The 121,896-nt window shown below is 41.4% G+C and overlaps 2 protein-coding genes across 4 annotated transcripts; both read right to left on the bottom strand.

Annotated features, from left to right (window-relative positions):
• Positions 1 to 289: 289 nt before the first annotated feature.
• Positions 290 to 3,984, bottom strand: FBXL22 (F-box and leucine rich repeat protein 22). Its single transcript, XM_068966754.1, has 2 exons — positions 3,638 to 3,984; positions 290 to 635 (listed from the first exon to the last, which is right to left on the bottom strand). Exons 1-2 carry the CDS (start codon positions 3,970 to 3,972, stop codon positions 290 to 292), a joined length of 681 nt encoding a protein of 226 aa, XP_068822855.1. The 5' UTR covers positions 3,973 to 3,984.
• Positions 3,985 to 9,067: 5,083 nt separating this feature from the next.
• Positions 9,068 to 106,250, bottom strand: USP3 (ubiquitin specific peptidase 3). 3 transcript variants are annotated; one of them, XM_068963881.1, is made up of 15 exons: positions 106,057 to 106,250; positions 78,737 to 78,797; positions 74,686 to 74,817; positions 58,666 to 58,749; positions 55,349 to 55,430; positions 54,311 to 54,393; positions 52,983 to 53,096; positions 50,369 to 50,482; positions 42,770 to 42,916; positions 39,399 to 39,505; positions 39,141 to 39,221; positions 15,681 to 15,799; positions 14,371 to 14,484; positions 14,168 to 14,235; positions 9,068 to 10,229 (listed from the first exon to the last, which is right to left on the bottom strand). In XM_068963881.1, the coding sequence occupies exons 1-15, from the start codon at positions 106,145 to 106,147 to the stop codon at positions 10,064 to 10,066; spliced, it is 1,563 nt and encodes a 520-aa protein (XP_068819982.1). In that variant the 5' UTR covers positions 106,148 to 106,250; the 3' UTR covers positions 9,068 to 10,063. The 3 variants fall into 3 exon arrangements, with proteins under 3 accessions (XP_068819982.1, XP_068819983.1, XP_068819984.1); XM_068963882.1 differs by lacking the exon at positions 74,686 to 74,817; XM_068963883.1 differs by lacking the exons at positions 78,737 to 78,797; positions 106,057 to 106,250 and adding an exon at positions 77,652 to 77,751.
• Positions 106,251 to 121,896: the final 15,646 nt, after the last annotated feature.

The following is a 121,896-nucleotide window of genomic DNA, read 5'->3' as shown; positions in this document are numbered from 1 at the left end:
CCGCAGCTGCAGCCTCAGCCGCGAAGGATGGGATAGAGCCCAAGTGGAGAACCCGGGGCGCAAGGTAAACATAAAAGTGTGCTGGTGTTTAGCGAGAAAACAATCGAGTGTTTCCCAAGCATCCGGCCATCAAATCTCGCACTCAGCCATTGTATAAAATCGTAATATGGGGTAGGCGCTCGTATCCCTGTCTTGGCTGAGGATGTGGCGGCTGTCTAGGAGCTGGCGTTCAACATAAGCAGCTCCTGCGGAGACCCGGGGCCGGTGTCCTGCCCGCAGCCCGGCGGGCCTAGCGCAAAAGCAACTTGCGGAGGGCGGCGCCGGGCGCGTGCGGGCCGCGCGGGAGCTGGTCCGGGATCATGGCCGCGCTGTGCTCGGCGCGCAGCGTCAAGCGCGGACACGCGGCGCGCAGACGCCTCAGGCCGGCCGCGCTCACGTTGCGGCAGAAGTCCACGTGCAGCGTTTGCAGCGCGCGCCCGTGCGCTGCCACGGCCGTCAGCGTGCGGTTGGTGACGCGCGCGCAGTTCTCCAGGTGCAGCGCGCGCAGGCGCGGGCAGCAGCGCAGCAGACGCGCCAGGCAGTCGTCGGTGACGTGGCCGCAGCCAGACAGCGTGACGGATGCCAGGTTGGGGCACCTGCGGAGAGAACGCGGGCCCGGGCCGAGGAGGATGCGGTTAGCCTGCCGCCCCCGGTCACACCCCCTAGCTCCCTGGCTGGTTGGTCCCAGTGCCAGCTCTGGGAGACTGCGTCTTATAGAGGAGTACCGGGCCTAGCTCTTGTGGCTTAGCTGGGAAAAAATCCGCCTGCAATGCGGGAGGTCTGGGTTCGATCCCTGGGTTGGGAAGATCCCCTGGAGAAGGGAAGGACTACCTCCAGTATTCTGGCCTGGAGAATTCCATGGACTGTATAGTCCATGGGGTTTCAAAGAGTTGGATCCGGTTGAGCGACCTTCACTTTCATCGGACCTAGCGAGTTTCCCTTTGGGAACTTGCCCGCGGTGACACGACCGGGATCTGAACTGGGACCCACCTCCCTTGCTCTTCTGCTACTCCACCTCGCCATACTTGGCTATGAGTGAGGCCCTGGTGATCATGGCAGGACAGTACAGAGAGAGTTTCCCGTGAAGTGTCTTAGAGTCAGGCCCATTCCAACTCTTGGCCATCGGGGCCCGCTCTGAGTATTGGTTCCGAGCTCTAGAGCCCTGGTTTCAGCTCAGTTGACTGAGGCAATTACTGCAACTCCACTGGGATGCCAGTCTGCCAGAAGTCAAGATCCACAGGAGCCAGGCCTGTTGTGGCTACAGTCAGGGACACGGGTAGCTTGTCCAGAAAGCATGGGGAGAGGGGGTGTCTCTGCACCAACCTTACCAGCAACTGCTTGGGGAAAAGATCTTGAGCAAAGTTGGACGTGGCTTCTTTGTGCTGCGACCTTGATTGTCACTCTTTACCTGGTATGTATGTTTGAGGTTGGCTGGGAGAGAATAATGCCCACCAGTGGGATTGTCCTGAGGACTAAATGAGATTAGAAGTGTCTGGAGCCTGTGCAGGGCCTTCTGTGGGTGCTTCTAAGCCATGTTTCCTGGGAGCAGGCAGGACCAGACTGCTTCCAGTCAAGAACCTGTCTCATGGGTGCAGGTCTTGGCTTCCTATTGCCAGAGGAAGCTGGAGCCAGGCCACAGAGGGTTTCCGTTTCCCCATCAGCCTCCCTCAATGCCCCTGGGCTGCACCTGACCGAGCCAGCTCAGCTCCCTTTGCTTTAGGAAGGAAGGAAGGAACTAAAGTAGGCTGGACATGGCTGCATCCACACACCAAGAACACCCCATCTTTCCCAGTTTGCACATCTTCCTTAGTCTTCATATCTGCCTTCCACCCCCAGTTTCTCGAAGGAGGAAACTGGCTCAGGGAGCTCAAGTGATTTGCCTGTGACTTAGTTGCTGTCTGACTCAGGACAAATACCTGAACCTTGCTGCACCACCTCCTCATCTGTCAAGTGGGAGAGAAACTGTTACCTTCAGCGTGGTGGTGAGGTTTAGGTAGGCGTTCAAGCCCCAAGGCTGTTAACATGATTCCTTCCTCTTGAGAACCTTTAGAATAATCCCGAGGCAAGAAGAAGCCAGCAAAAGAAACCACGGACTCCTTGCCCAGCCATCCTCAGCTGTCCCCAGGTGATTGCCAGATCTAGGTTTGCTGCACAGGTATCAGTACCTACTATGTGCCAGTGCTACTGTGTCATTTAATCCAAAATTAGCCTGTGAGATAAGGCAGTTTATCCCATTTCACAGGGGAAGAAATGAAGTTGAATTTAAATATTTGGGCTGGGGGTCACATGGTCAGACAGTAGCAGTACTGGGGGACTCAGCCCCAAGCCCTTTGCTTTTTTATGACACTCGTGACCCTTGCTGTACCCAGACAGGTATAGTCCACACCTTGCTAGTTTGGGGGGTTATACCTGCTTCTCTTGCAAGAATGGAAGAAATTTAGGGCAGACTTTTTGCCCTGTACATATCACTTCCCTGTCTGTCTACTGGGTCTTGTTAAACCCATCAAAATGGCATGGTCTCATTAGGGACCAACCCCAAATCCATCTAATTTTCTTCTATGGCCTTAAAAAAAAAGAAAGAAAGAAAGAAAGGAGGGGCCACTACACTATTTGCCTCTGTTCCTTGTTAGGCTGCCGGAATACAGCAGCTGTTAAACCTGGGTGGCAACAAGCAGACTGAACCTAGTTTGTTAGTGAATGAGGGGATCATTTCCTCAAAGGCAGGTCAGGACTGGTAAAGGCTCAGAGAGAGCCTGGCTGAGGAAGACTATTCTTTCATGGACTGCTCTGGGCAGGAGGCTGTGGCACTGAAGGGAGTCTTGCCACTGTCGGGTCGACAGGTCAAATATAGGATGTATTTAGGACATACTTATGCCAAAAATTATTCCGTCTATCTGAAGTTCAAATTTATCTGGGCCTCTTGAATCTTTATTTGCTAAAATCTGGTAATCCTAGACTGTGGCACAAATCACACAACCTGTCAGACTTTTTGGTTTGCTCATTTGAGAACCTGAGCTAAAGCACTCTTCCCTTCAGTTTACGGATCCTCGCAGTAACTTTTGAAGATAAGTAAGTTTCTCATAAGGAAACCATTGTCTGCACCCTTGCTGGAGCCTGGATTGGTTCATCTAACCCAGAGCCGAGCAGCCTAACCCTCCTTCAGCTGCACTTCACAGGTCTTGGGGTTTGCTTGCCAGGAGCAAAGTCAAGGGGGTGAGCTGATTGCTGAATCTTGAAACCTTTTCCTGGGGCCTGACACTGAAAATGAAGGCCCAGCTGGACCCACCCAGCCCTTAATGGCTGCCAGGGAGGACAGCTGCCAGAAGCACAGGAGAGGCTGAAGCCTAGTTCTTCCTCTCTGCGGAAGCAGCTCCAGAACCTGTGAGGCTAAGAGGAAGATTGGCACCCTTCCCCCCGCCCCCCAATAATTCTGTCCATCCTGTGGAGACTGCGTAGTGGGTGGGCCTGGAGAGTCTGCCTTGGGCCTAGTCTGAGGCTCCCCGAAGCAGAGACGTCTTGGTCTCCTAATTTACTCTTCCCAGACCCCCAGGAGCCTCCCAGAGCTCTGGATGCCAGCGCTGCTCAGGAGGCGGCCTACCTGTCGCACACCTGGAGGAGGAAATCATTGACTAGGCTCTCGTGCCGGCTGCAGATGTTCCTCTGGAGGGCGCTCTTGAGCCAGTCCTCGATGCTGCACACCTGCACGCGGCTGGAGTGCCAGCAGATGGAGAGGCTCCTGAGTGCCGGGCTCAGGAGGAAGTTGTCCTTCTTGAGTTCTGTGAGGGAACGAAAGTGCAGCAGGGGCCAGAGTGCAGGGTCCTCAAACACGTCCTGGAGCTGGGGGCAGGTCCTGGCAAGGTTCTTCCTACTGTCCTTGTCCAGGAAGGAGAAGAGGTGCAGCAGGCACTCCCGATTGAGCTGGGTGATGTGCATGGTACGCAGTGGCCACACCGAGTGTGGCTGGAGCCCAGGGACCTGACCTACCTCCAGCTGCTCCTCCCCAGCTCTGGGCTGGTGGACATATATGGTTGAAGAATGGTGTTTATTTTTGGCCAACAACTGGTGCTGGCGCTCTAAGGAGGAGGGAAGCCCAGACCCAGACATACGTGCAGCAGTCTGTGGCTCGGCTTATGTTTTCAGCAGAAAAGCAACATATTGAAGTTCAATAGCCTCCTTAAAGGGGATTTCTTTCCTTTTAGCTGACAATGGTGTTAGGCAGAGAGCTCTTTAGGCATTTTCATTCGAGGTGCTGGCTGGACCACCTTTGTCCGGGCTTGCAGTCTCTACTCACTGGGAGGGACTCATTGTAAATAGTATCTGGTTTTATTTCCTGGGACATCATTATGAGTCTTCGGCTCTACTTTCAATGTGAAGAAGCCTGCTGTCTATGAAGAACTAAAGGTGATGGTTTTATGCTCGGAGGTGTAAGCAGAAGCCGTGGTCGATGCTCCTTTTCTGTGTTATTTTGTTCCATAGTGGTTTCCAGCCTAGGCTGAGCTACCTTCAAATCCTGCTGCCCCCCTCCAAGCAGAGGGATTTCCCATTTGGCTCTGTTTTTACCCTGAGCTTTTTCATAAGAGATTTGTGTTAAGTAGCTTCTCGCTCTCCAAGGTTCTTCTGTGTGTGTGTCACATTTTAAACTTGTTTACTTGGCTTTACATTTTTCCAGTTACGTGTCCTGCTGTATCTAATCTATATTTCCCCAAGTGCCAGGATGGATGAAGTAACTCTTAATACAAAACTGCTTGAAGCAATTATCAGTTGAAGTATTCTACTCTTGGCCTGTAAGCCAGCCACACATCCTCCTTGTGAATGTGTGTAGTTTAGTTCCCAGCAGTTAAGCCGCTAGGTAAATTGCCTGGAGGTTTTATTCATGAGTTCTCCCTTCCTAACACAAAACTGAGATTTCTTAATCTGTGGATCCATTTTCTAGTACCGCTTCACTCCCAGTCCTTCACCAGACCCTACTGTATTTCCCCTCCTGTGAACTCCTATCTGTGTCTCCTATGTCTTGCTTGGTTTGGGGGCTGCAGTCATGAGATGAGAACGATTGTTTCTCTGTTAGATGAGGCCACCTCTGTGGTTACTGTTGGTTCCTTTTCCCACATAATTAGAATTGGAAGGAATGGGAATACTGTTTCCACTTGTGTGGATGAAGCACACGTGCCAGGACCCTCTTCTGGAACTGAGGCTTGGTCGGACCTGGTGCAGCTTTGCCTGTAAAAGCAGAATGCAGCCGAGGGGTGAGAGTAGCCACTGTGGCTCGCTCCCGTGCTTTGAGGAGCCAGGTGCAGCGGTCCCCTGTGCCCAGGTTACCCCACCACTGCCAAGGTCACGTGGAAAGCGTGGCTTTTCTTAAAAACAACATACATCAAGAAACAGCCAAAAGCAAGATGTATTTCTCAAGGAAAGGGTTACTAGGAACCGCTCATATTTCACACAAATCATTTTAATTGTTCAAATGACAGCTGACTAGCCAGAGTCCCTCTTTGGGCTCTAGTTAAACTTATTTAAAAGGTACTGCTACACCACAGGTGTGTTTACTGGAAAGCCTTTAGGATTTCCCTCCTGAATCCTTTCCAAACCAGTACTTTTTAGAGGGCTGATCCCTGGAAGTAGTTGGTTCTTTCACCTTCTTGAAGGCAGAGTAGTGTAAGCATGCCAGCCACAGGGGACAGTCATTTTGGTTCCTTGTGTCTCCCAAGCTGCACTTCAACAGCTCTGCTTGAGCAGCAAATATGGGCAGAGCCGGGCCACTTCGCTGCTCCTCACGTGGGGTGGTAGGAGGCACCCCAGAATATAGGGTGGGTCCACAGGCATGCCTGCCTGCAGGGAGGGCTGTGGCTCACAGCCGGGTGTTCTGACAGCTGTTCCTCCAAGCTCCTCCCTTTCTGTCCCGTGGGGCTCGGCTCCTCCACAGCCTCTGACCGGCACGGCTGCCAAAAGGAAACGTGCGATTTGGGAACTGGAGACAAAACCATCTGGGCTTCAGGCGTCTCTGTCTTCAGTTTTAGAAGACTGATAGAAACAGGCAAATGAGTAACAGAAAAACGATGGGTGTGGACACAGGGTGGTTCTCACAGGAGCTTACTGTAAAGCAGGTATTGACTCTTTAACAGTGGCACTTGTTTGCCTGTTTGATCCTTTGCTCAGAGCCCCAAACCTGGTTCCTCAGGGTAGTCTGGCGCTGATGGAGGCAAGCAGACCTCATTCTTATAAAATCAGCGTCACAAGGAAGGACACGACCAAGTCACGCAGTGCGGGTGAGCTCCCTTGGGACCTGACCGTGCCACTGCATGACCTGCTGCCGCCAGCCCTGCCCCTCCAGGTCATTCTGTCTGGGCCCAAGTGTACCAGCAGCCCTCGGTGAGGAGGGGTTCATAAAAACCTGCTACCTGTTGACTCATTCCAAAGGCCCATAGCTTGAGCAAGTACATCATCACTTAACTTAGCTCCACTGAAAGAGGTTCGGAAATAATAGTCAAAAGGGAAGAGACCAGATCTTTAATGATACTTTCCATGAAACAGTTCAGGTAGGTGAAGCAGAAAAGGGCTGTGATTACAACTTAAATCAGTCACTTGCACAAGTAATCCTCTCAGCATCATACAAACTAGGTTTCAGTGGAAATGATTACCTCTCACACAACCAACACTTGCAGAGGGAAGTCTGAAGTCCATCGCAGTCAGACCTAAGGGGGAAGGTCCTCACCCAGCGAGGTGATGCACAGACCTTGGGCTACAGCATGACGCCACCCACTCCCACTCCTTCCTGCGCTGTGGGCACCCTCCTGCAGCCACGCTCTGGTCCCCTCTTATCTGTTCCTGGCTGCAGAAACAGACTTTGCTCAGGAGCTTCTCCAGGGCCCACGAGAAGAGGCCACTTCAGCTACAAAGGGAACATGACAGTTTAGGGGACGGTAGAGGTGGAAGTGGGATAAGTAGATCTAAACAGACGTATGTACACACACTAAACCAATGAAGGAGAGGTGTGGCTTTAAGAAATAAACATGTCCCCAACCCTAGAAACCAAGCTGCTGAGTAGGTTCCACAGGTGAGATGCACATTTAACACTTAACCAGGGCCCATACACTTTACTGGTTTAATTCCATTACATTTGTCATCACTAGACACTGAGTAGAATACAGTGGATAAGCAAAGGTTTTCTCCACCATGGAGAGAGATTTGTGTTGCCACAAACTGTTTCTTTCACCCACCTGTGTGGGAGGACTTCTGAGGAAGCTTTGTTCCGAGGAGCCCTGTGCCTCAGCATGAGGCCCTGCCTCAACACTGCTCTCTGAGTGGGAAGCCACACGTGCTAGAGGCAACACGGCGCCAGGGAACAGCCCTGAAGAGCACGAAGGTCAGCTTTCGAAGTAGGCGTGATAAGGCTGCACAGTTAAATTTTCAAAATAGAAACAGGCACATTTACATCACTGGTGTTCAAGTGCACAGTTCACATGGATCCAGTCGCTTTTCCAAAGAACCTTCATGGTATCCTTCAGGCATGTCTGCTTTAGTAAAATGAAGAGAAACACTGCAAAATTCAAGAGAGGAGGTGTGTTCATCTCCTAGGTCAACAGTGTTGCCTGTGTGAGGACCACTTTCCCCAACAAAGTAGTCTAGCCTGTTGTAAGTTCCATTTTGGTAGAAAGGCCATTTTCCTCCATCAACACTGCTCGAGGCTTTCTTGTTGGAATTATAACTGCGGCCCACGCAGTGATCTAAGTGCAAATGTTAGAAGTTACAGCTGTGTATCTTCTAAGCAAGAGAGACTGGATTCATAGGAGCGAGGTCAGAGAAGATGCACGTTTCTAGTTCAGTGACATGTGATACTAATGTACTGATACAGTAGATCAAATTATGTGAGACTGTCATTTCTGCAGTTCAAAAAGTTGTGGCTCGAAGTATGTAATTTACCATTGTAAACTGTTTTAAATACATGTTTTCCTCTTGGTTTTATCTTCTGGGCTCTCTTTAAGTTGTAAGATTACATGGTGGCAAAGCTTCTTTCTCTGCAGTGAAACTAGCCCAGCAGTGTTAGAGAGCTCCGCACACAGGTGGACCGTCCAGCCCTGGGTGGTCCTGTGCCGAGTGGCTGCTGAGAGCTTCAACCATGACCAGTGTGACTGAAGAACTGAGTTTGCAATATATTTTTAATTAAAATCAACACTTAACTATACGTGGCCAGTGACCACTGTATTGGACAGTAGATGTTCGGACATAATTTGCTCCTAGTTATTTTAAACAGTTTAGCAGGTGTGTTCTGCTCTGAGAAAATGTGGGATTTTTCCAGCTAATATTAAAATGGGAATGGAGCAGCTCTGCTCCCGCAGCTTCAAATATCCAAGCTAGGGGGAGTGCCACTCAACTTTCTTTTACATCCATACACTTAAAATCTGGACCATTTTTTTTAACAGAAAAAAATAATATGAGAAAGTCTGATTGGCTGGCTTAACATAAACTGCATTCTGCACCCCCGTAAGAACTTGTAGAGAACTGGGATGGGAGGAAAATACTGACTGGAACAAGCAGCGAGCATGAAAATGGGCGTGTTCCTCTTGCACAGGCCCAGCCGGAGCTCCCTCCTCCCCTCACTAATTTGTACGTTGTGCACCAGCACCCCAAGACCAGCAGGCTGGCTGAAACACTTCGGGAAAGCACAGTACCCCAAGACCAGCAGGCTGGCTTGAAAACACTTCTGGAAAGCACAGAAGCTTCATTAGATGGGATTCTGGTTCCAGATTTCAGTTTGAATTAAAGCTAAGTAGTGCTGGTGCCTACCCACTCCAGTGTTCTTGCCTGGAGAATCCCAGGGATCGGGGAGCCTGGTGGGCTGCCGTCTGTGGGGTCGCACAGAGTCGGACACGACTGACGCGACTCAGCAGCAGCAGTGCTGGTGCCTACTTTTCTTGAAAACAATTTTAAAAGACTGCTAACCTAAACAAGAAAAACTCTACTCATTCAAAGTGAAGCTATTTTCATTTGCTCTGCTATGAGGATAGGCCAGTGAGAGCTTTAAAGAGTTGTCAAAACTTAAAGACTTTAGTTTCCTCCTGTGGACTCCACAGTGTTCCCGAAGTTTAGGTGATGGTCAGAATCAACTTTGGAAGGTAGCATCTCAAACTCTGGTGGCTAAGTAAGAAGCAGGACTAGAGTGGACATGCAGTTAACCCCAGTGCTACAACCAATGGGGGAATTAGGTGCTGACTCAAAAAGGCAAACAACACTACAGTTTCTTCACACTGGATAAATAATGCTTGGATAACATGTAGCTGAGTCACAGAATTTTTGGAACACTTTTAAGTGTATCTGGTCTTATTTGGACTGTTCAGTACACCTATCTCCTCTATGAAAGTGCCCCCAAACCAAAAAAAAAAAAAGTAATTCTTGAATTTGCAATGTAGTTATAACGGAATCAACCGATTTATTTAGTTAGTGCTGATAAACAGCACCTTTGAGAGAGATCAAGAGCAGCAGTCACCTGGTCTATTTAATGATGCCCTTTTTACCAGCAGAAAGAATGATTACTGAGCAGTCACTGAACTCTCGTGAGCCACAGATTTATGTGCACACATGATACTTGGTTTAGAGCCAGCCTGATCTCCCTTGGATCTGTGAGAAGGCAGTAGGTGGTTACACTGCTCTTCACAGTCGGGAACATCTCTCGCTTTCAGCATATGAGAGTAACAAAGCATTGACGTAAATGTGCCGCAAAGTGAGAACTGAACATTAATATAAAAAAGTCAAATAGAACTAATAAATTCTTGAAACTACATATAAAAACTGAATTATTACAACTAAAGCAGCAAATCAAAATATCTGCTGAGGTTTTCTGGTAGAACTAAAAACAAAAAAAATTAGTTGGTGCCCATGTTCAATAAGTCACTACCATTGACAAAATAAAACTAAACCCAAAACAGGAAACTGAAAAGTGCATAATGAAATTAAATCTTGGATCAAGTATTTATGGAAAATTGGAAATGTCTGTCCGGTATAGTTGACAAATAATGATTTGGAGGAGGTATTAAAGTTTGTCCGATCCAGCTTTGGCCTGGCGTTCCACATAAAAAAGGATGTAGGCCTTGGCCTTCACCACGGTGTCTTCATCAGTCAGTGTTACAGTACTGTCATTGAAATGGAACCAGCGACCTTCGTGAGTTGCGTATGCTGTGTAATGTCCAGAACCGACCCTGTAAAGAAAGGTCAAATGATCAAAGAAAAAGTCTACAGAAGTCACACAAGAATCTGTGCAACCATATAAAATACTAGAAGGACAATAAATTTTAATAAGTACTGTATGGAATAAATTCTGGAGATTTGTAGTTTAAGACAGTTGACTAAGCTCACATGTTTATCTTCTTGAAACCCATCGAAATGACAAGGACTGTAGTGACACCGGAAGACAGGGAAGAGTGCCACGGACTGACCAGAAGCTGAAGATTTTCTGGAGCACACAAAGCTGTGTTTACATGGCACTGGATTAACAGAAACTAAACATCAAAGGAGCTTAACAAGCAGAGGTCAAGGCCTATGGAAACATGGAAAACTTAGGACCAGATTTCCCATCAGTCTTAGAAGAAACCTGAGCATAGGACAGAAATCTGCCTCCAGGGAAGCACTTTCTTTCTGACTTTGACCATCAAAGGCTTTTCCTTCTCAGCATGACCCACCAACTCACACACGGAGCCCCAGAGTCAGTCCTCCTGGTTAGGAGAAAGCCTTTAGACAGAACAAAGACCTTCACAAACTGCTAGAAAAACCCTTAAAACATTTCATGAGCTGAAGACACCAGACTAAGAGTATCCCTGTCAACTACCAAAAAAAATACATCTCAAGTAATTTCTTAAGTCCAAAGAAAAAAACAAGCAAATGAGAATCAGACGTGTAATGGACTTATCATTTATAACTATGAATGGTGAGGTCAATAGAGCAATGTGTACAAAGTTCAGAGGGAAGAGGATTTTCAACATGGATAGTGGCTTGCCAACTCTGAAGCTAAAACATCCTCAAGCAGACCAGAAAAAGGAAGGAATATACCCCTAATACAGGCTTTCAAGGGAAAAAAGTAATCAAGAATGTTACATAACAAAGTAAGAAATGTACCTTTCAAGTAGAGAACATGAAGTTTATTCTAAATAATACCTGTTTCCCTCCATTTAAATATCAATTGGCCAAGGAAATCAGCAGTCTTTTGGAGTAATGACTACTCAGGATTTTGTGGACAATAGACTAGTTGTGAATGCTGGGCTCAAATGAACCTTTCTCCATTTTGCGTTCGTGTGCCTTCTCTTCATGCTTTGCAACGTATCTCAGGAATACGCTTTCCCACCAAGACTGAAGGAAAGTTCTACCAGTCACTTAGTTGTGTCCAACTCTTTGCAACCCCATGAACTGCAGCATGCCAGGCTTCCCTATCCTTCACTATCTCCTGGAGTTTGCTCAAACTCATGTCCATTAAGTCAGTGATGCCATCCAACCATCTCATATCTGTTGCCCCCTTCTCTTGCCCTCAATCTTCCCCAGCATCAGGGTCTTTTCCAGTGAGTCAGTTCTTTGTATCAGGTGGCCAAAGTATTGGGAGTTTCAGCTTTAGCATCAGTCATTCCAGTGAATATTCAGGGTTTATTTCCTTTAGGATTGACTGCTTTGATTTCCCTGCTGTCCAAGGGACTCCCAAGAGTCTTCTCCAGCACCACAGTTCAAAAGCATCAATTCTTTGGTGCTCAGCCTTGTTTATGGTCCAGCTTTCACATCTGTACATGACTACTGGAAAAACCATAGCTTTGACTATACAGACCTTTGTTGGCAAAGCGACATCTCTGCTTTTTAATACACTCTCTAGGTTGATCACGGCTTTTCTTCCAAGGAGCAAGCATCTTTAAATTTCATTGCTGCAGTCACCGTCTACAGTGATTCTGGAGCCCAAGAAAATAAAGTCTGTCACTGTTTCCATTTTTTTCCCCATCTATCTGCCATGAAGTGATGGGACCGGATGCTATGATCTTCGTTTTCTGAATGTTGAGTTTTAAGCCGGGTTTTTCACTCTCCTCTTTCACCTTCAAGAGGCTCTTTAGTTCCTTTTCACTTTCTGCCATAAGGGTGGTATCATTTGCATATCTGAGGTTGTTGTTATTTCTCCAGGCAATCTTGATTCCAGGCTGGGCTTTATCCAGCCCAGCATTTTGCATGATGTACTCTGCATACAAGTTAAATAAACAGGGTGACAACATACCAGCCTTGACGTACTCCTCTCCCAATTTTGAACCAGTCAGTTGTTCCATGTCCAGTTCTAACTATTGCTTCTTGACCTGCATACAGGTTTCTCAGGAGGCAGGTAAGGTGGTCTGGTATTCCCATCTCTTTCAGAATTTTCCGCAGTTTGTTGTGATCCACACAGTTAAAGGCTTTAATGTAGTCAATGAAGCAGTAGTAGATGTTTTTCTGGAACTCTCCTGCTTTCTCTATGATCCAATGGATGCTGTCAATTTGATCTTTGGTTCCTCTGCCTTTTCCAAATCCAGCTTGTACAGCTGGATAGTCTTGGTTCACGTATAGTTGAAGCTTAGCTTGAAGGGTTTTGAGCATTATCCTACCATGTGAAATGGGCACAACTGTGCGGTAGTTTGAGCATTCTTTGGCATTGCCCTTCTTTGGGACTGTAACGAAAACTGACCTTTTCCAGTCCTGTGGCCACTGCTGAGTTTTCCAAATTTGCTGCCATACTGAGTGTAGCACTTTCAGAGCATCATCTTTTAGGATTTGAAGTAGCTCAGCTGGAATTCCATCATCTCCACTAACTCTGTTCTTAGTAATGCTTCCTAAGGCCCACTTCACTCTAGGATGCCTGGCTCTGGGTGAGTGATCACACCATTGTGATTGTCCAGGTTATTAACACCATTTTTGTACAGTTCTTCTGTGTATTCTTGCCACCTCTTAATATCTTCTGCTTCTGTTAGGTCCATACCATTTCTGTCCTTTATCACGCCCATCTTTGCATGAAATGTTCCCTTGGTAGCTCTAATTTTCTTGAAGAGATCTCTAGTCTTTCCCATTCTATTGTTCTCCTCTATTTCTTTGCATTGCTCGCATAAGAAGGCCTTCTTCTCCCTCCTTGCTATTCTTTGGAACTCTGCATTCAGACAGGTGTATCTTTCTCTTTCTCCTTTGCCTCTCTTCTTTTCTCAGCTGTCTGCAAGGCCTCCTCAGACAGCCATTCTGCCCTGTTGCATTTCTTTTTCTTGGGGATGGTTTTGATCACTGCCTCCTGTACAATGATAGTTCTTCAGGCACTCTGTCCGGATCTAATCCCTTGAATCTATTTGTCACTTCCACTGCAAGGGATGTGATTTAGGCCATACCTGAATGGCCTAGTAGTTGTCCCTACTTATTTCAGTTTAAGTCTGAATTATGCAATAAGCAGCTTATGATCTGAGCCACAGTCAGCTCTCAGTCTTGTTTTGGCTGTTTAGAGCTTCTCTATCTTCAGCTGCAAAGAATATAATCAATCTGATTTCAGGACTGACCATCTGGTGATGTCCATGTGTAGAGTTGTCTCTTATGCTGTTGGAAGAGGATGTGTGCTATGACCAGAGCGTTCTCTTGACAAAACTGTTAGCCTTTGCTCTGGTTCATTTTGTACTCCAAAGCCAAATCTGACTGTTACTCCTGGTATCTCTTGACTTTCTACTTTTGCATTCCAGTTCCCTATGATGAAAAGGACATCTTCTTTTGGTATTAGTTCTAGAAGGTCTTATATGTCTTTGTAGAACCGTTCAACTTCATCTTTTCCAGCGTTAGTGGTTGGGACATAGACTTGGATTACTGTGATTTGAATGGTTTGCCTTGGAAACAAACTGAGATCATTCTGTCATTTTTGAGATTGCACCCAAGTACTGCATCTTGGACTCTTGTTGACTGTGAGGGCTATTCCATTTCTTCTAAGGGGTTCTTGCTCACAGTAATAGATATAATGATCATCTGAATTAAATTTGTCTATTTTTGTCCATTTTAGTGAATGAATGTGAATCTGTTGTAGAGGGAGCTGGGAAAGAGTTACTGAGAGTGGTACAAAACTGCAGGTCTTTACTGCCCTATTCCCAACCCCAAGAGAGCCCGGTGGCATACTCACCCAGAGCCATGGTGCACCACCACAGCAGCAAGGTCGTACAGGCAGTTCTCTGGGCCACTGTTCTCGGGCTACAGATCAGGGGAGAAGGTATCCCAGGACTGAGTTAGGAGCAGTGGTCAATGACATCAGCATCTCCCTACCTCAGTGACCTCCACCCTCTCTCCGTGAAAACTTAATTTTACTAACAAACGTAATTACGTTACCTCTAGTAAGTAGCATTTCATGTCTAGGCCTCGCAGGGGAAATTCTACATATGTATCAACTTTGTTTCTTAAATATGCTGTCCAATGAAATCTTTTCAAATGTAAGCATAGCACCTGGATGAGAAATAAAGACAAAAACTATAAACAAGCACTTAATTTACCTTTCAATCAAAATTAACTACTTGATGGTACTAATATCTCTTAGCTAATATTTTAGGCAGTCTATCAGTTTTCCTTTTGATCTTGATATTGGTTTCTTCCATGAATACCTTTTTATGATACTGTGATTTATAATGTGTTTAGTTTTGTCTCCTTTCCTGACACAAGATCCTAAAAGCCTTGAAATTTCCCAAGTGAAGAGAGCCACACAGAGTGATCTTTTGTTATGTTAGTGAGGTATGGGGGCTTGTTGCCAAGAGAACCAATCAAGAAATTGAGTTAAAACTTTCAGTCCTACCTCCCTGACCCCCAAGAGGGGAGAGGCATTGGAGGTCGAACCATCAGCAGTGGCCAGTGATTTAATCAGTCATGTCTGTGTAATGAAGCCCAAAGGACAAGGTTTGGAGTGCTTCCAGGTTGGGGAACCAGAGCTCTTCCACGTGCCACCATGCAAGGCCCCAAATTCCATGAGGACAAAAACTCCTTTGTTCAGGACTTTGCCCTTTCTATCTCTTCATCTGGTTGTTGATTTGTATCCTTTAACATCCTTTGTCGTGAATTGATAATCTGGTGAGCAGACAGGTTTCCTGGGGTCTGTGAGTTGCTGTAGCAAATTAATGGAACTCAAGAAGGGACGAGGGTCATGGGGACCTCTGATTTCTACCTAGTCGGTCACGAGGAGGAGGGACAATGGGGACACGTGACTGATGTCTGTAGTCCAAGCAAGGAGTCGTAGGAGCCCTCAGTTTGCAGTTGTCCCTTCAGAAGCCTAAGCCCAAAGTAACAGCCTGGGCTTGTGATGACGTCTGATGTAGAGGGCGATCTTGTGGGACTGAGTGCCTTTACCCCTGGAATCTGATGCTCTCTCTGAGTAAAGAGTGTCAGAATGGAGCTGAATTGTATGTAGGACACCCATGGTGTCACAGAACTGCATGTTGATGGTGTGGTGGGGAAACCCCACCCGTCACGCTCTGTAAATAGTGATCAGGACATATTTACTTATGAATTCATAAAGGGCTTAGTTTTATTGAAAACCCTAGAGACCAATGCAGATTATATAAATATAAAGTTAGAAAAATAATTTGTCTTCCAACCAATCATAAGCATTTTCCCCCTCAAAACTGCATTATGACTTGAAATGCAATACTTGCCTTGGGTAGTTTTTGAATCCAAAACTTCTTAGTGGACTTTTGCTTCTTCTTGCACTTGTGGCACATATATAACTCTGTCTCATCAAGTTCTTCTAAGTCAGTAAAACTGCGAAGACAATCTAAAACAAAGGTGATTTTGGCAGCATTAAATGAGGATGCCTTTTATAGAGGAAGTGTACTGTAGGGAAAAAAAGACTATGAACTTTGAAAGTGAACAATTCGGGTTCAGATCTCAGCTTTATTAGCTATGTGACCTTAGAAGAGTCAGCTTTTCTCTTGCAAAATGGAGACCCTCAAAAAAGTCTACATTGAAGAACTGTTGTGAAGAAGAGAAGTAACATGTATAATGTGCCTGGCATCATGTCTAACATCTGGTGATGATCAGTTCATGACAAATGATATTATTGTAGTTGGGTTTACTATTATTAGTAAAAGAATTAATCTGAATAATTCTGACAGAAGTGGTTCCCTAATGAAATCAAGGTTCAAACAGCAGTTTTCTCTCAATGTCTTATATAACAAAGGACAAAAAGTCAAATTTAGATCAAATGTTTCACAGTCAGAATTTATTCAAAAATAAACATAGATTACAAAAGGCTTCATCACTGACCTTCCTACAATATCACCAATGAATCCTTTGTTTCACACTCTACTCAAAATCCTGTGAGATGGACCACAGGTATATTTTTTTCCTTTCAAAGATTTAACTGCGTCATCTGGGGTTTAGTAAACTTTGGCCCCAAGCCAAACCCAGCCACCTGATTCTGTAAATAAAGCCTGGGATATAATCACACCTACTCATTTATACACTCTCTGGCTGCTTTTACACTACAGCAGCAGACCTGAGCAGCTGTGACACAGGCTTTATTTGTTGAAAAGCCTAAAATACTTACCATCTGGCCCTTTACAGAAAAAGTTTGCCGAATCCTGGCACAATTGGTAATATATTCAGAAATCCATATAAAATGAATGCATTGTTCTGTGAGAATTAATATACTATTTTTTTAGAGAAAAATATGCATGCCTTTGTATCCACCACTCTGGTAAGGATAGGCACTATCTCGTACTCGGGGAGCTAGAGTTTATGTGAGTGGCATCCCCTAGAGTTGTGGAGGGGGTGGCCAGCCCTGTTCAGAGCTTCCTAGGTGCCTCTTCCCAATCAGCGCCCCCACCCCACCCCCGAAGTACTCACTATCCCGACTTTTGTTCAGTCATTTCTTGGCTTGTCTTTATAGATCATATATAATGCCTTTATGCATCTTTAAAACAGTATGATGCTTGGTTTGAGAAGTTGGTTGGGTTGCAAGCACAAACAGCATATAAGGAAAGGCAACATTGTACTCAAGAGTCTTCAGGTCATAGTCAACCTTGGCATTACAGAGAGTATAAGGAAGAGCCCCTTCAGGGAAGTTAGTGGGGCAAAGTCTAGCAGGATTTATGAGTGGGCCAGATTCTACACAGACCAACATGTGTCCAGAGGACCCATGTGCTTTTTTTTTTAAGCATACTTTTTAAAACTATAACATAACATCAGTTTCAAGTATTTATATATATTGTGAAATGATTACAATAAATCTAGTTACAATTAGTCACCATAAGTTACAAATTTGTTTCTTCTGATGACAGCTTATAAGATTTATTCTTAGTGACTTCCAAATATGCAATAAAGTATTAACTGTAGTTAGCATACTATTCATTACATCCCCATGACTTACAAGTGCAAAATCGTACTTTTTGACTCCCTTTACCCATTTTACCGACCCCACGCCCTGGATCCTGGCATCTACCAATCTGTTATCCTTATATATGAACTTATTTTGGTTTTTTAAATTCCGTTAAGTGAGGTTGTGACTCATTGGAAAAGCCTCTGATGCTGGGAGGGGTTGGGGGCAGGAGGAGAAGGGGACAACAGAGGATGAGATGGCTGGATGGCATCACTGACTCGATGGACGTGAGTCTGAGTGAACTCCGGGAGTTGGTGATGGACAGGGAGGCCTGGCGTGCTGCAGTTCATGGGATCTCAAAGAGTCGGACATGACGGAGCGACTGAACTGAAGTGAGGTCATATGGCATTTGTTTTTCTCTGACTTACTTCACGTAGCAGAGTACCCTCAAGATCCATCCATGTTGTCCCAAATGACAGGATTTCTTTTTCATGACTGAATTATATTCCACTGTGCATGTGAGTGAGTATAAGAGAGTGTGTGCGTGTTATCACATTTTCTTTACCCATTCATGCATCACTGGACACTGTATCTTGGCTATTCTAAGTGCTGCTGCAATGAACATGAAGGTGTGTATATCTTTTGAAATTAGTGCTTTTGTTTTCTTTGGACCAATACCCAGCGCTGGAGCTGCTAGGTCATATGGTGGTTCTGTCTGTACTTTTCTGAGGAGCCTCCATACTGCTTTCTGTAGTGGCTACACCAATTTACAATCCCATTAACAGCGAGGGAGGGCTCCCTTTCTCCACACCCTCCTCAACACGTTAGTTGCTGTCTTCTTGATGACTGCCACTCCTATAGGTGTGAGGTGGTATTCGATTTGTGGTCTTGATTTTTATTTCCCTGATCATTAATGATGTTGAGCATCTATTCATATACCTGTTGGCCCTCTGTTTGTCTTCGGGAAAATGTCCATTCAGATCTGCTCATTTCTTACAGCTGACTCCACTTATACACAGATACTTTTTAGTAGCCAGTGCCCCCCACTCCAGTACTCTTGCCTGAAAATCCCATGGACGGAGGAGCCTAGAAAGCCGCGGTCCATGGGGTCGCTGAGGGTCGGACACGACAGAGCAACTTCACTTTCACTTTTCACTTTCATGCACTGAAGAAGGAAATGGCAACCCACTCCAGTGTTCTTGCCTGGACAATCCCAGGGACGGTGGACCCTGGTGGGCTGCCGTTTGTGGGGTCGCATAGAGTCAGACACAACTGAAGTGACTTAGCAGCTACAATACTATACAGTCTGTGTCTGGTTGAACCCATAAAGCAGAACTGTGTATATGAAAGGCTGACTATAAATTACACATGAACTAACCCCCTCATTGTTCAAGGGTTGACTGTAATCAGGTGTTTTTTTTCCTGCTATAGATATGTACAAAATTTTTAAAATATATTTTAGATATTAACTCCTTATCAGATACATGATCCAAATTCAGTAGGTTGCCTTTTCATTTTGTTGATGATTTCCTTTGCTTTACAGAAGCTTTTTATTTTAATGTGGTCCCGCTTGCTTATTTTTCATTTTGTTACCTCTTGATTTTGCAGCCAGATCCAAAAAATCATCACCAAGACTGATGTCAAGGAACTGACTGCATATCAGGGATTTTAGGGTTCAGGTCTTAATGTTCAATTCTCTAATCCATTTTGAATTAATTGGTGTTTAAGTTAATGGTCCAATTTCCTTCTTTTACATATGGCTGTCCAGTTCTCCAGACACCATTTATGGAAGAGACCATCCTTTCTCCATTGTGCATTCTTGTCTCTGTTGTCATAAATTAACTGACCCATGTATACATGATTTACTTCTGGGTTCTCTATTTTGTTCCATTGATCTGTACATCTGTTTTTGTGTGAATGCTATACTATTTTGATGACCATAGCTTTGAATTATAATTTGAAGGCAGGGAGCATATAATACTTCCAGCATTTTCTTTTCTCTCAAGTTCTCTCAAGAGTGCTTTGGCTATTTGGGGTTGTCTGTGGTTCCACACAAATCTTAAAATTATTTGTTCTAGTTCTGTGAATGATGCTACTGGTATTGGTTGTAATGTTTCCTCTTTCATTTGATTTTTATCTATTTGAGTCCTCTTTTTTAAAATTGTTTTTAATACGCCTTTCATTTAGTCATTTATTTATTTGTCCGCGCCCCATGGCGTGCAGGATCTTCCCTAGCCAGATAGTGAGCCCATGCCCCGTGCAGTAGAAGCACAGAGCCCTAACCACTGGACTGCCAGGGAATTCCCAGTCCTCTGTCTTTTTCGCTTGGTAAATCACAGCTAAAGGTTTGGCAGTTCAGTTATCTTTCCCAAGAATCAGCATTTAATTTTACTGATCTTCTCTACTGTCTTTTTTGTCTCTATTTCATATATTTTTGCTCTGATCTTTGTTATTTCCTTCCTTCTAATAACTCTGGATTTCATTTTTGGTTCTTTTCCTAGTCCCTTGAGGTATAAAGCTATGTTTTTCAAATTTTTTCTTGTTTCTTGAGGGTAGGTATTTATTGCTCTGAGCTTCCCCTTTAATGAGCTTCTCAGATGGAGCAGTGGTAGAGAATCTGCCTGCCAATGCAGGAGACACAGGAGACACGGGTTCGATCCCTGGCTTGGGAAAATCCCCCAGCGAAGGGAACAGCAACCCACTCCAGTACTCTTGCCTGGAAAATCCTACGGACAGAGAAGCCCGACAGGCTGCAGTCCACAGGGTCGCCAGGAGTCGGACACGGCTAAGCGTACGTGCACAGCCCCTCTGAGAACTGCCTTTGCGGCACCCTGTGAGTTTGGTGTGCTGTATTTCCTTTCTCATTTCTCTGAAAGTCCTGTTTGACTTCTCTTCTGATTTCTTCTCTGAACTACCAGTTGTTCAGTAGCAGGTGGTTTTCAGCTCCACATCTGTCACTTTCCCAATTTTCTTCTTGTAGTTGACTTCTATTTTCATACCATCATGGGTGTGAAAGATGTTTGATAGCATTCAGCCTCATTAAATTTATTAAGACTTGTTTGGCGAACTTCCTAGTGGTCCAGTGGTTAGGAAGCCACACTTTCACTTCTGAGGACCCAGGTTTGTTCCCTGGTCCAGAACTAAGATCCCACAAGCCGTGTGATGTGGTGCAAAAAAAAAAAAAAAAAAAAAAACACCACAACTTGTCTTGTGGCCAAAAATGTGACCTGGGGAATACTCCTTGTGCCCTTAAGAATGTGTATTCTATTGCTTTTGTACGGAATGTTGTATGTCTGTCTGTTACATTTATGTGATCTAATGTATCATCTGAAGCCAGTGTTTCCTTATGGATTCTTTGTCTGGATGGTCTATGCACTGATGTAATTGGGGCATTAAAGTCCCCACTATTTATTGTATTGCTGTTTCTCACTTTAAGTCTGTTAATGGTTGCGTTATATAGTTATGTGCTCCTGCGTTGGGTGCCTAAATATTTACAAATGTCACACCCTCTTGTTGGGTTGACCCCTTTATCATTATATATCACCCATCTTTCTCTTATTGCAGTCTTTGTTTTAAAATCCATTTCGTCTGATATGCCTACCCTAGCTTTCCTTTGTTTTCCATTTGCATGGAATGTATTTTTCTATCCTTCTACTTTCACTCTGAGTCCTTATTATCTGTAGTGAGTCTCTTCTAGATAGCATATACAAGGGTCTTGTTTTTTTAACCCATTCAGCTGCTCTGTCTCTTGACTGGAGAACTTAGTACATTTACATTTAATTTTTGACATAATTAACCATAATTATTGATGGGTATGTGCCGATTACTATTTTCTTAATTGTTTTCTGGCTGTTTTATATAGTTCCCCTCTGTTTTCTTGCTCTCTTCCTTTGTGGTTTGATGACTTTCTTTAGTGATATGCTTAAATTTCTTTCTCATCTTTTGTGTATTTACTATAGGTTTTTACTTTGTGGTTACCAGGAGGCTTACATATGGAAGAGTTAGAACTTTATAACAATCTATTTTAAGTTGATAATAAGTTAAAACACATTCTAAATTTCTTCCTGCCCACATTTAAGTCACATCCTTTTATACTGTACCTCCCTTAACAGTTAATTATTGCAGTTACAGTTATTTTTACTACTTCTGTCTGACCTTCATTCTAGTTTTATAAGTGATTAATCCACTCCTTTTACTATATATTTACCTTTGACAGATTTACACTTTCGTATGTTTTGTAATTAGTGCCCCTTATTTTCATCTTAAAGAAGTTTCTTTAACACTTCTTATAAAGTTAGCTTAGTGGTGGTGAACTCCTTTAGCTTTTGCTGGTCTGGAAAACTCTATCTTGCCTTCAATTCTGAGTGATAAATAGGCCAGGTAGAATATTCTTGATAGAATTTCTTTTCTTTCAGCGCTTTAAGTATGTCGTGTTACTCCCTTCTGGCCTGCAGTGTCTGCTGAAAAATTAAGATTCTCTCCTTGTTTTTAACTTTTGACATTTTAAGTATAATCTGTCTTGGTAAATTCCTTTGGGTTCAGTATTTTTGGAAATCCCTGGGCTCCCTGGATCTGGATGTCAGTTTTCTTCCACAGATTAGGGGCATTTTCAGCAATTACGTCTTCAAATTTAAGTTTTCTGCTCCCTCTCTCTACTCCTTCTGGCACTTCTATAATACAAATGTTCTGTGACTTCAATACTTGGTACTTTTATTTTCTATCTCTTTGTTGAAGTTCTGTTTGTTGACCCATTCTTCCCCTGAGACGGGTGAGCATCTTTATGACAATTATTTTGAACTCTATCAGGTCAATTACTTATCCGTTTATTTAAGGTTGTTGTTGTTGTTTTTTTTTTTTTTTATGAGGCTTTGTCTTGTTCTTTCATTTGGACCATAGTCCTTTTGCTTGACTCTACGTATTAAATACAAGAGCCAACTCCCCAGTCTTGAAGGAGTAGATTTTGTGTAGGTGATGAACCTTACTGCTTAACCATGCTCTAGCTGTTGGCTGTCTTTGAAAGCTTTCTGATTGTCTAAACAGCTGCCTATTTTATTGTTAATAGTTATCAGGAGTTGAAGGTATGCCAAGGCCTGTCATTTTCCCAAAGGGAAAAATCTCAGGCAGCAGATTTTAAAGTTTGCAAATATATACAGTCCTATGGGATCTGGAGGTGTCCCTCCCACCAGAGTCCAAAAAATTGGGGTCCAGATGAGAGTATAAACTTCTTTTCTGGAAGATACCAATGATCTATGAGATGGCCTCCCTGGCCAGTTTCCTGAGAGGACTTCTGTAAGCCCCTAGATGTACGTCAAACCAGAAGCCTGCGCCTCAGGCCAAAGCTCTAGGATAGGGAGACTGGCCGTCTGCGCAGCGCCCTGGGGGTGGTGGCCTACACTGTTACAGTCCTGTGTGACCAAGGGACCCAAGCCCCCTCCCCCGGTCCTCTGGAGACAGGCAATCAAGGGGCAGCCCATAGGCTGCAGCCACAAAAACAGGAGCAGCAGATGTGTGTAAAAGCTCCCCTCCAGGAGATACTGGAGCTGTTGAGCATGGCAAAAGATGACCTCACTCACCGTCCACACTCTCTGGAATTGATTATGGTGAGCCTTAGATGTGTGTTTAATTAAAAGCCTACCCTTCAGGCTGCAGCTGTGATGATGTGCTAACAGGCCTCTTTCAAAGAATGGCTGAGCTCCTAGCCTGTTGCTTCTTGTGCCTAGAGGGGGTGGTTGTTTACAGTCCTGTGGGACCTGTGAGCATGACCCCTGCTGGCCACCAGTCAGGTGATACAAAGGTGTCCCCTGAAAGCAGCTACAAAAATCTGAGGGCCAGACAAGGGTGTAAGCCTCTTGCTGGAAGATACTGGTGACCTAGGGCAAGGCCGAAGGTGAGCACAAAGGTTGTGTCCAGTGGCCTCCATTCTATGAGAGCAACTCTGTTGGCCCCTAGGACTGTGCCAGATTGGAGGCCTGCCCCTCAGGCCAAGGCTCCTGCACAAGCAATCTCAAGACTGGGTGGACTTCAGTCTGTGTTTCTGTGCAATGCTGTGGGGATGGCAGATGGCCAAGAACTGTCTTTCCACTGTTAATAGTCTCACAGGGCCCAGGAATGCATGCCAGGTGATCAAGGGGCATCCCTAGGTGGGAGCTGACACGTGTAAAAGTTCCCTCCAGGAGATGCTGGTGCTCTGGAGTGTGGCAGAGGACAGCCCCAAGATGGTGCCTGCTGGCTGGAGCCCAACAGAAACAGAGTATAAAGATGGCGCCCCCCCACCCCCCGCCCCAAGCAAAAACCACATACAAAACATGGCATCTGCAGGGTCTACCAAGGCAGAAGAGCATGAAGGTGGTGCCCTCCATCCTCCATCCCTAGAGGGAATCCCAGCAGGCCCCTGCCTCTCAGGCTGATGCTTTAAGATCAGCAGATAAGCCTCAGAGGCAAGTCCTGGTGCTTTTCAAATGACTGCTTCAGTGTGGAGCCCTGAGAGCCTGTGCGTGAGCCCTTTAAGAGCCACTTCCACGTCTCCTGGGTCTGGTGGATGCAAGCCCTGCTAGTGTTCAAAGCTAGATATTTTGAGGCCTCACCTCGCAGGTGCAGGCCTTAAAAGTTGGGGTGCCTGGGTGGGTTTCAAACCCTTCCCTCCTTACAAAGCAGCTCTGGGTGAGGGGTTATGGTGAGATTGTGTCTCAGCCTTTCCTACCCACTACAATCTGGTTTCTTTCTTACTTGCCCAACATGCAGGAGTCTGTTAGTTTTTAGGGTTTTTTCAAAGCAAATTGTTCCATACGTAGCTGGAATTTGTGCATCCATGGAAGGAGGGAAGCTCAGGATCTTCCTGTGTCACCATCTTGAGTTGGAACCCTCCCTCATGCATTTGTTTTTCCTTTAAACTGAAGTATAGTTGATTTGCAATGTTGTATTAATTTCTGCTGTATAACAAAGTGATTCAGTTATATATATATATATTCTTTTTAAAAATACTTTTGCATTTTGGTTTATCATAGGATGTTGAATATACAGTTCTCTGTCCTATACATTAGGACCTTACTGTTTACCCATTCTGTATGTAACAGCTTTGCATCTGGGAAGCCCAACCTCCCCCTCCATCCTTGCCCCTGCTTTCTCCCCCTTGGCAGCCACAGGTGGGTCTGTGCTCTGTGAGGCTGTTTCTATTTCACAGACAGGTTCCTGTGTGTCATATTTTAGATTCCACATGAGTGAGACCATATAGCATTTGTCTCTCTCTTTCTGGCTTACTTCACTTAAAATGATCCATCTGTGTCCCTGCAAATGGCATTATTTCATTCATTTTTATGTCTGGGTGGTGTTCCATTGTGTCTACGTACCACATCTTCCTTATCCATTCATCTCTCAATGACCATTTAGGTTATTTCCACATCTTGGCTATTGTGAACAGTGCTGCTGTGAATAGGGGTGCATGTATCTTTTTGGATTAGAGTTTTGTCTGGATATAGGTCCATGAGTGGGATTGCTGGACCATACAGCAATTCTATTTTTAGTTTTCTGAGAATACTCCATACTGTTTTCCATAGTGGCTACACCAACTTACATTCCCAACAGTATAGGAGGATTATTCCCTTTTCTCCATACCTTCCCCAGCATTTGTTATTCGTAGGGTTTCTAATGATGGCCATTCTGACCAGTGTGAGGTGGTACCTCACTGTAGTTTTGATTTGCACTTCTCTAATAATTAGTGATGTTGAATATCTTTCCATGGGCCTGTTGGCCATTTGTGTTTCTTCTTTGGAGAAATGTCTATTTACACTGTCTGCCCATTTTTCTGTTGAATTGCTTTTGTTGTTGAGTTGTATAAACTGTATATTTTGGAGATTAATCCCTTGTCGGTCACATTGTTTGGAAATATTTTCTCCCATTCTGTAGACTGTCTTTTCATTTTGTTTCTGGTTTATTTTGCTGGGCAAAAGTTTGTAAGTTTGACTGGTTCCCATTTGTTTATTTTTGTTTTCATTTCTATTGTCTTGGAAGATGTAGAGAGTCCTCATGCATTGCTGGCGGGTCTGACTACCTCAAAAAATTAAAGAATTACCATATGATCTAGCAGTTCTACTCCTAGGTATATTCTCAGAAGAACTGAAAGCAGGGACTCAAACAGATATTTGCACACTTATGTTTTCAGCAACATTTTTCATAATAGCTAAAAGGTAAAAGCAACCCAAGTTTACACCAACAGATTAACGGATAAACAAAATGTCGTATATATGTACAATGGAGTATTAGCCTTAAAAAGGAGGGCAGTTCTGATACGTGTCACAGTAACAATAAACCTTGAAAACACCATGCCAAGTGAAATACACCAGTCACAGAAGGACCACAGTACGAGTCATGGAAAGTAGAACGGAGGTACCAGGGCTTGGGAGAGAGGAATGGGGAGTTATTGTTTAATTAGTACATTCTCTGTTTGGGGTGATTTTAAAAGTTCTGGAAATAGTGGTGATGGTTGCAAAATATTGTGAGTTTACCGGCTGCTGCTGAACTGTACACCTAAAAATTATTAACGTGGTAAGTTTCATGTATATTTTACCAGCATTTTTTTAAAAAAAGCTTTTTAAAAAAAATAAATTAAAATCAGTATCTGCCTAAAACTTTCATGAACAAATAAGAGAGGAGGCAAGAATGATGACTCTGAGATGCCAGGTTACTCAGCTTCTCTATCCCATATTAACCAGGTGCTTTTATGACTTGCTAGCAAGACACCCTTCTCAAGGTCTCCCCAGCCACGCAACACTGAGAAAGAAAACCTGATGGTGGGGCAGCATTTTCCCCCTATATGTAACCTGCACTGAAGCACTTTCCTGTATGGAAGCATGCAGTTGTTCAGAAGGAGATACTAGTGAGTTCGTAGGTAGGCACTGTAAGAGTCTTATAATTATTTAGAACCTCTAATTTCAGGAATTTGATACCCTTCTAAATGTTGAGATTAGTGAAAGAATGTATCAGTATTTCCCAGCAACTCATCTGCATTTTTGAGACCAAAATGTAAAATGCATAGGTCTTCTGGACTGCCCTCTTGTTTTTCCCTCCTTGCCACACTGGTGGGCGCCTCTGCAGCCACAGGGCAGCCCTCCCTCCACTGGGAGGCCGAGCTGCTTCCCAGGGCACACCCTGAGCCTCCTCTGCACCTTGCCTCACCCCGCATCAGCTGCTCCTTTTCTGAAACAGAGCCCCTCCCTCCAGCAACCTTCCGGTCCTTCTCTTCTCCCTGACATAATTTCAACCTCTGCCAGCATCTTTTTACTTTAAACAACATTTTCTTCCTTTGTGTTTTCATTCCTCTTGAATTTTTGAGAGGCTTAAACTAAACTTATGGGGTAACCAACAAGGAAGTGGTCCCACGGCCAACTTATGCACAAAACAGTACAGAGTTCTCTCCATTTCAAGTGAGGCCATACATAATATACCGAAATGAAACAGACATAAAATGCCCATTAGACAACTCAATACAAGCTGAGCCTAGCGTGTACAACACTCAGTTTTAAAAAGGGTGACCTAATTGCTTCTAGGAGCCCTCTCTGTGTTCTCTCAACTCTCCCTGGAACCGCCACAGGAAGCCCACAGTTCAGTTCAGTTCAGTTCAGTTCAGTTGCTCAGTCATGTCCGACTCTTTGCCACCCCATGAATCGCAGCATGCCAGGCCTCCCTGTCCATCACCAACTCCCGGAGTTCACTCAGACTCACATCCATCGAGTCAGTGATGCCATCCAGTCAGCTCATCCTCTGTTGTCCCCTTCTCCTCCTGCCCCCAATCCCTCCCAGCCCACACCTGCAGCTAAACCCAGACGATGGTCAGTAGACTGCTGTGCCAGGGGCAGCCTCTAGGGAGTTTCAATAAATGATGTTATAAATCCTCGCCAGGTTTGTAGAGAACTACTCCCACTACCAGTCATCTTCCTATGAATTTTAGAAAGCTGCTTTAGCTCGTCTGGAAAATTAAGGTCTGTTTGTCAAGGTGTCTATGGGTTAAAAAGTGACAACTCACAATCATTCTAAAGCTTCAACTGCTTCCTTTTTATAAAGTTTTTAAAATGAGATTCTAAATTAAAATATTCATAACCATGGTATTTCTGGAAATAGGCTTATAAGGGAAGTTTGCTTTCCTTTTTTGTGCTCTTTTGAATTTCCCCCCAATTTTACAATACACATACAAAGACTTTGTTTGAAACATCTCCTTGACATTCACAGATCTGACAATCGCTTTGATGTCTTAACTATATGAAAAGTCTGAATGACCCTGAAATGTACTCCCTTTTAATATTTTGCAGCAGCGCTGAGTGTGAATTTCACCACAGAGCTCATATACAGATGTGAGTCACATGGTCAGTGACCAGTCTATGAGGCATCCAGCACTCACACCTCAGCCAAGTTTTGTTGCTCTCTACTTACCTTCACTAAGGATCTGAGGAAACTGGCCAACTTTTTCATTTGTACTTCACTGCATTTCATGAGGAAAAGTGTGTGTGTGTGTGTGTGTGTGTCTGTGTGTGTTTCATTTGTATTTCATTGCATTTCATGAGGAAAAGTGTGTGTGTGTGTGTATGCCATGGTGGCTTCTGAAACTCTTAAGATTCTTAAAGGTTTCAGGGCATAATATTTCCAAGTGTCAGTCTAACGAATTATAGAAACTGTTTTTAAAGGGACTTTCCTGGTGGTCCAATGGCTAAGACTCTGCCTTCCAGTGCAGGGGATACAGGTTTGATCCCTGGCTGAGGAACCGAGATCCGACATGCCGCAGGGTACAGCCAAAAATTTAAATATAAGACTTGTAAAAAAAGAAGTGTTTAAAAAAAGACCTGTTAAATACTATCCTGTAGAGAGCAGAAAATAAAAGTAGTTTGTTAAAATTACTGAATCACTTTATGTACTACATAAATCTAACAGGGCAGTAATTTGGAAGTGTGCATAAATAATCCACATTTTGTTTTACTCCCCCAAAATAAATATATGAAAGTGATACAATAAGCTAAAAAGACATAAGAGATGAAAAATAGTTCCATTTCTTTCTGAATCCCACGACCCACTAAGATAATCACTGTGAACAGGTGCACGCTGCTCTAGAATTTCAGTGCACAGATTTTTAAAAATCTTATACAAATGGAAGAATTCATGGGATAAATCTATATACATACTTCCATAGATAGTGTTTGACTCTACAGCATTTTGTGGCTTTCTTTCTGTGGCCTAGCTATTGGTTAGTTGTAGGATCAACAACTGTAGGATCAAGCTATATGATCAGCTGTTGATCCTAACACCAATATATGAGTTCCCTCGTTAGGAAACGTTCACTAATATTGCATGTAATCTGTCTTTATCATCTTGACCAATTTTGCTTTCCTTATACTTTCTTGAATATAATTGAGACTTAGTATTTTTCCAGATGTTAAGCTGACCATGTCCATTTCTCTCTTTTTTTTGAGATGTATTTTTGACTGCACTGGGGCTGTGTCTAGTTGGGGCACACAGGCCTCTCATTGTGGTGGCTTCTCTTGTTGCCGAGTACGAGCTCCAGAGTGCAGGCTTAGCAGCTGTGGTGCGCAGGCTTAGCTGCCCCATGGAATGTGGTGTCTTCCCAGACCAGGGATCGAACCTGTGTCCCAAGTATTGGAGGGAAGATTTTTAACTACTGGACCATCAGGAAAGTCTTGCATTTCTTTCTTATTCATGTATTTGCCAAGTACTTTATGTTACAAATATTAGTTTCAAGTTTATTAACTCCTTTTCCACTTTGCTTATGGCATCTTTTACCATTATACAGTTAAATTTACTAATTTCTAGCCTTGGTGATATACCTAGCACTCTCCTACAATTATAAAGATGTTTTCTTATGATGTCCTTTTTTATTTTTCACACTAAATCTCGAAGCCTCAAGTTAATGGGAAAACATGTACATTAGGAATGCAATTAATGTTTCCCAATAAATTTTTACTTCCACAATTTATTGACTAATTCTTTATTTTCTCCACTAATTTGAAGTGTCTTCTTTGCCATATAGTAAATTCCCATATACATATTTTCTAAACCTGTACCTGTTAAATTAGTGCCTCTAGGACACTACTTATATTATCTCTGTCCTGCTCCATTATTTTTGTTTTAAAACATTTTAGTTCCTCTTAAGAGTATCTGCTTGTAGAGAAATTCTGAACTAATCAGAATTTTGCGAGTAATTTGGGGGGAAACTGACATCTCTACCATATTGGGTCTTCCCAACCAAGAATATGACACAGCTGTTTATTCTGGCCTTTTCTGTCCTTCTATAAAGTTTTACAATTTTTTCATCTTGCATATTTCTCAATAAATTTATCTTTAAGTACCTTAGAGGTTTTCAATACCACTGTGAATAGGATCTTTTGCTATGCATAAGAAGGTTAATTTTTTTTTTTTTTGCCTGTTTTCTATTTGGCCATCTTACTAAACTTTTTGGCTCCAGATTAAGAACTTATTTATCAAATTAATACCTGTGCTTATTTTTGTAAGTTGAGTGCTAGAAAAAGTGGGTCTCCTGCCCAGTCCTGTATTTCAGAGCGAGCTAGTGTTAAACATTCTTTCATAATTTCCAACTGATTCTTTTGAAATGTTCTAGGTATGTAAGAATTTAGTCTTTCCTCTTCATTACTTATTCTTATTTCTCTTCCTCATCTACTGCCTTGTCCCCCAGCAGTAGTTCTCCTGGCTGACTCCTAACTGTAATGGAAAGTCATTAGTGCTTCACTGTTAACTGGATGATCACTGACAGCTTCCAATGGATAATCTTCAACAGGTTAAGAACATGTTTATTCCTATGATAAAAGGGCTTTTGATGCTTTTAATCAGTAATAAATTTGGAATTTTACCAAAACCTATTTGGGCATTTTGATTTTTCTTCTCCCAATAAATTATACTTTCTAATATTAAATCAGTCTTGCATTATTGGACTAAATCCTACTTGATCTCTATATATATTGTTTTAGGACGTTCCTGGATTCTACTTGCTAACATTTTATTTAGGATTCTTTGATTTACAGTATTAGTAATATTAAACTACATTTTCTTTCCTTTTGGATGATATTTTTGTTACAATTTAGACCTGAGGTTATGTTCAGTTCAGTTCAGTCGCTCAGTCGTGTCCAACTCTTTGCGACCCAAAGAGCCACCAATTCCCCGAGTTCACCCAAACTCACGTCCATTGAGTCAGTGATACCATCCAGCCATCTCATCCTCTGCTGTCCCCTTCTCCTCCTGCCCCCAATCCCTCCCAGCATCAGAGTCTTTTTCCAATGAGTCAACTCTTTGCATGAGGTGGCCACAGTATTGGAGTTTCAGCTTTAGCATCAGTCCTTCCAAAGAACACCCAGGACTGATCTCCTTTAGAATGGACTGGTTAGCCTCCTCCAATATACACCCTTTCAATTACATGATTTCAAATGTCAGTCATGTTTCTCACCATCACCGTTCCTTTTTAAATGGAAACTAACCTAGCAACCCACTCCAGTATTCTGCCTGGAGAATTCCATGGACAGAGGAGCCTGGCAGGCTACAGTCCATGGGGTTGCAAAGAGTTGGACACCACTGAGCATGACTAACAACGTTAACAATTACAAATCCAAAAAGCACAAAAGCAAACTACTAGCCAAGTAGACTTTTAAGCATGTAAAAGCAACAGTTTTACACATTTCCATTCCCATTTAATAAACAAATGTGTATCACTCGACTAAAACTAATCACACTATGAACCATCCAAGAAAAAGTAGTGCCCTTAATTGTTATTAACGGCAAACAAAAAGAGAACCACACCCTATCATATATTTTTTAAAGCTAACAGTAAAGTTGTTATGTATTTATTATTGAAGTATAGCTGATTAACAATACTGTCTTAGTTTCAGGTGTACAGCAAAGTGATTCAGTTATGCATACATATATATTTTTTTCAGATTCTTTTCCCTTATAGGTTATTACAAAATACTGAGTATAGTGTGCTACACAGTAGGTCCTTGGTGGTGATCTATTCTATATATAATAGTGTGTATCTGTTAATCCAAAACTCGTTTATCCCTCTCTCTACTTTCTCCTTTAGTAAGCATAAGTTTGTCTTCTATGTATTTGACTCTACTTCTGTTTTGTATTTAGTATTTTTTTTATTCCACATGTAAGTGACACATGGCAGATACCTATCTGCCTTACATCACCTAGTATAATGATCTCTAGGTCCGTCCATGTTCCTGCAAATGGCATTATTCTGTTCTTTTTTATGGCTTAATGATATTCCACTGTGTATATATACTCTACACCTTCTTTACCCACTCTTCTATCAGTGGGCATCTAGGCTGCTTCCAGGTCTCGGCTATTGTAAACAGTGCTGCAGTCAACACTGGGGTGCGTGTGTATTTTCAGATTATGGTTTCCTCTGGATATATGTCCCGGCGTGGGACTGCTAGGTCCTACCTATGGTAGTTCTATTTTTAGTTTAAGGAACCTCCATACTGTTCTCCACAGTGGCTGCACCAACTTACATTCTCACCAAAAGTGTAAGAGGGATCCCTTTTCTCCACACCCTCTCTCTAGCATTTATTGTTTGTAGACTTTTTGATGATGGCCGTTCTGACTGGTATGAAGTAATACCTCTTCACTGTTTTGGTTTGCATTTCTCTAATAGTGATGTTGAGCATATTTTCATGTGCATTTTGGCCATCTGTATGTCTGTTTTGGAGAAATGTCTGTTTAGATTTACTGCCAAGTTTTTGACTGGGTTATTTGGTGTTTTGTTATTGAGCTACATGAGCTATTTACATACTTTAGAGATTAGTCCCTTGTCGGTGGCTTCATTTGCAAATATTTTCTCCCATTCTGTGGGTTGTTTTTTTTGTTTTGTTTATGGTTTCCTTTGCTATGCAAAAGCTTTTAAGTTTAATTAGGTCCCATTTGTTTTTATTTTCATTATTGTAGGAGGTGGATCCAAAAATATATTGTTTCAGGTTATGCCAGAGAGTGTTCTGTGTTTTCCTCTTCAGAGTTTTATAATATCTAATCCTACTTTTAGGTCATTAATCCATTTAATTTTTGTGTATAATGTTAGAAAATGTTCTAGTTTCATTCTTTTACATGTAGCTGTCGTTTTCTCACTTATTGAAGAGACTGTCTTTTCTCCACTGTATAGGCTTGCCTCCTTTGTCATTGATTAGTGGACCATACGTCTGTCTGGACTTCCCATCTTGTTCCAATTGATCTATATTTGTTTTTGTGCCAGTACCATACTATTTTGATTACTGTAGTTGAGGTACAGTCTGAAGTCAGGGAGCCTGTTTCCTCCAGCTCTGTTTTTAACCCTTCTCAAGACTGCTTTGGCTATCCGGAGTCTTTTGTGTTTGCATACAAACTGTAAACTTTTTTTGTTCTAGTTCTGTGAAAAATGCTATTGGTTATTTGATACGGATTGCACTGAATTTGTTCATTGCTTTGGGTAGTAGAGTTGTTTTTATATTGATTCTTATAATACAAGAACATGGTGTATCTCTCTGTGTCATCTTTGATTTCTTCCATCAGTGTCTTATAGTTTTCTGAGTACAGATCTTTTGCCTTCTTGGGCAGGCTTATTCCTAGGTATTTTGTTCTTTTTGAAGTGACAGTACATGGGACTGTTTCCTTAATTTCTCTTTCTGACCTTTCATTGTTAGTATACAGAAATCCCAGAAATTTCTGTGTCTTAATTTTGTATCTTACAACTTTACCAGATTCACTGATTAGCTCTAGTGGTTTTCTGGTAATGTCTTTAGGATATCCTATGTATGGTCTTATATCATATCATCTCAAAACAGACACTTCTTTTGGAACCCTTGTTTTTCTTCTGATTGCTCTGGCTTAAGACTTCCAAACCTATGTTGAATGAAAGTCATGAGAGTGGACATCCTTGTCTTGTTCCTGATCTTAGAGGCAATGCTTTCAGATTTTCACTGTTGAGTGTAATGTTAGTGGTGGGTTTGTTGTACGTAGCCTTTATTATGTTGATATAGGTTCCCTCTATGCCCACTTTCTGGAGAGCTTTTTTAATCATAAATGAATGTTAAATTTTATCAAAAGCTTTTTCTGAATCTACTGAGATGATCATAGGGTTTTTATTCTTCAATGCGTTAATGTGGCATATCACACTGATTTGCAGATACTGGAAAATCCTTGTATCCCTGGCTAAATCCCACTTGATCATGGTTAGGGGTCCTTTTAATGTATTATTGAATTCAGTTTGCTAATATTTTGAGAATTTTTGCATCTGTGTTCATTAGTGATAGTGGCCTGTAATTTTCTTTTTTGTGGTATCTTTATCTGGTTTTGGCATCAGGGTGATTGTGGCTTTTTCTATTGAGTTTAGCAGTGTTCCCTACTCTAATATTTTGTAATAGTTTCAGAAGAACAGATATTAAGTCTTCTCTAAGTGTTTGATAGAATTCACCTGTGAAGCCATGTGACCCTAGACTTTTGTTTATTGGAAGTTTTTAAATCACAGTGTCACTTTTAGTATTTAGGACAGGTCTGCTCGCATTTCTTCTGGTTCAGTCTTGGAAGGCTGTGCGTTCCTAAGAATATGTCCGTTTCTCCCAAGCTGTCTATTTCACTGGCATATAGCTGCTTATGGTAGTCTCTTATGATCCTTGTATTTCTGTGGTGTCCACTGTAGCTTAGTTTTTCGTTTCTAATTGTATTGATTTGAGCCCTCTCCTTTTCCTTAATGCATCTGGTAAAGGTTAATCAAGAACCAACTTTTAGTTTCACTGATCTTTTCTATTGTTTTCACTGTCTCCACTTATTTCTGCTCCGATCTTTATGATTTCTACTAATTTTGAGTTTTGTTTTCCTTTCTCTAGTTGCTTTAGCTGTAAGACTAGGCTGTTTACTTGAGATTTTTCTTGTTTCCTGAAGTAAGATTGTCTTACTATAAACTTCCTTCTTAAAATTGCTTTTTCTGTGTCCCCTAGGTTTTGTAATGCAGTGTCCATTTGGTCTAATGTGTCATTTAAGGCCTGTGTTTCCTTACTGATTTTCTGTCTGGATCTGTCCATTGATGTAAGAGGGGTGTTAAAGTCCCCCACTATTGTGTTCCTGTCGACTTCTCCTTTTATGACTGTTAGGAGTTCCTCAATGTATAAGACAAATGCTATGCTGGGTGCATATTTACAATTGTTATATCTTCTTGGACTAATCTTGATTATTTTGTACTGTCCTTTTTTGTCTCTCGTAACATTTTTTTATTTTAAAGTTGATTTTGCCTGATATGAGTATTGCTATTCCAGCTTTCTTTGATTTTCATTTGTATGGAATACCTTTCTCCATCCCCTTTCAGTTTGTATGTCCTTAGATCTGAAGTGGGTCTCTTGAGGACAGCATGTGTGTGTGTGTGTGTCTTGTTTCTATATCCATTCAGCCAATCTGTGTCTTCTGAATGAAGCATTTAATCTGTTTACATTTAAGGTAATTATCAATATATATGTTCTTAAGGCCATTTTGTTAATTGTTTTGGATTTGTTTTCGTAGGTCTTTTTTTTTCCCCTTCCCTTGTGATCTGATGAATATCTTTAGTGTTAGGTTTGGGTTACTTTTTCTTTTTGTGAGCGTGTATCTTATAGGTTTTTGGCTTGCAATTACCATGAGGTTTTGATTTAGCAGTCTATATACATATATATATATGATTAAGTTGCCAGTCTCTTAATTTCAAATGTATTTGTACTCTACTCACCATTGCTGGTCTTAATATTCGTGTGTGATTGATTTCCTAATTTTACTGCTTGGTTGCCTTTACAACAGTGAACTTTCCCATTAGCAATTTTCTCGTTTTCAGTTATAGCCTTAACTTTTCTGTCTAGAAAAGTTCCTTTCCTATTTGTTGTAAAGATGATTTGGGTGTGCTGAGCTCTTAGTTTTTTCTTGTCTGTAAAGCTTTTGATTTCTCTGTCAAAGCTAAGCAAGAGCCTTTCTGGGTAGAGTATTCTTGGTTGTGTGTTTTTCCCTTTCATCACTTTAAATATATCATGCCACTCCCTTCTGGCCTGCAGAGTTTCTGCTTTAAAAAAATCAGCTGATAACCAGACAGGAATTCCCTAGTTCCTTTTAATATTTTCTCTTTAATTTTTGTCAGTTTGATTAATGTGTGTCTTAATGTGTTTCTCATTGGGTTTATCCTGTATGAGACTCTCTGCACTTCTTGGACTTGAGTGTGCATTTCCTTTCCTTAGGGAATTTTTTGGCGATTATCTCTTCAAATACTTTCTCAGGCCCTTTCTTCTCCTTTTGGGACCCCTATAATGAAAATGCTGGTACATTTAATGCCGTCCCAGAAGTCTCTTGGACTGTCCACATTTCTTAATTCTGTTCCAAAGCAGTGATTTCCAGCAATCTGGTGTCCAGCTCACTTTTTCATCTGCCTCATTTATTCTACTACTGATTCCATCTACTGTATTTTTCATTTCAGTTATTGTTCATCTCTGTTTTTTAAAGCATCTAGCTCTTTATTGTATCCCCTCAGTCTATGCCTCCATTCTGTCCTGAGATCTTGGATCTTCTTTACTATTACTACTCTGAATTTTTATTCAAGGAGATTGCCTGTCTTCATTTCGCTTAGTTAGTTGTTCTTGGGTTTTATCTTATTCCTTCATCTAGAACGTATTTCTCTGCCATCTCATTGTATCTAGTTTTGTGCATCTGTGGCCTCTATCTTCCAAGCTGCAGGACTATAATTCTCCTTGGTTCTGGTGCCTTCCCCCTGGTGGGTGAGTTTGGTCCAGGGACTGGTACTTGCCCACTGGTGGGTAGAGCTGGGTTTTGTCCCTCTGATAGGCAGGGCTGTCTCAAGTGATGTGTTTATAGTGACTGTTGGGTGGAGCCAGGTGCCAAAATGGCCACCTCTGGGAGAGCTCACAATGATGAGCCTTCCCTGGGGTGTTCACTACCACTGTCCTTCCCCCTAACAGTGAGCCACAGCTGACCCCCGCCTCCCCAGAACCCCTCTTAAGACCCAAAGGTAGGTCTAGTCCATGCTCCTACGGACTCAGTCCTCTGCCCTGGGCCCCAGTGCGTGTGAAACCACGTGTGCACCCGCAAGAGTGGAGTCTCTTGTCCACCCACTCCTGTGGTGCTCCTACAGTCAAGCCTGACTGGGTTTCAAAGCCAAACGCTCTGGAGGCTCTTTCTCCTGATTCCAGACCCCCAGGCTGGGGAGCCTGATGAGGGGCTCAGAACTCCCACTTCTTAGGGAGAATCTCTGTGATATGATTATTTTCCAGTTTGTGGGTCACCCTCCCACCAGATATGGGAGTTGATTATAAAACAGAAGCGTTCCTTCCATCTCACTTTGACTTCTTTGTCTTTGGGTGTAGAATATCGTTTTTGGTGGGTTTGAGTCTTTTTTTGTCAATGGCTATTCAGCAATCAGTTGCGATTCTGTTGTTTTTGTAAGCAAAGGTGAGCTCATGCCCTACTCCGCCGTACTGTCGCCTGCCTCTTTCTCGTTCTTGAGCAGAAGTTGAGCCCTGACTCACAGGCAGATGTCCTTGATGGTTCCTCATGAACGATAATGCCACTGTGTGCTGCTGTGTCTCTATTGTGCAACTCGGTTACCTTATGAAAGTTTCTGAAATAAGGTGCTTTTTCATCTTGAAATTTTTCTAGCCTTCTGGGTCCTTTACACCTTCTTGAAAATTACCAGCATCACTTGAAAACCTCATTTTGTTGTGTTTCACAGATACTGCATGGTTTAGAAATTCTGAAGCTGACAGTAAGCTCTTTTAATAAAATAAAAATCAAAAGTGTGAGGATTCAAAGGAAAGTCAGTTGAGAATACAGGAAACATGTTTCTGGGCCCCCTGATGCTAATACCAATCTGTATCAGATTTCAGTGAGTCTGTGTCAAGAAAAATTCTATTTGGGATGTGAGGGAAATACAACTTGTCACTTTTCTTGTTTGTAGTAAGTACAGCTTATAACCACCTGTGTAAGCTGTGTCATATACTCTCCTGGATGGTCTCCAGAAAGAAAAATCTCTCAGTATTAGAGCATTCTGGGATAAGATTAATTGAAATGTTACAGAAAGCAATAAGAGCCAAGTATGTGACCAGTTTAGGAGGGGTGGGAGGAATCAGCACTGAGGAAGAGGAGGGCAGAAACGTCAACAAATGAGCGTCTCTGTGTCTTGGAGTCAAAAATCACCTGGACTAAAGCAGTGCTGTTAAACAGGAAATATTATTCAAATATATACCCATATATATATATATATATACACCGAGGAATAACGTTAGTGTTCTTATTGAAATTTTAAGATGAATCCAGTCTAATTTAGATTATATAGTTTAAGGCTAATTCCTTTAAAATTTTCATTGATTTCCTCTCTAAATGATCAAATAATGTTTGTTTTATGCTTAAATTAGCCTGAATTCCCATGCTGTAAATATACAGGGAAGATGATCTGACATTTTCTATCAAGTAAACTCTGATATTTTCTTAATCTCGAACAAACAGGCCAGAAACCGTTTTAGAGAAACATACTGTAACCACATATTTTAGGGGGAAGTGGCATGAATGGGGCTTCCTTAAATTTATTCCATACTCTTGTTCAAAAAAGACAGACAACACTGTCAGATAGATGGAGAACAAACTAAAACCATCTACAAAGTGTCTTCATATACATTTTGCTGAATAATTTGACTCTAGAGCAGCACTGTCCATGCTGGAACTTTCTGCAATAGTGGGAATGTTCTGCATCTGTGATGACCACTGGCCATATATGGCTACTGAGCATCTGAGTTTTAAATTTCGATTAAATTTTAATAGGCACATGTGACTTTGTGGTTGCATGTTGGACAGTGCGGTTTTAGACTAACAGAACCGTCTTCTGTTCTGTAAGAAAAGATTACATAGTATGTATATAAATCATTATGACAATATTACTTAAAATGGTTAAAGGACAAAAGAGAGTTACTTTTGGTGTGCATGCCCTTCAGGGCAGAAACTCTGTACCAGCCTTCAGCGTAGAGTCCTTAAGGGCAGGACACACACTAGAGCCTTTTTTTTTCCTATCCGAGTTTCTTCTTTCTCTTTCCTATCCTAGTTTCTTCTTTCTCTGACTGAAAAGAATAATTAGTCATTTTAGTGGTTGATCAAGCACAGGTCTTTTGCCTTGACTAAAGTAGTTAGTACTCAGGAAGGAAAAAATTTGTTCAAAAATCTCTTAAATGTGAATTTTAATTTTCCAATTAAAAGCAAGGCCTCAGGCTTAGCCAACAGTTGTTATCATCGAGAGCTCTCAAATTATCAGTCATACAAAAAGAGTAAATGACACCACAATTTATAAAGCTTTTCTGAGGTTCTTTCTCCCTCTGGATACTACGGGAATAGCCATTTCATTAGATCAGAAGAAAGTTTTGTGATAGATTTACAATTATTAAAAAGAACACAAGAGTCTGGGGCAGAATGGATACATATGCGTGTATGCATGGCTGAGTCCCTTTGCTGTCCACCTGAAACTATCACAACATTAGTAATCGACTACACGCCAATACAAAATAAAAAGTTCAAAAATAAAAAGAGAAAGGTAAGAAATATATTACACTTGACAGCAGGTCAATACCTCTGGCAGGTATTCTTGCTAACAATTTTTTTGGACAGGAAGAGACATTCAGGTTTGACTTAAGTTATAGCACAAATTCATTAAAACAACAACACAGCACTTACAGATGAAGCTTATAAATGTATTATTCAGCTATTTCAGGGTAGGGGAAGAAATGCCAGAACATTAAAGTATCTTTACCTCGTAATGAACAAGTTGGTCCATTTTCTTGATTCTTAGAGCGCTTATTTCTGAACTGACTTGGAATATCTAATGAAAGGTCTTAAAAGGAAATAGGAAAACAGAACTGTTAAAGGAATATATAACCACACACAAAAAAATTTCCAAAAATGATGTATTTTTAAGGATTTATCTCTTTACTGTCTTAGCTTTCAAAGGAAACAATGCAGTTATTGTTTTAATACAGTATCATATCATCACATGCCAAATATGTCTTACCTAGGAATGGATCAAACTTTCTAGATTCTGTCCCACATATGAGACAGTTAACTTCATTTTGGAGAATGCCTCCGAATATAGCCGTGACAACCGTAGATGCTCCATTTCTAAAGAAAATCACATAGGAAAATATCTCAGTAAAAAACTAAAATATATGTAAAAGCTCCTCTAGGTCACTCCCCACTCCCTTTGGGGGATATATAATTTAAATTATAGAATAACACAAAAGCTTAAAAGCTAAATAGATATATACCAAATAAAAGGTTTAAGCCACTGGCCTTCCTCCGACCCCTCTCCCAATCCCACTACTTTCTATAAAACAAAAGTTACTAACACTGAACATTTGCCATTACTAATAGATCACATACATACTTGTACTCAGAGCAAGAGGACCCCTTTTCCCTCAAATATACCCCTCAGGAACAGGAACCCCCCGTATATTAGACCCTTTGCAAGATTTCTCATCATATGGAGCTCTCTCTAAATTACATTACTTTGAACAACAGCCTTCATCAAAGATAGTTTAAGATTTTTTTTAGATGTTCACATTTGGGGAAAATGAGGTAAATACATTTAACATATACTTAGTCATCACTGGTAGAGATGTGATTTCACAATTAAACACTTAAACAATATAATTGTTTTCATCTCTTGTAGAGATGAAAAATGTATACAGCACTGTAAGAACAGTAAGACACTATCTGTCCTAACGTTACTTAACCTATGTGTGCCTCAGCTTCATCAAATGTAAAACAGGAATAAATCCGTCTACCTTAGAAGCCTGGTGATGAGGAAACGAGAATATACGTACACTGCTTTTCAGACAAGTGCTTACCAGAAAGAAAGCCCTCTGAGTAAGCCTGTTTGATCTGAATAATCAGGGCTGCACCCGCCTTCTGCTTGTCTTCTCTTCCCCAAGTACATCCTGGATGTGCACCTCACTCTGTGACAGGTGTGCGGCGTGCCACGGTTTGGAGAGTAACAGCTGACAAGGTGCATATCAGTCACAGTATGATTAGCAAGCACTTATGTACTTAGGTGCCAGGCTCCATTCTAAATACTTTCCATGTGCTAAACTAATCCTCACAACAACTCTGAGGTAGAGAAGATTATCCCCATTTTACAGACAAGGAAGCTGAGTTTCAAAGATTAAGTAACTTGGCCTGAGTTCACACAGCTGGCTTGACCTGAGCACCTTCTCTGAACACTATGCTCCTTCTCTTAACAATACTGTATTGATGGGTATATACTTTGGTAAAAAATATTTAAAATCCCAAATGGCTCCAGGTTTCACTGCAACCACAGGAACCCACATAAAACTGTCAACAGAACAAATAAAGATAAATCAGAATATAAATGAAATTAAATTATTATGGTACTGAGGTTATTTTACTGTGTACTTTCATTAACAGCACTACAGTGAACACAAATGCGAACTTTTGGGCATTTATGCAGTTATCTGAGCCAGTATATTGCTCTTTTTTACTAACAGTAATTTGAGGTGGTTTACTGTCACTTGCAGTCAATAGTATTCCTAACACACTGAACCATACTTTGAGTTGCTCCAAATGAAACCTATTGCAATGATGAGACAGAAAAAACCTACCCAAGCAAACCTATTATTTTAAAAGTTCTGCTTCCTTTTCTTTGAAAGGGCTTCCTTCTGTACTGGTAAAAGAAATACACTGCAGCTTTTTAAGCTGTTCATAAGATACATGACTTTAGCATTACAAAGGATATACCCCCAAAAAAATATACTGAAAATAAAGGGTTTATGACTGATCCTTTCATACTGATATTCACATACTCGGCTGCCTTTAATTAACATGGAAACTGCTTTATTAAAAAGCAGTACATTTAAACTCAATGTACTTCTTCCTTTACAATTTCTTCCTCTGAAAAAAAAGATACTAATCAAGTCTTGGCTATTTTAAAACGAGATTCACAAATTATTTCAAAATCACTCTTCTACTTATTATAACTGCACACCAAGAAAAGTGTAAATATTACTTGGACAGGCTGTTATGCTGAGAGGGTCCTTTATACTTGCACTAATGATTTTCTATACATTAAAAAGAACCCACCTGCTATTCATTTCTACCATCCTCACCCCCACCTTCAGTAGGGTTTGATGTATTTATATGAATAAATACAAATATAGGAGACCTTTTTTGTTGATTTTTTTTTTGTAGTTTTACCAAGTCTCATCCTTAGATCCTGAAATGCATCCTCCAGTGAATTTAAGGAAATATAAACAAGCCTGAGTTTTTAATATCTGAGAAGGGAACAGCTAACCACTCCAGTATTCTAGCCTGGAGAATTCCATGGACTGTACAGTCCAGAGGGTCACAAAGAGTCAGGCACGACTGAGCAGCTTTCACTTTTATGTTCCTAACTCACTGCTGCTGCTAAGTCACTTCAGTCGTGTCCGACTCTGTGTGACCCCATAGACAGCAGTCCACCAGGCTCCATTGTCCCTGGGATTCTCCAGGCAAGAACACTAGAATGGGTTGCCATTTCCTTCTCCTAATGAAATTTAAAATCTACTATTATTTAAAATATCACTAAAAGATATGGATTAATACTGAAAACTCAGGAGTTACTAAAAGAACAACCTGTGACTATCACAAAATGTGATACCCCTCACTTCACAAGGACTCGCCTTCTTAGAGTCCAGCTCAGTATCCTCTGTGTATGAGTATATCATCACATAAAATACAAGACAGAATTTGTTATTTAATACTATGTTTGAATTGATGCTAGCAGCAGGGACATTTCTACCAGATCACAGTTCCTTCCCCCTCTATACTCGTTTCTAACTTGAACATAGCTACTAGGACCTTGAGGACCAAACATTTTAAGAAGTATGGCCATTCATATTAATTGCCCTTCTCTGATACAATCAGATTAACTATGAGACTACCGATTTATGAACTGCCAAGCAATAATACTACAGCAACCCTATATATTATTTTCTTTCGTTCTTTGGGAAATTCATCTTATAAAGTCCCTTTCCTGCACAGATAAAGTTTTTCCCAAAATTTGAACACAAGGAGACAAATAACCAAAATCCAAGCTGAAATAAAAGTCGATTATGTCTCCTTTAGCAAAATAAACATTCTGATCTCAATGTATATTTGGGAGTATTAGTACTTGGGAAAGCAACCCAAAAGGTTCTTTTGTTCATATTGAGAGGCAAAAAACCCCCCAAATTCAGAAAAGTTATCAGTGCCTCAGTGTGATTAAAGAACAGGTTAAAAATATAAAATTATTTTTGGAAAAGTTAAGTCCAAAATGAAGCTGTAGGAAAATACACATTCAAAATATTTTAAGCCTTCATGATTAGTGAACAAATAGAAATGAAATCTTACATGCAACATTTGTTACTTGCAGACAGAGTAGAATTCTCTTGCAGAATTGAAGAGCGGGAAATACCGTTGAAACCACCCTGGAGTTCCAAGTGCAGGTGGTCTAGCAGGTAGCGCATGAACTCATGGGCATCCTGCTGCTGATAGCCCCTTGAAGCAAACAGACACAGTCACTGAGCGGCTCTGCCTCCCCGGCCAGACACACTGAAGTGATGGGAGGGCCGCAACGCTGCACTCAGAACACACGGAGGCTCCCTCACCCCTCATCCTCACTTCCTTCTTGTCTTACACATAAAATTACCTTCAAGACAGAATTCCACTTCTTAAAAATAAGTTTGGAAACACAGACTAGTAGCGCTAATTGGACTTAGTGATCTCAACTGACCTCACCTAAGGGGAACACTGAGAGGCAAAAAGGGGGTTGCGTGACCTGCCTGAAGTCCTACAGCAGGAGAGTAACAGAGATGGGACCAAACCCTGTCTCCTGGATGGACTGTGAAGCTCCTCATTTCCACACAGCCTCTCTAGGAGACGCTCACATATTAAAACTTCACATCATACCTGCACCAGAAAACTAGGTCTGAAGTTTTATTAAAGTTTGTTTTAAGAAATAAAATCTTCAGATTAAAAGATACTAATTTTGAAACACTGGCTGAAAGGAAGAAAAATTTTATCTAAAGAGCTAAAGATGTCTAACATTCTATGTTTACATCCTAATCTCTGATTCAAAGGACATTTTTTTTAAACAAATAAAATTTTCAAAATGCATTGACACATATACAATTATGCTCTAGCCTAAAACTTGAATATGTATAGCCACATATTCTGGGGTTATTTCTTATACTCTATTCAGTCAGGAAATTCTATGGGATTCTTATGCTAATACATATCAATGACAATACAAAGTAATGAAATCTGACAAAATTAAGCTGGTACAGCTAGAAGGGTTAGAGGTTTATGTAGATAAGTCAGCAGTGACGTCTAAAGCACATTTATAAAATTATGGATAGGAAAGACTTCTGCCTACATTTTTTACCAGCATGGAAGGTTCTCTTTAATCTCTGCCCTAAGTGACAAGTTTTCTGGCCTGGTCTGGAGTCAAAATTTTCATCACCCTTCTAGGCAGTGGTTCCACAAACAAAATTTCTTTTAACCAGATTTTCCCCCTTTTCCTAAAATTTCTCCTGGAAATAAATTATGGAAATGATCTGCCTAATCAATGGAATTTACATCGAAAGTCAGTATGTCACTGTAACTTTTTCTAAACTATTTAGTAACTAAATAGTAATACATATGTTGTTCAAGTATTTAAGACTCATGAATAAAATGTTAAACAAGTTAAAAGTAAAACTATTCAAAGTTGGTAGTTCCTTTATATATATCTAAGGAGATGCTTTAAACCCTTCCAATATACATCTTTTTCATGACTCAAAGATAAGATCAGTATCTCAGGTTATATCTGAAATTCTATCCTATATAAAAAAGTTTTATTCTCTGACCAAAATAACCTAATATCTAATCATAATTTTGTAAAATGGATCATTAAAACCTTTATCTTACAGTTATGTCAATTTGCATTTTCATCAAACACATATCCATCCCTTAAAATAACCTGCCTAGTGTACATTAATGACCATTTCCAACCACACCATGATTCTCTTTCCTTATATCAAAATACACTATTTTCTACTGTTTCTTTTACCATTAGAAATACATTTGGTGATCTATATGAGATCATGGAACACCCATTGTTTCATAAAGGTAAATTATAGGCATCTGTTACAATTTGTGATCTTTACCCAGAGAAGGAAAAGTCTGTGTTTCTTCTAGGACTTTTTTTTTTTCATTCTGACTTAAGAGACATTTACAATTCCATTTTTAAACATTTAAACAAAGCCTCTCATTGACTTATCTGAAGAATGGCAGCACCAGTTTCACCACTGTTCCTTATCCTCACTTGTTTGTGACCTCACATAAAGATTACCTCTTTCTCTTTAATGTCTGTAGGAAATCTGTATCATAAAGACAAATCATCTTAGACAGCACACTGCAAACATAAAAAGCCTAGACGATCATAAGGCCTCCATTCTGAATGAGGGGTGCTGCTGAGGCACAACACACAGGAACATAGAGCAACTGTCTCTTCACAGAGTTAGGGCACGGGGGGACAAGCCATATGTATTCAGATCTTAGGGCAAAGAAAGGTGCCAATGAAGAAAACGTTACTCTGTGCCTGTTTAAGTGAAAAGCAGGTATTCCAAATGAAACAGACACCACATAATACAAGCACACACACACACGCACCCGTACAAGGCTCCACATGCACAGCTGTGATCCAGGCCTATGCACTACTGGCCGTCCGCTGCTAGGTAAGGACCGCTGCACTACGTGTGAAATGGCGAAGACCAGCGCGGGACAGGATAGGCCACTACAGAGCCAAATTTTATCACTCTAAAACAAGCTTCTTCTGAAATGTCTAGGACACATGAGAGCTTTAGGTTCTGTTCATATTTAAAATAAACTACAATTTTGCCCAAATTATCTGCAAAACCAAAAGCAGTTACAATTAGCTATTTCTACCCAGTGTAAGGCATCAATCAAGGCTGAGTTTCTTCGAGACAAAAATACTAAAAAATGAAAATAATAATGTTTTTGTTTATAAACACACAAAAAACCCATACAACAGATAAATTCCTAATTAGAATTCATACAGGTGTACCTCGTTTTACTGCACTTTGCTTTACTGTGCTTTGCAGGTACTGTGGTTTTTACAAGTCACAGGTCTGTGGCAAGTCTGTTGGGGCCATTTTCCAACATTTGTTCACTCTGTGTCTCTATCACATTTTGGTAATTCCTGTACTACTTTAAATCTTTCTGTTATTATTTTTGCATTTGTCAATGTGATCAATGGTCCATGATCTTTGATGTTACTCTGGTCATTGTTTTAGGGTGCCACAACCATGTAAGGCAGCAAACTTAGTAAATGTCGTGTGTTCTGACTGCTCCACCGACAGGCTGGTCCTGTCTTTCTCCCTCCCTCCGGCCTCTCTATTCCCTGAGACACGATGATATTCAAATTAGGCCAAATAACAACCCTTAATGGCCTCTTAAGTGTTTAACTGACAGGAAGAGTCGCAAGTCTCTCATTTTAAATCAAAAGCTAAAAGGATTAAGCTTAGTAAGGAAGATATGTCAAAAGCCAGGAGGGGCCAAAAGCCAGGCCTCTTGCACCAAACAGTTAGACAGGTTGTGAAAGCAAAGGAAAAGTTCTTGAAGGAACTTAAAAGTGCTGCCCCAGTGAAGACACCATTAATTTAAAAAGTGAGATCCTATTGCCAATATGGAGAAAGTTTTATCAGTCTGGACAGAAGATCAACCCAGCCACAACATTTCCTTCAGCCAAAGCCTAATTTAGAGCAAAGCCTTAATAACTCTCCTCCATTCCAGGAAGGCTGAGAGAGGTGAGGAAGCTGTAGGAGAAAAGCCTGAAGTTAGCAGAGGTTGGTAAGCGAGGTTTCAAGAAAGAATCCGTCTCCCTAACATAAATGTGCAAGGTGAAGTGGCAACTGCTGATTGGAACCTGCAGCAAGATACCCAGATCTTGCTAAGATCAATAATGAAGGTGGCTACACTAACCAACAGATTTTCAATGTTGACAAAACAGCTTTATATTGGAAGAAGATGTCATCTCGGACTCTCACGGCTAGAGAGGAGAAGTCAAGGTCCGGCTTCAGAGGACAGAGTGACTCTCTTGCTAGGGGCTAATGCAGCTGGAGTCTTGAAGTTGAAGCCAGTGCTCATTTACCGCTCTGCAAATCCTAAGGCCATTAAGAATAATGCTCCATCTACTCTGCCTGTGCTTTATAAATGGAGCCACAAAGCCTGGATATGGCACATCTGTTTACAACATTGTTTACTGAATATTTTAAGCCCACTGTTGACACCTACTGCCCAGAAAAGATTTCTTTCAAAATATTACTGCTCAAGGACCACACACCTGTGAGGTGTTGCCCATAAGCTCTGATGAAGACATACAATGAGATGAAAGTTGTTTTCAAGGGATCAAACTCTCTGGATATTGACATCTGTTAACCAAGGAAAATGGGCTTTCTAAACTATAAAAAAAATTTACTTTGGGATTATAACTACAATAAAAACATAATTCGAGACTCACTTCATTTCCACTTTGGCATGTTATAAGAACATTACCCTGTACACATAATAGGTAGTGGTGGTTTAGTCACTAAGTCATGTTCGACTCTTTTGTCACCCCATAGATTGCAGCCCGCCAAGCTTCTCTGTCCATGGGATTTTCCAGGTAAGCATCCTGGAGTGGGTTGCCATTTCCTCCTCCAGGGGATCTTCCCGACCGAGGGATCCAACCCAGGTCTCCTGCACTGCAGGAGGATTCTTTACCAACGGAGCCACCAGGGAAGCCCTATACATATGACAGGAGTAACAGTTATAAGAAGAAAACCCTACTTCACAGCCTTACCCCAGGGCATTGGGCAGTGACCCTGCACTATGACTTTATCCATGACACAATCTCAAGACCTAGGTCTAACCAAGAGAAAATGATTCTTTGAGAAACCCACTCCAGTAGTCTTGCCTGAAAAATCCCATGGACAGAGGAGCCTGGTGGGCTACAATCCTTGAGGTCACAGAGAGTAAGACACAACTTGGTGACTGAGCAACAACATGAAACTGGGGAACAATCTGAATTATTACAGAAAAAGAGAAAACCCTGCTGAGAACACAGAGACATCTTACTCTGCTCAGTCGCTCAGTCATTAGCGAGCTCTAAGAGGCCATGTTTTATAGGAATCAGTCCAGCAACGCCATCCAAATTTCTCAACATGGTCAGCTTTTCCAGTTCTTTTCTTTCATCGGTAGGAATAACAGAATGTGTAAAATTAAGTAGCTAAAAACTGACTCATGCTCACAGCTAGAATAAATAAACTGGTAGAGGTAATGGGCAGATTTAGATGAAAAGCAGAATTAAATGAAGGGGGAACTGAGTCACCATGCAGTCCAAGCAGAAGAGTTGAGACAGCTGGTGGGCCTCACGTGGGCATGCGGACAAGCTACTACAAGTTTACTGTGAACACATCTATCACTGACCAGTGCCATAAAGACCTGGGTTCTCATTCTAGTCCTAACCCTACTAGACGTACAACAATGAACTGCTCTCCTCTGTCGAAGCTTCATCGTCTCTAAAATGAAGCTAACACTTCCTGTGGATAATAACTGCAGCCATGAAATTAGACGACCCTTGCTCTCTGGAAAGAAAGCTATGACAAACCTAGACAGAGTATTAAAAAGCAAAGATATCACTTTGCCGACAAAGGTCCAAATACTCAAAGCTATGATTTTTCCAGTAGTCATGGATGGATGTGAGAGTCAGCCCATAAGGAAGGCTGAGTGCTAAAGAATTGATGCTTTTGAACTGTGGTGTTGGAGAAGACTCTTGAGAGTCCTTTGAACAGCAAGAAGATCAAACCAGTAATTCTTAAAGGAAATCAACCCTGAGTACTCATTGGAAGGACTAATGCTGAAACTTCAACACTTTGGCCACCTGATACGAACAGCCAACTTACTGGAAAAAGACTCAGATGCTGGGAGAGATTGAAGGCAAAAAGGAGAAAAGAGTGGCAAAGGATGAGATGGTTGGATAGCTGACTGAATCATGGCTAGTCCAAATCAAGTCCATTACCGATTCAATGGACACGAACTTGGGCAAAGTTCATGGGAGATAGCGAAGGGCAGGGAGGCCTGGCTGCAGTCTATGGGGATGCAGAGTTGGACATGACTTAGCTACTGAACAACAGCAACGCTTCCTACGGGAATTCTGTTGTTTCTTAATGAAGATCAGATATAAAATACCCAAAGTGCTTGGCACATAACAGATATTCAACAAATGGAAGCACTTTTTATCTGGTAACAAAACACAAGGATTAAATCCCTATCAAGAGTCTAACTAGGTCAGTTCAGTCGCTCAGTCGTGTCTGACTCTTTGCAACCCCATAGACTGCAGCATGCCAGGTTTCCCTGTCCATCACCAACTCCCAGAGCTTACTCAAACTCATGTCCATTGAGTCGGTGATGCCATCCAACCATCTCACCCTCTGTCGTCCCCTTCTCCTCCTGCTTTCAATCTTTCCCATCATCAGGGTTTTTTCCAATGAGTCAGTTCTTCACATCAGGTGGCCAAAGTATTGGAGCTTCGGCTTCAGCATCAGTCCTTCAATGAACTCAGGACTTATTTCCTTTAGGATGGACTGGTTGGATCTCCTTGCAGTCCAAGGGGCTCCTGAGTCTTCTTCAACAGCACAGTTCAAAGGCATCAATTTTTCAGTGCTCAGCTTTCTTTATGGTCCAACTCTCACATCCATATATGACTACTGGAAAAACCATAGCTTTGACTAGACAGACTTTTGTTGGCAAAGTAATGTCTCTGCTTTTTAATATGCTATCTAGGTTAGTCATAGCTTTTCTTCCAACAAGCATCTTTTAATTTCATGGCTGCAGTCACTACCTGCAGTGATTTTGGAGCCCAAGAAAATAAAATTGTCTAACTAGGTGATTGATAGAAATTTCTACCAGTGATTAGCAATAACTTAACAATCATTTCTACCTTTCCTATTTAGAGTCAGATAATTCTAAAATTCTTACAAGATATTCCTTCCTGAGAGGAGATTTAAATAACATGAAATATAAAAGAAATATCCTTCAAAACAAAGACCAGGGTTAGCAATAGTCAATTACATCTGATCCTCAAGGCCACACTCTTCAGGAAGGCAACAAGTTACAGTCCTATTACCCTTCAGATACTTCTCCACACTACCCATAGAGCTGAACCACTCTGAGACAATCAAGCAAGATATACTGCTAAGGTTTACTACACCATGCTGGCTTTAAAAAAGGAGAGGAGCATATACTAGATGCCAGAATCATGACTAGTAAGAACCATGATGTGCTTCAGAAAGATGAAATCAGCAGAAGGTGGCAAAGGCTGTTGTCAAACACCCGCAGTGCTTCAAATCTGCTGCTCGCTACAGGGCTGATGAGCCTAGGAGAAGAGGGGCTTTTCTGACAGCAGGGCGCTTCCCTCTCAAGCGAGACTAGATAAACAACATGGGAAACTCAGTGACTCTGCAGCCATGTAAGGAGACGATCTGTTCATTTGTTACTGTCTGAAAAATGAATCTTATGGACTTAACTGCAGTCTGGAATACAGTACCATGGTTTTCTACTGATTACATCTGGATTTTTTTTTAGCTGAAATAAGACAGTATATGATGATAATTACTGTTTATAAGATTTTAAAAGAATCAAGGAAATTTTGTCCAGTATGTTTTTCTAGAGCACATAAGTTATTTATAAGGTCTTTGTTTTTATAACAACAAAATGCCCTGCTTTTTGTTAAAGACATTTCTAAGGTCTATTATTTAAACACATTGTCTAGGATATATCCAACTTATTTTCTCCTTAGAAAACAAAACAGTCTTCATTACTGAGAATACCACTTGTTGGAAACTGTTTCAGGAACAATGTAAGGACTAATATTCATGTTTTAAATATCCGTCATTAAATATTACTTACCTAAAATTGGGCATAATCTTCCAAACAACATAAAATAAGGACTCTGGGCTAAATGCAGTCTGGCTACCTTGCCATAAAGCACAGAGTGTCTTCCTAAACTCTTCCACCAGAGACCTGGAAGAGAGGAAGGGATGATGAGACCCCGCGGCATTCGCGAGAGGCTAGTGTTTTAGTACACAATGCCAAACTGTCTAAAATTCACAAATATGAAAACAAAACATTTGGTCTCTTCTGAACTAAATCTGACAGTTAAGTAACAGCATCTCAAAAACCCATGCAAAAAGCGGTAATTACTTGACAAAACTAGTTTTTTAATTATATGGTGAACTCCTGAGTATGCCATCATACTTGTAAAATAAAGCAATGGATAAGTTACAAACCAAATTACTTACTGATGCATATTTTAAAGTATGTAAAACAGGTAATAGAATCTCTTGTCCACCTCCTGGCTCTCTCCTTCTTGCCCCTCACTAGGAGCACTTCTCAGACTTGTTTAGGACTATCTGCTCATCTCTGCCGCAGAGAGTTAATCTGATCGCAGAGCTTCAAAACCCACCTCTGTCCTAGTGACTCTCAAATCCAAATCTGAAATCCACATTTTTCACACAACTGCTTTTATCCAGGTGTCTCCAGGTCCCAGCAGGAACTTCCTACTGGGCATCCTCTGTCTCTTCTCACCCATCATGTCCTAAACCTGCTCCCTGCACTCTCCCTACGGCTGCTCGGGCTCCACTCACTCCCCCCACAGGAATACAACTTCCACTTTTTTCTTGGCACATGAGTTCATGGAATAAAAAATTCTGAGTGTGTCCACTTCCGACAAATCCCCTTAAAGAGAAAGAGTGGTCCTGCTTCACTCCTTCTTTCTGCCTTCCGGCTAGAGTGAGGTTGAATGGTGGTTCCCCAGCAGCACTGTGGACAATGTAGATGAGAGCCCAGGGATGGTGGACAGGGCGTCAGGTGAGCCCGGTAAGTCCGAGAAACGGAGCTAGGTGGGCAAGCTCCAATTTTTACAGAAGAAAATAAACCAGGGGTGCTTAAGTCCCCGTTAGTTTCGGGTTTCTATGCACAAAGGTAACTTTAAACACCTCCTCAACTGCAATGACTATGTGTCAATACAGCTACCATCCTCATAGAAACCTGGTTGATGCCACAGAGAATCTCGCCACCTTCTTTCTCAACCCCTGTTATCCAACAGGTTCCTGAGATAAAGATTATGTTTTTTACTTCCTAGTACCTAAATCCTCATCCTATGTTTGAGGAACTCCATCTTAAGAGTCTTCTGAGAGTCAAAGGCTGCCTCCCTCTATGGAAGCTGAAAACACTAAATACTTACTCCTCAACCCTTGCCCCACTCCCTCCTTGCAGCCAGGATTCAGGTACATGGCCTTGGTATGCCTATTTGAAGCAGGAACTAGAAAAGAAGCTATGACAGCGCCAAGTCATTTCAGGTGGCAGCGAGCATCTTCAGGAGCGTGGGGGCAGTTTGCGGGGAGATGGGAGAGCAATCACAGCAGCTTCCACCCAGCACCAACTCCAGCAGTGCTGGCAATGGGAAAGCTTAGGCAGGGCATGGACAGTTGGTCCTAATAAGAACACCTTTATGGATGACTGGACTCTAGACCTGATTTCCCACCCATCTGGTAATGGTAAGTTCACTGAAGACCTTCAACAAATTCCTTTTCTGCATAAAACGGCCAGAGGCAGTTTCTGTAATTTGTAACTAAACCCTAAATCACACTAATGCATCCAGTACTACTAATTCTTCCCTTTTGTGCACGTGTATTTTTTCCTCTTCATTTCACCGCTATTCCCTCTAACCAGTTACTATAAAGTGTGAAGCCTCCTTGAACGCAGGCATGTGCTGGCTCATCCTGCACGCTGCTGCCAAAGCAGACTCTTACAACTGCACTCCTCGTGGCGTCATGCCCTCCCTGCGCCGACGCCTGGCTTCAGTGCACACTCCTCCCTGCAACCATTCTAACACGGTCTACGCTATTCTCCCTCAGCCAGACAGAGGAACAGTGTCAGACCGTTAAGTACTAGACTACGTGTGGCTTTTCAGAATGTGTGGGGATGGGGTGTATAACATTACATTGTTATAGCCTCATTTCAGTAATGTTAAGGTGCCTCTTACAGCCATGATAAAATGATACAACTTCTGAACCCCAACAGAACATGGTTTGAATTTGAATACATATTGTTTTGGTTCTCAACAATCACTTGTCACTTCCTCCTCCCACATCAACTAACAATTGACTGTATTGCCTGCCCCACAATGAATTTGATAACTGCAAATTAATTATTCAAGACAGGTTTACCTAACCCTATCACACAAATTAATTCACAAAGACTAATGACATTCATGCTGCTTCATTCACAGACATCAATTTTAGAATGCCCCAATCCACAGACTCCACAAATAGAGTGCTGAATTTATCCTGCCTGCTAGGTAAACAGAAGTAAATGAATTTCGACAGTTATTAAGATCGCCAGCTACATACTGAAACACAGCTGTTAAGAGCTTCCTTTTAAATGTACGTGCCTATTTACTCACATAACACAATGGAAAGCACCAGTAACAGTATCTGTTTGCACATATTCTGAGACTCACACGTTGCTGTCCCCCTGGCTCCTGGTGTGGTACGTTCGCCGTCCTGCTGTCTTCCCATTCCGTAATTCCACGGCAGGCAGTTCTTTGAAATAACAGCAGAACTGCTCAATGTTACTATTTTAAAAGGAAGGAAAGAAAATTATTTTTTAAAGGTCCTAGGACCTGTAAAGAAAGTACTATGAGACCCACATATGGATTTTGAAAATGTGATCTGTCAATTTCTCATTAAAGTGGTATTCAGTGCAATCTCTCACATCATGTTTTCTTAAGATTCCTCTTTTGTTCCCAGAAAACAATACAAGTAAATGACTTTGCAGAAATAAAGAAAGACCTTACAGCAAACTCTCTGTTCCCCAAATCCTCAATCCCCCTTCCCATTCAGAGATTATCACCATTTCTTTCTTTTCAGGGTGTTTGTTTCCAAGTGTTCAATAATTTCTTCCAGCAGAAGCAAACTATGAGAGCAACCATATTGTTTGAATACACTATACAGAGTAACAAGAAGAATTCAGTAGCAACTAGAATTTCTTCTTACAGCAAGAAAAGCTGAGAGCCAGCCCCCTTAAGGAGAGAGTACATGTGGCTTCTGGCCCTGGGAAGATAATTTATTCTAGTCTTTGACACCACATTAGAATCTGAAAGTGCACAACTTTCTAAATAATCTCTTCTAGATAACTTAGGTCAGCCTTGTTGCCTGTTTTATTTTTCACTGCTCATCCTACACGTTGAGGATTCTCTAAACATCTGATCTAATGACCATACTTAAGACTCAACTAATGACTGAACTGAGTTCTCTGAACAAGTTCCTTACAGCCCAGGGGTCTGCGAACTATGGCCCGCAGGACAAATCTGGCCCCGGGCCAGTGAGCGTTTCCATTTTTAAAGTGAGTTTTGTATTTTTAAAGAGTTGTTTAAAAGGGAGGGAAGTATTGCAGGGAGGAGGAAAATATGTGAGAGGGCCTGGATGTGGCATGCAAAGATTAAAAATATTTATTTAATCTGGCCTTTTTCAGAAGTTTGCTGGCCCGCGGTCAAGCCTATTTAAGAAGTGACAGGAACTAAATAATAACTGCTAACAGTTATTTACTGCCAAGCACTGCTCTAAGCACTTATGTAAATTATACACTATCTTCCCAGCTACTCCGTGAGGCAGACTATTATCCCCATTTCACTGATGAGAAAACCAAGGCACAGGGAACTGAGGTAACTTCCCCCAAGTTACCAGGCTAGAGTCAGGGCCAGAGACAGAACCTGAACGTGCAGCCCCTGCTCTTTACCATTCCACCAGAAACTGACATTAGATAGTTGAGGTCTGACTGTGACTTTACCTGAGCGACTGCAGGATGGCGTTCATGAAACACGTGTTCCCCAAATTCCGAAGGCCCGTGGCGCAAACGGCAGTGGTGCTGCCCTGTAAGATAGAATGGGAGGCTCCTTCAGTGATGCCGAGAAGGCCAGCTGCTTCAGACACCAAAGGGCAAAGGCCTGTATTTGAAACTCTAGCATCAGGCCAGGTTGGAATCAATCCTTTTCAGTCCAATGAATATTTCAAATTCTCTTTCTACTCTCTGTATAAGTATCTGGATATTTTTAGAAGGCTGTTTCTGATCCTAGGACTGTTCTAAATGGAAACTTAATAGGAAATCAGCTTTAGTAAGTACTATGGAGTACATGATGTAAAAACCAGGAAGGTCCTTAAAAGAAATAAGTTTAAGACTTCATGCCTTTATTATTGTTTTTATTTAGTCACTAAGTCGTGTCTGACTCTTTTGTGAACCCATGGACTGTAGCCTGCCAGGCTACTCTATCCATGGGATTCTCCAGGCAAGAATACTGGAGTGGGTTGCCATTTCCTTCTTCAGGGAATGTTCCTGACCCAGGAATCAAACCTGAATGTCCTGTACTAACAGGTGGATTCTTTACCACTGAGCCACTTGGGAAGCCCTAACACCTTCATGAGACTACTAAAGCTACTACAAAGTGGAAAAATATAACTAAGGAACAAACTTACCATAACTTCAGACCCACAGAATCTGCAGTAGGGACCTTTACCAGAAGGAAGCAAGGATCTCTGAGACCCTATGCAAAAGGGTAACAAGGTACACAAGGAGGCCTTAAGAACAAACGCTCGCTAAGGTACTGGAGCGTGGTGGTAATCCTCACGGAGGGCAGGCACTGACAGACTCGCCGGGGTGTTTAGTCACATCCAGAGTCGTTAGTACCAGTGGCAAACACTTGGTAAAATATCCCAAATACAAGACATACGTTTATAAAAGTTCATAAGGGGGTAACATTAATGTTAAGAGTTGTAATCAGTGACTAGACCTCAACCAATTCTTGTAGTTGAATAAATTTTAATTACTTACATTTACTTTTAGTAACTTGCTGTTCAGTGATGAGTTTTCCAAAAGTTTTCTTTTCCTATGCCTGTCAGCTGTGAAAGCTGAGCTATTAAAACACAAACAGACAGACGATCAAAAAGACATTCCTACATACACACCACCCAGCAGGACAGAGAGCAAAGGTGGCCGTGCTAAGCTTTGAAGGCACAGCCCTGGCTGACTGAGTAGCCAGGCCAGGGAGGGACCCATGAGGCCGCTGTGGCCCACCAGGACTTCAAGTACTAAGGAGATCCACTTCCCCTGGACATCCCCACTGCTCTCCAGCAGGGTGGGACTAGAATCTGCCATCTCCGGGCACTTCCCAGAGAAGCTGGCCAGGTAGATGTGGTCTCTGAGACGGTCCCTCTCCTCCACCACTCTGTCTACAAACGAGAGAATACACACACCACATAAAGGGAAACCCTGGTCTGACATGATTATTCTGAGATTTAACATCAACTCTCAAATACTCTATTTCTTTCTTAATTTTGGTAAAGGTATCCTCTTTTGTTTGTATGTTGTAACAGATGATCACATGATCTGAGACTGTGGGATGATAAATACATTAGATAATACATTTACCAACTCCTTTGATTCAGCTATGCTACGAAGCATGTTGTAAAACAGATCCTAAACAGCACATAAATTCTGAATTAAAATTATTTAAATTTTTCACAATGAAAGACAGACCTTGTTTGAAATTTATCAGAAAGTAATTCCTATCTTCAAAGGGTCACTTTAAAATGATGTATCAGGGAACTAATCCAAAGGAAGTAAAAGTTACTATTATTAAACAACACAGACTTTTAAGTCTACCAACCCTTTTCCATCTTCCAAAATTATCAGGTTAATCCAAAGAAAATATGTGATTGTTTTTCTTTCCAGAATTTCCACATGAACTGCCTTGAGAGCAGTAGATCAAGTGACAGTCAGCTGCTTCCAAACCTAAAAATATTCTTAGGAAAAATGTCCTCAGAACTGTATGGGCCTCTCATACACTGATGACAAGGTAAGAACTGACCAACCCCATATCGAGTATGAAAGGGAAAGTGCCTTGAAAGTGAAAGTCGCTCAGTCATGTCAGACTGTCTGCAACCCCAAGGACTATACAGTCGGTGGAATTCTCTGGCCACAATACTGCAGTGGGTGGCCTTTCCCTTCTCCAGGGGATCTTCCCAGCCCAGGGATCAAACCCAGGTCTCCCAGGTCGCAGGTGGATTCTTCACCAGCTGAGCCATAAGGGAAGCCCATATGTAATATAATGTCAAGTTATTCCTTCACAAATTCTGTGAGGAAAGAAGCTGAGTCACAAGCACAGTGGCGATGCCTAATAGCTAATTTTTATTCAACCTATACAAATAAAGCCTTTAGCTTTCTAAAATATGTTATTAAATTTTACCATTGGTGATTCTCAAAATGGCAGAATCCTTTAGATCCATGCTGTTTAACAAGGTAGCCGCTCACTACATGTGGCTAGTAAGTTTAAATTAATTCAACTTAAATAAAACATAGAATCCGGTTCCTCGTCATGCTGGCTCATTTTCAAGTGCTCCTCAGGCACACACGGCCAGTGGCTACACAGGGTGATTATACAAGGTTTCTGGTGCACAGTGCTGCTCTAGAGACAGGCTGGACAGTTGACAGTAAGACTCAGATGCAGTCATGGATCTTCCATTGTATCTTCCAGCACAGATTCAAGGCTACGTTTGAGAAACATCAAAATACACTTAGATAATGCTTCTCAACACAGAAGAAGGGCTGCAAGGTACATTTTTCAGTGGGGCCAAGGAGAAGTGAAGACAAGGCAGTCTGTGACACCTTTTACCTAATGAAGTGGTCACTGGAAATAAAAGATTAGAAAGCTGCTTATATAAAAGCATGCAGGTTCTTCAAAGTCCTGTTCACCCTCTGACTTAGTTCTGATGAATCTGTCACTGAGATGATAGTCTTTTCTGAAGAGAAAACTCTAGGTGGCAGGGAGAAATAATTTGGTGGCTATCTCCTTCTATAACAAAGAATCAGGGTACCAAGATCTTTACAATGACATCATCACACCAGAGAGTGATATTACAAAACCTACTGCAGGAATCTCCTACTTCACAGTTAATTGTGACAATTTCAGACCAAACTCAACAGTCTAGATCTGCGTGTCTACAGCTGTGTCTCCTAGACAGGGCTCCTGCTGCTCTGTTCAGATTAAGAGAAGGGAGGAAGTACTTTGAAAAAGTGAGGCGCCCCAACAGGACAAGCCAAAACGTACTTAAATCCAAAGTGTTCTAATTAGTTTAGATTTTAAGGAAATCATCTCTTCCCTTTCAGCTTATAATCTATATTTAGTCAGAAACATGCAGAGAGACTTTGGTTAACCAAAGCTAGACAGTGTTTAACTTAGAGAACTCAGGTCATTCTCTATCACCGCACAATTAAAAAAAACCCTACTGGCTTTACATGTAAGTTTGCTAAGGGACTCCCACTTCTGGCATGTTCTCACAATGCCATTTATACATCAACTGTCAAAATAAATTAGATGGCACCTGATGATGGGGAGATTTACACAGGTTTCACCTGAGTCAGCAATCATTCCAGGACCATGCTTCCATCCACTGCAGCGCCAAAGACACTGCCACTGGGGTTTCTGTTTACTGCTTGGATTTTGGGTCCAGTGAATTGTATCTGACTAACCTATCTGGCTTCAGCAAGAAAAAAAAAAACTATTCACAGTAGTTTAATTTCTTTATGATGACAAAGCATTTCACAGCTTCCTATACTTTCAAGTGATAAATACTGGTCCTAACAAAAAAAAAAAAAAAGAAACTAGGATCTTCTGCTATCATATAGATGCAAAGTAAACAATAATATAATTAAACCTATTTTCACTTAAAATTTATTCATAAATTTCAGAGTTCTAAGAAGACCCCATTAATACATTTGATAAGGATTTTCTAATATTTCAGGTAACCCTATAATGATTTTGGATCATTTTCTGCCCTTCCTTTGCACTAGCAAAACTCCTCTTGCAAATAAACTGAGGAACTTATAAGATGGTGGGTAGTAACTAAAAAACAGGCTCTGGAGCCCCTGGATACAGTTTATGACAAATACTAAATGAAATAAATGCTGAGTTATGATCACTGACAATTTTCATAGACCTAACTCCAAAGTTTATTTTGCTCACATTTCAATCACACTAAAAACACTGAGTGTGATGAGGTTATGGAACTCATCAACAAAACCCCGCTCAGAAAGTCTGGAAGGCCCTTCAAGCCCTTTCCACCCCTTCCTTCCCAAGGCCTATTACTTACTTCTCCAAGTTCTGCAAGTGTTCTCTGACTTTCTGTACCAGTCCCAGCTTGGTGTCATTAACCACAAAATCATCACAGCGATAACTGCAAGGAAAATATTAATCAGTGTGTGTAAAGAGCTTGAGGAAACCACAGTAATGAAATCACTAAAACCATGCTGCCAAGATGGTCACGTGGCTCTGCAGGCAGTTACAGTCAGCGGTGAGTTCAAAGAGGACGTAGAATCCACACTGGAATGTTTTTAAGGAGCCTTTTTAAAAAGCCACGTAGGCAGTGAACACTAGTTTCTTTTCACATTTTTATTCAAAAGCTCTCCAATTCCTCTTTGAAAATGAAATAGGCTGCAACATGTGTTATATTCCTTTTAGGGGTGCATAATACATGGAAAACGAAATACAAAGCACCAATTCTATTCATGTAGCATGAAGCCTAAAGCTTTAATGTGATCCCTCCCAACTCAAATTAATGGCGAGAAGAGATGTAAGAAAAAATCAGGAAAATGATAATTAACCTGTAGGGATATTTGAATAAAAAAGTAAAAGCTATACATTTTACATGCCAGCCAAGCTCCTCTGTCCATGAAATTTTTCAGGCAAGAATACTGGAGTGGGTTGCCATTCCCTTCTCTAGGGGATCTTCCTGACCAAGGGACAGAACCTGGGTCTCCTACATTGCAGCCAGATTCTTTACCGTTTGAGCCACCAGGGAAGCCCCTTTTACACATAATTTAAATAAACTAAACTGAGAAGAATGAATCTTTTCATTCTGCAATGTTAGAAAACAAAAGTATAAAACAGTGGCTACGTCTTGCAGGAAACGAACGCTTTGGTGAAAGATGTTTAAGATGTTCTTTAGAACTGATATTGTATGTGTGTGTGTTTAGCAAGTCAATAAGCAAATAATATAAGGAATCACGCATCATAAACTCTAACCTGTACATTAGCATTCTGTTTTTTTTCCTGGAATATGGCCAATTTTAACTGAAACAGCTTCCAAGCTAGTACCATAATATTCTTTTGAACTGCAGCTTTGTACAAAACCACTGATTAAAACTACCAAAGAATAATGACAATAACAATGCCATTCTTCTGAGCAAAATTTTGAATGCCTAGCAATTAGCAAGAATTAGGTCAAATCTAGCACAATCCAAAACCTACTTCTTACATACCTGAAACCAGGCTATTCAAAAATTGTAAAGAGAATGCGTGAAAGTAATTTGTTTAAAATAAGATTACACAAAAAACATAGCTTGTGTCTCTTAGTCACAATTTACACATGTAATTATTTAGCAAGCCCCTCCCCCAAAATCTGACTATCTAATACTGTCAATCAAGAGTCTCTAATATTCTCCAAGTTCCCATGGTCAATCCTTAACATTTCTACTAATAGCAAAAGCTACCATTCACATCCCAGACTGTTTCTCTTTGATCGAAGCCATCAGCAATGGGAAGAAAATAATTCTTTATTGGTTTTATAACAAATACATAAAGCAATTAAATTTGTGCTTCTTCTCAGCATAAATGTTAAGAGGGTAAGGTCTACTCTATAAACCTGGGATTAGGGCACTTGGTTCCTCTGTGAATCCCAGGCATGCACTAGAGCATGAAACTGCATTGTTACCCTAATGCCTGCTTACATCCTCATTTCAGATTGGCGTAAACATATACATGCACTTTGGCTAAAAGAATTACCCAGTGTTCAAAACAAAAACAGCTCCAACGCTGCTGTTCATCTGGGGAATGAAGTCTAAGAGCAAATTTAGATGGCCTTTCACATATTTACATGCTGCTAGTCTATCTAATTGAAAAGTGAACCCCTTAACTTTCACACACACACGCACACATACACAAATGGTTGCTTTGTTTAAAGAAACAAATTGCTTTAAATTATATGAAATAACTTTTTTCATATTAAAGTACTTCTTTTTGGTGGTAACATGAATTCAGCCTTTAGCATTTGTTAAAGGAACATTTTCATATATCAAAACAGACTTATGTATGGCCTTGCTCCATTCTGAACTAATCTGCCTTAACTGGGTCTATTTACTTCATCTCTTTGAGTGTTCATCACTAAAGTCAGTAAGTGGCTCTAGGCTCTAGAGCTGTGCTATTGTGGCACAGCTATTTTTCTGTTACTTTTCTATGCACTAATGAAGCACTGTAAAGTGCTTATTTCAATATTTTATGCAGAAAGCAGAAGTTACAGTGATACCTACATAAACTGCAATTTGTAGTTAAATTGAAATATTTATTTTAACTATAATACAATCAAATTACTTTTTCTGGCTCAAAAACTAAAAATGAAAAAAAAATTTAACTTCCAAATCAAGGTGCGCCAATGAGATAAGAGTGTAATTTTCCTAAGAATGGCAATTATGATTTAACACAGCAGAGCCAAATTAATAAGCTGAGTATAAAAAAGTTTTAAGATAATAGACAATGTTGAGCCATTTTCAGCAAATGCACAGTAATATAAAAAGAAGCTGCCTCTCTATAGTCAAAATATAATCAGTGAACTCTGTCACAATGAATTCAGAATGAAATGTGTAACAAAATGATTTCTCACTGACTTTAGGGATTTGATCTTATAATTCTGGCAAGCTACAAAACAGCCTGAATTCTTGCTCCAGAAAGAAAACCATTTTTAGATGGAGAGATGAAACATTAATTTAGTATTTCAGTTAAGGGAATTACGTTTTAAAATTTGAGAGAAAGATCATAAAGGATATTTTACAAAAAGTGAAAGATCTTCAGTTGATTCACCAAGAACTCATTCAACATTTGAAAACTATAAATACTTTTCTTTTTAGCTTAGGTAAGTTTTACAAGAGACAGTGGCCAGTGAATACCTAGGGTATTTTGTCTCAAATGACTTCCAAATTGAAATGTCCTCATCTACTTGCCAGAGAAGGCAACGGCACCCCATTCCAGTACTCTTGCCTGGAAAATCCATGGACGGAGGAGCCTGGTAGGCTGCAGTCCATGGGGTCGCTAAAAGTCGGACACAACTGAGCGACTTCACTTTCACTTTCATGCACTGGAGAAGGAAATGGCAACCCACTCCAGTGTTCTTGCCTGGAGAATCCCAGGGACGGGGGAGCCTGGTGGGCTGCCGTCTATGGGGTCGCACAGAGTCAGACACGACTGAAGCGACTTAGCAGCAGTAGCAGCATCTACTCGCAATTATGGCAAGCTCAGTTCAGTCGCTCAGTCGTGTCCGACTCTGCGACCCCATGAATCGCAGCATGCCAGGCCCCTCTGTCCAACACCAACTCCCGGAGTTCACTCAAACTCATATCCATCGAGTCGGTGATGCCATCCAGCCATCTCATCCTCTGTTGTCCCCTTCTCCTCCTGCCCTCAATCCCTCCCAGCATCAGAGTCTTTTCCAATGAGTCAACTCTTTGCATGAGGTGGCCAAAGTATTGGAGTTTCAGCTTTAGCATCAGTCCTTCCAATGAACACCCAGGACTGATCTCCTTTAGGATGGACTGGTTGGATGTCCTTGCAGTCCAAGGTCTTCTCCAACACCACAGTTCAAAAACATCAATTCTTTGGTGCTCAGCTTTCTTCACAGTCCAACTCTCACATCCATACATGACCACTGGAAAAACCATAGCCTTGTAGATGGACCTTTGTTGGCAAAGTAATGTCTCTGCTTTTGAATTATGCTATCTAGGTTGATCATAACTTTCCTTCCAAGGAGTAAGCCTCTTTTAATTTTATGGCTGCAATCACCATCTGCAGTGATTTTGGAGCCCCAAAATATAAAGTCTGACACTGTTTCCACTGTTTCCCCATCTATTTCCCATGAAGGGATGTGACCAGATGCCATCATCTTTGTTTTCTGAATGTTGAGCTTTAAGCCAACTTTTTTCACTCTCCTCTTTCACTTTCATCAAGAGGCTTTTTAGTTCCTCTTCATTTTCTGCCATAAGGGTGATGTCATCTGCGTATCTGAGGTTATTGATATTTCTCCCGGCAATCTTGATTCTAGCTTGTGCTTCTTCCAGCCCAGCGTTTCTCATGATGTACTCTGCATAGAAGTTAAATAAGCAGGGTGACAATATACAGCCTTGACATACTCCTTTTCCTATTTGGAACCAGTCTGTTGTTCCATGTCCACTTCTAACTGTTGCTTCCTGACCTGCCTTAAAAGCAATCAAACTCATGTTGCAAATGTTTTTTAATCTTTTACATCTGTCACTTTCAGTTAGATTGGAAAAAGCTACTTTCTATCAACACAAACAAGAACCAGTTATGTGGGATCAAAACCCCAGATTTACTGGAATTAATTCCCTTATTTGATCCACTTCAAGTTAACATACTGAAAATATTTGTGCTCTGAAGTGGACTGTATCATGGGTGCAGTTATTAAAATGATGCAGTTACTAAAGCTGTTCAGTATACATGTACAAATGTTCTGACTCATCACCAGTGGAACTGTTATAAGAGACAGAAGATAATGAATTTAGTGACTACATGCTCTTTGCCAACATTCACTGCTTGAGTCATGGCAGATTTTACAAAGGTTTACTGTTCTGTTAACTCTAATTCAAGACTTTCTAGAATCAAAAGGAACACCTGCCAATATTCAACATAAGAGAAAACATCACCCCATGACTTACATTTTTTACCTATAGCACAGTGCACATGAAGGAGCTAAATTTAAAGATCCAAGAAGAGAGAAAGCTTGCTTTTGACATAGCTAGACAGGTATGAGAATTTATGTTAAAATTTAAACTATTCATACTATAAGTTAATAATGGTTTTACACATTTCAACCTGAACAAATATGCAAGAGATTTAAAATGCAATAGCATTATGTAAGTTGGCTCTAATAGCTACGAGAAAAATTAAAGAATGCTTTGTTGACATGAATAAATTTAGAGCTGATTTTCAGTTTATACAATGGCCCTTTGAATTTGATATTGATAATACTGAGTTGTTACAAGAGTGAGTGGATTTACCTAACTTAGATACAGTTTTGAAACTGATATGCTTTTGCCTCAGTCAATTATTCTAAAAAAAAAGATGTCAGTCCTGTCAATACAGATGTCAAGTATTAAAGAAAATGGGGGTTTTGGGGGGGTACTTTATTGGAAAAAATTTTAAGTGTTTGGAATCTACATTTTCAATGGCAACTCTTCTGACTAAATACAGATCAAGTATTTCTCATGAAAAGTTAGCATCTGAATGGAAATGTGCTATATGTATAAAATATCACACTGGATTCTGAAGGTTTCATATTTCAAAAAAAGATACAAACTATCTCTAATAATTCTACATGGATTACCATGTTGACATGGTAATACTGGGTTGGCCAAAAAGTTCATTCAGGTTTTTCCGTAAGATCTTAGAGAGTCAATAACACCTTATGACAAAACCAGAACAAACTTTCTGGCCACCCAATATTTTGGATAACCAGGTTAAATAAAATATACAATTTAAATGAATTTACCTGTTTGTCTTTGCTTTTTTACTGTGGCTACTAGAAAATTTTGTATTACATACATGATGAATTATTTCTCTTGGACAGGACTGCTGGCCTAGAAAATATCTAAGACACTGGCTGCTCTACTATTCTATAATACTACCATTGTCATAAAGAGGTAAGAAGTATAACTTCAATGAACTAGAAGAAATCAATTGATTTTGGCTGAATTTCGTCTTAAGAAATTTTAGGATTTCACAATTGTCCTTATTTCCAAGAGTAGATTTCAGAAATTCTTACAGTCACTAAGAAGGACATTTACTTCTAGGCTTCTAACTTTCGTCCTGTCTGAATTCATCACACTATACAAGCATTCTCTGATGACAATGATGAAAGGAAAGCACCTGCTTCCACAGGTCGAAACTTCCAGGGGCGTCTGGCATGTGGTACAGAGCCAGTAAATGTCGGCTTCCTTCCATTGTGTAACCAGGGCTGCCTTGTAACACACCCTTCTCTAGCCGGCCCCATTCCCTGTGTGTTGATTTCTTCTTCCTCCCTGGCCCAGAGGTCAGAAGAAAATAAGTAACAAAAGTAGGAAATAAATAAGGATTTAAATGCTGTCTGATGCCTTGAGCTGAGACACTGCTTTCAAAGTGGAAACTCTCTCATTAATACTGGTATTAAAAAGTCCCAAGACAAACAGAAGAATTTAAAGTAAACAAGTTCTAAGAATCTCTTCCTGCTTTGCAATTATGTTGAAGATATTAGGTCAGAATTATGCTTGCCTCTAACACCTGAAAAAAATGAGCCACCATTCTTGGTTTTCCCTCCCAAGGAGATTACACCAGAATAAGAAGTACAAAGGAGTACATAACTTGTAGGCTGTGTTCCAGAGCTTCTAGCCTGGGCATCAGAAACTTGGAAGGCATGTCCCATTTTGAATCAATATTGTTATACAATACGGCTAAATGTCTTAAGGTGAAAATACACCTGGGTCCCAAAATGTAACTGAAATAATATAAAAAGTTGTTCTCTTTTTCTTCTTTCTACTGAGAAATTGGAGCTGAGGTGCAGGTTTTGGCATCTTTTCATTCATATAAATAGGCCTTCATGTGTCTAACAAACAGAAGTCAGGAACTATCTATATTACACAGCCAACTTTTAGGCTACTGAATTAATACTAAAGCAAGTTTACATTTCATGATTTCAGGCGATTCTTCAAGTAAAGATGGAGCTCTACTAGACTACTTGTCTGATACAGAGAATATTTACTTCTGTATTCACTGAAGAGAAAGAAATGCTTAAGAAAATTGAAGTAAACTGGACACTAAAGACAAAAAAATAATACTTAAGAAATCGTATTAGACAACATGTTGAAATGTTAGATAAGAAAATGAGATATAAAAAGGCAAGGAAGGAGGATTCTTATCCTTCTCTACTTATAACACATTGAGACAAAGTATACTATCATCTCAGCTATGTAAAAATTAGTCTCAACCCAAATTCCTTGAACCAAACACAATGCTAGTTTTAAAGTATTTTAAACCAATAGTTAATAAACTGATTAAATGTAGAGTAGCGTATTATATACATACTGTTGTTCAAAGCAGAAGATATACAAATAATTTTACCACCTTGCACCAGGTAGCAGGTAAATTTTCATAAGAAATACCAATTATTTACACTATTAAATACTTTGGCAAAAAAATGGATAACATAACTAATTTCAAATTCTGCTACTCTAATACAAAAAAAAAAGGCAAAAAAAAAATCACTTCATGGCAAATAGATGGGGAAGCAATGGAAACAGTGATAGACTATTTTTGGGGGGCTCCAAAATCACTGAAACTGTGACTGCAGCCATGAAATTAAAAGACGCTTGGAAGAAAAGTTATGACCAACCTAGACAGCATATTAAAAAGCAGAGACATTACTTTGCTAACAAAGGTCTGCCTAGTCAAACCTATGATTTTTCCAGTAGCCAAGTATGGATGTGAGAGTTGGACTACAAAGAAAGCTGAGCACTGAAGAAATGATGCTTTTGAACTGTGGTGTTGGAGAAGATTCTTGAGAGTCCCTCGGACTGCAAGGAGATCCAAGCAGTCCATCCTAAAGGAAATCAATCCTGAATATTCATAGGAAGGACTGATGCTGAAGCTGAAACTCCAAAACTTTGGCCACCTGATGCAAAGAACTGACTCACTGGAAAAGACCGTGATGCTGGGAAAGATTGAAGGCGGGAAGGGAAGGGGATGACAGAGGATGAGATGGTTGGATGGCATCACCAACTCAATGGACATGAGTCTGACTAAACTCTGGGAGTTGGTGATGGACAGGGAGGCCTGGCATGCTGTAGTCCATGGGGTCGCAAAGAGTTGGACATGATTGAATAACAAAATTGTCCAATTTCTTCATTACACTGATTTCTTACGCATACATTTTCAGATTTTTTTTCCTAATTTCTAGTATTTAAAATCATGCCTAATCCTTTTCTATTTTTATTTCTATAACCAACCCCCAAACCCACCTTTTTCCTCCTCCATCTCAACTAATAGTTTATCCTATACTTTGGCTATTTCCTTTCATATAATATTTGTCCCTGCCCTATCTAAGTACAATTACAGTCAAGTCCATAAATAGCTGTAGCTGAATTAAGCTGTAGTATTTAACAGTCCTGCAATGTCGATTTTATCTAAATTTTCTTCTCTCTCATCTTTCCCTCGCAATCTTCCCTTTCACTTCAGTGTTACCTTCTTTACGCTTAGATTTCAGCTTTCATTTCACATATCAACAACCCCCTTACCCTCCCTCATTTCCATGTGGAACACCATTCACTGTTTAATGGCAAAAAATATTCCTTACTTGGTCATCCCCATCTGTACTTTATTTCCCCATTCTCCAAAAATTAAAACATGCAGCATGGCGCAATCATTTTCTCACCCTAAAATTTAATATGGTTTACCTCCTTTTAAAAATTCTAGTTTTAGAAACACTTGTTTCCTTCCTATTTTCACCTTGTACCTCATGCCCCCTCTAATTATAAAGGCAAAACACAGGTCCATTAAGGCAAAATCTTCCAAATTATTTTCAATGGCTTCTAATGAGATTTAAAAATTAGCCACAAAACTGAGTATCCACCACCCACAACACACTTACACATGGCTGTCCTAATTAGAAATGTAAGGAAATCTAATTTAATATATGTACAGTATAAAAAAATTTTAGAAGAATGAGCTAGAGATAAAATAAACTTTTAAAATGTCTTGCTATTCATATCTTTAATACTTTTGTTAAACCAGTATCTCAAAGTACAATATATACATAGGATGAGGTTTGACATTAATGATAATGGATATAAATTCGTATCTCATACAGTCTCATAAACTTTTTGTCCGATTTATCAGATCTGATTGAAAGTGAAGGGGAAAAGTGTTAGTCTTTCAGCTGTGTCCGACTCTTTGCAACCTCATGGACAGTAAAAGGCTCCTCTGTCCATGGAATTCTCCAGGCAAGAATATTGGAGTGGGTTGCCATTTCCTTCTCCAGGGGATCGTCCCAATCCAGGGATGAAACCCGAGTCTCCTGCATTGCAGGCAGATTCTTAACCACTGACCCACAGGGGAAGTCCTAATCAAATCTGATTAGTCTGTGTTTTTATTTAGGTTGCTAAGTCACTTCAGTCGTGTCCGACTCTGTGGGACCCCATAGACGGCAGCCCACCAGCCTCCCCCATCCCTGGGATTCTCCAGGCAAGAACACTGGAGTGGGTTGCCATTTCCTTCTCCAGTGCATGAGAGTGAAAAGTGAAAGTGAAGTCACTCAGTTGTGTCCAACTTTTAGCGACCCCATGGACTGTAGCCCACCAGGCTCCTCCATCCATGGGATTTTCCAGGCAAGAGTACTGGAGTGGGATGCCATTGCCTTCTCCATTATTTAGGTAGTCAACATTTTTATTTTGTAATGTGTTTGATGAGATCAAAGTAGGAGTGTAGTATGTCAGCTTGCCTTTTCCTTTTTCACCAGTATTTGTGTTATTATCATCACTGTTTCCATCTTGAAGGATTTTTTTTCCTCGTAAAAATCCGTCCAAATGTTTATCCACTTGATGAGGGCTGATTTTTGGTAACATAAAGTAAATCCATGTAACTGAGCAGACAAAAAACACAGCAGCATACTGCACAAGGCTAATAAAAGCGAACAAGAGTGAGGCCACCACACATGCAGCTGATTCAGGACACTCTGTGTAGCTCATGACAGAACCATCTAGTCCACGGACAGCTGGCAGTAGGTATATTAAAATATTTGCCTATGATTTTTTCAGAAGTTCTGATATTTTCTTCCCATATGTTCCAGGACATTGTTTTAGAGACCACTGCACTAAAAACTAGACTCCTAACATAGAGCTGGTTAGTTCTCAATGAATATTTACTTATTGAATAAAAGCAACATACCCACTATTCTGATTTTTCGGGATGTTGTTCACATTATATTCGAGGATTATCATGTTCATCAGTTCCTGTCTCCAGGGAAAATTTTTGAAGGCAAAACCTTAAGGGGGAAAGGAACTGCTCGTAATGCCAAATCTTCTTCAAACAGGATCTATCGCTTTGCTTTGGTGTCTTTCTTTAATACACTTATTCCTAGATTTAGTTTGTAATTTCTGTCCTATGTTGAATGCTTTTTTGTTCATCATTTCCATTTTTAACTAATAAAGAGAAACCTGTTAGTTTTTGTATATTTATCATGTATCACAAAGGAGATCAGTCCTAGGTGTTCACTGGAAAGCCTAATGTTGAAGCTGAAACTCCAATCCTTTGGCCACCTGATGCAAAGAGCTGACTCATTTGAAAAGACCCTGATGCTGGGAAAATTGAGGGCAGGAGGAGAAGGGGACGACAGACGATGAGATGCTTGGATGGCATCACCGACTCAATGGACATGGGTTTGGGTGGACTCTGGGAGTTGGTGATGGACAGACAGGGAGGCCTGGCCTGCTGCGGTTCATGGGGTCACAAAGAGTCTGACACAACTGAGTGACTGAACTGAACTGACCGTTTCAAAATTAATTATTAGTTCCACTTGTTTTCTACTAAAGTCTCCTTGAGTTCTCTGGGCAGTAAACAATTTGAAAGCAGAAATAATTTGTTCTTTTTTTCCAAATTTATACCAATTATTTACTTATTCTGTCTTATTTCAATGACTAGAACTGCAAAAGTAATGTTTAATAACAGTGGTGATGATGTAAGTAATGACTGGAAGTATCTGTCTTGTTTCTGATTTTAATGGAAACAGCTTTAGTATTTCATCAATTTGCATATGATGCTTGCTTTCTTCTGGGGGGACCATCCTATTTTAATAGTTTCCTTTTATTTCAATGTTATTAGTTTTTAAGAATCAGAAATTGTTTATTTATAAATGTACTTTTGCTTCTAATGGTACAATAATCTGGGATTTCCTTTAAAAATGAATGTGTTGGCAGACTTGTGAAACTGACTCAGTAATTACATATTTTTCTTTTTGACACATCTTCCTGGGTTAGACTGGCTTTAAGTTATACTTATTTACAACTGACATTTTCTTTTTGGAGTTTCTATCAGATTTTTGTCTTATGGTTTTGAAAGTTTCATAATATTAGTATACTCAATGTTAAATTTTAATAGTCTGAGGCTGCACTATCTGACACAGCAGCTACCAGACACATGCTGCAATTTAAACATTAAAATGAAACAGAACATTCAGCTCCTCAGTCCCACCAGCCACTTTTAACTGTTCAACTGCTATCATATTATATGACACAGATGTCAGACTCAAAACAAAGAAAACTCTCTTTCTCAGCTTTAAAACCCTACAGCTCTCTCCATTCCTGTCGGCAGCGCTATTGAAGCTACCCAAGCCACAAGGCTGCACATCATACTCTTGAAGTACTAACAAACCTCCCAAACCAAACCCATCTTCAGTCTCATGAAACAAAAGGAAGTCATCATACAAATGAACCTGATTTTTGTTTTTAAGCAACAGTAAAGAAACAAGTCCTTTAATCTACTGGCTACACAGCAATCTTTATATAGTAAGCTGTGTATAATACTAATACAAAGAAAATAAAAACTTTTATGCAAAAAGGACCCCTCAAGAAAGAGCAATGACAAATCGATCACTAAGTTTTAAATTATGTGTCATCCCTTGTGTAACAGATACCATAATGTGATGTCTAGAGCAAACTCTGACCTCCAGCTTTATTATAATGACAGATATAGTTACAGAGAGCAAACCACAAACCAAGCAAAGCTGATATTCCAATGACTTCATCTATTTCAAACCAAGAAAAGTTAAATCCAAAGCACTCTTTTAGAAAGCAAGCTTATTTTTAAATTCTCTTTTATTCAATTCTAATGTACTGCCATCAACTAAACCAATTTTGGAAAACTAGAATACCTGCAGAGAAAACCCATTTCCTTTGTTAAAAGCAGACAAGTACTAGTTTATTAAGAGCCTTTTGTTTTCAGACTACGAGTTAAAGTTTCTTTTTAATAAAATTTCAAAATACTGCTTTTAAATAAACAAAATTCTTCCTGTTCTGTAATCTTTACAACACTGAAAATCTGTGTCCAAAACGTTTATAAGGATAGTCAACAAAAGATCTTTTTAATCACAACTGCCTTTGAAAATGATTCAGCATACATTTAAGCCCACAAATAAAAGCTTTACTTTTATAAGTTTTCATTAAAACTGCTATTTGTTATGGGTGTTTAAAATCTAAAATACAAGTCTTTTTTCTAGACACGTGAATCGACTCACATTTCATAATATTTCTTTGTTTGAAACAGTGCTTTGAAACATTAATTACTTTGCCAGGAAGGAAAAATTCCAGTAATTTAGTTTTACTATTCCTTTCATACTTCTGAATCCTCAGAAATTCAGTTTTGCTGATAAGCTGACAAGACTATGTCAGATGCCAACAATGACTTGTTCAACATTTTAAATCTATTAACTGTAAATGTCTGGTTATGAGCGATGTTGAGCATCTTTTCATGTGTTTGTTGGCTATCTGTATGTCTTCTTTGGAGAGGTGTCTGTTTGGGTCTTCTGCCCATTTTTTGATTAGGTTGTTTGTTTTTCTGACATTGAGCTACAGGAGCTGCTTGTATATTCTGGAGATTTGACAATGTTTCTTAATGAATTCTATCTAAAATACAAGAGGAAAAAAAGTCAAATAAAAGTTCCTAAATTTAATTTTTGTTTCTTTTTGACACAATAATATGTACCACATACAGTTCCATCTGCAGTGACTACGGGAGAGAATCTAGAGTGGGAGGAGAGGAAACATTACACACAAAAATCTGAACGCCTGCCCTTGTGTGAAAATCTGGAGAGTTTCATTTTTATTAAAATTTTCATTTGTCTCCTGAAAGAGTGGGTTTGTGTCAAGCCAAAATGATCCCTTCTGGTACTGGCTTCCCTCTTTTGAGATCATGACCCACTTTATGTTGTTCTGCCTCCTTGACGCCTGCTTCTTCTGGGTGTGCTGTTTATACAGAAAGTGAAAGGACCTGCTCTGCAAGACTGTCCCTCTCAGGAAGTCAGTGGAATAGCTCACATATGCTGTGATTTGGCTCTTCTTCAGGAAAAGTGTTCTGCAGCTCCTCAGTCCTCCAAGAGGATCGAGAGGGTACAGCAGTATAGTTTTGGTATAACCTTCACCACTTTTGGAAAATAGTTAACAAAAGTCAAATCTTTCAAACATCTACTGCCTACTCAGCACCAGACACTGAGTACTGCGGACGATACAAAGATCTGACAAATGGTTCCTGAAGTCCCCAAGGACATTTACAAATAACTAACATGCAGCAGGAAATTACAAGTATCCCAGGGACTGTGAACTTAGGAGAGATTATATCCAGCTACAATTGGAGCTTGGGGTGGGGGAGGGGCGTGCAGACAGTTCAGTAATAAGTTCATAAAGGATATGCAAAAACAGGACAGGGCAGGGACTCATGGAAAGGGGAAAGAAACGATAGAAGAACTGCAGCCCTTAGAGCAGGTTTCAACTTCTTCAGAGGACAAAGCACATGGAAAAGGAGCCTTAACATTAGCTACAGTCAAAATAATAACTAATAATCAAATAGGTTAAACCTAATACACCAATATTTTATCTCTGAAGCAAACCAATCAGTCTAACCACAAGAAACGTATATACAAGGAAAATCTACAAACTAAAGCCAAATTACTAAGGTGCAGTGGAAAATACTCACACGTACACACACACACTCCATACAGAAAAAAGAAATCCTTTTTTGTTTCTTAATCATTGAGAGGTGTGGGAGAAATGTTGAACTACAGCTCCACCAGCTTACCACTATCACAGATTTCTTTTAGGCTGTCAGTATAAAACTGCAGGATGATTCCCTAGCATTTTGTTCTAAACCCACAAATGAGACGGTTATGTGACCAGCTGCAGCTCCCTTCCTGCATTTCAGAAGCTCTGGGTGTCCACACACTTGCAGCTCTGTATAACCTCACAAAAGACTGGCAGTTGGCCAAGAAGCCCCTGCCATGGTGTATATTCCCCAAGGTTCAAGATCTACCACTCCCAATTCAGCCATGAAATGACTTGTACTTTAGTACCCTAGACCAAATGAAAGCAAATTAAATTCCAGTCCAAGTTAATAAAGGTATTCCTCCAAAATGCAATATACAAAGATGTTAAAGTACATAGTCTATTATTTTTAAAGAGCCCTCAAATAGAATTCTACTCCATTAAGAAAATTCTAAGATAATTCTTTAAATTTCTTCAAGAGTTATTATTCCTTCATAATCTTACTAATAGCAACAAAACCCACTGTACACAGAGACTCAACTGTATTTCCAAACTTTCCCATTAAGCATCTCATGCACATTGCTAACTATCAAGAAGAATGAAAGTTCTCAACATCTGGTGCATACAGATTGACACAACCTACAATGATGACTTAGAGACAGATACCCCAAGAATGATCTTAATTCCTGCCGTTGAAGGAGAAATACTCACAACTTTATAGAAACACACAGTTCTGTCAGTTAGATGATTGTGTCATTCTAGTATATAAGTGTCCTGAGGGAAAGGGGGAAAATCTAATGAAAATACATTAACACCTTGGCTAATGCTTAATTTTTGTAAGAAGGGGTGTTTCATGAGATTAAACAACAATAAACTGAGCACTAGGTTCAGAAAATCTTCACAAGATTTTCACTTTTACTGATGTTTTTGCCTGCTTCTAGCTTGTCTCTCAGGTCTGGACATCGTCCACACAAAGAATCACTGAAACAGTAGCGATCTGGAGGACTAAATCTTAATATGGTTTATTCAGCAGCCACAGCATTATAACCGTAAACTTGTAAAAATGTAAACTTGGGAAGCCATTGACCTTTTCTCCCTGCCTTTTGATGGACACCTTTCTACAATACAATAGTCAACCAATGATACAGAAAGCATACAACTTCAGTAGAAAGTGTGAATCAAAAGCAGTATTTGGACCTTAAATCCCCATTCCTGCCCAGCACTGCCTTCATGTATTGTTTTTGCCACACAGCATTCAAGGGCTGTATGGCAAAAACAAAAACCAAAGGGCTCCTTTCAATGTCAAAACCTTTCAAATTCAGTAAAATGATTAAAAACAATAAAGATTTATTCACAACTTACTAGTCAAGGAAAGAGATTTGCTTCACACCAAAGTAAAACTGTAAAATACACTGACTCTCTGAGCATACCAAATGGATGTGGATTGTTAAATATCACTTGTAACCTAAATAACCTGTTCTAAGTAGTCAGAAAAATTCTCACTTTATTGTCATTTATATGAAACAGACATGTATAGTGTATCACAAAGAGAATAAGGCCTCCAATATCCTTTTACAGGATGTGATACTTTAAAAAAAAAAAAAAAAATTAGCCTGAGGATTTCCCTGGTGGTCCAGTGGTTAAGAATCTGCCTACCTATGCTGGGGACTCAGGTTCAATCCCTGGTTGGAGAACCAAGATCCCACACGCTGCAGGGCAACTAAGCCCAATGCAGCCAAATACATAAAAAGAAAAAATAATTTAAAAAGGAATTAGCCTAAAAGACTACACGTGAAATTCTTAACATTTACCTACAGAGAAGAGGAGAGTGGAACTGTGTTTGGACAGGAGAGACTGTCAAAATAATCTTTTAAACAAAGAAGTGAAGATTTTAAGATTATGTAACAAGATGTAAACTGGAACAGTAGGAACATGGATTTCTATCATGTTATTCTTTAATTAAAAACAAAACAAGAAAAAGAAAAGAAATCATAATGAACAACAACAGTTACCTTTCGTTTCCCTAAAGCTTAGTAGGATGGGAAGAAGAGGCAGCCAAGAAGTGGAAAGCGCCGTGCAAGCTTACATCTGAATGATCAAGGACAGGCAGTCCTGACAGCCCCAGCCCTCTGTGCATCCCCACAGGTCCAGAGGGCAGTGCTGGCAGCCCCCACTGGCTTAGAGACTAGGGGAGGGGAAACAGTCAGGAGACAAGCAAACACTTGTTCACACAGAGTGAAGGAATATCATTTTCAGAAAGTATTAATACTTACCAGTATGTACTGTAGCTACTGCAATCCATACACACCGTGTGCTGTGCTTTTTCTTGCTTTTCTGATTTCTTATGGTTGGTTAAGGGTATTTGTGCATCTTCATAATGTTTTTTTGCATGGCCATTCACATACCTTCCAAAAATCAAATGAAAATTTATTTTAATCTAAATACTGCTTTGGAAGTTAAAGTAGCAGCAGATGATAATAAAATTAGATGGTAATCAAATAAGAATGAGAAAGAATTCCTAATAAAGTACATTCAATCCTATAAGAGCATTCATCACTTGGTGATTCATTAAGCTGAGTTCTTAAAACATGCTCCTTTTTTGCAAACATACAATCAACTTTTAATTATACACAAGACTGGGCTAGGCAAGGAAAGGCGCTATCTATTTAAATCAGTTTTAATACCACCTATCAACTCCTTTGCTGATTCTTTTGCTAGCCTTTTCCTTTTTTAAGCTTTTCTCAGGCTGCTAGCCCCCAACTCAGGCTATTATCAAAGACAAGCTTTGTAAACTGAATTACTCAATCACTGTCCACAGGGCCACAAGCTCTGCTTGGGTTTCTGCTTAATATAAAACATGAGAGTCAGACATGGAAACAGGATAATCTCCCATCTCTTTCTCATCAATATGGCTTCAGATCTTTTATTTGAATGCCTGAATAATCACTCCACTAACATGGAAATAGGGCTTGTTTAAAAGAAATCCTAACAAAACACAAATCATCTCAAGCTTATATAAACTGTTATTTCTTACTACATGGACAAAGATAATCAAAGGTTGACTATAGTCATAAAAATTTTCTAACACTTTCCAACTCAGATTTAACAAATCATTTTATCACAAAAAGCAAAATGAAATTTAAATAAAGTTTCATCTGTACCTTCGCCTAAACACTGTACAATATAATGCCATAACTGACTACTACTTAAAGACCTTCATAAAGCAAAAACTTTCCAGTTACTAGGGAACAGCCAGTTTATAGACGGTAAGGACTAATTGTAAACTAAGAAGAGGCAAAACAATTGTTGCTTGTGTAGTAACAAAATCTGCTCAGAGAGTTAAGGTGACATTCTCATAAGGTTCCTTGATTGTACAGGAGCAACACTTACCTTGGAGAAAGTAGGATAGTTTTTGGTAAGCAGGGAGGATCACGGGCTTCCCTGGTGGCTCAGACAGTAAACAATCTGCCTGCAAAGCGGGAGACCTGGGTTTGATTTCTGGGTCGGGAAGATCCCCTAGAGGAGGGCATGGCAACCCACTCCAGTATTCTTTCCTGGAGAATCCCATGGACAGCGGAGCCTGGTGGGCTACAGTCCATGGGGGTTACAAAGAGCCGGACACGATTGAGCGACTAAGTACAGCAGAGGGAGGATCAACTGCCAAGCCCAGCCTCTCTACCCGAGGAAAACTAGAGGCATCAGAGGCGCTACTAATGTCAATGGGATCATGTTTCCTCCCATTTTTTTTCACTATAATAAACACAGTAAAGACTTGTGTGTAGGGTCTTCTGTTCACAAAAGTGGACTGAAATGAATTTTACAATATAAATAATGATTAAGAGTATAAATTCAAAAATTAGACAGCCTAGGTTTAAAAGTAGGCTTTGTCACATGCTGGTCTGGTAAGCTTGGGTGAGTTACTTCACTTCTCTACTTCTGTTTCTCATCTATAAAACTGAGATAATAGTACTTATACCCTATGGGCTGCTGCTGCTGGTGATTATTATTATAATCCATGGCTCAGAAGGCATGCATGCGTGCATGAATGAATGAATGAATGAATGAAGGTCAGTTTTATTTTACTTGTATTTTCCTTTATATGCTTACTTACTATCCATTCAGAATCTCAATAACGTAACTGCTTAGAAAGTCATCACATTAAACATACTTCAAGATAACACACTGGACAGATCAGAAAACATCCAATATTTAACTAAAAGATAACTTCCAAGGAACCCTATAGGTTCAGTATCTCATCAGCTCAATAGCCTATGCTTACATGTTTTTGTACTGTGCCATGAAAAACAACAGTAATATTTATGAGTACCCTCAGAATCCCATAAAAGTCAACATGGAACAATAATAAAGGCATTACCACTTTCAAGTCTTTGAAAACTGATCATCTGAACAGAGTATATAGTTCTTTACTAACCATACTGGAGCCTCTAAATGTACTAGATGTTTTCATGGTTGCTATAATAAATTTCAGTGATAAAGTAAGAAGTGTACTAAAGAGGACATTAAGATTAGCAATGTTTTGGCTAATACTCAAATACATATCAGAAGTTAACAGTCATGTATAAACTACTATAAAAATAAACATTTCCCTCATCCAGTTTTAGATTTTAACCAGATAATTTGGTCTAAAAAAGGAAAAGTGTCATTATACAACATCACAGATTTTTTAACAATACAAAAACTGGAAAAACAACTTAAATGGTACGGTGTCATAATGGCCAATAAGATATATAACTCAAATATGCTACTGATAAACTATATTTCCTAGCTCAAAGAATATTCAATTTAAGACTCCCCTATAGACAAGAGATCTAAATTACTAAAAAAATCAGAATTCTTGGCAGTCAACACCCAGGATTATATGATAAAAGAAAAATAGCCAATCAACTGTATAAAATGAAGATTCAAATGCAAGGTACTCTCATTATCTATGTAATCTACTTGATCATATTTCTCTGAAACTATGTCAAATTTCTAAACCTAAGATTGATTGCAACTGGAAACATACTACCTACAGAGCCTAGAAAATTTTCCATTTATTCTTCTAATACTTACTTAGAGAACTAAGTGTTGCTTGCTATTAAGAACCTTAATCTCTCTAATTTTTGAGAGTTTGTCAGGTCTTTTTGTTGACATATGACCTTCCAGATTTTGGTTGTAGAGCACTAGGAGGCAACTGGAGGACAGAACTATATAAATTTTATTGCATTATAATTCTCACCTCTCAAAATCTAGGAGAGGAATCTGTCTCTTCAAGTGCAGAATTTAAGTGCTTCTACTTCTCTTCTTTTTTTTTTTTTTTAAATGTTATCTGTACAAAGTATTTTCAGGTTCCCCAAATCCTAGAGATTTCAAAACCACAACAACCACAATTAAGATATGCAGTTAACATTTTCCAAAAGCACTCTTACGTGTACATGGAAAAAAAAATACTCAATTCCAGACTGAAAATATGAAAAATCAAACATTAACTGAATGAAGATGCTCTCTTCATGCATTGAGTGTTTACAAATAATAATGGGGAAGCCACCCACATAAACACAATATAAATTTCAGACTGTAGGACTTAGTATGATTTCCCATCCCCTTGCTGCTAAGCTACTAACTTCTGAAGTAAATTCAAAGCAGATTTTCTAAGCTAAAAGAGCCATAGAAATAAAGTGCCTACTACTCGGCACACCAAGTCTGATACTTATTTGAGTTTGTGTTAGAAGAAAGAGTTACTACAATAGTTGATATTTAAGTAACATCATTTTGAAGCCAAGAACTAGGAGGGAAAGCTTAGGCTTGAACCAGGCAGGCTTGGGAGTGTTAAGTCCCTAGAAAGCAAAAATGTCCTAATGGAACAGTGAAATATTTGGTACATCTTAGACACCATTAATAATGAACTTCAACAGTGAGACCATTGTCAAGGGAATTCCTGTATCTGTTTTGTTTTCAGAGGAATGATACGGGATCTGGGATTTGATTCAAAGGTCAGTAAAGGCAGGGATGAGGTAGGTAACAGGGGAAACAAAACTGGCCACACGCCCATCAAATCTTCTAGAAGACTGTCTTGGTCATCACATTCTTCTGAGTATCAACAGAAAGGGGTCCCCCCCACTCCAGCCACTAGCGTTTCCTCAGTTCCACCGCTGAGCAAAGGGATTCTGTTAGGAGAGGGAAGCCCTACAGAGGAGTATGTCCACACCATGATTAAACAATGGTGCTAAATAAATCCAAATCGATGAAACTTTGACCAAAGCTGAAAGGTAAACTGAAAACAAGCAAGCCGGGCAGTTAAGTAGCAATAAGTGTGTCACCTACCTTCCACAGTGGACACTTGAACAAGTCAGACAGACCCAGGGGCTTTTGTTGGACCGGCACACTAATAAAAAGAAAAATACACAATATACCAATTGTATCATGTTATTTCCCAGTTTCTCCCCTAATCTGTAATAACACATCCTGTGATTAAGTTATAAATTCCATGGCTGCTTAGGTGCATGGAGATCACAAATCCCCGCTTTGTGAGTGCATTTACACAAAATGGCTGCCTAATTAAAGTTACACGGCAAGGAATCCGAACGCATGTCCACAGCAGCTGCTCGCTGTCACTGTTGACTCAACTCAAACAGTTTAACCACAAGTTAAACACATTTCTCCTTCATTACTTAGTCCTTTCTGCCATAGTCTCTGACAAGTTAAGGACAATCTATTGTCTCATTAAAAATATTTTCTAAGTCTAATTCTTTGAATCACATGTCTTTACCATACAGATCATAAGCTACTATAAATGACAGCTCTTTCAGTTTATTTAGTGAGAGGCAAAGCCTAAGGATACAATTCGGAAGACTAAGCCCAATTCTTCCCAAATTAATGTCTCAGTTGCATTAAATATAATTCTAAAATTATAACTGCATGTAATTCTAGCTGAGGGTATAATCAGGATATTAATTACTTTGAGTATTTATTATAGGGATGAGGTAGGCAAACAGGGTATGAAAACTTTTAAAATACTGATTACAATTTTGCTTGCTGTGTACTTATTCAATTTTTTCAGCCCTATAAACATAACAGTGATTTTAAAAGGGAAGGGTGTAAGAATCACCTGAAAACAGCTTTTTCAAAATACACATGTTCTCCAAGCAGAGACATCTACATTGAGGTGTGGACAGAAGGACCAAAGAGCATGTCTGTTTGAGGAAGGTAACTTCCCAGGTGACTCCCTGAGACAACTACCTGAGAACCACTAGGCAGCCTCCTAGGGGCATGAGAGGGACAGCAAACCCAACACTCAGGATTATAATAAATCGACAGCCTGGCACACAGTATATGCTCAATAAACACTTGTTGAGGCGAATTCAAGTGTCTTAGTTCAAGATACTAAACTCTTCCAAGATCTGATCCCTACTATATCGGTCTTGCCTAATCAATATATTACAATCAGCCTTTCTTATTGCTAAGAAAAATTAGCCAACACTGGAAATAAAGTGACTATAAGCCCTTTCAATGTATAATGAAACACATTATATTGATACAATGAATATCCCAAAGATATTTAATTATAATACCATTGTGTGACCTGCTGTTTACTACTGATTAGGACTCAAATTCCATGAAGTTACAGGTAAAATTGTAGGATTTTATTTGGTAGAGATAATAGCTGTCCAGCATACTCCGAGGGCTATGGTTTTACTGCCCTGCAGGACATTAACTGATTTTATATCTAACCTAGCAATTTACTTCAACATTCATTCTTTGGTGTCTGCATTCACTCAATCCCTCAAACGCTCTTGGAACCAGCTTTACCATCCCACTGGTTCCCTCATTACTGAGTTAAATAAGCCTTTGCCATACATTCATTTGTTTAGGAGGGGAGGAGAGGGCAAGGAGGAATAGGGGAACACAATCATACGCTGCGCAAGGGACTCTGCCTGTCTGCCCAGCACAGTGTTCTATTTGCGCCTAAGGAAGTTTGTGCGCGCATGCTCAGTAATGTCCAACTGCAGCCCATGGGCTTCTCTGTCCGTGGAATTTTCCAGGCAAGAATACTGGTGTGGGTTGCCACTTCCTACTCCAGGGGATCTTCCCCACCCAGGGATAGAACTAGAGTCTCCTGCATTGGCAAGTGGATTCTTCAACTTTACACCAGCTGGGAGGCCCGTAAGAAAGCTGTCAGTGGTAAAAGTCCCCTTCCAGTTAACCAAGGGCTTTACCTTACCTTTACCTTTCCTTATTGCATTATGTCAACTGCTAAGGGCCGTCCTGAAGGCATTTTAGTTTTTTACTCAGTTGGGTCCCAGTTTGTTATACATGCATATAAGTCACATGACAAAGACTAATAAGAAGAAGGCCAAACTGCTAACAGCTATTTTACGCAGGTACATGGGAAGACCACTGTGAGGCAGTCTCGGCTATTGGCTTTTTATGTGTACACACCCCTGTGGCATCTGATTTATATCAATAAAAACATGACAGTCATATAGTTTGAAAAGAAAGACCTATAAAGTATATTTTTTAAAAGAAAAATAAATTAGAACACAGTTTACTTGAAACAGATAATCCTGGTCTGAGATACAATTTGAAGGGCTAAAAAACTACAAATATTATCTAGTTGTATTCCTCCACAAATCTTTTTCTTTTAGTAAAGACTAAGAAATATTGTATTCAGTCTGGAAAAAAAGTTTAATATGATCCTGAAATAAGTAATTATAATAGTAAGTTGTTTTGTTTGTTAAGATTCGTTTTCAGTTCAGTTCAGTCGTTCAGTGGTGTCCAACTCTTTGCGACCCCATGAATCACAGCACCCCAGGCCTCCCTGTCCATTACCAACTCCCGGAGTTCACTCAAACCCACATCCATCGAGTCAGTGATGCCATCCAGCCATCTCATCCTCTGTCGTCCCCTTCTCCTCCTGCCCCTAATCCCTTCCAGCATCAGAGTCTTTTCCAATGAGTCAACTCTTCGCATGAGGTGGCCAAAGTACTGGAGTTTCAGCTTTAGCATCATTCCTTCCAAAGAAATCCCAGGGCTGATCTCTTTGCAGTCCAAGGGACTCTCAAGAGTCTTCTCCAACACCACAGTTCAAAAGCATCAATTCTTCGGCGCTCAGCCTTCTTCTAGAACTGGACATGGAACAACAGACTGGTTCCAAATAGGAAAAGGAGTATGTCAAGGCTGTATATTGTCACCCTGCTTATTTAACTTATATGCAGAATATATCACGAGAAACGCTGGACTGGAAGAAACACAAACTGGAATCAAGATTGCTGGGAGAAATATCAATAACCTCAGATATGCAGATGATACCACCCTTATGGCAGAAAGTGAAGAGGAACTCAAAAGCCTCTTGATGAAAGTGGAAGTGGAGAGTGAAAAGTTGGCTTAAAGCTCAACATTCAGAAAACGAAGATCAGGGCATCTGGTCACATCCCTTCATGGGAAATAGATGGGGAAACAGTGGAAACAGTGGCTGACTTTATTTTGGAAGGCTCCAAAATCACTGCAGATGGTGACTGCAGCCATGAAATTAAAAGACGCTTACTCCTTGGAAGGAAAGTTATGACCAACCTAGATAGCATATTCAGAAGCAGAGACATTACTTTGCCGACTAAGGTCTGTCTAGTCAAGGCTATGGTTTTTCATGTGGTCATGTATGGGTGTGAGAGTTGGACTGTGAAGATTCGTTTTAGGTGGAGCATTTTTAAAGTCTTTGTTGTATTTGTTACAATGTTTCTGGTTTTATGTTTTTTGGGGGGTTGTGGCCACTAGGCATGTAGGATCTTAGCTCCCCAACCAGGGACTGAACCCACACTCGCTGCATTAGAAAGCAAAGTGTAACCACTGGACCTGCAGAAAGTCCTCAGGCCCCAAGTTTTTAACCATTAGACAGTTTTGCTTTTTAAACTATGGGAAGATTATTTTTGCCCCGCCTCTGAATGAGGAAAAGAAAACCTAGAACAAAATCACTGTTGTGTTCCCTACCAAGTGTTCATCCCCTTCCCCCACCCTGATGGTTGTAAAGTGTATGCATGGACAAAAAATACATACAATATTGTGATCTAATTTTTCTACTCAGTATAGTAAATGCATTTCTTCGTGTTACTAAATTAGAACATGCGTGCATGCTCAGTCACTAAATTATATCTGACTCTTTTGCAATCCCATGGACTGTAGCCTTCTAGGATCCTTTATCCATGCAATTTTCCAGGCAAGAATACTGGAGTGGGTTCCCATTTCCTACTCCAGGGGATCTTCCTAACTCAGGGATTGAACCCACATCTCCTGCATTGGAAGGCAGATTCTTTAGCCACCAAGAATGCCCACTAAATTAGAAGAGTATACTCTCGTCTTATAAAATCTCAGTTACCTCATAAAGTTTTAATTCCTTAGTTTTAAATTTTAGAAAATATGCTAGGCTGAGGGAAGGAAGAATAGGGAAGAAACTGCCTAACACGTGTAGGGGGTGATGAAATGTCTTGGAACAAGATGGGGACGATCGCTGTGGATGTACTGAATGCGCTGCGTTTATCTGGTCATTTCAGATGGTTGGTTTGGGGGAACCCCCCGTGGCCACAGGCTGACTCGGCACTTCACTGTTGAGTGCACAGTCCTGGTTGGAGAACTAAGATCCCACAGCTGCACACTGTGGCAGTAAATAAATTAAAAAAAAATTTTTTTAAGGTTAATCTTATGTTTTATGAATTATACCTCAGTTAAATAAATAAATAGGTGCTTAAGACAGGGATAAGGAGAGAGAATAAAAGGAAGTAAAATAGCATTGACATTCCAAAACACTAGAAACAAGTGAGTGTGTCTATTACTAAATCCCAAAAAAAAGACCTCATTTTCTAAATTAAGAAACCAAATTTCTTCTATCACAAATATTTACAATAAGAAAGTTAAGATTTAATGTGTGATAGGACATTTGGTCTTGGCTATTTAAAGGACAGTACTCTCTGAGTGCGTAATACTTTCACAACGGAAGAACATCTGAAGGCTAGGAAACTACAGGGAATAGGGTTATTATGAAGCCATTTATTACACTGCTTTGGTGAATATTCACTCTGTTTAAATATCCCTTATCCAAATTATGAAACCTTTAATGTACCCAGGAAAATTATAAAATAGAAGAAAAAATGCTGGCTGTAATTTAAACGCTCAATTATTGCTACAAATAGAACAGGTCATAACATGAGTAAAAGACTACTACAAATAATCAAAATCATTCTAATCATCTTAAGGGGACGATCTTATTATAAAAGGTAGTCTCAGTTTACAGACAGATGGGTTTCAGATTTATCTGTGGGATGAACACATTTCCTGTGGAAACTGCATTAGAGGTTTGCAGGCTATTCTATAAAACTCTATAAGAACCATTACAAAACTGAAATACTATATTGTGTGTGTGTGTGTATAAAATAAAACCATACATAGTCAATAAAAATGTTTCTAAGCTATAAACTATTCAACAAAACATAAAAATATTAAACAAAGGTTTTTATTTTTCAAACGGTAAATGCTGGTACTTAAGAGAAAGCGGGTGATAAGGATGGAAACTTATAGAAGTTCAGAATGATAAGCCATAACTGAGAACTCATAAAGGCCCTTTTTATTAGGCCTAATTACACTTCAAGGTGATGTCAGGGCAAGGAAGCCATGCAATGTATTTCCCACACTGTTACACATGGCCACAGGAGGGTCACTGGATCTCATAAACACAGTCTGGTCTTCTTTCCAGGTTATGAAATGTCCTCAGAGTTACTCTCCTCCAGCAATCTGTCCCATATGCCAAGACTCTTGCGGCCCCGAGCCAAGGTCTCCTCTCTCAGCTCCTGGGCATCTCAGCCTGGGGAACAGACACTGTCTAGTTCCCCTCATTCTCTTCCTGCTGCTGTGGCCTCAGGACCCTGCCCTGTTCTCACCCTCAGCCACAAGCTCTGTAAGTTGGCAGAAACACCCTTTGAAGGGGGTAGAGACTCCTGATCCTCTCCCGAGCTAGGGCCATTCTGCACAAGGTAGAAGCTTTGACACAGGCTGGGCAGGCAAGATAGGTAGAGGAGCCCCAGATTCTAAAACATGCTCATATTCATGCATTCTTGCTAAAGCCCCCAAAAGCTTTAACTCTCTGGAAATCCAGAAGTGACAACTGATGGTGGGAAGGCATCCAAGTGATCTACAAACCAAAGTGGTTTTACTCCCTACTATTCCTATGAAGGGGCTTCCCTGGTGGCTCAGCAGTAAAGACTCCACCTGCCAATGCAGGAGACAGGAGTTCAATCCCTGGGTTGGGAAGATCCCCTGGAGGAGGAAATGGCAACCGACTCCAGTATTCTTGCCTGGGAAATCTCATGGACAGAGGAGAATGGTGGGCTACAGTCTACGGGGTCATAAAAGATTCAGACATGACTTAGCAACTAAACAACAACAACGTTCCTATGAAGGGAAGACTGATCTGCTCCTTTACCAAGAGACAAAGAAAGGCAGAAAACTAGGGAGTTCTGTGCTCAAAGAGGCCTATTTACACACGAATACTTTTAGGTTGTGTCAGAAGACAAAATGGCATCCACACTGAATATAAATTTCTTCCCACTGATTTTCAATATCCTTGGTATCCACTACATAGAATCTAGTAAGATAGAGTACTTTTGATATCCAAGCCCCGTCAACAATTCTCCTGGAATCCTACTTTCTAATAAAACGGCATGCACAAGTGCTACGACACAACGTTGTCACTGTCTCTACACACAAGAATAGACCAAGCACACAGCGCCGACGGGCAGGCGCTTTATAGTGCATCCACCACGCAGCAGTTGCTCCAACTGGCAGAGAGGCTCTTACGCTTCTCGAGAATTCACAATCGTGAGGGTGACCAGGGTTCCAGTCCTGGCCCTACCATTACTACTTAAAGAACTGAGAACATCACTACTGTGCTGGGTCTGTTTCTTCCCTGTAAAATGAAGACTGAGTGATAAGCATGTCCCCTGTAAGTGTAAAATTATTCAAAGAAGATAAAGCCCAAAATAGATGAAATAATATCATTCCCTATAGATAAAATTCTTCCACTCTCCTAATTTTCTTAAAAGGCTTAACAAAAAGATTAATTGCTAATGTAGTATAATTTTCTAAATCAACGCTCTTCAGCTTTTTTTTCTTTTTCTCTGCTCCACAATGCCTGAGAGGCAAGCATTCCCAGCACACTGCCTATCAGTAACAGCAGAGTCGCTGCTGTGGCGTCACTGTTCAAATCCACTGGAGACAAAAGTGCTGCTCCAACAGTGAGACTCAGATCACCACGCCCTCCACCACCAACACACAGAGCTTTTTAAGTGCACCCCTCTACAAAATTAGCAACCCAGAAGAAAATATTTGTAACTTACATTTGTTTTAAAGAGTCAAGTTCATTTTTATCTATTTAATATTCACCTAGCACATACTATGTGCCAAGCACTACTGTACTTTACTGTGCCACTTTATAGATATTCCTCATTTAATCCTCTGTAGTCCAAAGAGGTGTGTGCTATGATTTGGCCTGTTTGATAGATAAGGAAGGAGTGGCATATGACTGAGAAGTTACATACCTTGCTACATTAGTAAGGGACAGAACTGGAACTCAAATTCAATGTTTGAAGGCAGGGACTGCTGCAAAGCAGAAGCCCAGCAAGTTGTTATTTTTGCTTTAAAAAGATTCCATACTATGTGTTCCTGTAAGTGTTATATACCTGTATATAAACTGTTTGACATCTCAAAGGATATATAGTAACTGTTAACAGTCATGTAAAAAGAATGAGATGGGGTACTGAGCCACACAGCCCTACTTTCAACTATGCTGTCTGAATTTTGTCATAAAGCATTACTTCTTTTACAACAAAAATTAAATTTAAATGTCTTAAATTTAAAAATACTGGTATTATAAAGCTGTCTTAATAAAACAGACTTATTCTAAATTATTAAGCATGAGTGGTAAGTGAAAACAAAACCCCAAATTACAACTCTATGGGTCTGAAAACACACCAATGAAAAAACATTTGCAGCTGTTTCTCAAAACACACATACACACACATACACAAATACTCCATGAAAGTATCAACAGCAGAGTTACTCCTCTTGAAATCGAAGGATAGGGCAGAAATATCATAAAAAATTCTATAAATATTCCAGTATATATACAAATAGAAACAGACTCCAGGACTAACCCAGTTTATCCTCCAACTGATATATTTTTAGATGTGTTGCTGTTGTTCAGTCGCTCAGAGAACAAGGCATATAATCTTTATACCATAAACGCTCTCTGAACCATATACTTACAAGCCTATTCTATGCTAAAATTTCTGAAGTCTATCTTCAACTTGAATTCTCTGAAATTACTGCGGTAAGGAGTGAGTGGTAAAGTCACATGGATAAAGCAAGGAAATGGGCTGTAAGGTAGTCCCCACAAGAAGAAATCCGGCTACACTAAGCAACTGCCAAAGTGCCAAAGCAGCCAAAATCACTGTCTGTGTTCTCACTCCCACCCTGATACCGCTGCCCATTCTGAGAGTGGGCACCGGGTTCCCAAGAAACAGGAAAATTCCCCTATAAAGCAACAGGCAGTACCCAGGGCTAAAGAAGTAAGCCAACGCTGGAGGAGGAGGAGACCAAGCTTGAGCACCCAATCCAAAGTGCTCAGAGCAGCAGGTTCACAGAGCATGATGGGACGGAGGGTGTAGGGCCAAGGCAGCAGCAGCAGTTAAGAAGTAAAGTTTATCTTGGTCGCCTTTCCACCTTCCCCCTCTTGCAGCTCTCTCTTCCTCAGTTCCATTCTTATTCAAGGCTGGCAATCAGTTAATCTCTCCTGAATCATTAGATAAGTAAATTGCTTTCTGGTAAGGTCATGGTTCAGTATTTCTTACAGCCATTCTTTCCCTTCTGTTTAATGGCCCTATGAAAAATGAAAGATAACCACAAATTCTTGAACGCTCCTCCCACTGAGAGGCAGGTCTGTGTCCTCTTTCCTTGAATCTGGGCAGGCTCTGTCAGTGCCCTGACCAGCTGAATATAGCAGAGGGACCGGGTGTCAGTGCGCAGGTCTCAGTTGTAAGAAATTGACAGTTTTCTCTTTTTATTGCTTGGAATGCTTGCTCTTGGGGTGGTCGGCCACCATGGAAGAAGCCTAAGCACCCTGTGAGAAACACAATATAAGAAAGCCAAACGACGCAGAGAGACCTTGCAGAAGATGACACCTTAGTGTGTGCTGGGGACAGAGGTGCAGAAACAGAGACCGGGAGCACAGAGGCTTGTGACAGGTGAGTTAAGAGGCCACCAGGGAAGTGGATGCTCCAGCTTAAGGAACTCCAGCTGGTTCTTCCTGAATGCCTGACCTACAAGATCATAAGCAAAATGAAATGATTGTTTTAAGCTACTAAGATGACAGCATCCACCATTCACCCCTGCCAAACGACTCATAGAAATGAGTGACACTGCCATTTAGTAGAGGTGAGGATGAGACCCTTCAAGAGGGTCTATCCCGTAGGAATCAAAACCATCCAAAGACTAGATGATACCCTCTGCAACAGAGGTGGTAAGACGGTAAAACACTGGGGTCCATCATCAACTGAGCTGCCAGCATCCCTCAGGACTGACTCTCTCTGTATCCTGTCAATATTTTAAATCTAGATGTGCAGCATAATAAGACAACCTAATTCTTGGGCGGAATATCACATAGTACAAAACGACCTTCAAAAATCTCAAAACCGCTATTCCCATAGCAACCCCAAATTCTTGATGAAGATTCTTAAGAAAACATCACTGGCACTTGCAAGAATTCCTTTTCTCTTCATTAACAGCTACAGAGCCTTATCCTTCATTCCTTTTGCCTCTCTGGATTATGTTCCCTAATAAACATTCTGGTAAACCTCACATTTTATTTAAGGTTGGATTTGAAAACCTAATTGAATAATTATGAGTCGAGAATATCCTCCTCCATTTCTGTTTCCAATTCTCTCTTCACCCTAAGAGCGCTGACATATTCCAGCCAGCCTGATTTGATTCCCATCACACACATCAGTAATGTCTGATCCCAGCCTTTGTAGCTGGGGTTCAGAGCCCACATCCTAACCAGACTCCCAAGACTTCTGAGGAAGTACTTTGACTTTTCTCTTAAAGATCTCACAAAGTGTATGCGATTTGGGGGTTTTGGTTTGTTTTCAGTACAACTGCTTTATAACGTCACCTTGGCTTTTGCTGTACAAGAGTGCATCAGCCATATGAATATATACACACACACATATATATACTCCCTCCCTCCCACACACCCCCCAACCCACCCACCTAGGTCATCACAGAGCCCCGAGCTGAGCCTCCTGTGCCTCGTAACAGCAGCTTCCCACCACCTACTTTACACATGGTAGTGTAGATATGTCAAGCCTCATCTCCTCATTTGTCCCACCCTCCTCTTGCCCTGTCAGCCCAGTGGAAGGAAGTAGGGGAAGGACTCTGCTCCACATCATTTTGGTTGAACTAGGCAGAGGCCTTGATCCCCTGGCTTTGACCTTTAACCCCACCAAAAGAATTCCTTCCTGCTTTAATACAAAAATGTACCAAAGTCACTTGGTTACCCTCGGGAATGCGACTATTACTCTGTAGACTCAAAAGGAACATGTCAGAGGCAAGCATGGGCTCCAGAACCCACGTAAGTCTTCCGTTCACCTTCTAGCTCTCCCATTATTTCATTCTATGACCTTAAGGAGTTGGTCTCAGAGCCTGCCTCCTCATCTGTAACAGAGGACAAAGACCACCTCTGCCTCAGATGGCTATGGCAAGGGTTTCATGAGATGACGCACACGAAGGGCACAAGGGGCCTAACAAACAGCCCCAGTGACTCTCAGTTCCCTTCCCTTAAGAATATATTAAAATTTAAAAAAAAAAAAAACAACGCAGCTATCTGGGGTTAATTCTGTGACAGCCATTCTACACAAGGCAGTTAACATATGTCCCCATATAGCATGACTGCTAATTGTTCAGAAATCTTCCCCTTAGTTTACACACATTAAAAGGATGGGAGCTGACAATTCCTTTTCACAGAAAAATTCCAAATAAATAAGTCAGTAAAAATCCTTCAGAAACTCCTCTGGTATCTGACTTGAAATTAAATTATTTTTAAAACATCAAATGAATGAGATAAAATATTCTATTTTAATAAGCTGATCTCAAAATTGATATAACGACTATATACACCTTAATGTCAGAATCATTAAACTTTACACAGTTAATGTAAAATACTTCAGAAGCAAATGTACTTTAGAAGCACATTTCAAGGCAGTTTAGACAACTGAATAAAATGCTACTCAGATAAAACACTTAAGTACATAAGCAACTTGGGTGTCAAAACCATACTGAGATACACTAAACTCTGACGTATTCAGAATAGAGATTAAATCATGGTACACCAATCTAATCAATCAAAATACATTGTACCTTGGTCATTCTAATATCCAATATGTGGGGTTGCAAGTCTTCAAAAATATTTTTTAAATTTCTAACTTTTGTTTTAACAAAGAAGCAAATAGAAATGATTTCAAATCACACCAGATTTAAGATATGGCGATCAGGGACTTCCCTGGTGGTCCAGCGGCTAGGGCTCCGTGCTCCCAACAAAGGGGGCTCTGGTTCGATCCCTGGTTGGGTAACTAGATCCACGTGCCGTGACTTGGCACAGCCAAATAAATGAATATAAATAAATATTTTAAAAAAGATAAGGTGATCAGCTTATTTTTACAGACAGTAGGTTTAAACTTCTACTCTAAATAATTCAATTCTTTTTTATCCAGGATAAATAGGATGACCTGGTTCTCTTTAAGGGACACTGTCTTTGGCTCTCAGAGGCTAATTTTCAGACCGTGCTCGAGCCAATTTTTCAAACCTTTTTCATGTCAGGACATGCACGGAAAATGATAACATCTGTATGGTGCACATACGTAAATTGAAGAGTCATCATGGGGGCCAGAAGTAATCTGCTTGGAGGCCTCAGCCACCCTTAGGCTGAGGGGACTGTTATCTCAACACATAGGTAATCTTTTTATGGCCTTTCTGATGGAAAGCTATGTTTCCCAGTCTTTTACCTGGTTTTCTAGTAATGCAGGAAGAAGTCCCCCTTCTACTCCAATGCCCACTTGTTGGAACAAAGGCTTTTAAGTCATCAACCAGCTGAGAGGACCAGCATTATCTAGGAATCCAAAGTGCTCCTCTGAGTTTATCCTACTCACTAATGCGCTAAGACCCACTGGAGAAAATGGATGCCCAAATCCTTATTTCTGTCCTAAGTATAACCGTCCTATCCTACCACCATTCTATAACCTGAGGGAGCAACCAGTTAACAGTATGACATAAAGGAATCTAACACAAATTAAATCAAAAGAGAAAACTACTAGGAACAGTTGCATCTGAGCACTCAGGCAGTAAAATAGCACTGACGAGTATGTAAAAGGAAAGGAAAAGTCAACTGATTAAGATGAACATGGATGTAGGCTAAAAATGTTTCCAAGGCCACTTCTAGCGCTCTGATGTCAAGGTTTCCAAGACAAAGATATAATTACAATAAAGTACTTCACTTCCACAGCCTTGAATACAGTTGTAAGGTCACCACAGATGTGAAGATAGGAGCAGGCAGACAAGTAATTTGAAGCACTATAAAATCACTTACACAATACTGCTCACACAATTGAAAAGTTAAAACTTTCCGTCTTCTCTGAAGATATCCCTTAATACAAAAAAAAATATTTGTACAAGGCTTTTAGCTGCAGCATTATCTGATATTGCAAAATACTGGAAACAACCTAAATACCCAAAGAGAGGAGACCATTCGAATTCACTGCGAACCATGACAAATGGAGCACCATCAATGGGTTAAAAATAAGGAAAATTTCTGCAAACATGGAATGATGTTCAGAATATACTATTAAATAAAAGAAATCCCAAAAGAGCGTACTTAGTTTGTTACCTTTTGTGACAGAAAGAAAACACTCATGTATCTGCAATCTTTTTTTTAACAAGAAAGAAACAAGGATAGATCAAAATAATTGGTTGTTTATAGAGGGTAGATAGGAATGAGAGGTGTGAGGTAGTAACACTTCTCGGTACGGTTTTAACTTCTGGAACTGTGTGTGTGTGTGAGAGTCATTCAGTCGTGCCTGACTCTTTCCAATCCCATAGGCTGTAGCCAACCAGGCTCCCCTGTCCATGGGATTTCCTAGGCAAGAATACTGGAGTGGGTAGCCATTCCCCTCTCCAGGAGATCTTCCCAACCAAGGGAATCGAACCTGGGTCTCCTGCATTGGTAGGCAGATTCTTTACTATCTGAGCTCCCAGGAAAGCCCATACTCACATTTTATATACTCAAAAAAAGTAAAATAAAATCAGCAAGGATAAGGCAGAAAAAAATTTTTAATGGAAATCAAACAAAAACAAATGAAGCAGACTGTATGTCAAATAAGTGTGTTAAAAGAGGGAAGGAAAGGGAAGGAAAAGGAAGACTAACACAATTTTTTAACATAATACTTTATATTTTGTGAGTATACAGACAAAAAAACACCATTAAGAATATTAAGCGCTGGTTACAAGCAGTGTTCCTGAAATGGTGTGGGTCCGCAGTTTAGAGCTACTTTCTCTGATTATGGCACACAGCAAACAAGTACATGTGTTGAGCATAATGGGAACCAGATTCTCACTGTTAGAGAAGGGCATTGCAAATGCAGAAAGTGCTGAACTGGAATTAAAGGTATCAAAATGAACTCATGGCTACACAAACACACAAACACAAACAAACATATATATATACACACATACACATTCTCATATTTCTTAATTTCTATTTACTGAGAGATCTTAGGTTATAAACATTATTCCCCACTAAAAGGAATGATGGCTACTTGGAGAAATAACTGATTCCAAGACGTGGGCAGGCTGAGTACAAGATGAGCCAGGAGCACCTTGCCATGCCAGAAAGTAAGGGCTCCAAGAACAATAGGGACATGTCAAAATTATGGCCTAAGAAGGTCTCCACTAGCCAAATCTAGGACAACTTGATCTTCAAAATAAATAGCAATAGGATGTTAAGAAATAAAATGAAAACCTGAGTTCATGTTAATAAAATAAATGAATAAACAAGTGAGTGAGAAAGGAAAGCACGTCCCCATATATACTTAGAAGAAATAAGTTGAAAAATCAACATTCTGCAACCATCCTAGTAACAACTGATTCAATCAAGAATCATCAGTGCATGCTAAATTACTAGATTAATGTTTGATGAGGAATAAGACAATTATACGTAAAATTTCAAAGCATCTGCTACTAATTAGCTATTAATAACAAAAGGAGAAAAGTAACTTTACAACAAAGAACCTTGCAAATATCACCTTAATAAAATAAATATTACCAAAATGAGACAAACCAATTTCTTATGCCTCTCGATATAATGCCCTGAGAAGACACATTGCTTCTGCAGTATTCCTATCAAAACCTTGCACGGCTTGAATCTAAAAAACTCAAGTAGAAGTACACTCTATAGAAATACTCAAGACGTGAAAGACAAAAAAAGAATAAGGAATCATTGGAGACTGAAGGAGACTAAAAGAGTTCACAACAAAATGAAACACATGGTCGTGGGCGAGATGTAGGGGAGATGGGTGGGGCAACACAACTGGGAAATAGCTGTGAAGGACATTATATAAAGACATTATTGAGACAATGGGAGAAATCTGAGAATGGAATGTGCATTCAGTAATGCTACTATATCAGTCATTAAATGTCCTAATTTTAACCAATATCCCATGCTTAGTGAAAAGAAAGTCCTTGTTCTTCAGGGGGGATAAAGCATTCATGGATGAAGGAACATTAGGTTTGCAAATTATTCAGTGATGGGAGTGGGGGGGAATATATAGAAAGAAGGTACACATTTAACACCAAGGTGGCAAAATGTTAACTCATGAATAGGTAAAGAGTACAAGGGAGTTCTTTGTATTATTCTAATAATATTCCTTTAAGTGTGAAAGTGTATCAAAATAAAAAGGGTTTTGAGATTTTTACATTTTTATTCTTTACTTCCTATTAAAAACATACTTTTTGAAAATTACTATAACACAAAGGAAAAGGTTAAATTACCATTGTACAGAGCCAAATAGTACTATAAACCTGGCAGTAATTTCCCTTTATTAATGGATGACAAACTAATCCAGTAAAAATATTATAACAGATTAACTGCAGTAGTCCAAATGACCTTACAACCATGTTTCTTTTATACATCCAAACTCTGGCTCCCAATTTCCCAAGCAGAGCCAAACCTAGAGGCTTATCTACTCTCTCTGCTGACTCTGGTAATAGCAGCAGTATTTTGCTCTGCTTATCAAGGAAGGTAAATCTGAGTTTAAACTTTTACTCAAAAATAGTACTGCAAAATTTCAGTTTTAGTGATTTAACTCTCTAGATGATTACTAATAAAATCCATCTCTGATATGGCAAAGCATGTTTTTACCCTAAAAACTGCATTTAAAAATATTTCATTTAAAAATAAACACTAATTGGGATTCCCTGGTGGTCCAGTGGTTAAGACTCTACACTTCCAATGCAGGAGACGCAGGTTCCATCCCTGGCCAGGGAACTAAGATCCCACATGCTGCACAGCACGGTCAAATAATTTTAACTAATTAAACAAAAATAAACACCAAATTAACCATGGCATACCAATTTCTCTCTTATCTCCTCTCCACCCCATTTCACTAAAATGACAATAAAAAATTAAATCGATAGTGACTCCCAAAGAGAACATGTGAGACAAGCAAACTCCAGCATGCTTTTGGCAGTCAGGAAGAAGCTGAAGGAGCAGTAACAATCTCCATAGCGTTAAGAAAGCTGCAGCCCAAGTGCCAGCAGAGAAGAGTGCGGCCGGGAGGCAGTTGTGGGCTTAGGGACCTGGGGCACAGCAGACAGCAGGGTAAAGGTGGCACTAAGAACAAGGGGCCCAAGGGCTGCAGGAACGATGAGCTCATGGACTTCCTACGTTCTCACGTCAGGACATCAGCGGCCGGGTGTTCAGTTCCCAGAGGGAATGCTGAAAAAATGGTGCGAAAAAATAAATATCCACACGGACGTCTTGACTGCCTTCCTCTAATGAAGAAGGCGGCCTGTTCCCAACTTCACGGTGAAGCCCAATGTATACAAGCCTCACAGAGCTTTTTAGTGCCCCACCCTTACATGAAAAAATAGATAAAATAAGATCCTGTGAAGGAAAGCTCTAGTTTGAAAGAATCCTTTTGAAAAGAAAAAGAGGAACCCAGAAACAAGAGAAACAATGCAGACAGCACAGAAAAGCCTCAGAACAAACTCTAAAACCTAGGAGTGACGAGAGAAGACACTGCGCAACAGCAGCAATAGGATGTATGAAAAACCAATGGTCAGGAAAAGGAGGAGAAGTGCTTAAAAGCAAGAAATATTATTGTCAAAATTCAATAGAAGGGTAGAAGGAAAAATAAAAACAAGGAAATATCTCAGGAACTAGAACCAAAAGGCAAAGAAATAAAAAGATAAGAAAATTACAGGTTCTACGCACAGTGCTCAACATTCAATTAATAGGAGTTGTACAAAGAAAAATGTACAAACTAGGAGATTTAAGTATGGGAAAATTAGTGTACTCTCAAATGCACAGATCGAAAAGTCCCTTGAGAACCCATTACAAGAAAAGAAAAACTAAGCCATGCCAAGACACATCACTCTGAAATTCTGGAACACCAAGGATAAAAGGAATATCCTAAAAGCTTCCAGGAGAAAGAATAAAAGGCTATATATGAAGAAACAGTCATCAAAAAGGCATCACATTTCTTAAAAACACTGAAAGCCTAAACACAAAGGAACACTTCTTTTAAAATTCTAAGAGAGGGACTCCCCTGGTAGTCCAGAGGTTAAGACTGTGCTTCCAATGGGAGAGGCGTGGGTTTGATCCCTAGCTGGGGAACTAAGATCCCACAAGCTGTGCTGGGTCACCAAAAAAAAAAAAAAAAAATTCTAAGAGAAAAATCTTTTCTAACTAACAGTCTATAGTCAACCAAGCAGTCAAGTACAAAGGTAGAATAAAGGTGTCAGACTTAGATGGGATCAAAAATGTGGCTCCCCTGAGAAGGGAGCTCGATGGCATACAATGGTCTAATAAGCCAGGGAAGAGAAAGACCCGGGATCCAGGGAACGGGAGATCTAACACAAGAGGACAGTGAGGGAATCACAGGGTAAAAGCTGTCCAGTCGGCTCAGAGGACAGTCAGCTCAGATGGAAGCGAGGGCACTCTAGGAAGGAGAGCCTCAGGAATGCTACTACTAAGAAATTATGTGTTTAAATGCTTGGAAAATAACATTCATAGATATTTGACTAATGTATACGTTACATTTGGGAGAAAATGTAAAGAAAGTAAAGTAAGCAATTAAAAAAAAAGTAATTACTAACTAAAGGAAAAATAAAATGCCAGGAAAAAAAAAGTAATCACAATATTAATAAAAATTTGTGGTCCGGTCATATTGAGAAATGGAGAGGGGGCAGCTAATGAAATACTAACGTCCTCACGTACCAACACAGGATGTCAAGAGATGCTACCTAAAATGGATAAATTGAAAAATCACAATGTATTACTTAGAAGTATGGGTCAGCATGAGGGAGAAAGCTAACAGAGCTGAAAGGGGTTGTCTGTGGACATCAGGACTGAGGGTGGAGGGAAGGCACCTGCTGTTCTATTTTCAGTCTTCTGATACTATACTGTATGGCGTAACTGTATAATGTACTACTTTTCCAAAACACCAATCTTTAAAAGGTAAACTGATATAACAATCATATCAATTCATGAAGTTGCCTAAACCACTTTTTTTCATCTTAAAAAATGCCTATCACCTATTACACAAAATAAAAATTACAAACGCTGTTTATCATTTGGGGCCAGGCACCTACTGAACTCCCTGTAAACCACAAGGCTAATTTCCAGAGCTAATGGTATGTGTCCTCTACTAGAGAATGTAATTTCAAAGCTGGCCGAAATTTATCATCTATATGTTAACAGAGCCAGATACCTACAGAGCCAGAAGAGAGGGCATCTGGGCCTGCTGATTTCCTACACAGAGGCAAATTCTGATCCATAAGACTGGTCCCCTCACCTGCTCAAGCATTTTACTCTATTTTGAAATGCATTTCTGAAATCAGTCCTCAAAAGCAATTGAAAACAACATATGAAAATAATGTATGTGAAACTACATATGCTCAATTATAATGTACTAAACATCTTTTATTATTCATTCTATCACAGACTCAGACTTGTTCAAACCCACTTTGGTTAAAAAAAAAAAAAGACAACACACCTATGAAGCTATTACGCTTTTATCTGTTCTACAGCCTTCAGCTAAATGCTGGAACTGTGCCCCTACCTACAAATAAGAGGAAAGGGTGGTGGAGAGGATTGAAACTACTCAAGTCAAAGCAGATCACTAAATCAGAGTCAAAATGGCTACTTCTGCCTTTGGAAGACTAGGTACAAATAACCACAGAAAAATTATCAGGAGCTTAGATTGTTGCAAAAATAACTCTCCTTATGAAGCTGATTATACAGACTACGAACACAAAAGCCATGAATCGCTTAAGAAAAATTCTGGCATCCAATATTTCCATTTATTTAATATAGCCAGATCTGATGCAATTCCACACTTTGCCAACAACCTGAGTAAGCAAAGCCATAGTTAAATAGTAAAAGGATTTTCAAAAGAAATGAATCAAGTCATAAATGTAAACACCACACAATTATTATTTCAAAACAAAAGCAAGTGTATACAAGACAAGAAAAGAGGCACACAGGTATTTTATAGGAAGCACTCCCTCCCATAAATCAACAAAGCGTTTAAGACGTTAAGGGACCTCATTATCAAAGACTTTACTCAGAGAGCAGGTTTAATATCTATGTTGTACAATCCTTTTTCTAGCTTTTTGTGGTTATACAGTATAGCTTAGCACTAAGTACAAATCTGGGGGTGGAAGGGGGTGAAATTACCACAGTTGTATTTACTGGTGTGCTGGGAAACTATCCTTTTAAAAATCAATGGGACTATTTATGAAGAAATGGAAATAAAAAACATAAACTGGGCATATACTTATACTCTGCTTAAAGGGCTAGATACCCAGTATTACAGAAAATAGGCACCTGTAAACTCCATTAGCTGTTAAAATTATCTGATGCAAAGCAAGAGTTGGAATTTTTTTTTTACAACCAATAGGTACATTAAAAAAAATCTGACCCACATTTCCCCCAAAATCTATATTAATCATTCAAAGGAAAAAAGTCTCAAAAAATATTTTTTAAATGAGGTTCTAAAAAGACTACACACAAACAAAACACTTGAAATAACTGAAATGAAACTGATGCAGTTAAATTAAATTAGAATTAAATTCTCACAGTATGAATGTTGAGCTCTGGCAGCTACTTCATACACATAAGGTGAAGCTTGAATCTGTTGTTGCAAACAGTTTCTCCAATGCCAAGAGTTCACAATTAACATTCAAAATAATTCAGACGGAAACTAGAGTTAATCTCAGTTTTACTGTGTGACACTAAAATTTAAAAACCACTCAATCAATAATATAAATGTCAGCCCCAGATTAAGTTAAACAGAAGTTCTTTAACAACAACAACAACAAATTAGAATATTTTTCAACATTTATCTATCCATTATCCCAGGGAAACATTCTGTCACCAAAAAAAAAAAAAATTTGCTGCGTAGAAATTTCAGCATGATCTTCACGAACTCTGACCAAAACAAAGGAGATCTATTATCTAAAAAGGAAAACCTGAGCATGGTCAGTAAGAACAAAGATTTAAAGAAGTTAAATCAACAAGTGTCCTATCTTACAATTGGTTAAATTAAACCTGCAGGAACATGACAGTTAATCACCAGCCTGCTCTGCCTGGTGATGAGATAGTTCAAGAACAGTCCATGAAATTAGGAGTCTTCAGGACAGGTCAAGGATAAATAGGCAAGTAGATTTCTAAAGGCTGCCTTAAACCCACCTAGAACAAAGAAAAAATATCAGGAAAGAACATCTACTCAAAATGGAAAGCAGCCTGCTGATAGAGTTATTCAATCCTAAAGCAGAGTACAAAGTCTCTAGATAAAATCCAGTCGGTTATAATATCTTTTCAGAGACACAAGCTGGTTCATATTCAAAATAAACTCTCATTTCCCTCCTCAAAAGGGTCTTAGAAAATTTAATTAGCTAGTGGTGATTAATGGTGAAGCCTTTAGCTAACACAAATACTCAGACAACTACAAATTTCACTTTTCAATGCACAAGTTTTGTTTCAACAAAAGTTTTCAAAATTTGAAGTAGCCTTCTTAAGCTTACCTGTATATTATATATCTGTAAAGAGCAAACACATACCTGTTTTTCAGTATGTCTTAAGTGTGTGGGGCGGGGTGGGGTGGGGGTGGGGAAGGGAAATTTGTTTTAAGCACTGCAGCCTAAAGACTATAAGTAACTTCTACAAGAAATATGATTGGAAAATCTTAAAATATAACGAAATGCAGTCAACAAAAGATACTGCCTAAAAGCAAAGATTCAAATAACCCCTGAGCTACCAGCAGCAAAAGCAAAATTCTCTATCTTAAGAATTCTCTCCCTCCCCCACCCCATAACAAACAACCTCCAAGAAGAATCTTCTCCAGCAGAAACAAAATGAACAAATGGGAGGGGGCCATGTTTATAAAATGACAAAGAGCTCACTGCATTTTATCCTTATCCACAGCTATGGTGAGAAGGCTGGTTCATGATATCTGAACTAAAGTAAAGCTCATTTCAGCCTACAAAAAAATTCAATCTGAACCAAAATTTAGACATTCAAAAACAGTGTTCTTCCAACGGTATTAACAACCTTGTTCCACCTTGCTGGCATTTTAATCAATAAACAGAGGGAGGAAGAGCTAATTAAATATAGAAATTTAAAATAAATTATTTCCAAAATGTAGAATTTAAAATACACTTTCACATCAAAAATCTTCAGAGGAATTACTTCAAGTATGTCTCCAAACACTTATAATCCTTTAAATTATCAAGCAGTAAGTGACTAGATGACAAAATAAAGACCCTGCTTTTAAAAAGGCAAGCAAAAAGTATGGTTTGAATGGTATTTGAATTTAAGTTCTGGGCTATCTCTAATATCCCCAAGCATCTTGAGCAACTCTGTTAATCTTTGTCTCAGTTTCACAATCTATGAAACAGGAAAAACTACAAGGATGGGTAGTTAATTAAATTAGTCAGGATTAAATGCTGGCCAACTGCTTTGAAGTCCCTTTCTGTTGTTCTCAGTTCTCCTCCTACTCAGTAAAACTAGTAGATGAGAAAACATCTGGAATTACTATATACACTAACATCTGCAGACTCACAGCAGTTAAAAGATGACCTCTGTTTACAAGTTTCTAAGCCAAAGATCATTCAACAACCCAGAAAGATTTCAAGATACAATTGCAATAAACAATATTTAGGTAAATTTCCTTTCATTGTGAAAGATACCTTCTCCCTACGTTCTCAAAATAGACTATTAGAAATCACAGGGCATCTTGAGAAGTCTTGGGGCGAAACAATTCTAGGTAAGATGAACAAGCTGTTGCTGCTGCTAATGGTATTCTCAGCATTCTAAGCTGTCAATCAAGGTAAGCTTCATCACAAATAAACCCTCCAAAAAAGTACCAGCCCCTGCTGAGAATCTAAGTACTTCCTTCTAAGCCATCTGTCCAGGAAAGCTCTACTAAAACACCTAGAATGCAGTGGCTCTTGTGTTTAAAGGAGCTATGAATAAACATAAAACACTAAAATACATTAACAATATATAGTTCCCACTTCAAACACTGATAAGCTACTATCCAAGTCCACTTGGATGCTTAGGTTGAACACAAAACCCACGGTCTGGACACAATCAAAGGACACTACTATTTTCTTTCAAAGAAAGAAAATATCTACTATAGCTCAAGAAGTGGGGGAAAACTGCAAAAGAAAAAAACAACACAGGTTAGGGGAAATGCCCTTGTAAATCACTCCCTGATGGAAGAGGGACTCAATTAAATTTTAAAACAGGAATTTACTCAACGAGCTACAAACCAAGTTACTCACTGTTCTGCTCACTGAGCAACAAACACTAGAAAAACATAACTACTTCTAAATTAAGTTTAAAGGATTCAAAATTAATCTATCATATTCCAGTAAAGAAGGAAATCGCTTAAATTTCAAAATGGAAAAAGTAGGATGTTATAAGAGCCTAAGGCTAAAGCTGTAAAAGCAAAGAATGATGAGAATGAGCTATTTTGAGAATAAATGAATAACAAGAAACTGAAACAAACAATTCAAATTCACCCCTCAACCCCGTCCTTTCTTCTGCTGTTAGGCCATGAAGGATATTCTTTGTATACTACTAAGAATACTTATTCGGAGAATAACTTCGGATCCATGTGTCAAAACTTCTTCACAACAGCAAAATGTTAGGCTCAGACCCTAGACTGCAGCCTCTTCAAACGGACACATGGAGCACATTCTAAATCCCAGCTTCTTCACATCTACTACCAATTATTCAGAGACTTTGGAAATAAGCTTAGGCTGCTTTAAAGTTCGAGGGGCTGGGATTCCAGGTGGGATACTGACATAAAAACTAGAAAGACAACTGAGTTTGGCTTAAGCTTACAGATCTTATCGAAAAGTGTATGAAATTTAAATATTAATCTTCAAAAGTATCACAGGCCCACTGATTTTTAACTGTCCCATCCACATTTACTACTAAAATGTCATACCTGCCCATCTATAAACACAGAATGTCAAAAGAATAAATTCATCACACAGAATGTCAAAAGACTTCAAATTCATCATGGTAACAAGACTGCAGATGGTCAGTTCCTCACAATCCAGTCAAACTTTACTTTATAGACTAAAAGCCATGAGTGGCAACTGGTGAAAACATTCTGGGGAGAAGCTCACTTACTATGCTCTCCATTTACTTTAAACACCAAGTTTAAGGCCAATCCAGCCACCATCAAAAGGAAGAAAGTTCCTTCATTCATTAAGCAAATATTTACTGAGTGTCTTATTACATGCTAGGCACTTAATTTCATACAGGATTACTACTAGAGAGCAGTAAATGCATTTGACCTTACAATGAACAAATGACTGATCCTATCTAGAAAATTTAGTCTACTGGGCATGCAAGGTACTTCTTTAGATGTAGGTTGTGAGAGAAATCTGGTACCAAATAACCCCATCACCCCATCAAGGTGATATCTCATTTTTAGCTCAAGCTTTATCACAAATGACAAGTTTATTACCACTGAGATGGGATCAATAATCAGAACTCTATCCAACTAAATGTATCTTCAAAAAAGGATTAATCTCCAATAACCATACCAAACTGCAAAATATTTACTTAATCTACACTTACTTTTTTTAGGTAATGTGAGGGCAAGTGTGTACTAGAAACTATAAGAGGATTTCTCAACTCTTTAAAGAATCAGGGAAAAATTTTTCATGCCTATGCTATTAAAATATCTGCAATTTAACTGGCTATTTAACCCAAACCCTTAAAGTCTTTGGCTCACCTTAGTTATGAAAACAGTTGTGTTTAGAGCATCTTTTTAACCAATCTGGGTTTTCTCCCCAGTATTTTGCCACTGGTTCAACCCTTTTACCCACACACACATACACAAATGAAATGCCCAAGTCTCCAGCTTCTGAAGATAACATCTGGTACGTGCACTTAACAAAAACCTTGAAAGAATGACCTCGTTTTTATTTAAAACATTTTCATTTAAAAACGAGAACGAATTTAGCAAAATTAAGACATAAATCAACTTTTACCTTATTAGGAGATTACTATTTTCAACACTTACCTTAAGCCACAACATGGATTTAACTTCTAACCAGTTAGCTTCCTGTCTCTCCCCAACTAGATTAGACTGCAACTTTTTTGAGAGCAAGGGACTGACTACTGGACTCCATCATCCCAGCTTATATATTATAAATTCTATGACTCTCCACTCAGACATAAATGCAGCTAGTTTTAAGACCTTAAGGAATTCTTTAATATTTGAAAGCTTTTTTGATAAGAGTAGCTGTCCTTAACTGTTAGTATTGTTGTATACAAGTGGGTTCTCAGAGTGTGATCCTGAGCCCCTGAGGGTTTCCAAAACCCTTCAAGGGTACATGAGGTCAAACTATTTTCATAAATAATACTGATGTTACTTTTATTCTCTACCCTTAATCTCTCACAAGCATGCAGTGGAGTTTTCCAGAGGCTACCCAATGTGTGATATCTCAGGAGACCCAAGGCAAAGGCAGATGTAAAAATCCAGCTGTCTTCTATTAAGCCAAACAACAAAGACAGTTACAAAAATTAAAATAACGCCAATCTTCTCACCAAATTTTTATTTTGAAAATTTACGTAAATTACTATTTGTTAACAGGTAATGGATTTATTATTAATTGTAAAGGATATAATAAATATACGTTATTTATAAATATAATTTTCAGTACAACAAATATCAATAGCTATAAGCCATACAAACAAAGGCTCTTTGGGTTCTCAATAATTTTAAGAGGGTAAAAGAGGCCTGAAAACAAAAAAGTTTGAGAACCGCTGTGGTACACAATTACATAACATATACAATAATATGTACCAAGGGCTTTCCACAGATAAGAAGCTCAAGTTAATTCCGAAGTATAATTACTTCTTACAACCCCTAATCTTGTTGAGTAATAGATCTCCTTGCAAAGCATAATTCAGCATAAAGCCAGTCTGTCCCAGTCCCTATTTAAGGGGCTTTAGATACTTAAGTATTCAGAGTCTTTTTTATAAAGATGTTCTGACCTATAAAACCACCTATTACTTGAATAGTGTTTGGACTCTCTCAAAGTTTGCACAAAAATTACCTTGTGCATCCTAACAACCTGTGAAGTAAATGTTAAGTATTACCCCCCCCCCTTTTTTTTTTTTTACAAATACCGTAAGACTTAGGCTCAAAGGAAACAGAACTACTTTCCAAGGATGTATTGCTACCTAGAAGAGCCTAGGATGTTGGTCTTTTGCAATATGCTTGGCTGCCTTGAGGCTGTTTCACTGTGATGTAACTGCAAGCTCCCAAAGAAAACAGGGCAAGGGCATTACTTTTATTGTCCCAGTGCCAAAACAGGGATTTTCCCCTCCCTAAAAAGAACACAATCAGACTCAGCACTCGGTCACCACGTTATTCCACACACTGGCTACTCTTTTCATGCCCTACCGAAAAGAAAAGGAAAGAAGACATTTGAGAGTGTTGGAGAATAAATACCAGAATACATAACACTCCAAGATGATGAATTAGCCAAAGACTCATAGTTAATAATCGTTCAATCACTGAAACAACAGGCAGGCAAGAACAAGATCAAGCTCAATATAAAAATATGAGATTATATCAATAAATGGATGCCAATAGGTTAGTGGGAGGCCCGCATGAAATGGGTTCAATTCACAGAACTTGAGCAGAAGGAAAAAATCCACAGAAAGTTGCAAAACTAGCTTTATTGGTTCTACAAATGAAAGCACATGACTAAAATCACCCTCCCAAAGCAATGTCAGAGACAAACTTTGTTGCAAGATGCAAAGATGCCATCTTAGCCCTTGGACAGAAATAGCCCCTCCCTTAGAGCTAGCCATGCTAGTTTGTTCTTCATATCAGCACAAGCCTCTAAGTTATGTTCCATTTTAACTTAAGTTCCTCAAGAGATGTTCAATCTTCTGCACCTTTCCCACAGTCAAGTGGACGCCCTGACTGCAAAGGCAAGGCTGACTCACAACAGGATATCTGTCACGTGCATAAACTCTTTTCCTTTTTCTAGATGCATGTGCCCAATGAGGCCATTTTAAAATTTGATGGGAGTCTACCTAGAAAAAGCCATAAGGGAGCTGTCTGCTTTGTATCCCTGTAGAAAGTAATCCACAGAGAAAGTAATTTCATCATTCCTCATGAGGTATGCTTTTACTAGTGTTTACTTTGGTCATTTCTTCCCCCAAATCTCTTGGGGAAAAAAAAAGAAAGACGTAACTTACCACAATCGCAGCACCACAGCTACAATTAGAGCGAATGCAACATCAACTAATAAAGCAATTTGACACACCTTTTTTGTTGTTTCATACTCAACATTCACTGTAGAAGAAACATTCGTTGGTAAGTTTTCTGCACCCTCATAAAAGAACTGCAATACTGCACTGCAAAATCAATTAACCGGTTATAATCTTTATGGGCTTCGTGCAGAAAAAGACAATCTGACTTTACAAAGGCAAGCAAAGCATCAAACCTCTCAGAGCTCAAGGAAGCCACAGTTATCTAGACACCTTATACAGGGTACATTTTTCTTTGTGGCTGTTGCCTGTGATTTTCTTCAAGGACATAATAATCACCATTTAAGAAGTAACCTGTCAAAAGTGTTAAGGCATTCTCTAAACTATCTTCCTAGCTCCGGCCCATAATGAGAAACGTCACACAGCTAAACCGTACCACTGCTCTTTTCTTCTCTTTATTTCTTCAAATGAACTTAAGATTTTTGAAATGCACAATTTACATTCTACACTCCAACCCAAGCTGCCACCGATTATCTCAAAGCTAATAAACAAAGACTCTATCGGCTGCACCAGGGCCCTACCAGGAAGTAATCAAAGCAGTGTGGCCGGTGCGATCCTAAGTCGCTAGAGCAGACAATAAGAGGGCACTGGGGCTTCCAAGAGGCCCGGGCAGGAGTTAAGATGCTTAAGCAATGCAAAAGCATTACACAAACCTAATAACTGTCCTCCAGCACATGGACTCGGAAATCCCAAAGCAGTTTCAACCCACCAAGACGACCTGAAAGGCAGCGCGAGCCGCCCCTCCAAAGCAGCTGCTCCATCAGCCTTCTGAGCTTTTTTAACCCTCAGCCTGTTTTCAAACTTCCCCCTCCCGTGTTGATGAAAGCCTCTGACCTCGGCTTCCCGAGTTCTGAGCACCTCGCGGGGTCGCGGCTCCCGCCCACCGGGCGTAGATCGGGTCGCTGGAACACAGGGGGAAGCGAAAGGAAGCGGGGCGGGAGCAGGTAGCGAAGGGCCCCAGCGCGCTCAGCAACCCAGACAAAGCTGCCCCCAAGAGCGGAGCTTTTCCTGTCCGGTAGAGGAGGGGACACAACTTGGGCCCCGCCACACGTGCGGCCGCCTTGTGGGGGCCGGACACCCACTTCCCGCAGCCCTTCGACCCGGCGACACGGGCCAGCACAGCCCCCAGCCATTGCCGGGCGACGCGGGGGCGCGAGCCGCAGGCCAGGGTCCCGGCTCGCCGCCGTCCCCACGCGCTCGTGGCCCCCGCGGGCTCTCATCCCTCGCGGGCCTCTCCTTCGCCGGCCGGACCGTCGGGCCACGGGAAACAAAGGAGCCGCCGCCGCCGCTCCGCCCGCCGCCGCTCCGCACGCCTCACCGCGTACCCCTCCCCAGCCACCGGGCCCGGCTTGCCCGCACCACTTCCCGAGTCCGCGCGTCCGCCGCCCGCGGCCCCTAGACGGCAGGCCCGGCGGAGCCGGGGCCTCGGGTGCGTTGCAGGGCCGCCTGGGGCCGCACTCACCGCTGCAGCACCAGGACGACGGGGAGCCGTTGGGGAACTTGGCTGAGTCCGGAGCGATGCAGACGCTGGAGCTCAGGTGCGGACACTCCATGGCCACCAGGAGAGCTGCGAGAAGGACTGAGGCTCCGGGACCCGGCGAGGCGGGGGCGGAGGAACTCCGAAGACTCCGTCTGGGGTCGCTCCTCGCCGGGCGCTCGGCCGACGGCGGCTGCGTCCCGAGCCCTTGCGTCAAAGAAAGCAAAAGCTTCCGGGCGCCGGGTTTTCTCGCCCGCCGTCTCCCGATGTCCGGCTCCGGAAAACGTGGTACTCCGGGATCCGGGTCCTGCCGCCACCCCTAGGTTGGGGGCTTCCGTCTTCCCAGGCCGGCCCCGCCCCGCCCCTGGGTAGGCCCCGCCTCCAGGCCCGGCCCCGCCCCCGTCTCCCCCAGCTGGGTGGGGTCCGCGCGCTCGCAGGCGGATGACCCAGAGTCAGACTGCGCTGGGAAGTGGCTTTCCCAACTCCTCTACCCCGAGCAGCCGCGGCTTCCCCCGGCCCCGAGAAGGGTGGGGCGCCAAGCCGGGGCACACCGGGCCGGTCCGCTGCTTTTTCCCCGGCCTGGGCGAGCGCTCGCAGTCAGAAAACTGATCCTGCGTAATGAGATGGTCTGACTACACCGGGGTAGAAAATCTGGTCACGAAAGAAAGTGTGAAGAAGAAAATAAAAACCACATGGGCAGACAGAGAGCCCCCATTTTACACACTGTGGCTCAGACTCAGAGAGGTTAAAGGCCTGGCCCCCGGTGGCCCAGAGGGCTGCATGGGTCCCAGAGCAGTACTGGTTTAGTGGTCTGCTCCCTGCGGCAGGTACCATACTGACCGGGTTCTGGTTCTCGACTAGGTTCTAGACATGTGGCCTCAGCCAACCACTTAGGTGCGAGATGGCGGGGGCGATCGTGAACCTGGGTTCAAACCCTGTCACTATGAATCACTATTGGCCTTACCTCGAGCATATGATCGGACATTCAGATCTCAACGTCCAGTTTAAGTTTAAGCGAGATAGCTGTAACCTAGGTTTGCTGAGCGGGCGGTCCCGGTGATCAGGTGATAAAAAGGGAAGGGATCTAACGTTTGTTAAACACCCACTGCTGTCTCCTAGCCAGGCACTTAACACACAATACCTCATTTCAATCGCGCACCACCCCGCCAGCTGCTGTTACCATCCTCCCTTTTTACAGCTGGGGAAACCGAGCCTTTAATTAGTTAATCCGCGCCGGGATTGGATCCCCGCCTCTCTGACCTCTCCGTCCAAAAAAGAGCATAGGGCAAGCCTCAAGAGGCCGCTAGGGCAAGCGCTACACCCAAGCGAGCCCGCGACCTCTCCGGGGAACAGCCTTGAGGGCGTCCCGGGCTGTTAGAAACAGTGCCTCAAAGTTGGGGCTCCTTGTAAAACCCGGCGAAGGAGCAACAGGCCAGGAGGCGGGGAGAGGGGAGGTTGATGTGGCAATCCTGCGGGCTGGGAGAGAGGAGGAAGGAGGGTCAGGAAATGATTAACCGGGCCGGGAAGAGGTTAGAGCGGGGCACCTCCCCGTAGTCAGTCCTGGAGCAGTCGAGGGATGCCCTCAGTCACCTCTCACGACTCGCCATCCCCCGCACCACCCGCCGCCACTCTGCTTCTGCCTCGTGCTCCTCTGCCTAGGTGTACACTCACCTGCAGCATCTCTGCGGACACTTTCCCCCTCCTCCCCCACCCCATATCCCCCTAGTATTTCCAACTCCTCCGCCAACCCTCTTTGGTTGCTTCCCAAGCTTTACTTGACTGCTTTAGAGCAAGCCATATGGAGGTTTTATGACAGTGACAGAGTTGTGGAAATTGCAGCCGCTCAGATCCTAGTTCAGTCGCCTACTTGATGACCAACTTTAGCAAGTATCTCTAGTCCTCCCAAGCCCCCCCTTTTCTTTCCATCCGTAAAACTGGGAAGATAATACTTATCTCACAAGAAGGATGTGAGAAGTCATGAGAATTGCCACCCCATAGTAGGTAGTCAATAATTTATAGTTTTCCAATGCTGCAAATAGTGCTTGAATAATAGTGGCTAAACCAACAACGAAATTTAAAGTTTTTACATTAAAAATGTTTTAAAATTATAGCTTTTTAAAAAATGGCAGCAGGTGAGAGAATAATTCCTAAGAAGGGGGAGAATAAACAATAAATGTGACCTCAGCTCAGGCTGTCCCAAGCCTCTCCTCCTATCAACCGATTCTTATCCTAGCACTAGTTGGATCAAGCCCTATTTCCCTCTGGACACCTACCCCCATTTATCATTCATGCCCCCTCATTTAACCCTGAAACATGCCCTGAGCTCATGCTGGTCTTCCCTCTAGCATGTAATGTTTCCCTTTTCACCTTCATGAAAACTCAGTTTCCTTGTCATCTAGATCTCAGCTTAAACATCACTTCCTCAAGGGAGTCTTTCCTGACCCTGCCCCACATCCTGGTTCCCTCCAGGTGTGCGATGCCCTTGTCTGCCCCCATATTCCTCCTTTTAAAACACTCTTCAGGCGTGTATTTATTTAATGTCTGTCTTCCCCTTGACGGTCCGTAAGGGTAGCAAACAAGTCCTGCTGGTTTCCTGCTGTACTCCTAGGAGTGGAACATGGAGGGTATCCAGTAAGCGAGAGTTAGATCATCAAGGAGTGATCGATTAGCAATGTCTACCATGGGCAGATGGTTAGGAAGTGGCCCAGTATATGGCAAGTAATTGTCCTGCTTAACCTCTCTTAATCTCTAAACTTCCCTTCAGCTTTGAATTTATGATTTTAACAGTATCAAGAATGTGAATATACCTTGTAAGGTGCAAACTGGAGGGGTGGAGGGGGGAGAGGTGGCTGAGGGGAAAGGAAAAGTTTTATTAGTCTTCTCTCTTTAACTAGAATAGAAACCTCTTCAAGCAGGGGTCCTAACTTAATCATCCCTGACTACTGTGGATCACAGAGGGGTAACTATGACTATCAGGCAGTTCAGAAAAGCTGGGCAAAATCAGAAGACGCTCCTGGGACGTTTGCTTGGTTTACCTAAAACTTTACTGTGTCTCTGAAAGTTTTCATACTGTTAAAAAAAATTTTTTTTAATCCTCGTGGTGAGTAAATGTGTCAAAAGGGGGAAGACCACGGGTCATACTGGGGAATCTGCCTTTTTAGTCCCTCCTTTCTTCAGCTGCGTTTATTCCAGTGTTCGCTGTTTGATTCTTGGCCTGCATCCCTCTGGCGCTGGGGAATTCTGACTTACAGGAGGGTGAGCCCGGTGGTGCTGAGCCAGCCTCCATCACCGGTGCCGAGAACACGCAGCCTCTGGAGTCCCCTCAGGGGCGGTCGCGGCGGAGGGGTTAGGAATAGGAGGAGAGAACGGCTCTTGCCCGCAGAGGCGGGCGAGTTTTAAAAGTCTGCATTTTTCAGAGGAGAGGAATGAACAAGTCCAACCGTATTATCAAATGTATTTCTTTTAGAGGGGATATCTATATAAAGGGGGGTGGGGAGAAGGGGCTGAGCCTGGAGCGGGAAGGGGGCAGCTGGGGAGGGGGATATACGTTGCCGAGGGAACCAAGATCAGGACCCTTCTCAAGGTTGTCAAGACCATCCTCATCTAACTTTTAGACTCCAGGCTTCTGGCAGAATCGGTGGTCCCGAAGCAAGGATAACAAGCTGACCGGGCCCTGGGGAAGATGTGTTATTGAAAACACCAAGAGAGCTGGGTTAATGATTTACCTTAGAGATTTTCCTAGGAGCAAAATCTCCTTAGACAACTCAGGAGGAGGCTTGGCAGGTATTCAGAAGGAGGGGAACAGGGTGAGGAGCGGAAGCTCAGGGACACTTTTAACAGCTTGTTTAATTTTACAAGAGGCACTTATCTGATACTTCCTTGCTTGTTTACTTGTTTATCTATTGTCAGTCTCCTCCAGGAGAACAGAGACCTTGCTAGGCCTGTTCAATGCCTGATTTCCAGCTCCTGGATTTCAGCCTGATGCATGGCAGGCAGGTCCTTAGTAACTATTTCTTGAATGATTAAATCAATGATGGGGCTGGGGGTGGGCTTCAGCCAGCTAGCCATCACTGGCTGTCATTCTCTCAGTTCTTTTCATTTACCCCTTTCTATTATCTCCCTCGGAGAAGGCAATGGCACCCCACTCCAGTACTCTTGCCTGGAAACTCCCATGGATGGAGGAGTCTGGTAGGCTGCAGTCCATGGGGTCGCTGAGAGTTGGACACGACTCAGTGACTTCACTTTCACTTTTCACTTTCATGCATTAGAGAAGGAAATGGCAACCCACTCCAGTGTTCTCGCCTGGAGAATCCCAAGGATGGCGGAGCCTGGTGGGCTGCCGTCTATGGGGTCGCACAGAGTCGGACACGACTGAAGCGACTTAGCAGCAGCAGCAGCAGCAGCATTATCTCCCTGCCCCAGATTCTTCAGTGACTCCCCATGTGTGGCAAGATAAAACTGGAAACTCACTGCCGTCACAGTCACGCATCCCTTCTCTTTTGTTAAAGCTTAAAAAAAAAAAAAACCCCTATTCCAGCAATATCTAAAACGTTGTTGTTATTTAGTCACTAAGTCAGGTCCAACTCTGCGATCCCATGGACTGTAGCCCTCCAGGCTCCTCTGTCCGTGGGATTTCCCAGGCAAGAATACTGGAGTGGGGTGCCATTTTATTCTCCAGGGGATCGCCCCCTCTCCCCCTGCCCCGCTCAGGGATCTTCCCTGAGTCTCTTGCATCGGCAGGCAGATTCTTCACCACTGAGCCACCAGAGAAGCCCTAATATCTAAAATAGCTCCCTTATTTTAGAAAATGTGCTTTTCTCCCCCACTTTCCCTTCTGCTTGGCCAGCTGACTCCTCTCCCATGAAGCATATAGCCTCCTCAGAGAAGCCCTCCACCATTCACTCAAGACTAAGCCTTCCCTTCACACCATCACTCACTCCATTCCCGCAGCCTGCACGTGCTGTTGGGTTTTCCTGTTTTCTGTTTCAGTCTCCTTTGGGAGCAGATGCTTTTCTTTTCGATTGTGGATCCTAGGCAACGAGTTCAGCAACTGAAGATATAAGAAAAAGATTATTGATTAAATGTTGGAAGTGCCCCTTTCAAGAGTGATTATATCAATCATTGTGTGTAATATTCCCCTAGGGATTCACTGAAAGGTGCCAGATATTCTATCAAGTGATTTTCATTTCTTCTTAAATCCCTACAGCAAATATCTTAGATACAGGTATAATCCTTTCCTTTTTACTAATGAAAGACCTAAAGCTCAAAGAAGATTTAAATAATTGCACAAGTACACACAATACGTAATTGCTCTTTCATCAAAAGTGGTTTTCACCCCTCACACACATGGTCAGATAAATAATTTTGCAGTATTTTCTGGGGGTAGCTGAAGTTCCTAACAATGAAGAAAATTCTTAGGAACCACAGGACACAGAAAAACCTTCTGAGTAACTAAAGAATTTATGTTCAGCACCATTATCATAATCATTGTATAATGAACATCTAAATTTGTATTCCTTTTAACGCTTTTCCTCTTTGTCATTGAAATGTGAACTTCAAGGCAGTTTTATGAAGGAGATGAGGTTTTCTTGTTTAAAAACCCACTTTGCAGCTAAAGCACTGACCAACTATGCAAAACCAAATGGCTCCAGCAGCAAACAACTCTAATAAGTGAAGGAATCACCCTTCTCTCTGGGCCCCAGTCTCCCATTGGTAAAATCAGGGAGTTGAACCCCCTGGGCCTTGCCGATCCCCAAGGGCCATTCTAGAGCGGACATCCATTGATCCTGTGATAGCTCACAGCCACCAAGTGACATTGGCAGAAATAAGCCCATCCTTGTATCCTTCGGCAGTGACTGCTAACTGTTCACCCTAAATTTTTTTTTTTTTAAGACTGACTCTTTTTAAAATTAGCCATTTATTTAGCTGCGCTGTGTCTTCATTGTGCAAGGGCCTTCTCTAGTTGTGGTGAGAGGGGGCTACTCTCTAGTTGCAGTCTGTGAGCTTCTCCTTGCAGCAGCTGCTTCTCTTGGTCAGAGCACAGGTTCTAGAGCACATGGTGTCCAGTAGCTGCAGCTCTCAGGCTCTAGAGCACAAGCTCAGTAGCTGTTTTGCACGGACTTAGTTGCCCCAGGGCATGTGGAAGCCTCCTGGATCAGGAATTGAAGCCGTGTTCCCTGCATTGGCAGATGGATTCTTAGCCACTGGCGCACCAGGGAAGTTCCCCAAATCTGTTTTCTTTTCCTCCTAGGTTCAGAAAAGACATTTCTCAGCTTCCTTTATAGCTGGGTGTAGTCATTTTTATTCAATAGACTGAGCAGAAATCACTGGCTGGCACTGTGGACAGCTGCCCATGACAAAAATACTTCAGTGTAGAGTTTTGCTTATCAACACGTGGAGGAAATATATTAGGTCAGGTCCAGGAAGAAATGTTGGGTCTTCTAGGCTTCAGACGAAAGAAAGTCTGCTCCTCCTTTCTGTTGCTCTTCAACCATTTGTTCATTTATTCAACAAATATTGTCTGTACTCCTGCCACATGCCAGGCACTAAAAGTACAAAGACTTGGAGCTATGAGCTATGTGGGGACCTCCTCTGTTGACATCCCTTTGCCACTATCAAGATGGAAAGTATAATATCACTGCTTTCCCCTTGCTTCTTCAGTGACCGACTGGACATCAGATCCTCTGAATTTTAAAGTGCTGTCTAGACATGGAGTCTTAAGCCTTAAAATTGTGAAAATGACTTCATACTTAAAGGGCCTGGCTTGGTGCTTGGTATACAGTAGACCCTCAATGAATGTCCATTTCCTTGACTCCTTGTCTAGTAGGAGGGTTGATGTGGGAAATGGCGGATGGTAGCCTGAAAGCACTGATAGCCCAGAAGGGCAGATTTTTTGTCCTTTTAAAAGGAACCCAGGACAGATTATTCATTCAATAAATATCACTGATGCTCAAGACTCACAGAATACAAAACTGAAGCAACACGAAGTCCCATCCTCAAAGGGACAAGGAAAGGAGCAAGAGAAACAGACAAGCAAAGAGGTAATTGCAACCCAGCATGATAAGTGCTATGACGGGAAGTACAGGATGTTGCCTAGCCACAAACAAGGGGCAACCCACCCAAGCGGGTGGGTGGGGGTGGGGGAAGCATCAGGCAAGACTTCCTGGAGGAAGTAACATATGACCCGAGCCGTGAATGATACACAGACGTTAACCAGGTAGGGTGGGGGAGGGGGACATAGCTTCCCAGGCAGAGGGAACTGTACCTGCAAAGATTCAGAGACTCAGAGAGAGTCTGAGACTGCCAGTCTGGCTGGAGAGTCGTGTGCAAGGAGGTAGAAAGCTGGGAGGTGAGGTCAGCAAGGAAGACAGAAAGACGTAAAGGGCTACTGACTCTCTGGAGCAGAGAACTGCCATGATAGAGAAATCTGGGTCCCCAGGATTCAGGAATCTGTCAGGGGTTGCACTCTGCCAGGTCTTGGGAGAAGGTATAAGGGTGCCGAGATGCAGTGATAAGACAGAGGAAAGAAGGGAACCGCTAACAGTCTGTAAGATGTTCACCTGCATTAGTGATCTGAGAAATGGAAAATGAAATCCACAGCGCACACCTAGGTAGAGCCAAATAGGAGAGATTAGAATGCAGATGCGACTCCCCCCCGCCCCGCCCACTGTAATCATTACTGGACCCCGACACTGTGTCCTCTGGGAGCCTACAAACCCCTGGGAGGGAGAGGCTCATATGCTTTAAGAAGTAGGATTTGGGTGGAGAAAAGAATCCTAGACTTAGAGAACCTCTACCTCTGCCTAATCTAATCTGAACCTCTGTCTGAACCTTATCTAATCTGACAATTCAGCTATCTGAAAAGTGAAGTCCTGTGTACGACTCTTTGCGACCCCATGGACTGTAGCCTACCAGGCTCCTCCCTCCATGGGATTCTCCAGGCAAGAGTACTGGAGTGGGTTGCCATTTCCTTCTCCAGGGGATCTTCCTGACCCAGGGATCAAACCCAGGTCTCCCGCATTCCAGGCAGGCGCCTTAACCTCTGAGCCACCAGGAAAGCCCTGAACATTATCTAATCTGACAATTCAGCTATCTGGAGTATCCAGCTAACCAGAAAATGAAATTCTCACATAGCCAGATCATCGGTTTTTATAGTCCCAGACCCTCCCATGAGGTGCCTGGTGCACTGGAAAGAAGTGGGGCTTTGGGTCTGCTCAGGTTGGGGTCCTGCTTCCACCACTGGCCTGCTGTGTGACCTCAGCCAGCACCCTGACCTCTCTGGAGCCTCCATCTATGAAATGGGAACAATAATACCTGCTCGCAAAATGGTGATTTTCCTGCTCTGTCTCCCTTAGCCAAATACTTAAAAATATATATTCACTTATTTATTTATTTATCTGGCTGTGCCGTGTCTTAGTTGCAGCACATGGGATTTTCAATCTCTGTTGTGGCAGGTGGGATCTTCAGTTGTGGCACGGGGATCTAGTTCCCTGACCAGGGATCGAACCCCTGCATCAAGAGCACAGAGTCTTAGCCACTGGACCACCAAGGAAATCCCTCCCTTAGCCAAATACTTAATGTTTGGAAACAAAGAGCAGGGGTCCATGTATCATGGTCAGAACCATTTTTTTGAAGTCACCAATACCCATAATTTATGCATTTATGCAATCACACGAAAGGTTATAAGCATATTTACTAATTCTGTCATCTAGAAAGCTCTGCTGTGGTTGACCCAGTTATAAATTGGCAACAACAGAAAAAAAAAGATATTTCACCTTTTTTTTCATCCAAAGAACAATGACGGAAAAGTAAGGAAAGGGCCTTAGAGCCCGTTCAGCCTTTCTCAGTTCCCTGTATAGCGGCTGGTGCTTTCAGGCTGGAAATGGAGATCAGAGGTAACAAGACTTAGTGGAAAACTACCCTAAGAACCCTTAGGGCAGAATGATTAGAGAACTGGAAGGGCCAGAAGTTTCACAGAGGAGGAGACTGGTCCTAGAGAGGTGACGCTCTTGTCCAGCAACAGAGAGTCCTCTGGGTAACTCTGGATGCCAGAGTGCTCTTTGCTTGCCAGAGTCTGTGCAAAGCAAAGTTGAAAAAGAGATTTTTCACGCGTCTTATTTGACTTTTCCTGTGTGCGTAGGATGCGCAAGCTGATTCCAATGCAGAAAGAGATGACTACAGAGGGCAGGCTTGGGCTTCCCAGGGGGTGCTAGCAGTAAGAACCTGCCTGTCAATGAAGGAGACACAAGAGACACAGGTTTGATCCCTGGGTCAGGAAGATCTCCTGAGAAGGGCATGGCAACCCACGCCAGCATTTTTCCCTGGAGAATCCCATGGACTGAGGAGCTTGGTGGGCTACAGTCACAACTGAAGTGACTTAACACACACACTCACACACACAGGCAGACTTGCTTCCCCTACACCCCCCCAGACTGGTCCTAGGTGCTCACCTTCCACATGCATCGCCAGTTCTGCCTGTGGTTGTCCATAATGGGTATTTTTATTGTTGACATCCTGATATTAACTTGGTTATAGTCATTTACCTCTTTTTCTTATCACTGAATCAAAAAACCAATTATGTGAATTGAATGCCCAGGCAATCGGGTTCTCAGTTTCACTGAGGTTTTACAGCACTTCAAAGTCAACTTCATCTGTACTTCCTTAAACAAGACTTTCAAAGTCAGAAAAGAGCCTGAATCTGTAACAGGCAGGGGGCACTTACTGTGCCTTGGCTGAGATGCAAAGACTGTTCTTTCTCCTGTCTCAGAGTACATTTCCTTTCCATTTCCCCTGCCCATGCCCACCACCTCCTCCCACCCCAGGACCCTCAGTGTTTCCTATTGGACCACACCTCCCCGGTATCCAGCCAGAAAAACACAAAATCAGGACACTCCCTTCTCTGAACCCTAGCCACAGGCCTTGAAGGGGCCTCACCCTCAGCCTGTGCTAAGACTTGGAGCTTCCATGGCTGGAGCCCATCCTCTAAATGTCCCCTGCTGAGTGGCCAGCCTGCAGTGGGTCTTGGCCAAAGAAGGGAGGAACCACACAAAGGCCACATCCCCACCTCCTGCTGCCAGTTCTCACTGCAAACTTGCGCCACCCCTTCCTGCCTGTGCTCTTCTGGAAGCTGTCGGCAGCTGCCCACCGCTCCCAGGAGCAAGCCTAGAGCCTTCCGTGGCCTCAAGGCTCTTGACCCACCTGCCAGCCTTGTTTCTCTCCACACCCCCACACAGGCCTGACTGCTGGGCAGATCCTTAGTGCTCTCACCCTGGCTTCTTGCACAAGCTCTCCTCTGCCTCTTTCACTCCAGCCTGTGAAAGTCCTCCCACCTCCCGAGGCACAACACAAAGCCCATCTTTAGAAAACTGTGTAAGTGAAAGGGTTAACTGACTCTCTGCAACCCCATGGACTGTAGCCAGCCAGGCTCCTCTGTCTATGGAATTTGCCAGGCAAGAACACTGGAGTGGGTAGCCATACCCTGCCCCAGGGGATCTTCCCGACCCAGGGATGGAACCTGGATCTCCTGCCCTGCAGGCAGATTCTTTACCATCTGAGCCACCAGGGAAGCCCATCTTTGGAAAAATCCTTTAGAAAAATTCTGCAGAATTCTCTGGCAGTCCAGTGGTTAGAACTCTGAGCCTTCACTGCTGAGGGCCCAGGTTTGATTCCTCATCGGGGAAGTAAGATCCCACAAATTGTGCAGCGCAGCCAAAAGGAAAAAGATGCATACACCCATATAGGTTAAGCAAATGTGGCAAACCACTAACATTTAAAAAAGAGAAAAATTCTGTCCAGCACCCATCTCTTTCATATTTTCTCTCTCCCTCCTTCTCCTCGTCCCCTCTTCTTTCCTCCCCTCTCCCTCCCTCTCTGTCTCACACACAGCATGGATTGATCTCCCTTCTTCATCTGTGTTCCTGTGGGACTCTGCTTGTCCTTACAGACAGCACTTATTTCAGTCTGCTTTGGAATAGAATCCCTCATGTTTAATCCACCTCCCAGTAAGAAACTGTCTGCCTAGAATGCAAGAGCTACCCACCCTCATTCAACTGGATATTTATCAAAGTACTGGCCCCAGTGTTTTACATTTAGTAGGTTCTAAAGAAATGTTGTGTCCTGGAAGACAGTGACCTGATGGACAGAGCCTTGGCTTTGGCAATGGATGGAGCTGTTAATAACTCCACCTGTTAATAACTGTGTGAGGATTTCCCTGGCTGTCCAGTGGTTAAGATTCTGTGTTCCGCTGCAGGGGCTCCAGGTTTGATCCCTGGTCAGGTAACTAAGAGCCCACATGCCGAGTGGTGCAGCCAAAAGTCAGTTAAAACAACAACAACAACACAACAACTCCGTGATCTTAGACAAGCAATACACTCTCTCTGAAACTCTTAGGTTCAAAAGTGGGGGTTATAACAGTGCCTGTCCCACAGAGTGGTAAAGAAAGGTTGAGATAATGTGGGTAGAACATGTAACTCTTGCCATTCATAAAGTAGGTTCCTAATAAACACAGGTCACCAACTTCACCTGATACATGCTTTTGAAGCTCTTAGTTTTGCCTTGGACCCCCTAGAATGGCTATCTGGGGAGAAGGCTGCTAGAATATTCCCACTGGAAGACAAAACTGACCTCCTTACAACCTGGGCCTCCTTGTAAGGTCAGAGGGGATGGCAAAGACTGAAAGAATTCTGAGGAGTTGGGGCGGGGTTGGCAAAAGCTGGCAGCCCTAGGTACCCTAGGAGAGGGGCCACGCCCTTCCCAACTAATCTCGTCAGACACTTTCCAGGAAATCAGCTCCTCCAATCTCATTTAGCATCTACCAGAGAACTTCCCCAAAGCCACGGCCAGACTTGAATGGGAACCTGAGTAATCAGAGATAGGAGAGGCAGCTAGGAGCACTAAGAAAGGGAATTTCCAAAGGAACTTGACCAGTGTGTGTCCGGCAGCGAGGGTGGAGGAACAGAGGCTCAGAGGGCCGGACTCTAGAGGACCAGGGAGCCCCTCCTGCTGCGGAGACTCGCGTACTTGCCAAGCAGCGTCCTGATCGCACCTTGGTTTCCAGGAGGAGACATCCTGGAAAAGATGAAGGGGCCAGGGTCCAGTGTGGGGCAGAGAGGGGTGTGGTGGGAACAGAGCAGGGTCCTCTGTGTGGTGGCACCTGTGGTTCTCAGTACACATTATTAAAAGGGGGCTTTGATACATTTCAGTCTCCTGAGACTGGGTGGGACCATCAGTTCTTCACAGGAACTGAGTTCCCTGAATAAACTGATCTGCTACTTCCTTCTGTGCACCAGCAACCTGTTCAAAATCGAGCTCCCTGTGCTGGGGCAGTGTGGTGTGACTAGGGGCGGGGGTGACGCTAGGTTCCAGCGTTGCCATCTGGCAACCTTTCCCTTAGGACCTTGGCACTTGAATGAACTTCTGGAAATCATGTAGGCCAGTCACCCTATTACCTGTGAGGAAACTGGCACCTGGAGAGGACACACCAGTTCACAAATCAAATCACCACCAGGGACACTTTAACTACCTTACATATTTGTTAATTATACCTTAAGAAATCTGAAAAATAAATTAAAATTAACAAAAAAAGAAGCCAAGCCAGAAAGAGAACAAGGTCTCCTCCTCCTCATTCCGGGGTTTCTATCTTGTTTCTCGGTGATAGCCCCATAAAGACATTTGGGTGTGGTGTGGTGTGATGCAGGCATCACCACATGGTTGAAAAGGATAAATCTGGATTTTTTAATATAAATCTGAACTTGACTACAACATGTGAATCTTATGTATTCTAATCTTAAATTAGAGCCCCAACCTACTCCTTGCCTGGCTTCTTAAGTTTCTCATTCTCATGGGGAACTTGTGTAAATGGTTTCTAGATTCACACTCTGCAGGACTCTTGGGGTGGAGATGGGGAAGGTCCACAGCATGATAGTTAGGTCTTGATCAGCCCACTGTTTTGAGCGCTGGGTGGCAGGCAGGCAGGCATTCTCTCTTCCCTTCCTTAGAAGATCTCCATCCTATTTCAGTCCAAATGAGGCTTGTAGTACATGGCCCCTCTTGTGGGGAAAGGAACAGACTGAGAGAAAAATGGACAGTAACTCTTGTGAATTCAAGAAAAGCACAAGTAAATGAAGCCTACAGGGGGATGTCAAAAGGATTGATGAAACCACAAAGGGAAACACAGTCACTCATTCAAGAACTCTTTTACTGATCACTTAATTAAATCAGGTATAGTTCTATGCACTGGGCAAATCAAATCAAGGATCCAGAGACCCATGCACGTGACCCAGGAGAGAGTCACTCAAACTCAAAGTCATGGACAGTTCCTCAGTTAAACGGAAAGTGAGGTTAGAGGAGGACCATGAAAGGGATGAGATCTTTAAAAGCTGGCCAGAGATTTCAAGAGATAACATCCACGCAGGTAACATTTTAAAAAAACTGAAAGAAAGGAGACAGAGAGAGGATGCAATTTGAGAACTACTTTGGAACTCTAAGGACTAAACCAAAGTGTCTGCACTGCATGCTGGGATAATTCATTCACGCATCAAGGACTTGCTGAACACTTCCTAGTTCTCTTACCATGCCAGGCTCTTCACTGTTCCTTGCCTCCACCGGACACATCCCCCACTCTGCCTCTAATATATCAATGTGCTCTTCTTCTGAGGGCTTCCCCCCAGTGAAGGGCATCTTTCAGCAGATATGTAAACAAACTGAAGAAGCTGTCATAGGGGAAGGAACACTATCCTAGTAAGGACCAGGTCTAATTAATCTTTGTACCCCAGCACTGGGCACATAGTAGGTACTTGGGAAATGTTTGATGAATGAATGAATATCACTGCTAGGCACTGAGAAAGCCCACTTTTTCAAATCAGAAATATTATCCTGGGGAGTTCCCTGGTAGGCCAGTGGTTAGGACTCCACTCTTTCACTGCCAAAGGAAAGAAGTATTAGGTTGGTTATAACTCAGTAAAAAGTGCATTTTAAAAATGTTTTTAAAATCTACTGAAAAACACAAAAAGTGGTTGAATGATGGAATTATGGGAGACTTTCTTTTTTCTATTTTCCCCATTTTGTATATGACAGCAACATTTTTTTATAATGAAAAAAACTTAGCTCATCTCCACCCTGCTCCCTCCCCCTACAAATCTGTGAGAATTACAACTTATTACCTAATTTTAAAAATGTTTTTGTGCCATATAAATTATGAAGGCTCTGAAAACATGACCTGAATTTTATAATGCAACCAAATAAAATTTATCACATTATTCTGATGTGTTTGCTGATAGGCATGATCATTTATAGCCAGACATAAACAACAGCTCCCATAAAACATTTTGATTAGCATTACTTGGAACGGCCAAACTGGGCTTTCTGTCAGAGTGCCAGGGAAGAGGAGGCAGAAACCAGGCCAGGGGGATGTGACTCTCTTGTCCTCAATGGGGACGTCACTTTTCTGCAGAGACTGTCAGGGCCTCTGGCTGGCAGATGTGCAGACCTCCAAGTGTTGGCAGCAGAGCATGGCAGTAACTGGGGCTGCTCAGGCTTCACAAAGGAGCTTTTCACATTGACAGGAGTGGTGCTACCACCCCAAACTCTCCTTTTCCTCCCAGGGTCAGCTTTCCAGATGTGAGAAAGCCCATAAGGATAATGCCTAAAATGTCATCAATAAAAATTTATTTGGGCAGCAGAACTAGTGCCTTTAGAGGGCTAGATGGGGGACATGTTTATTCACATACAGATATTTATTGAGAACCTACTATGTACTAAGCATAAAGTGAAAGTGAAAGTGAAGTCGCTCATTCGTTTCCGACTCCTTGCGACCCCATGGACTGTAGCCTACCAGGCTCCTCCCTCCATGGGATTCTCCAGTCAAGAGTACTGGAGTGGGTTGCCATTTCCTTCTCCGGGGGATCTTCCCGACCCAGGGATCGAACTCGGGTTTCCTGCATTCCAGGCAGACGCTTTTAACCTCTGAGCCAAGCATAAGCAAAGTCCTATACATATATGAGGGCTTCCCTCGTAGCTCAGCTGGTAAAGAATTTACCAGCAATGCAGGAGACCCGCGGTTCAATTCCTGGGTTGGGAAGATCCCCTGGAGAAGGGATAAGCTACCCACTTCAGTATTCATAGGCTTCCCTGGTGGTTCAGACAGTAAGGAATCTGCCTGCAATGAGGGAGACCTGGATTCAATCCCTGGGTTGGGAAGATCCCTGGAGGAGGGCATGGCAACCCACTCCAGTATTCTTGCCTGGAGAATCCCCATGGACAGAGGAAGCTGGTGGGCTACAGTCCACGGGGTCGCAAAGTGGGACATGACTGATCAACTACAGCAGCAGCAGCAGCATACACGATGGGGCTTCCCTGGTGGCCAAGTGGTAAGGAATCTGCCTGCCAATATAGGAGACACCGGGTTTGATCCCTGGGTCAGGAAGATCCCCTAGAGGAGGAAATGGCAACCTGCTCGGGTATTCTCTCCTGGGAAATCCCATGGACAGAGGAGCCCGGAGGGCTGCAGTTTGTGGGGTGGCAAAGGAGCCTGACACGACTTAGCCACTAAACAACAACAACATACATACATATCATTTCTCCCTTCCTTCATCATTTTTCTTCATGTTATTATCCCCATCATACAGGTAATGACACCGGCTCAGAAAAGTTAAGTAACTGGGCTTAGGTTACATAGTTAAGCTTCGGGAACTGGGGGGAGTGGGGAGAAGACCAAAGCAGGAAGAAGGGATCCAAACTCAGCTCTAAGAGACTTGGAAAGCCATGCTATCCACACTTTACAACATAACAGAGACTTGGTGTTTCAAGTCTGTATGATCATCAGCAAGC

The sequence above is a fragment of the Capricornis sumatraensis genome, chromosome 2 (genome assembly GCF_032405125.1).
Source record: "Capricornis sumatraensis isolate serow.1 chromosome 2, serow.2, whole genome shotgun sequence".
Lineage (NCBI taxonomy): Eukaryota > Metazoa > Chordata > Mammalia > Artiodactyla > Bovidae > Capricornis > Capricornis sumatraensis.
Note: the sequence above shows the minus strand (reverse complement) of the source record. Positions and strands in the feature narration are given on the sequence as shown.

What these genes read in the sequence shown, in the direction of transcription:
- USP3 (XM_068963881.1), bottom strand. Translation starts at nt 106,147, where the DNA reads ATGGAGTGTCCGCACCTGAGCTCCAGCGTCTGCATCGCTCCGGACTCA. An exon ending in AAGATTATGCCCAATTTTAG is followed by an intron (nt 42,917 to 50,368) that starts GTAAGTAATATT and finishes GTTTGCTTCAAG; the next exon opens with GGGCTATCAGCAGCAGGATG. An exon ending in GTGGTGCACCATGGCTCTGG is followed by an intron (nt 10,230 to 14,167) that starts GTGAGTATGCCA and finishes CTTTCTTTACAG; the next exon opens with GGTCGGTTCTGGACATTACA.
- FBXL22 (XM_068966754.1), bottom strand. Translation starts at nt 3,972, where the DNA reads ATGCACATCACCCAGCTCAATCGGGAGTGCCTGCTGCACCTCTTCTCC. An exon ending in CTCCTCCAGGTGTGCGACAG is followed by an intron (nt 636 to 3,637) that starts GTAGGCCGCCTC and finishes TTCTCTCCGCAG; the next exon opens with GTGCCCCAACCTGGCATCCG.